The sequence below is a fragment of the Anser brachyrhynchus genome (assembly GCF_964034855.1).
Source record: "Anser brachyrhynchus genome assembly, chromosome: 3".
NCBI classification, from domain to species: Eukaryota; Metazoa; Chordata; class Aves; order Anseriformes; family Anatidae; genus Anser; species Anser brachyrhynchus.
Genome location: NC_137696.1, coordinates 75,309,745 through 75,416,545, shown reverse-complemented (window position 1 = coordinate 75,416,545; position 106,801 = coordinate 75,309,745). Strand labels below are relative to the sequence as shown.

The 106,801-nt window shown below is 36.3% G+C and overlaps 2 long non-coding RNA genes across 2 annotated transcripts; one reads left to right on the top strand and one right to left on the bottom strand.

Moving 5' to 3' along the window:
- Positions 1 to 17,583: 17,583 nt before the first annotated feature.
- On the top strand, positions 17,584 to 99,816 carry LOC308192874. Its single transcript, XR_013949178.1, has 4 exons — positions 17,584 to 17,614; positions 34,984 to 35,124; positions 93,716 to 93,889; positions 94,491 to 99,816. It is a non-coding gene; the product is annotated as an uncharacterized lncRNA (long non-coding RNA).
- Positions 40,243 to 46,526, bottom strand: LOC308193569. Its single transcript, XR_013949782.1, has 4 exons — positions 46,390 to 46,526; positions 44,373 to 44,489; positions 43,957 to 44,098; positions 40,243 to 41,754 (listed from the first exon to the last, which is right to left on the bottom strand). It is a non-coding gene; the product is annotated as an uncharacterized lncRNA (long non-coding RNA).
- Positions 99,817 to 106,801: the final 6,985 nt, after the last annotated feature.

The following is a 106,801-nucleotide window of genomic DNA, read 5'->3' as shown; positions in this document are numbered from 1 at the left end:
GGAGGGGTCATGACCCTCACACTGAAGAGACCCTGGCCTAGAACATGACTATAGAGACTCAAAAAAGTGCTGTTACTGGCTTTTCATTGCATAAGATTTTCCCTAGGAATTAATTGTTACTTCTCTATCGTTGATTGACCTTATCTGATTTATTCTGATTCTTCTAATGATGAATGATGCTGGTTTTTTTTTTTTTTTTTGGTGAGATCTGGACAAAGAATCAATCCCTTCTTCACCATTTCAGTTCCTTTCTTTTACTCATTCAACCTGACTGTTCAGAATTAGTCTGATTTAATTAAATTTGATTGGATGACAATACCAGAATGCTCCATATGCAGACTGGCAATGATGAAGAAGGCATTGGGATCTCCAATGAATTTTCTGAGATGGCTGATGGCACAAGGAATAAGTGGTAAGTGACAGCAGTGCCCTTGCTGCAGGGGACAGAGACGCAAACTGGTGACCTGACCCGTTGGGACAGATTTGCTAATTGGTTAGGGGTGGGTCTGGGACATTGTGGGAAGTCTGCCAAAGCTTTTCAGCACTCAGACAACAGCAGACCCCTGATGCTTTTTCATATACGCACCAATGATAGTGCCAGGAAAGACCTGGAATGTATTAACTATGGCTACTTGGCTCTGGGGTAGATGGTGAAGGGCATAGGGGTTCAGGTGGTATCTTCTCGATCCTGATGGTGAACTGGAAGGGTTTGATGGGGAATGGATATATTCTGTGGGTCAAAAACTTCCTATGCAGCTGATGTCAGCAGATGGGTCTTGCTTTCTATGACCATAGGACCCTTGTTGAGGATCAGAGACTGCTGGAAAGAGGGGATACACCAAATCAAGTGGAGAAAAACCTTTGCCAGCAGGGTTACCAACATGATAAGGACAAATTTAAACTAGAAACGATGGCAGAGATATATGAAGAGTTCTTATCAAGTGAGAAAGTGGTAGACCATGTTGGCAAATAATAGTGTGCAGCTTGATATAAACAGTAGACACCTCATAATCGAGACCAGCAAAGGGACACAGGTGATTTAGGGACTGAAACATCTGAGGAAAGGCTGAGAGAACTAGGGTTGTTCATCTTGAGAAAAGAAGGCTCAGCAGGATCTTCAATGTGTGCAAACAATGGATGGGAGGAAGGGGAGTTCCCTGCATAGAACTCCAAGTTGGTACTTTAAAACCCTCTATTCTTGACATATTTTTAGGCTAACTTGCTTTCAGATGTCATATTTTTTTGGTAAAAGCTGCTAAATAAATAAATAAATAAATAAATAAATAAATAAATAAAACATATTGAAATAATGTAGTAAGTTTGAACAGAGCATTATATTTATTACAACAGGTGGCATTCATTCTTTATGGTATACAAATGACTTATGTGGGTAAGGATTACCCACAGCTTTCCAGAGTTTAAAGTCTACGTTAAACACCATTTAAGATTACAATCTCTTTTCAATTACTAATGAGTTTTCCAAAACTTTCACTGTTCTTCCTAAAAGTTTTCATGTCTCTACCTTTCCAAAAGGTGATATTGTTTAGAAAATTTAATCAAAATCTCCTCCACTGTTTTTAAGTTGCATTATATGGTTGAAACAAAAAGGAGTACCATTCTTTTAGTTTAACACAAATTTTTAGAAACTACAGAAGACATTGCTTAAGTTAGCTGTATTGAATACGGAACAGAGAAGTATATTCTTCACATGTACGACATGTATCCTCTGCAATGCAGGGAAAATGCAGATTCTGGTTCTGAGCTTGATTATTAGTCATCTCAACATACCTGTAGTAGAGTCTACTGGAGTCCTCTCATCTTCTTACTGCTCACTGACAGCTAGCAATAACAAGTCTGGATGAAGAAGGAATTCACATGAAGATCCATTCTGTTCAAAATATTTCTGATATGTTTAACATCAAATTAAATATAAATACATCCTTGAAATACTCAGAATGTATCCACATTGTGAAGAGACTATTGTGTGGGACACTACGAATACTGATATTCCTTAGCCTTGGAACTCTCTGTAATGTCACTGGGAGATACAATATTGACCTAGGAGTAAGGTAGAACTCTGGATGGTATGGTTTATTATTGTGAGTGTGGCAATTGGCTGATGTAGTTATCACTGAACTGTATCAACTACTACTTCTATATGATACTGTATACATGACAACTAGGTACTTGCTAGCTCAAGAGAATACAGAATATTATTATTAAAAATAAAAATAAAAATAATGTTACCAGTGGTTTGGAGGTTTTTCAATAAATTTGGCTGACGTGGTGTTACAAAAATCCAATCTCTTATGAAAGAAAGAGGAATTAAATTTCTGCTTTCTTCTGTGAAGAGTTATCTTGTGATGGTCCAGCACTTCTTTTAAGCACCAAGAAATTTCACCTAATTTTCTTTCCTGTGTGTTCAAAGAAAAAAAAGTGAAGTCTTTTGGGGAGAAAAAAAAAATCATAATTCACATCTGCAGTCTTTCACTGAGAAGACTTGGCAATCTAGGGTAGTATGAACAAGGTCAACATAATTTATTTTATTTTTTTAATTTGTACTTCAGCTCTATGAGTAGGCATATGCTGTCCTAAGTTTTAAGTTTTGTCTGGACATCACATTGTCTTTAGAAACATAGTCGTATAGCAGAGATTCATAGGAGCTAACCAGAATAATGATTACGTGTTTTAAAGGGATTTTATCATCTATCTTATTTAGATCCGTTTGAAAATCTTAGCTATGGATAATGACTTTGCGCATAGCATCTTAAACCAAACCAAAGCATAAATCAAGTTTCTGACAGAAATTTCTCAAACTAGTGCTTTCCTTTCTTACACATAAATTAGTGCCCAACTAACAAAATTAAAAAATGAACACAAGAGTGAAGCTCATCTTCAAGAGCCACATTCTTATTCAAAATATTTCAAAGTTTATTTTTTATAATTCTACAAAATAACGAGTTATATTCAAAAGAGAATTTTCAGACATTGTACCCATGTTGTTGTTTTGTTGTTGTTGCTTGTTTATTTTTTTTCTTCACCAGTTGGATTTTTTCAATTAAAAAAAAAAAATCAAGCAATGTTTTGAAATGTAGTTTGTATTTTCTCTTTAATAACTGGGTTCTAAAACACTTCCATCCTCATTTTAGCAATATTTTCCATCTACGTCAACTGTTGCTGTGTGGCATGGTTTGAAGAGAACTGATGGCACAATTCTTCTGCCTGAAACTTGTCAAAGCAGCAGTGAGAAGTTCATCTATAACCTCATACCAGGCAGTACAGCTGGCAACAAAAATATCAAAATCGCAGAGGAAATGTAATGTCCAGAAGCTGTGACTGGCATCTTGAGGGAACAGAGAAGATATCATATTCAGAAGTATTGAAACATACTGTTCAAAAGTGTCCCAATGAATTTCAAATCTTAAGTTGCAACTTCCTTTTTTTTTTTCTTTTCCTTTTTTTTTTTTTTTAATTGCTTGTATTTCTGTCTCAGCAAAATTTCCTATAAGACTCCACTCCAGCACACACACACATATTTAACTTCTTGAGTATGGCAGCTCATCTGACTTCAGGTTATTACTGACTCATGTGTATGTTAACCTAGATTATAATTGTTGAAGGTTGCATTTCAGACTTAGCAAAATAAATACAAATGGAAGAGAGAGGGGAAGGGTTGAAGTTACAGGATTGTCACTGTTATTGCTTGATGTCATTTGGATCCATCTAGCATGAATGTTTTTATCCTGCCAGAATTTCTAATAAGTCATTTTTTCTTTACATCTTCAATCAAACCTGAAATCTAAATATCAGAGTGCAGTATTCTTAGCTGGACTGACTTGTTTTGAAATATTTCATTTAGACCTTTCATGGCTGAAAATAAAATTTGCAAAACAGAAAAAGTTTATTTTTTTCATACAAAATATATTTCTCTGAGGTAGGCCTCATTAAATATCAGAGTAGTAGATGGATTGGTGTCGCAGTTTTAATAATAATCGCATCATGTTTGTTCATATAACCAAAGATGTGAAATTTATCTATACGGTATAAGGATATGACATAAAGAATAATTATGGTCATTGTAGAAGAGAGATAAAGTTACTCACTATTATTTTTCAGACAATGGGACAGTTTAGAGAGGAAAGCTGCACAAGTATAAGGGGGCTGATAAATCAGCGTGAAGACTCCCATTTCCTCTGGTGCATTGCTTTTCTACTCATTCTTTTCTAACCATGCAATCCAAACTTATAACCGGGACATATCTGAACTCCCGACTTATGTCTAGATAAAAAGGGAAATGCCTATATTCTCAAAACATTTGAAAGTCTTCTTCAGGCTTAGCAATACTACAGCTTTATATCTATAGAACACACATTTAATTGAAAACACATAACATGACTGTTACACTGTGTCTTAATGGATTAACATACTGTCAAGCTGCTCCTAGCATTGGGACTGGTGTAAACAATTACCCACAGGTCAGGCTAACTTCAAAGGAAAGCCACCTCATTAAGATGATTGTTGGAAACACATCTCCCTAGGTGCTAATGGTGTTTCATTCCTTTCAGTTCCTAACACAACTAGTTTGCTCACACAGCTAATTTTGTGTCTGCAAGGGAAAGAAATGAGATTTTGAAAGAAATAAGATTTTTAAAGAAATCTTAAAAAGATGGAAGCAAAACCTTATATTAAACCTGAAAATGTCAGTACTTACAGATTTTACTGACCTGAAACTGCAGATTTAGGAGTAAGAGAAAAAGCTTTTTGTATGTATGTATGTGTTAAAGATATTACACAAACAAAATAATCAAAACTATGAGAATTTTTTTTTGTAGTTTCCCACTAGTATCATAATTCCATTAAAATAGTTTATTTCCAACTTAAGAATTTTCATTTTACAACATTTTTGTGTTATTCTTTGACTTTGCTCATTCTGAACATTACAGAGATTAAAATAAGATGACTGATACCATATAACCTGTAGTCTTCCATGGACAGACCATGCTTCATGATCTCTTATCACTAGAAAGGATCTCCAACTAGATATCTGTTTTCAATTGCCGTGTTTTATGACAGGTCAGGAAAGCTCTATTTCTTAACAGGATATTCTTTGGATCCTTTCCTACAAATAAATGGGCTAGATACAAACCAGCTTCCAATCTTTAAGCCTTTCCAAAGCTGTAGTTAAAGAGCTGTCAGAGGAAGCAATCAATCACCCAAGCTGAAACTGCGAGGATACATCTTCACAGCTGAGAAATCACCTTACCTCTTCACTTAAGAGTTGCACACAAAGTATCTAAATGGTTCCTGCTTCATCATTTGCATATCTAAGGACAATTCCATTTCTAGATGTCCTATATGAAGATGATAAACTAGTCATCTGTGCTCTGCTATGTCTCATAGTACTTATTATTAAGACACCTATGAAATTACTTTTTTTTTTTTTTTTAATCCTGGTATTGTTTTCTCCCACACTTTTTTATTCTTTGAGATCATAAATAGTATATTAACTAACTGAGGAGATCCAAGTACAAATGTAGGCATGATAAATATTAAAAAGCAAATATTAGAAACCCTTCCTTAAGCTTAGATACCTGTAGGAAATTTCTTGATTTCTTCAACAATTAATTTTGGAAAACAACACATTCTGAGAACTAATACTGTAGTGTTTGCTCGTCCTGTAGCTTTTTACAGCTTTTTCACTTCTCTACCTGGGGTTTAACAATTTTTTAGGACTTAGCTATGCTTAACCCAAGGACTGCACTAAAGATGTACTAATTTTATTTCATGAAAGCAAAATAGTTTTTGTCATCTAAAATCTGCTTGTTGGATGAAACGTTAGATAAGTGAGGAAAAAAGGAAAAAAAAAAAAAAAGAAGGACCCTGTTCTTTGTTGCAGTTATATTGATTTCTGTGTGTGCAAAATAATAGGCATTTAACTGAAATAAAACTCTTGCCAGAATTTCCAAAGGCGACAATGTCTGGCCTGCATTGAGACCAATGTGTAATCTGAATTCAGCAGGGGCAATATTTCACCTAAATATTTCAATACACAGTTTGGACATCTGCCTATTTTCTCTTAAGAGAAAATTAAGACACTTATGTCTCCTACACACCCACCATCATTACTTAGCTAATGAAGCTTCTGTCACTGTTCTGGAAGAGAGTCCAAGTATTATTTCCTGTGTTCGCTAGAATTGCTCACTGCAGAAGAGAACACCAATTTCAACTTTTTGATCCCTACCTTCTGAGTTTCATTAGCTTAATTTTACAGTGGGAAGATAATATTTGGCAGAAATGTCTTTTACCAGGAGAAAAAGTTGGGTGATATAGAAGTCTTGAACTATTCTGCTCTCATTTCATAGTTTCATGCTGGTCATTATAAATCATTATATATTGTTTGTGCAAAGGTACTTAATATACTACACCTGAAATATAATGATTTATATATATATATTATATATATTATATATATTGCATAACTCATCACTTTTAAAAGACAGTACAATATGAATGAAACTCTGCAAAAATAAGAATGAAATTCTACCGTGAAAATCTCAAAAGGCAGAAATGTGTAGAAGTTAAGGAACCACATTCTAACCTTTCTCTTATATGCATTTTTTTTTCTACTGACAATGACATATCCTGTTGTCTATAAAAAAGCTTCCTTCTGCTTCCAACAAATAAGGATATGCACTATATAGACCATTAATCTTCCTCACTATACAAAGGCAACCCTCAATTACTCTTTTAGCAGAGTTGTTAAAGATTCAGAACTGATAGGTATGCACAAGCAAAGTTCATAGAGGGTAGGTAGGGAAAATGTAAGACTGTAATAACTTTAATAAAGACATCCTAATCTCCCTCTTTTCACCAGCTATGATGAATATATGGTGTAAGTGAAAATGTAATTCCAAAAAAGAATCAGGATTGTACCTGTGTAATCAATAGCTTACTAATGGTGTGCAATTAAATAATGTATTTCAATAGGAATATAGAAAACTGTTGTATATTACTTATATATTACCAGTTTGTGACTAGTTAACTCAGCTAATGTCTAGTGCAAAAGACATATAGTTAAGATAAGTACCTGATACTCATTTTGGCACTTTTTTTTTTTTTTTTCCCACATGATTACCAGACAAAACAAGGCTTTCTTGGAGAGCTTTATGAAGCTAAATATTCATGATGAGTTTAAGAACACAAATACTTCAGCAGGAGACAAAGAGTCTGATTAAATTAATCATTCTTACAAAGTTGAAGTGTTATTGTCATCTGAAGATTGCTAACGAAAATATCTGAATAGTTTAGAGAGTGAGATCACAACTAGACATACTGAATAAGTTTTATGTGTAACAGATGTACTAAATTTGAAAATAACATTTTACATATAATTTATACATATGCATAGTCAACATCTCCAAATATACATGTCTAACTAATCTAATACTTTTTCACTCTTTAATGATTCTATGTTTTAAAAACATGAACTAACAGAAGAATTTATTGTTACAGAAGTCATTGAAAAACTCTGTGAATTTTGTAGATTAGTTCTTTTACAAGAAAAAAAGGTTACAACAACTTTAAGCTTTAGGGAATAGCTAAACTCAGTACTCAATCAAGATTTTTTCTGAGCTTTTTCTGCAGCTAATGAATAGCATGACCTCTTCTTTTCCTGGGTTAATTCTTGTAGATATAAACTATATGCATAGATTTTATAAGCAGACTCTCTGAGATCATAGATACATTCAATCATTAAAATTGGAAAAGACCTCCGAGGTAATCTGGTCTAGCTGTCCTCCAACCACCAATACTACCCTCTAAACCATGATTTAGCAACCCTGGTAGCTAAGATCTTGGTGGCTAGATCAGCTTTACTCATATTTCTCAGCAATGAGACCACCAGAGCACTCACAGTCAGACACCTCACACTACAGAGCATTAGGATTTTGTCTCTGAGCAGCAAGACTGTGTTGTACCCAGCAAACAAGAAAATAACCAAAAAGGCAGCAACAGTAACCATCCTGACTAGGGTACAGCATCCAAGCAGGACCAAGGTGATGAAAGCCCACCAGATTCCTGGGTTTTGTCTAAATGGAGCCCTGAAGCAATGGTTAAATGATGAATTGATGGGGTCCAGGTGAGGCTGGTCAAGGCAGATCCACTCACCCCAATCAACAATTTTGTGTGCACAGAATAAATTTATTTTGATAATACTATACAATTAGTAATACTGCCTGTACAATTAAAACACTGCTTGCCCCTGCCTCTGCTATCCTGACTCACTGACTGCTTTTCTGGCGTTGATCCCAGACCTTGTAGGTTACCTTGCCTCCAGTTCTGTTTCAGGGTCTGTCTCCTTTCATTCTGTGTGGGTTTCCTGGCAGGGATCTGACTCATCTATCTTATTGCCTGGGACCACTGAGGGATGCTTTCCCTACCAACACATGCTCTCCCTACCTTGGATGTTGCACCCCAGAAGAAAGGACACAGCCTATGCCGAAAACACCCCTTGGTTCATGGTTCATCCCGCCCAATAGCGCAGCTCCTGCTGTTTCCTCACATGAGCTATGGCAACCAGTACTGAATAAATGTACGTGTCTACAGTTAGGCAGAAATGGAGAAAGAACTTCACATTCATGCAAATATGATCTATTTATATAGTTGCAAATTTGACAAGCAAGTTCTACAGAAATTCAAAAGACTCGAATCTGAACTGGAGCGGTTGGGTTTACTCAAGTATTTTCATCAAATATATAAGTTTCATATTTTTGAATTTAAACTCAGATAAAATTATCTATTTTCCTTTTTGTATTAAAAGAAATATCACTAATTCTTTTGTGTGCTGTCATCTACAAATTTTCCATTATAGTCAGAAATGTCATCCTTAGACAAACTGTGTCTAGAGATAGTATTTGGATGGCTTCAGTGCTCAGATCACACCTTGGCATGTGCACTACATAAAAAGACCGTCTGGCTACCAGATTGTATTTCTAATAATGGTTAATCATTTATTATAATCAAAATTCCTGTTTAGGGATCTGCAGTGTCTACATGGTAAATTTATGGGTACTATTTATTTTTTTATTTTATTTTATTTTTTTCAGATGATATTTCTAAGGGCTTTATTATTGTTATTATTTATTAGTATATATATATTTATGCTGGCTGCTACCTTTTTAGAATATTACTTTAAAACAAGACTTAAAACCTCTTCTGGTTGATGGATGTGATTTTGCAGCCTAAAAACATATGTTCTTCAGATGCTCTGTTTTTAAGTTTGCAACCAGTGTTTGTGTATCATTTCTTTTCTTTATAGCTCTGTTCTGAAATTTAATTGAATACAATAGTATTGTATAGCCCCACATCTCCAAGATCAAAGAATAATTTTCACACAATCCAGTACACATTTACAATCTGGTAAATATGTTGACTTTACCTTGGTTCATATCACACATATTTGCACAACCTTATCTGTTCTGTTCCTTGGGGGTGAGGACTATCAGCCACATAGCCCACAGTGTTCTAACACAGGCCTTGAAAATTTATCATGCCCGTGATCTGTCATTGATAAACTCTGACAAATGTAGTTAAGATAGTGATCACATGCTATTGCAACTGGGGATACACAAGAGATAATTATTTGTTTCATATTTCCTATTATCTCTTCCCAAACACACTGCTACAAACCAAGACAGTCCTTTAAGGCTTTAAAGCACAGAAAATATAGAATCAAAACAGTGTCTTCTAAAACCATACACAAATATAGTAAGTTTAGTATATAGTAAGTAAGAAATAAGGATTTCAAAGGAAATCAAGGCAAGTTAAAAAATCTCAATTCTTAACATCAGTGGAAAAGTTCATTTTTTTTCCTTAACACAATTTTTTTCCTTCCCTGTTTACTTTCACTGCGTGCTGTTCCCTGTTCATGCCTTCATCCCTCTGTTTTGAGTGGGAGCTCCTCCAACCAAAGTCTCATAACACATTCCTCTTGTCCTATTCCCTGTCAGGACAGCAGCTGGGTTCCCAGGTGTTCCCCTTAAGCAATATTCTGTAGCCTTTCTGTTTCACAGGAGTTCGGTCATATCTATGAGAGATTGGCAACCCCTAATGACAAACACCCTATATGTTAGATTGTTTCTATAGGGAAATTGAAGTTTTGTCTCATTTATTAAATTTTAATAGTGCTACATTAACATCAGTATTTCTCAAGCTTTTTGTTATTACAATCTTCTCTCTTCTGGTTGCTGACACTTTCTTACCATCTTAATTTTTCTTTTGCAGGGTAATTTAAAGTTCTGTGCTCTTCTCTGAGTGAAAAACAAGAATCATCTGGTTCAACTGATTGATTTATTTTTTTTTCATTCTGAATACTTTTCAACTTTTATAATGATGTAAGTGTGTTTATTTCAGCAACAATATGGTGAGTGGTACAGTAAGTGGAAACAATATGAAGTGATGTGGTATTATTACTAGGTGAAGAAACAGAGGATGGCTTTGAATTTTATTTTTATTTATTTATTTTGTCTAGCCACTACCCAAATGGAAAAAGTATAAGGGAGAGCAAATCCAAATAACAGTTACCATAATTCAGTCAGTGATTTTAAAAACTTGGACTAAATGCTTTGCTCTTTAGAAAGCCTCAGAAAGCAGTAGTGGGAGTATGCTACTTCTAGCTACAGAATAATTTACACACTCGTCAAAATACGTGTTAGGATGCCTTGCTGTAACATATGAGCATCCACCTGTCTAAAGGTAGTAGAACCATTAAGGCTCTCCATCCATTTCTAGTCAGACTGTCTTGAAGAGAAACAGTGAGTTTGCTGCAGGCTGTATGATGAAGTGGACAAAGATTTGCCCTTGGGGACTGATAGTTACCAGCCCCTCTGTGCACTTCACAGCTGGATCTGGTCCTAGGAAAGCTGACCTGAAGCCCTAATACAAAGAAGATCTCAATGTGTTGGTGAGGAGTAGCCCTCTGAACAGTTCCCTAAGGACGCCCACGAACAGGAGCACACAACATTGGGACTTTTACAGGGACATTGGAATATCACTGGTTAAAATTGTAATCTTTGAATACCAGCTAGGGAATAGACTGGCAGGTCTTTGTTTAAGAAAGCCCACTCTTCAATGTGTTGTGGACTAAAAGGAGTGGAGAAGTGTCTCTATGGCCTAACATGTTCAGTTAGACCTCAAAGTTATGAGAGGAGGAAGGAGGGTTTGCCAAAGGGTGTTTTGTGAACGTGAGAGAAAGAAGGATCCAAAGAGCTGCGCTTCTCCCTAAACTGGGTGAGATACAGTTGCTGTCTACCAGTTGCTGTCAGATGCCACATTGATGGAACCAGCAAAGTGTATTAAACACCAGAAGCAAGGCAATGAAGAAATGTCAAATGTGTGGGATCAATGAACAAAGTTTCAATGAACTTTTCAAAGTAGGATCTTAAATACAGACTGTCTAGCACTGGGACTCTGATAGTTCATTTGCTGTAGTCAAGGGTGCCCTCAGAAACTGCATTTTTAAGATGTCAGAGATGACCTGGATGACCTGTACAACAACTGTGTGGTGTATTTGTGTTTTTTGTGTGTTTGTTTTGTTTTGTTTCTGAACTAAAACTTGTTATCTACCTCACTTCCTTGGGCAGGGTTCTTGTCTAGAAAAAAAAAAAGGTAAAGATGTCAGTGTGTGCATGCAACTGGAGAAGGGGAAGAGAGGCATCTTGGAAATTAAGAGAATGGGAGGGCTGATCTTATGCATGAGGGATGGTGACAGGTCTACCAGCTGTGAACTCAGCTGTGCTGCCTGCATGTGTCCCCTAATATAATCTCTGGTGCCAAAGAGACACCTGACAGCAGATCTGAGGTGGACACCAGACTTGGGGGCAATGTTGGCACACTGTCAGAGGCACTTCTTCCCATTTTGAGTTTCACCATTTCCTTGTACTGACCTATCTGGAACTTGTGAGTGCTAAGTTGTACTCTCTAAGTGACAGGGTTGTGAATGCTGAAGGGTCAGGGTGCCTTTTGTGTGGAACAGTTCAGTAGGATCATACGGTCTAGGTGGTCCAGGAACAAAGTCATAACTAGTTAGTTTCAGTGAAAGATTGCCATATAGATAAGGCTATGGAGAGGGCATGTGATTCTGTAAGCATGGGTGTAGTTGTGTATGGGTCTTGGGATTAATTACAGAAAGGTGTTTATAAATTTGTAGCTGTTTATTAGTATTTCCTATGTATCTTATCCTATGCTTTCTTTATTGAATCATTGTCATTGAATTTTAAATGTATAATTTCTTGACTGACAGCAATTGTGTCATTAATAAATTTTGTAAAACTCAAAAATAAATTCCAAAAATAATCATGTGATCACACTTTGCTTTCTTTTTCCTTTTCTGTATCATCCTGTGTCTGTATTCCATCATTGAAACTCCTAAAAACTTTCTGCTTGAAACAAACAAGCAAACAAACAAATAATGGGTGTTAATTATGCCTCTTAATGTGATTATTGAGAGCTGTTTGGCTGTCTAAATGCAGGTGTCCACTTTATACGGAACTCAGGAATTCCCTAGGCTCTGTGGCCTAGGTTTACTAGATCTCCATGACTGTGTAAGGAGCTTAGACATCTAGCATGTGTGAAGACCTCCTTTATATACACACCTCATGTAGGTGACTGAACCTGGAGTTGAATCCCAGCTCTTACTGTCATTAAGTATTCCCTAGAAAGGACATAGTTTATTCCCACAGATGAGTTTTGGGGAGTCCCATCTATAATTTAACCTGTAATTTTTCATTAATTGCATCAATAATGAGCATTAGGTATTCAAATGGGTTATAGTAAGTAGAGCTTGCATTGCAAGAACCTATTGTTTCTCATCTGTGTTGCACAAAAGAGCTGAACTGTCATCTAGGTTTTGATCGTTATCTAACTGGAGTTTGTTTATTTATTTACTTACTTCCAACGGGGAATGGGTCCCTTTTGGGGGTAAATAAAACAGCATTGACAGGATTGTTGTGCTGTTATTTTCTAAAGCTGTTAAAAGGCAAGCCATCACCAGTCAAATATCACTCGGCAGAAGATCAGAAAGCGGTGTGCATGCCCCTCAGTGACACCACTACTTCAGAGCCTCTGCGTGGAGAGCAGACTGACAAGAACTGGAGCTTGTGCTAATGTATGTTCATCTTCATGAAGTTAATTGTTGTTCAGACGTGTCCCAGAAACTTAAAGACTGTATTTTGGTCTGTCTAATCTTTTTGGTAATGTAGGTCAGCCCAAAGCAGGAGCGAAATCTATGATCTTTCATGCAGACTTGCACACAGTGCAGGAAGTTCAGGATCACAGCAGATAAACAGAGACCGATACTGACAGAGACACAAGAGTGTCAGAAAAAAAAAAAAGAAAAAAAAAAGTCAGATTGATGTGCATGACAGAAAAGCTTGTCTGATGGCTGGCGCAAAGTGGCTCACGTTTTCTTTTCTGCAGATGGCTGAGATGTGATGGATACTTCTTATAAAGCTAAACTGCAAGATTTGTACAGCAAATTGGCACTTTTGCTTTTAATTTGTTGTTTTTCAAACACTCAGGAGCATTTTTATATGATGAGTGATGTACTTTGTAAAGACAAAGGAGTGGAGGATATCTTCACCTGAACACTGCCTGCATTAGCAAGTTCACCCGACATGTTGCTTGATGGACTCCTGTTATCTCTGGTACTCTTTGGAGATGCAGCAATAGCTGGAAATGTGTACCAACAAAAACTAGTTTTATTGTAAGTTCAGCCAGAAAGCAGTGGCTGTGAAGTTTCATGACTGACGTCCCCAGAAATGCTGCCTAGCAACACCACTCCATCATACCAAACATGGTGCTGGTGTGTAGGGAGAGCAAGGGGGCACGAATGGGAGGAACCTTTATCTCTTCAGCTTACTGAGACAAAATGTAATTCTATAAAGTGGAAACACTGTAAAAAAGATCTGGCCTTTGAGAGTATTTTCCTTGCTAATTATTGAATTAAAATGTTAGCAATAAAAAGCATTAGCTAAGAGGGTGAGCAAATAACGAGACATTAATATATGGAGCGCTGCTCTTGGGAAGAAGGCTTATGATTTCCACACTGTCTCTTGCTTCCTCCATTTTTTCCAGTCCTCTGGGGTGACTCTGGAGGCTGAGGAGAATCAGCCTCTTTTCTAAGGCATAACTGTATGGCCACTTACACAAACGTACTGACATTACTCAAGCTAGGAGTTCTAGTGGGAAAGATTTCCTTTCGAGGGTGGACTCCGTAAAAACTGTGTGGTGTCGTAGCACCTGAGGTGAAGTGGTTTCACTGCCTTAATTGAGTGTGGGTAAATAGAGTACAGGCATAAAGTGTTCTCACTCTCCTGTCTCTTGGAGGAGTGCCAGACACCCATCAGGCTCTACTGTGATTAATGACGTGGACTAAACTTACTGAAGTGTGGTATCCACTTAAATGTTAATGTCAACAATGTATATGGAAGATGGAAAAATAAGTTTTGTTGTATCTCACATTCCTGACCGTTTTCCCAATTGTCATTTTGGTGGCTTATAGGAGGTTTACTATGTACTTGGCAAAGTCAGTGGTTAGAAAGACATCACTCGACTGAATTCTCATCTCACATTGGTCTGCATTTGTTTCCTCTCCTAGATAAGGACTTCCATTAGTTGTGAGTCCAACAGCTTTATATTACAGGTTGTGAAGCAGTGATTGTAACTGACTCTACAAACTGATACTAAGACGTTTCAGATGAACATCAGACATTTTAATAGATCACCAGCAATTAAAAAGATATATATATCCATGCAGAATGAAATGTTCAGTTGTGGAAAATATTATGCTATTGACATAAATGCAAATATTATTCACAGAGTCTTGAGGTACAGTTCAACTTTATAAGATAGTGCTTCTTAAGGGATACTGAAAAAGCCATCTGTAAGATGAAATGCATCATGTCTGGGAGAAGATCTGAAGGTCAACAAACTGAAACTGTTTAGAGCCATAAAATCACAATAGTTAAAAAAGTGAATGTTGGAATTTGCTTCTCTCTTTCATGCTCAATTTAACAGATAAACTTTTCTAATACCATTATTAATGATAAATGAATTTAAGTGATGATTCTGTGAATATTGCCAGATTCTAAACATACACTTCCCTGCCCATGAAAAGCTTTTAAACTGTAACAGAGATAATTACAATTAATTACCTCATATACTTAGTGCCCAGGAGTACCGATACATTCTTTTATTTGTGCCGCGTTTGTGCATGGCAGACTTTTATTTCAGATCTATAATAAAACAGAGCTTTCGGCAACTCCACCTAAATGTTAGTGTGATAATCTAGGTGATTTTGTAAGGCTCTTGGTTCTGCCTATTTTGTGTAGTAGGGACATATTTCTCTATTAAATACAATATTTACTGACTACCAGTATGGTTTGAGATACTAATTTTATCTAAAAACACTACATAGTCTGGAGCCTGCAAATATTTCATCAAAGGCTGAACCAGAAGTTATGCTTATTTTTCTTAGTGACACTTCATGTCACGAAAAGCAAAGAGATTTCACTGAAGAGTCCTAAGCTTTGGGATTGAGGTTTGTCTCTTACCTGAAACATTACCTTAATGTGTAGACTCCTGAATCTGTCTAAGGTACCCAGACAGCTAGAAGGTATGACACAGAACCTGTAGGATACTCAGTGCCTTCTGAAGTGGTAGCTAGAGCACAAGCAAGGTTTTCTAAAATGTCTAAAATCCTACTGAGCAGTTATATTAACCCACCCAGATTGCTCCCTGTCATGGTGGACTATCACTTCAGGCTGAAGTGTTGCTTCTGTAAAGCCTGTATTTGGCTTTACCTGAATTTGGTGACAGTGCAGGTGAGGGAACAGGGACTATAACTCAAGAAGCTGTAAGGGCTGCTAGATCCTGTAACTAGGTTTTAGTGCTTTAATACATGCTCCCTACTTGTAGGACACACACATTTTTAACTGCAAAGCAAAAACACAATGAAGAAATAATAACATATGCAACTGAATCAAAGGATTATAATTTTTCCTTATCACTGGCTTCAGTGAGTTTACACCATTTTAGGATTGGGTCTGTACCATTAATCAGACAGATTCAAACAGCTTATGCAGAGAGTTCATGCCCAAGGACATGTGGCAGGGCACCACCCTGTGACAAACATTTGGCTTCTCCTGCTTGGATCCCAAGGAGCTTTCTGCTCAGCTGTGTTACTGCCCTCTTGGCTAGAATCGGGAAACTCCATCTTGTTCCTTGAGATCAAAAAGTATACTCCTTAACATTCAAACTGTGTTTAAAGTTGTTGCTGTCAGACTAAAACCAAAAAAGGCTGTTTCCTTACCTACCCACATGTCTCTTTTCACGTGGATTTATTTTTTGCTTGACTTACTGTAAACCTCATTTTTCCTGAGTAAGCACTTTCCATAAAAATGTTTCCAGATGATTTGTTATTTCTTTCCTATTCATTCCCAGATGTGCATATACCAGTGATTACTATTATGTGCCTGACTATCTAGAATACTTATGAATTGTGGTTTTGTAGTTTTATCGTCTATTATTCCTGGACCAAATTCTCAGTCAGCGTAGCTTCATTGATTTCACTGGTGCTGTTTGACAGGTTGGACTGTTAGAATATATTTCATTTGAGGATCTGTTTTTCTATAGAAATCATCAACAACCGGCTGCTATAAAGAGTAGTTATACATATTTGAAACTGAATTAAGGTGTTGATACAACAAAACAAGTTACAGAAACACATAAGTTTTATAAGGCTTTAAATGTGGCCATATAGTCAATGCTACTTAGCATTAAGCAGGTGTTTTAGTGTTCTGCAGGGCATGATCCAAATATCTTTAATAAAAAGTCCATAAACCTTACTAGGATCCTCCAACTGAACAGTAAATACAAGTAACATGCAAAGCACAAGTACTAACATAAACAGAGAAGTTGTCATTAAAAATATCTGCTTAAAAGAGGATAATACACAAGTGCTTTGCCATTCTGACTCTCCCTTCCTGCCAATGAGGATCTTGAATTTTGAGTGAATGGAGAAATGTCTTAAAACAAGGTGAATATCTTTTTTTTTTTTTTTCACAGCTTGTGCAACACCCCATGCAATAGCATGACGTATTATGTGTCCTCTTGAAATGAAAACATCCTAAAAGTGACATCGTAAAGGTCAATAGACTTTCGAATCTTTACACCAAACTTAAAAGTGAAGCTGACAGTCCATTATCAATGGTGTCCTGGTTCCAGTTAGGACAGAGTTAATTTTCCCTCATAGTAGCTGGTAGGGTGCTATGTTTTGGATTAGGATGAGAAGAGCGCTGATAACATGCTGATGTTTTAATTGTTGCAGAGCAGTGTTTGCACCAGGCCAAGGACTTTTCGGCTTCTCACTCTGTCCTGCCAACGAGCAGGCTGGGGGTGCAGCAGGAGCTGGGAGGGGACAGTCCCAGGACAGCTGACCCAAACTGGCCAAAGGGGTATTCCATACCATCTGATGTCATGCTAAACAATATATAGGGGTGGCTGGCCGGGGTGGGGGGGCCAGCTGCTCGGGGATAGGCTGGGCATCGGTCAGCGGGTGGTGAGCAATTGCATTGTGCATCACTTGTTTTCTTACACATTATTATTGTTAATACTATTATCATTATCACTATTATTATTATTATTGTTATTATTATATTCCTGTCTTAATAAACTGTCTTTATCTCAACTCACCGGCTTCACTTTCCCGTTTCTCTCCCCCATCCCAGAGAGGGAGGGGGGAGGGTGAGCGAACGGCTGTGTGGTGTTTAGCTGCCAGCCGGGTTAAACCACAACAAATGGCTTGCTGAATACTTGTGCTGGTCTAATAGGTCTAGAAGATGTAAATTGTGGGAGAAACAGTCCCAAGTCTAACTAAAGTGAGAACAGAGTATGAGCCAGAGTCTGGATGGAAAGTGCAAGACTCTGTGGTAACACTAAGACGAAAATATCAGCTGGACATCAAGTTCTTCAAGATGCCCATTTTGTTCCCTCCATTTTATTTTATTTTCATTTTTATTTGTTTGTTTGTTTCCCATAACCTGGACTTCAGTTAATTACATAATTTACATAGGGAAGAAAAAAGTGCAGTTATCTATAAATGTCCCATGAAAACAAGTAAACAGTATTTCTGATCAAATCTTGAGATTTTTTTGTACTTTTGGTCAATGTAAGCATTTTGATCACTGATTACTCCAGCAGTAGTTTAATGAGGACAAATAATGGGTTGGTTTTAGATATAATAATGCATTATTTCAAAGCTGTGAAGTCTGAAGCAGTGAGATAAGGATTAAACTAGGTTTCATCTAACACTTCTGGTTCTTAATTATAAGATTTACAGGGAAATGGAGTGTTATTAATTCAAGTTTTACTACACACATTTGCAAATATTGCTTTGTTTTAGCAGATGCTGTTTAATTTTATCATTGCTCAGTAAAGTTTTTATACAATTTTAATCTTCAAAAGAGAGCTCTTGCAGAAAGTCTTGTTCAGCAAACTGCTCAGGAATAGTAATAAGGGTTTAAAAGAAGGACCAGTGATATGGAAGGTGTCACATTTTCTGTACAATTTATACATTAACTATACATCCCAAACACTTCCCTCTACCTACCCTCTAGCATTTTGTGTTTGTGAAGATACTTACAGATTAGCTACAGTTACATTTATTAAAATTTAAATTACTTAGTTCCTGATTCTGAGGATTAATTTTATCACACAAACATATCTTTTCAGATATGACTAAAATAATTACACCTGTTACCTATATCAACTTATTTGTTAAGATGCATTTCTAGAGCAGGGACAGAAAAAGACTAGTGAGCAAGCTGTAACCAAGTTTTATGTTAACTTGTAGATGGTAGTGTAAGAAAAAGTAAAATGTTTACATTTTAGAAGTGTTTTTCCAAACACTCATCTTGGATGAGTTCTCATTTTCTCCATGCTTCTTTTCTCCCACTACAATGCAGCATGAAATAAATTGTCTTTTTAATTTTTTTTTTTTTTTTAATAACCAAAGGCTCAACCATTTTACTTAGTATAAGCATAGATTTCCATTGAGAAGTGCTGATGGTACATGTATAGGATAACGCAGTGCCTCTAACTGTCTGAAATGAAATAAGCAAAATAATTATGGGAAAACGTCTTGCCAACCAATCTCCAGAGATAAACTATGGAAGAGACTAAGAAAAATAATTAACTTTATTATAGCATGCTATTTTTCTTCAGGACAATAAAAAATAGCATCCAATGTGCTGGTAGTTTGATGTGCACAGGATTACCTGTAAAAGAGCTTCAGTCTATGATCAAGGCAGTTAAAGAAGCAGAAAGCACTCTGAATTCAGGTACCTAAAACCTATATAAATCAGAGAGAACCAGATGAACTATGCAACATGTCAGACAAATGTTGATGGTATAGAAATGGAGAAAACTGCCTGTGACTTGTAAAATGTTAAAAGGTAACTGGCTGATGCGCAGTTGAGGTCATAAAAATCATTCTTCATAAAAAAAAATAAATTCATAACCTTCCAAGCATGCATTCTAGAACTGAAGAGAAGATTGAAATGCGAAAATGATTATATAGTGTGATGTCTTTTATGGGTTGGACACAGGATTCTTGCAGACTGATGTAAATAAACTCAAGCCTTTAAATTATTTTGCTGTAGAAAATTCACTGATAATTATTTGAATGGAATATCTGACTGCTAAGTTGGAATGTGCCAGGGAAATATTACTACAGTAGCTAAAAAGAAAATATCTTGCTGTGAACACATCTTAATAATTATTTCATAGGAACCCTTCTAATTTACTGATATTCCTTGAAAGCTTGTAGGAGCAAATCAGAAGAAGGAGGAAAGAAAAATGCACTGACAACTTGGTATATTGAGCTATATTGCAGCGAAAAGTGAAAGTAGCAAGACTGGAGATACTGAAAGCAGGTTGAAAGCTGTGATAAGCATCTGTCCTATGCAAATATTCTCTTACCATATCAACATATCACAGTACTGCCACATGTAACGTAACACAGTACAATCTTTATCCCAAAAAATTACTTGAAAGCTTCTTTCCAGCTTGGACAACTTATTGGCATCCAGATCACTGTAAAATAAAACAAATAATATATATGTATGTAAATATAAAACTCAATGTAAAATTTTCCAAGAGCTTCTGTTAGGTCCTATAAAATTTACAGGAACTTACCAACAAATAATTTAAAACTCCTTTCATCTCATGCAGGTATTTATCATGAGTATGTATGTTAGGGCAAGACGAACAGTCTTGAAAATTAATTGTAATAGGCCCCTTATCAATCAATTACCTTTTCATTACAGTATGTTAATAGTATAGTTCTACTTCAGTCAATAGGGAACTATTTTGGTATATAGGTATGGCAATGAAATTTCACCCTCATTTCATTGACTCTGAAACTTTGGGGGTTTTTGATGGAAAAGTTTCCCTTAACATTTCTTCACATAAATGCTGAAATGTTTAGCAATATCCTAGACCATTTTAAATTAATAAATATAAGTTAAAACAACAACAACAACAACAACAACAGTTTTTGTGATATTTATTAATTTAAAATGGTCTAGGATAATAAACACTTTTTTTTTTTTTTTTAATCAGAAAGCCGTTTTCAAAACATTTCACTAAGAAATTGTGTAAAACAAATCGTGTGTCATGTACATATTTGGTTATGACAATTTAACCATTTATTCCAAAGCTGTAGTTTACAGTGAGGTTTCACTAATTGAGATGTATTTTCTTCCCATTTACCCCATAAAAATGGAAGAGCTTTTTTTTCCAAAGTGTCTTATAATGAAGAGCAAGTTATATATGAGAGGAAGATAGTGTAGCATGGAAAAGCTTAAACTACTGAAAATATAAAGAAATTATCACATCAAAAGTGTTCAAGAGCTCATCTTTTCTGATATCTCCCAGGAAATGTTCTATGACTCCTGAAATGTAATTTCCAGGTTTATTATGCAAACAACATAGAATTAAAATGAGATTTTAGATGCTTTGTCAGATCAAGATTCCCTCTGTTTGTGATTTCTGTATGAAAATATTTTTTGTCCAAAGTATCCACTGCATTCAAGGGCTGAACATATCTAGAGCATTTGACCAATCTGGCCCAAGAAAATTTGTTTTCTATGTCAGGTTTGACATGAACGAGTTTCAAATATGTTACAATAGCAGCAAATCATATTAAATTAAGCACTTTTACTGCTATACATATATATATATATTTCCATATTGTGATTTTTAACGATGCCATATTTGATCCTTTTATCACTTTAGACAAGATAGAAAAGCCTCTACATTGATACATGCACTGCATATATTCTGCAAGGCTGGTCTAAAAGGACCATGATAAAAATGCATATGAATATCTACAGACGCAAGACAGTCTGTCATGTTTTAATTTGAAAAGAAAACTCAGTTTAGTTTTTTGTTTGTTTGTTTGTTTTCTAGTTACAAAGCCAAAATCAGGGCTGATTTTGTTTTTAAACCCTTGACTTATAGAATTGAACCTCTTCTTATTGATACATTTCTTAGAACTGACCACAGAGAAGTTAACACAACATTACTTTAAAATACAGACATCCTAACTTTCTAAGTCCATGGAATAGTTTATCAAGATAATTTTGAATTACACAAATGATGAAAATGTTTTTGGTTCTAGTGTAAACATATTAACTATTTTCCTCATCTTGGCAGAAAGCCAGTAAAATCACTGTATTCTAGTTATTTTTTCCAAGTGTTCATAGGAATTTAAACTACTTTCAATTTAGTTACTTCTTTTTGGATAGGTAAGGTGAAATCTTCTGTTGTCAGTCTCTGCTAAGAGTAATCCTAGAATAGATAGATCTTTAAACTTATTTTGTAATACTGCACATGCAACAAAGTATTGAAATTAAAATTCCTTCTTACAGGGTGTGCCTCTGTGTCCTCCCCAACAATTTCCAGGATTAATAAAGGAAATACAAATCTGGTGGCTTTGTGGTGAAGAGTGTCACAGTATCTGAGAGGAGAGATATAAAGTGACTTAGTGTCATGGCTTTGGCTGGGACAGAGTTAATTTTCTTTGTAGAGGCTCACACAATGCTGTGTTTTGGATTTGTGATGAAAATAGGGGTGATAACAGACAGATGTTTCAGGTATCGCAGAGCAGTTCTCGCACTGAACCAAGGCCTTTCCTGCTCCTGGTGCTGCCCGGCCAGCGAGGAGGCTGGGGGTGCCCCAGGAGCTGGGAGGGGACACGGCCAGGACAGCTGGCCCAGGCTGCCCACAGGGATGTCCCACACCGTGTGGCACCGTGCTCAGCAATAGCAGCTGGGGGAAAGGAGGAGGCAGAGGGGATGTTGGGGTGATGGCATCTGTCTTCCCAAGGAACCGTGCCGCGGGGTGAGCCCTGCTCTCCTGGAAGTGGCTGAACCCCTGTCTGCTGATGGGAAGCAGCAAATGGATTCCTTGTTCTGCTGTGCTTGTGTGTGGCTTTTTCTTTGCTTAGTGAACTGTCTTGGTCTCAACCCATGAGACCAAGCACTTTTATTTTTCTGATTCTCTCCCCCATCTCACCTAGGGGCCGTGAGCAAGTAGCTGTGTGGGGCTGAGCTGTCTGCCAGGGTTAACCCACAACACTTGCGTATAGGATGACCTCATCTGATTGAAAGTAGGAACCCACAACTTGAAGTGTAGTGCAGATTTACTGCTTATCAGATAGCAGTCACCAGCAGAGCAGCATATCCTTGGCTAAATCAAAATTCCTTTAACAGTCTATTACTTCTCTCTGTGGTGAACTTCAAAGAGAGTGGTTCAGAGATGATTCAGTGTAGGCCACCATTTGACAGCTAAGGTTGGTGCTTTGCAAATTAGTCTGTTTTGATTTAGTTTTCTTACATCCTAATTATTTCTTATATCTAGCATCCTCCCTTGAAACAGAAATTTCTCTGACAGTCTTAGTCTAAACCTCTTCAGTGATCTTATATGAACACATACACACAAAAAGATAAAATAAAAATAATGTGACAAGAGGCCAAAGCAGACTATGTATAGTCTGTATTTCCATGTGCACAACCCCCATCACCAGTTACTGACACTCCCTTAAAAAATACCAGTCACTGAAGGAAACTAGTGGATAGCTTGCACTATCACATAACTTGTAGATCCAGGGGTGGAAGGGCTGTTACATTGGAGGGGGTTTTCTGTGAGGACCAAAAGATGGCAAAATACTGGGAGCAAAGAGAATCCACAGTAAGGTTTTTCTTGTATTACCTGCATCTATACTGCTCAGTTACATTTCTTTCTAAATATTCATTCATGTTCCTTATGTAAATTACATATTTGTGAATTCTCAGTTCCCTATGTTGTAAACAGTTTTATCATTTATTTAGATAGAAATAAAAGTTTAAATAAACTCAGAAATCTGTAAGAAGGCATCTGGACAAATTGCATAGAATGAGTGACCATGCTGCTTTATGATTGGTAAAGGCTGAGAGACCCTCTCACCTGTAACATGCAGGATCTGCAACCCAGAAGACTCAGAATCTAATTGCAACCAGGCACCAAAGATTGCTGACTCTGGTTTTAAATTATTCCATCATGCTTATGAGAGTGAGAGAGAATACAGTGTAACTTAGCTGACCTGCATCATTAATTATGAATTGTTACATACAACAGTTTGCAAACAAGTTTTATTCTTAATATTGTCAATAAAGATATTGAATAAGACCATCAGAGCTGGCTCAGGTTAGTCTGAAAGCTAAAATAGAGGTTTACTAAGTAATGATATTTGCAAAAAATAAACTAGTAAGTAATAAAATTAAAACAAACAAACAAACAAACAAAAACTGATTTGAAATGTTAGACCATGCATATTTGAAATATGCTTTTGGAATAAGATTCTTCTTTGGAAAAAGTTTTTCTTAGTTCAAGCTAATACTGTGCAAGAGTTATATAAAAGAGGTAGGCCCGAAAATGTATTTCAGTCTACCTTTGATAACACTTCAGTATCTAATAGATTCATGGGCTGATCTCCTTCCACCATAAAACAAAAAACAAACACCTCCAACAACAAAAATAATGTCTCCTTGATTTTTTCTCTTCTTCTCTCCACCCCTCCCCCCTCCCTTTTTAGATATTTCATTCTGAGTCTTTTGATTCTTTTTTTTTTTCTTCCACTGTTATTGTCCCTCATCTGAACGGTAGATCTATGAAGCACTTCCAGAAACTCTTGTGAAGTAATCAAAAATATTTTGATTTATATTTTTTATAAGTCACCAGGTCATGTCGCAATATACAATTTTCCTTTCTCCCCTCCCCTCCCCTCCCCTCCCCTCCCCTCCCCTCCCCTCCCCTCCCCTCCCCTCCCCTCCCCTCCCCTCCCCTCCCCTCCCCTCCCCTTCCCTCCCCTCCCCTCCCCTCCCCTCCCCTCCCCTCCCCTCCCCTCCCCTCCCCTCCCCTCCTCTCCTCCTTTCCTTGAAAATGCCAGAAGAAGAAGAAAACTGTCCAACCAACTAAAACCAAAATCATTTCAATAATGGTAATGTTACATGAAAACTGTTGTACTTAGTTTTATCTGATATCACTTAAAAATATAGACTTTCCATGAGTTCCCTTCTCTCTTCTCTAAAATTTATTTGGGTAACATTTGTAAGAAAATTTAAGGTCTTAAAATTGTATTATTTCCACTGTGGAATAATGCATTGGTAAGGAATCAGCTGAGAAGTGATTTTATTCCTACTTCTGCATAAACAAATGTATATACCTGTGTATATATGAATGCTGTTTTTTGTTTGTTTGCTTGTTTATTTTACTTTACTGTGTATTACCAACCTAGTCTATAATTCAAGCATTGCTTACTCATGTTCCCTTTCTAGGCTGTTACAAAGTCCCTTTCTTGCATCAGTGCAAGCAGCCCAGACGACTGATGAACAGTCAAACTGACACGGTGGAAGAGCAAATGCCCAGTAGTTTTTTCACATAGACACTGCTATTTTTTTATTTTTTATTTTTTTTAAATGATAATTTCCCTTCAGCCTCTACTTTTTGCAAAATTAATGATTTTATGTCTTAAAATATTAAAATCTCCCACCATCCCTGTGCATTTTAAATGCCCATGCCATACTTTGTTGTCATGTAAGGACAAAGAGTAAACTAAGAATATGACATTCCTAAATGATAGTTCCCTTCATATCACAAGTCAGCTTGCACAGATTGCATTGTTCTAATTTTTTTTTCTCAGAGCTGGAAGGAAAAAATGCATTTCCTATGCTTCAGAAAAGTGGGACAGATCTGTCCTTGTATATGAAAAGACATTTAGGCCAAGAGGTTTTCTGATCTGTTGTAGTTTGGTCTTTATGGAACTTTGCAGTTGTCTTATATAGAAAATGTCATTCTGAGCTTAATTAGTTCAGGCATGGTGATTACATCAACAGACAACATGGCTCTGTATGAGCTGTGCAAGGTGCTGCTTTGTAGTGTAAGCTCCCACAGAGTTCAGAAACTGTTCCTTAATATTATCGGGCAAAGGGAAAGACAAAACCACTGCTAGCTGATATCTTTTTTTTAGTCTCATTAACTTAGCAGGAACATTCAACGTGAGTTGATGTCTTTATTGCTACTCCATCAGACAGTTGGTCTAGTTGTAAAGATGAATAATCTATGGCACAAGTACAGAATGAATATATCAGCCTCGGAGTTTACTGAATCTATTCTGTTAGCCACAAAACAACCCTGAAAGTGAGAGGCAGGCAGTGGCTGAAACTCATCTGATCCAGAAGGAAAATGTTTAAGAAGCAAGAAACAGAAAATGAGACACAGAACATGGAGTTTGACTGAGGCACGTTCTCGCATCTCATACTTACTATATAACATCGACTAAAAGTATACCCACTTCTGACCAATGACACCCAAAAGGTGGTGAGCCACACCTTCTTCATGAGACTTATTCTCATTTTCTTTATAAATCACTTACTCTTTGTATAAATCTACACATATTGCTCATATCAACCTTGACTAGAGATACAATAGTAGGCCTGAACATTTTTTATTTTCTTTTTATCATAGAATAAGAAATGAAGAATATTCCAATTAAGGATTAGATCTCTTTTAGCAATAGTGTTAGAAATTCTTCCATCCCAGAATCTCAAAACATTTAATTGACCATCAGTCTTACATTGATAATAAAAACAAATAGGGAAAGTAAAGAATAGGAAAAGAAGAAAGAAAGTATGGAACATTCAGTTTTGTCCTTACGAGAAGTCAGTGTTAATGTCTTTCATTTCAATATCGTTGTTGCATTCTGTTGTATATTTAACCTGCTTAGTTATTCTTTTCCACAGTACAGAGCAGGATTCATCTCATGTTCATAGTAGCAGGGTAAGTTATTTACTGCTACAGCCACTACCACTACATTCACACACCATTAATATGAGAGCTGCAGAAATCTTAACTTTCTTCCTTTCTTCTTAGCTCCACTTGGAGAAAGGTCAGTGAGAAGTCAGCACTATCTTCTTACAGTTTATGTCAACCATCTTTTTTGTTTGTTGGGTTTTTTTTTTTGTTTGTTTGTTTGTTTTTGCTTTGTTTTGTTTTGTTTTGTTTTTGTTTGTCTGTTTTCCTTTCTATAGGGTTTTCTGTATGCTACTCTTGGAGGTTTTACATAGTTCTGAATATGCCTTGGGAAGTTATTCTCTTTGATATTTACATAAGGCTACATCTTAATTTTCCTACCTGCTATTTACTCAGATTTTTGAATTATTATATAATTTATTTTATTTCTTTATCTCTATTGAGTTCAAATCGTATGAGCAATATAAGAAGGAATATTATAGGGCAAGTTGTTCACTGACCTAGCATACCTTCATTGGAATGCTAAAGTTTAAAGCTGCCCTGTTTAACCTGGATCTTTTTTCCCCTTGAGGAATAGCTGACCCTTTGTGGCAAAGGATAATACTTATATTCTTCTCAGAAAGGAAGAATAAAAACGCTACTAAACACTCTTAAATAGTTGGGTAATAATGGCTTTCTTGTCCTAGATCATATCATCCCACATTATTGGTAGAACATGTGTGGAAACCTATCAGTGAAAGGAGCTACACAGTAACTCTCAAGCAGCTAATGAAAGGTTTTCCAGAGAATGAAATGAGGAAAACTGTGATAGCCTATTTCTAATGTTGTAATTAGGGTGGGCTAGATTCCATTACCACAGTGGAAATAAGTAAAAGAATAAATAATGGCTTACTGTCTTTAAAAAGGTGGATTAGTACCACTGTAAAACATAAAATTACTTCATGCAATACAGTTACTATTTTTTACCTTACATATGTGTGCCTTACATATGTATACATGATGCATACTCAGTATTGCCCTTTTTTCCCTGGAGAGCAAGCTGTATAGCAAGAGTCTTGAAAAGGTTATGCACCATATTCCCAAGAAGAAAACACAAATGTATGTGTTAAAAACATGTAGAATAAGAGCAATTGGATAACAGTATATTAATATATCTTTAATTAGCATATTAAATATACTAATATTAATATCAGTATATTAATAACTTAATCCACAAAAGAGTAAGTAAAATCAATTTAAAATTGATCTAAAATATTAAAAATGGTCAATTTTTTTTCCTCAAAAATGTATTGCAAGAAAATAGTTTTCATTTATAGATTAGCTCTAAGAGAAAAACTAGCAGTTCTGAATCAAAAGATCTTTCCTTTCTTATATAAACAACTAAATAATTCAGCTTCTATTATTTCACAGACACTTAATAAAAATATGACAATATTGATGTCGACTCTTGTTCACTGCATTCAAAATTATGTTACATAGTGCTTTTAACCCCATGTCTGATTCAATACTGAAATACAACAAGAGTAGCCCTTATATGCATGTAAATAATGTCTCTCAGAATTCTGTTTTCTGGCATTTAGTAACACCGTCCTCTTCACACTCCTGTCACTGGCAAATGACAGGAGCCATATATGATCTCAGCTCTTCCAAGGTAAAGGACTCATAGGTGAAATCAAAACCCATCAGCAGATGCTTATTAAATAATAGTAATAAATTCAACACAACTGCATCTATAAATTTGTCATCCACTAAATTCCCTGTGAGAAAGCAGGTGAAACAATCATTATAGGAATGTTTTATGATATTTCAATATTGTAATATAAAAATAGTTAAATACACAATAAAAGGATTTTTCTGCTTGACTAAAATGATAGCTGTAAAGCTGAAACAGTGCATGAAATGCAATCAGACTGGAAACTCCTGGAGGGCTAAGTCTGTACATACAATAACAGTGTGAGCAGAAGCACTTATGAAGGTATTCTCTTATATTTCCAACATAAGGTTCCTACAAAAGCTGGCTATCATTCTAAATTTTATCATGAGTAAGAATTTCTTTCTTTGAATCGATTCTTTTCTCCTTTCTTCCAGTGTTAGTGTCTTGCAGACAGAGATGAATTGTAATAGCCTTGCACCCACACAGTTTCCATGGCAGGATTGGGCTCTATATTTTTCCTCATCCTTCAGCTACTATTTTAAGAGTTCATATGACTGTCATCCAGTTTTCCAAAAATCTGTCAAAGCTCAAAGACATAAGAAGAGTTTAATGGCAGATAGTTACAAATTGTTATTGCAGTAAAGTATAAATTTCAGTCTGATAAAATGGTGTTTTTCTTCTCTTTTTAGAGCAGTAGTGAGAGAACTACCTTCCATACCTGATGACCATAAAGACAATTATTCCCCTCTGTGATGACTGGTAACAAAGGTTTGCATTTTGAAGAGCCATAAATAGCATGATTTTGAATTCCTGAAATTGTAAGATTTTATGCAGCTTCATAAATGGTTACTGGAATAACAAATCTAAAGGATTTAGGCAATCAGGTGTCAAATCATGAAAACATCAAGCAGCTAACATACTTTCTCTATTCATTTTTGAATAAAATGTTTATTAAGTGACTTCCAGTAGCAGGTGAATTAGTAAAAATATATTCCTTTAATTGAAATTTTATGAAAGTATAAAGGAATATATGGCTTGCTAAAAATAATTAAGCAGATTCTTTTTCATCTTGTCTTTTGGCTGGATAGGAGATGTTGTTAGAAAGAGGCAGTGAACTTTCTCAGTTGTATATTCCCATTTCTCTACTGATAATAATGGAATAATAGCATTAAGCATATACTTCACATTAGCTTCTGCTGCAAGGTCTTCTGAATATTTGCAAAGTAGAAGCCTTCCCTGAAGTCTTCCCTGACTGAGACTAAGATTCACAATCTGAATTTCATAAAATCATAGAATATCTTGAGTTGGAAGGTACCCACAATGATCATCAAGTCCAACTCACAGCTCCACAGAGTACCACCCAAAAATCAGACCATATGTCTGAGAGCATTGTCTAAATACATTTTGAACTCCAGCAGGCTCTCTGCCATGACCACTGCCCTGGGGAGCCTGTTCGAGTGCCCTACCACCCTCTCACTGAAGAACCTTTTCCTAACATCCAGCCTGACTCTCCCCTGTCACAGCTTTATGTCAGTCCTTTGAGTCCTGTCACTGGCACCAGAGAACAGAGTTCAGGGCCTGCCCCTCCACTCCCCTTGTGAGGAAGCTGTAGGCCACCATGAGGCTTCCCCTCAGTCTGCTCTTCTTGGGGCTGAACAAAGTGACTTCAGCCAATCCTCATACATCTTGCCTTCTAGATATTTCATTATCTTCATAACCCTTTTTTGGACATGCTCTAGTAGTTTTTTGTCCTTATATTGTGATGCCCAATATTATACCCAGTACGAGCTGAGGCTACACCAGCGTGGGGTAGAGCAGAACAATCCCTTCCCTTGACCAGCTAGCAATACTATGCCTGATGCACCTCAGGATACAGTTTGCCCTTTTAGCTGCCAGGGCACACTGTTGACACATATTCAACTTGCAGTCAACCAGAACTCCCCAAGTCATTTCCACAGGGCTGCTCTCCAACCTCTCATCCCCCCGTCTATACGTTGCATAGATGGAGTTGCCCTATTCCAGGTGCAGAATACAGCATTTGATCTTGTTAAAATTCATGAAGTTGCTGATTGTCCATCCTGCTAATTAGTGTCAAGATCTCTTTGACAGGCCTAACTTCTGGGGGAGTCAACAGCTCTTCCCAATTTAGTCTGCAAACTTATTTAGTATGCATTCGAGCCCTGCATCTAAGTAATTTATGAAAACATAAATGGAGCTCTGGGGAACCCCACTAGAGACTGGCTGCCAACCCATTTACTATAACTCTTTGAGCCCAACACACCATCCAATTGTTCATCCATTGTAATATTTATTTGTCTGACTGTATACTAGACATTTTGTCCAGAAAGATATTGTAAGAAACAGTATTGAAAGCTTTGCTGAAATCCAAAAAGATTACATCAACTGGGTCAACTAGATGGGCGACCTTGTCATAAAAGGAAATTAAGTTTGTTAAACAGGACTTTCTCCTTGTGAACCCGTCTTGGTTGTGACCTTATTGTTCTTCAAATATTTTTCAATAACTCCCAGAATAATCCCCATAATTTTATCAGGCACTGAAGTGCAGATCTGTAATTACCAGAGTCTTCTTTCTTGACCCTCTTGAAAATTGGAACGTTTGCCAGCTTCCAGTCAACTGGGACCTCTCCAGATTCCCAAGACTACTGAAAAATAATTGAGAGGTCTTGCAATAACATCAGCCAGTTCTCTGAGTACCCTGGGTTGAATACTATTGGGCAACATAGACTTATGTGCATCCAGGTGGAACAGCAAATCCCACACAAGTTTGGGGTTGGCTGGGAGTTTATTGCCCACAGTCATGGTCCTCCAACTCAGGGCTCCAACAGTTCTAGAGCCCATCATTGGTGTTGAAGACAGAGGTGAAGAAGGCATTCAAAATCTCTGCTTTGTCTGTGTCCTTTTTTTTTTTTTCTCATGCTTCAGGCATCTGCATTTGAGAAGGTTAATTTCATTTTTCTTCTAAAACAGGAAGAGGAGTTGGTAGATACATCATCCAAGAAATCAGGGGCCTACCTGGAAAGCACCCCAACCATTATGGTCTGGTCTAGGCTGAGATTGTTTCTCAGTCTGTCATGCAGAACAATATTTGGTGCAAATCAGGCTAACATTAGAAACGTATGGGATGAGCCTTGCTATGTAATGCTGTTGTTATTAGTCCAAGGTCCAGTTTCCTTTTCTCAAGCTATCATTACATTTTTTTTGTGTGTGTGAAAGATATGGGACAAAATGCTGAATTAATGGCCATTTCAGTATTTGCAAATCCATTTCAGAAGATTTAAATACCTAACTAACTGAACTGGAAAGGAAGCACATATAGTTGCCTTTAAATTGCTACAATAATTTTGTAAATTTTCCTTCCAATCTTTGATTTATTGGGATTAAAATCTCTTTTCAATGGATTTACCTAAAATTATGGAACTAAGAATTTTCCCTTTTTAGTTCCCTATGCAAGAACATGAAGTGGTAGAGAAGAGAGGGAGAGTGCGAAGAGAGGAAAGGTAGCTGAAAATCTCTGGAGATTTCCCGTGCTTTCAAAGTACAGGAAAGTATGGTTCTGAGTGGGAGAGAATTTTAAAATAATAATTATTCAACTATTATTAAGCAGACTGAGCACCAGAAAGTGGCATCCTATTTTCTAGACCAAAATGTATTGCAAAGTTAGCACAGCTGAAGAAAGAAGCTGGTAAACGCTGTTCCAGGGATTGCAGATCAGTGGTGTGACCTGAGCTCATCCTCAGAAATAATTTACAAAAGGCACTGCATTTTTCACATTATCATGTAGTAAAACTTAAAGAGAGGAGACCTGAATTTGCAGCAGCTTGATACAAGGCTTAGTTAAGGCCCAGCATAAACAAGGTCATTTCTAACAAAGTCAGATGAGCATGTATGCAGGAAAGCATAAGTTATGGAATTCAGTTGTACTGAAAAGTGCAAACCTGAAGGATGATAATTATTAGGAATTCATTATTCATTAAAAAAATCTTTTTTTCTTTTTTCTTCTTTTTTTTACTGTACTGGTAGAAGTTGATTTCAAGGAAATTTGTTATTTCTGTTTTAAATAATATTTTACAGAAAGCCAAATAACTAGCATAAATTAATATAAATGTATATTAACATATATTTGAAATATTTTTAATGGAAATTAAAATTCTACTGGAAATTTTAATTTAGTAGCAGACTTCCATTTCTGTCAACTTTGATTTTCATTTGTCTTTATTGTTCACCAGTTTATGCTATCGTTAAATAAATTAGAAACAGAAGTAACACTCTTTAATCAATAACTGAATCTTGAAGTTCACAATGAACAGTTCATAATTATGTGATAGGGTACAAAACATGAAGAAACTGGCAGACTATTTTTGGACCAGAATACACTTCAGACCTTTGTAATCTGCTTTTGAATATTTCATGGGAAAAAAAAAAAAATCCAGTGAATAAGTTATTTATTTTGAATAACTTACTCATCCTTACTCTGGTAAGAGTTTAAATATCACTTCACCATGTTGTACCATGATGTGATGACATCTAGTGTTGCAATATTGAAATCATCTTGTTTTATCATAATGTGAAAAAATTCCAGCAATTTGGTGTGTGAAAAGAAGACTATCTTCTGACTGAGCTCATATCTAAGCCTCAGCCTTATGGGGTGTGTTCTGTTTCACTTTTTGATGTCACAAATACAAAGTTATTATTGAATCTCATCAGAAAAAAAAAAAAAAGCCTGATTAAACAAACATGAAATGCTTCCTAGTCTGCTTGATTCAATTATCAGAAATATTTTGTAAAGAAGAAAGGAAAATGCACCAAGTTTCCAGAAATGATAAGAGCAGCGGTAGTGGTTAGCAAAAGTTTCATGGTGTTATGCTAACAGTTTTGGGCAGCCAATTATCATCAAGACATAGAAAATCTATAACAATTTGTTTTAAAAGAGTTTTTATTTTATTTTATTTATTTTATTTTATTTTATTCTATTTTATTTTATTTTATTTTGTTTTGTTTTGTTTTATTTTATTTTATTTTATTATTTTATTTTATTTTATTTTATTTTATTATGCTATTTTATTTTATTTTATTTCATTTCATTTCATTTCATTTCATTTCATTTATTTTTATTTATTTATTTTTTAATTTCCTAAATTATTATCTACCTAAGTATGGGCAATAACCACTCAAATCAAAATGAAATATTTCAGTGGTTTGGCTGGACTTTGTGTCATACTTAAAATGTATTTTTTTTTGAAAATGCTGCGAATTCATGATTGCTTATGGCAATTGTGCTGAGAACAGACTCAACAATACTTCCTCAAGTCTTGATTCTGACATCTTTATTACATACTCTCACGGCACAATTCTAATGTCAAAATTCAAAATGCTCTGTACTTTGACATAAGGATGGTCAGTATAAGGCAGATTTAAAATGGGTCCAGAATACTGATGTAAGCCTCCATAGACTTTGGATGCTTTAAATTACTTTTAAAAATTGATCAGTGAAAAACATAGTTTTATAAAGTCGACTAATTTTGTGTCAGGGAAATTCCAGAACTTATTTTCAATTATGCACATTGCTCTCTGTTTTGTTGAATAACAGTGATTCTGCTGAATTGAAGCTTGATCATGCAAAATTTGGCACCATTCAGCAAAGTTGAACAGAAAATAATCTCAGTTTTAAATATTCATATAATTCCTTTGATATAACCAATGGCAATACACAAGTGCTTACTGCTAAGTGTACACTTAAGTGCTTTTAAATTGAACTTTAGCTACCCGTGAAATTAGTACCCACTAACTCAGACAATCAGAAATGAATAAAAATAGACAAAGACTAATACTTATATACTTAGACAAAACCGCTAGTAATCCTATACAGATAGCTACCCTTGTACTCAGAAGGAGCCAAATAACTTCCAGACCATTAAATATACCTGACTGACAGTATATTGTTGTGGGTATTTTGTGTTTTTTGTTTGTTTGTTTCTTTCTTCTTTCAATCAGTTTTTAATTTATTTTGCAATATCTCTCTTCAATCCCTGGCCACTTGTCTGCGTTTTAAAGGTAAAAAATTTCAAAAACATTAATGCTTTTCCTCTGAAAACCTTGACTCAGAGAGGATGCAAAGACATTAAACATAAAGTTCAACTCAAGAACACAAAACAAACCACTGTAATTATAAGGTTGCATTTGAAACAAAGTCATGCTTTTCCAAAGTATAAGATGTACCAAGCGCTTGACATGATAAACAACACTGCTTGTCATCATGTACAAGAGTAACAGATTCTTAGCATAAATACTGAATTGTCCTGTGGTTATATATATTACCTTGCATAAGACAGACCTGCTAATTCAAGTTCTGTCACCATCATTGCTGTAACTAAAGATCCCTGCCAATGGATTTCAGAACCTAGACTAATTTTCTCACAATACATTAAATTTCTTCAAATGTCTTGAAGTGGAAAAAGATATATAGCTTCCCTGAAACAAAATTAGATTTTATGCTTTGACCTGTCAAATTCACTGAAGGGTCTATGTCCAATCTGGCAATCAATACATTGAGACATCTTGCACTCCTTGTGTAATTCACAGTGCTGAGCAAGGCAACAAATGAAGGTAAGAGCTTTATAGTGGGATTTATGATGCTCAGCATACCAAGAGTGGAAATCCTATGCCTGCAAAAAGGAACATCACAGCACGTTCACAGCATCCTCACAGGATGTTCTGCATTTCTTTCTCAGACTGAAGTGCTGGCCTGTGTTTCTTTGTCACTTGTTGGGACTGGAATTGATGGATAAAAATCCATTTATGTGCTTATGTACCTGAGGAAAACCAGAGAGAAGACACTTCATTTGCTTGACTTAACAGATTAGACAGTGGGTGACTGGAGTTTTTGGTCCTCCTTTTCTGAACAGGAAAGCCCCATCAGAAGTGGACGAAATGCACCACTGGATTGGATTTACCTTTTATCTTCCTGCTAAAGGTTGGACAAATTTGGCAGCCTAGTGGAGAACACAGTTCATGGCCTCTGCTAATGAAAACATTCTTCTGGAGGGGTGAGTCCTGGATTTAGGTTCTTCTTTGCAGTATAGTACATGCAAAAGGCTTTTTACTTCAGGAAAGCCCCAAAATAGAGAGCATAGCATCATGAACTTGATCCCTTTTTACTTCAGGAAAGCCCCAAAATAGAGAGCATAGCATCATGAACTTGATCCAGCCCAGAATTTTCTCCCTACTACTTTGTTGAGATTCATGAGATTTCTGTTTTGTCTGTATAGCAAAATGATTGGCAAAATGATCTTGAACTGGTTTAGACTTCTTTTGTGATTTGTGACATTTCCCCCAGGGTTATTAAGTCAGCTCACAAATCAGAACATCTTTATGGTTATGAGTTGTAAAAGCTATGGCAATGGGGAGAAGGACAAACTTCAGGTTGTGGCATAGCAGAAGAGAGTTTTCTGTGTCAAAACATATCAACTTATCTTTTTTTTTTTTTTTCCCCCACCATACTTATTCTAGTTTCTCATTCTAAGGTCAGAACTTCAAACATGAATCAAATCATGTATGCAGACAGACCTTGCTTGAAGAATTGGCACAGAATTTGCCTTTGAGTTCACATAGCTGATCAGGCTGTCACAAAGTCCAGAGCTTCTTTTCTGGAAGTATCTTCAATGAAATTATTAAAATTGTCAGGGACAGAGAAAAAAATGGTTTTGAGAACTTAAATGCAATCTAAAAGACCAGATATTTATGATTAGAAAATCTAGTTCCTCAAATACTTGAGATTTTATTTCGCTAAGACACTACATACATCAGCACCTAAAATTACATGTATCAATATTTTTGAAACAAAAATAAAATACTAACACACTTAAATACACCACATAGTGTAATGATCTTATATTTTTATGACTTCAGTAATTTGAGATAATGTCACAGATCATGATTACTATTGTAAAAAATAAAGTTAAATAAGCCATTAATACGTTTACATTTATTGCATTCATTTATTTTCATTATACCAGTTCACTCAAAAATTGATATAAAAACTGCATTATTCTGCAGTACCTAGAGAACTCAGTTGCACTTGATAGGATTTGCATGTGTACATGCAAGGAACCATGTGAATGCTAATGTTTCTGCTGCTGGAGTTGTCTTTTGGACAGCTTGTGTGTTTTAAATGACAGTTACCATTCTTCAGTAAAGCATGGATTCATTTTGTTTTGTTATTTAATTATTATTTTATTGTACTTTATCTCTTGAAAATCTACTGCTGACAGCTGAGGCCACACAGTCTGGCAATCACTTGGCAAATGCAGTTTGCCAAAAAGATTACTACTTATTCTGCAGTACCTGCCACCTGCCAGAAATTGTTTGCTTTGCAAGTGGTGAAATTTTATCTTAACGACTGGTTCAAGCCCAGGTCATTTCTGCTCTGATTTTTGTCTTGATAATAGTGCACAGAAAATGTAAGTTAAAGCCTTCAGAGGGTTAACCAGCTTGATAGTCCAGACACTTTACATGCTGAATACTATTTTCTCATTCTGTTACTTCTATTATTTTAATAATTGTTATGGCAAGCAGATCTCTTAATCTTGAAAAATAGGAATGTAGGAAAACCAGTCATCCATGGTGAACCTCAGTATGTTTGAACTTGCCCAAATAGCAACATATTTTTTTCATTTAAAGTTGGACAAATGTGCATGTATTTGGAAATACCTACTTTATTATTTCTATGACATTAACATTTAGATGGTGAAGATGAGAAAAGAACATGGATGTTTACAACACTTATTTACTTACTACTATCTGTTTCTACCACCAAAAGAAATATTTCAAAAAGTGAAGGAAAAAAAAAAAAAAAAAGGAATGAAGCAGGACCATGCTTCTTAGCTTTCCAGTATGTTCCAAACAGATCACTGGTTCACTCTGAACTTCTGGAATAGCAGAGAGTGAAATGTAAAGCTCCAAGACTTTGAAACTAAAAGTGAGAAAAGGTTTTCATGACTTGGGTTTGCAATACTCAAGCTTACAGTACAAGCTTGTTTAAATTATGTCAGCTTTTCCTGGAGATGCAATTACACACTTGCTGTCAAACATCTGAAAGCTGCAGGATTCCTAATGGTGCCATATCAGGGGGACACAAAAAAAAGTCTCTTTTGTCCACCTGTGATAGGTTAACCCTGTCCAGCACCAGTAAGCACACAACAGTTGCTTACTGATTTTCTCCCACAGTGGCATGTTGGGGGAGGAACTGGAAAAGCAAAAGCAAGAAAAACTTGTGGGTCAAGATACAGACCCTTTAGTATGTGAAGGAAAAAACAAACAAAAAAACAAACAAACAAACAAAAAACTGATACAAAGGTAAATAATCAGCACCTCCCATCAGCAGACTGATGCTCAGCCAGTCTCTGAGCAACAGACACTTTGAAAGGAGTAGATAGAGACAGATTCGTAAATAAAAAGTAATAGGGATTCTGTGTAGGTGTTGGTAGGAGTTTCTGTAGTGATGACAAAGAGCTTCTGTTTGATAAGAGAGAAGAGTAAGCACATGGAAGAATGTACAGGGCTATGTGACTACTTTAGTGGAAAGTGTCTTCTACTGCAGCTTTCAGAATGGATATGATGATATTTATCAAAGGAAAAGACATTACGCAAGAGTTTGAGTTTTGGAGTAGTTACATGCTTTAGTTGAAAGTTTAGACAGCAAAGCTCTCAGACAAATTTTTCTGATAGACACTGTAATACGAAGATGGTGAAAGGCCTGGAGGGGAAGACGTACGAGGAACGGCTGAGGTCACTGGGCCTGTTCAGCCTGGAGAAGAGGAGGCTGAGGGGAGACTTCATCACAGTCTACAACTTCCTCGTAAGGGGGTGTCGAGAGGCAGGAGACCTTTTCTCCATTAACACCAGTGACAGGACCCGCGGGAACGGGGTTAAGCTGAGGCAGGGGAAATTTAGGCTCGACATCAGGAGGGGGTTCTTCACAGAGAGGGTGGTTGCACACTGGAACAGGCTCCCCAGGGAAGTGGTCACTGCACCGAGCCTGTCTGAATTTAAGAAGAGATTGGACTGTGCACTTAGTCACATGGTCTGAACTTTTGGGTAGACCTGTGCGGTATCAAGAGTTGGACTTGATGATCCTTAAGGGTCCCTTCCAACTCAGGATATTCTATGATTCTATGATTCTATGATAATATTTGGAAAAACCTAAGCAAAAAGACCTACAGTAAGGTCTGAGTTGCAGATAAAGAGGACGTACAGTCTATGGATCAGGAAAAATAAGCAATGAATCCTATCAAAGGAAGGTGTGGGGATGGAGATTACTAAATTATTTTAGCTATCTTCTTGAGCAGCTTTTGGTCTAGAGAGAAGCAGATAGGTCTAAAACACACATCTGGGAGTCATCCATATTAAGAAAATCATTGTGGTAGGTTGTGCAATGAGGTTACAGAGAAATGAGTCACAAGGGAGGATGAACAGAGAAACAGGTCAAAGAAGATGAGGGAGAAGTATTGGTTCTGAGATCTGGCTAACAGCCATTAGAGGCTTTAATGAGAGCAACTTTATTTTGTGTAAAAGATAAAAGCAGATTTGGGAGGGATATAGTGTACATCTGACAGAGAGACTGTCAGCAATTATAAACAACATGTTGAGTTAACTTGGAGAGACAAACAATAAAAGAAGAAAGACAAATAGCTGAAGTATTAGCAGATGATGAAATCTGGAAGTGTTTTTCAAGTACAAAAAAATTTCTCAGTAAACAGTTCACCAGAAAAATAATTATTTCTAGTTTACTCAAGCTTGGGATGATTTAAGTCTCGCAAAATTCTGATAAATTCTTCAGGTTGTGTATCCTTTGTGACCAGTACTCACCTGCTTCTTTCAATATGTGTGTTTCTGTCTGTCAGTGCATTCAGACCCGGACAATACCTTTTCTAGTGCACTTACAAAAGACGAAGATTTAGATGTCCATTGACCATATTTATGTACTCAGATTACTATTTTTTAAAAATTTCACTGTGTCCCATGGCTCCCTTAACTGTGGAAACTTTAGCTTTATAGCTAGAAAATTAAGTTAGTCAGGGAGCTGATTTTTGCTTTCATTTTGAAATCTGAACTTTGTCGAAAATAGTTATTATTAAAAATTGAATAAACAATGTCAATTTTATGAGAAATTGACAAAAAATAAATAATAATAATAATAATAAAAGAACAAGAAATCTAATTATATTAGTATTCCACTGCAGTGACTTAGTGACTTCTCCAGCCAATGACATGTTGTTGTCCTAGTACTATCTTCCAGGATGTTATAGAACATGGTGAGTTGTAATTAAAAAAATCTGATTACTTTAAAGACTTTTATATTTAAATATATATATATATTTCTACTGTTCCTGATAAAACACATTTGGACACTTTTTTTTTTTTTCTTACATTTAAATTTTACTATGCCATGAAGCTATAGTTTTAGTCATATAAAACATCACAAGATTGCAGTTTGTAAGATACCTTGTTGTTGGCTAGGTGTAAGAGATGCTTAAACATCAACTCTTCTTTCTCCTCTCCTATTACTATTATTTTTCATATTTGAAAGTGATTAGGTTGCAAGAAAATATTGTTGATTTCTTTATCTATGGTGCCAGTATTTGTGCCTCTGACTGTTGCAGCCAAGTAGAATAACTTTGCAGAATATCTTCTATTTTCATTTCCCACAAAGTTAATGATGCTAAATCATGGTAATGATGCTAGGACACTCATTTGTCAGTCGCTTTGCTATACATCTGTCCTACAAAAAATAGAAATAAAAAAATAAAATAAGATGTGAAGAAGAATAATGACAAATAAGTGAGAGAAACCTCAAAACCTTTCACAAAAAATGTAGTTACCACCTCCAAGAAACAGAATTCATGTTGAGCCAGTTAGCCTTGCTTATTACTCTCTGTACCACTGTACGTGCCATCTTCCTAATAGATATGTAACTACAAATTAGGTGTGGTTTGGTTTGGTTTTCAATTAAGACAGTTAAGTTAATCAAAATACATGACCCCTACTTCCCCTGGGGCAGGCACTGAACTTTTCAATGAAGCTGTGCTTAAATTAGGCCTTTAAGTTAGATGGATTGATGTCACCTTAGAAAGCCATAAGTAGAAATAATATGTTGGGGGGGAGGGGAGAGGGGGAGGGGAAGGGAGGGGAAAAGCAGGGAGGTCTGAAAGACAATGATATGAACCTATGAGTCAATCTGGCCCTGAAGGAAAAGCTAATGATAGCTAGAAGATGACTGAACAAAACCATAGTTCCATAGGAAGTATACACCTGTCTATCCTAGCCAAAAAAAATTTCACATACAGAGGTTATCTTTCCTTCCTCAGTCTTGGTAAGCACATGGTTCTTTCATTAGTATGAAACTTTCTGAACATAGTAAATCACAGTAACATGAGGCCCTGCCAGTTTATTTACATGAATTATGAGGAAGTTGGTAGTGGAGAGAAGAAATAAACCCAAGTTTCCTAGGCTTCATTCAGCAACTAAATTACAGAAATTTTCTTCTTCTAAAGTAATGTGATTCAATTAAAATTTATTTTGACATCTTTCTAATACATTGCATGATAGAATCAATTTTTCAGAATTGAAATGTACAATTACTGGGAAAGATTTAAAAATGATAGCAATAGAAGAGAAATTAAGAAATAGTGTTCAAACTTTCAATAAAAAAAAATCGTAACTGGAATTCATTTAATTAAATTATACACTTAATCAGGGTGTTTGCCAGAAAGCTGATTAAAACCTAATGATACTAAACATCAATAACTGTTGCTACTGTGAGATTATGCTCTTAAGTTGTATTCTTTGGCTTGATTTAGAAGCAATCCAAATTTACTATGTATGTTCATTTTGTTATACAAGTTTCTGCTTCTTGACCAAAGTTTTATTTTCCTGCAGTTGCAACCCATTGGTAAAATATTTCATTACCACATGCCTCAGTTTTAGAGTGAGTTGGATGCCATGGCAGATATTTTTTGATGAAGTGTCTGAAGTGTCTGAAGGTGCTTGTCAAGTTGCAGCACTTCCTCCCAGTTCTGTTTGGCTGATTAGCAAAACATCTCCCTGATTTGGGGTCATATCTAGTGCAACAGCTTTTAGCATAACAAAAAGGAGTTGCCCATCAGCCAACTCAGATTTGTCAAGAACAGATTTTATCAAATTAATCTAATTTCTTTCTAATGACAGGGTAAGAGGATAGAGGCAGCGGAGGAGAAGCAGCAATGTCATACATCTGAACCTTAATAAGATTTCTGATATTCTCTCAGGTGTCATTCCCATAGCCAAGCCAGGGAGCTATGGTCTTGATGAAATGACTGCAGCGTACCCAAAGAATATCTGGGAATGATTTACTGCCAGGATGGCCGGATGTAACAAGTGGAGTTCACTAAGGTTTCGCTTGGGCCTCAGTCCAGGCCTGCTCAATGTATTTAACAATAGGTGATATAACATAGGCTAAGTCTATTAAATTTACAGAACATGAAGCTGAGAGTGCATTGGAAAACATTAAATATCAAAAAACTGGCAACAGCTCTCTGGAGAGAAATATGGAACATTTCAGTTAACCACTGCAGTATTTCTGTGTTTACTTAAATTTCATTAATTGTCTCCAGAATGATCTGTCCTCTCCTTGAAGTTTCCTGCAAAGAAAAGAAGCAAAATGAAGTACAAATTATCTGTGTTAGTGCCAATAGTAGTTGGAATACGGAACAGTCACTTTCAGCTGCAGTTAGACATTGGGAAAAGTCTCTAGTATTAGAGACACTGAAGGCCTGAAGCAGAATGCCTAGAGGGTACATTTTTGTCATCAGTCAAAGATGGCTGAGCCCTGTGGGATTCAGGCCCCAGCAGATCTTGTCTGTCCTGGCCCCATGGGGGTGAGGCTGCTGCACATCCTTCAACCAGACCTCACTAGCACCTCACTGGTGTTCCCAGTAGGTGCGCGCGCACACACACACACACACGAATACACGTACCTGGCTATGCACACCTAGCACAGTCAGAGCACGGTACCTGTACCAGTACCTGTACAGACACTAGTGGCCCTCACACAGTCATGAGGAGTGCAGATGGCACCATCCTGTTCCTCCTCTCCTGCTAATCAGGACTGAAGCTCTTAACAGTGGAACGCATACACCAAAACATGGACATTTTCAGCAGCTGGCCTATTATGGCCTATGGCCTATTATGGCCTAAGTTGCTGGCCCTCAAACCCTGGTCTCCTCCTGTTGCTGACCCATGGACCTATGAGACCTTGAGTGCTCACTCCAGTTGCTGGCATTCAAATCTCTTGACGGTTGGACCAGACGGTCTTGGAGGTCTTTTCCAACCTTAATGATTCTATGATTCTTCTCCTATACACTAGCTCATGCCACTTAAAGTTTGTCAAGGTTCACACATATACAGAATAGAGAGTGCATCCACATGGAAAACACCTACAAATAAGATTTAGTAAGAGTACAGGACAGACTGCAGTGATCACAGGCTGTCAGAGAAGTCTGCTGACCAGCAGCCTGCTTACATTTCAGTGGTCCCTCTGTTGTTCCATATCTTGTCCCCCCGATCCAAACTCATCTCTCGCTTTCCCCACATTTTTCACTAAACATCCCATAACTCTCACATTTCCAAAGTCTCCTTAAAACATTCCATAGTAAGTTTTATACAAATGCAAAATTTCACTCTCTTGACACCCCACAAAAACTCCCTTCCCCTAAATGGGATCATAATCCCCTGTAGTCTGCACAGTGTTCCCTTGACCCCTCTTAATGGCTTTCCCACCAGAGCAATAATACTATCATTCTCCTTTGATGATCCTAGGTGTAGACAAGTCAGGGTGCTCTGTTTGTCCTGTAGAGGTTACTGGACTCCCTTTGCCTCCCCTGATCCTCTCTGAGTCTGTGTTCACTGTGTTTAACATTTAATAACATCACGTAACATATGTGTTTAAGGAAAGGTTTGATAAACATCAAGAACAACATCATAATCGTTAGTCTCTGTTCAGGAGAGTGATAGAGATGTTACCGGAGAGTCAACACGAGGCCTGTTTTTGAATTACTTCAGCAGACAGTTTTATAAAGGAAGCAAAATACAGTTGTATCTTACCTCCAGATGGTGTTTCTCATTTCAGACTTTAGAGGATATATAATACTATATTAAAAGACCAATGTTCTCCTCCCCCTCCCAAAATATGGAGAGAAGTCATATATCTCTGCCACTAATTTCCTTATTCACACATATTGTGTGGATAAATGATAGACTTAGGGTAAAAGGTTGAATGTCTCTCTTCTGGAGAGTGTTTTGTCCTCCACGGTTTAGGATAAAAAAAAAAAAAAAAAAAAAGAGGAGTTGAATGAACCAACCACAACATTTGTTTTTACTACTTAAAATGTCAATGAAAAAAAATGTTTGCAGTGAATTAAAAACTCAAAATTACTTTTAAAATGAAAGGCATGTTGTTGTAATTACATAATTAACAGAAATTTCAGTTAAACTGTGATCTCTGTCATCACAATAGTTACAAAATAGCTTGAAGAGGACAGAAAGAGTTAGCTAGAACACATACATCCCTAGTCTTCTCTTATTTTTTAACTGAAATATCTGAAAAAGATAGCAGGTTTAGATTGCTGTATCACTTAGTGAAAATAATGAATGTTGTCTTAAAAGAGCAGGCAAAAAACTCGGATGCACATTTCATTGGCAAACGAAGTCAAGGATATAAGGGTTTAGTAATTTAGCAGGAAAAAATATTACTTTTAGGAGAAAAATTGCATTTTGTGCCTTTAATTATATATCTTGCATGTTTAAGTATTACGATAATTAATAGAGATAAAGGTGGGATTTACCTGAAGGGAAAAATGTTCCACTCTCATGTAACCGAGGCTTCAATAACTCTTTTGTATAACCGTCACCAACTGTCTGCCCTCTGATTTAAAATACTGGATTAGATGGACCTGGCTAGATTCGTAACTTTCTGGTTTTGCAGAACTAGAATGGAAATGGAATACTATCATTTTTGAACAGGTAGTTACATAAACATGAACTATTAATCTCTACATATAAAATATGATATACTTAAATTGATCCTAGTCTTTCAGTTTGCAGAGCTGGAAGATGTATGTTGACTTAGAAGACAACTTCCCTCACAGACTTGAAGCTATCCTCACTGAAAGTTGTCTTCTAAGGACAAAGGACAAGTACATATAAATAAATTTATCTAAGCAGTATGTAAAAATTAGTTTACATATGCATATACTGTTACATGCAATGGAGGGTCCATGTGGAAGGAGCATAGGGATTTATGAATATTTGCTTCTAAGCCCATATTCGAAGGCACATGTACCACTGGCTTTTTGGCATGCAAAGGAAACATGAAGACCTAGGGAAAAAAAAAAAAAAAAAGTCTCTTTATATGAAAGTTATTCCAGATATATTGAGAAATTTTATCAAACTAATAGGAAAAGAATTAAGCTGGAATCATGGCAGGAAAAATAAACAAACAAACAAATAAATAAATAAATAAATAAATACATATGAATAGGATATCCAGTGAGGTTCTCAAATGTCTTTCTTTCAAAAGTTAGAAGACAAAAATAAAATTTGCTGGCATTTGTCAAGCTGGCAAAAATACTGCAAGACTTATAAACTAAGAAAAATGAAGGAAGGAAGGTCTTTTGAAAATTTCCAAAAAGTGTTATGTTTGAGTGTAGTGTGCCCACTTCTTAGAAAGCTGCTATGAATTGCTGCATTACTTAAATCACTTTAATTATTTTATTTCAATTCTCTATCATTTCATAAAATAAATTGCTTAATAAATTGTTTTTGCATATATTAAGTGGATAAACCGGATGCATTGCTATTGCTTGAATTTATGTATTTATTATACTGTAAGTTTAAGAGGTAAGGAACTAAACAGAGAACATTCTAATGAGTTTCTCATAAATTAGATTGGTTACCCATTCTATCTTCATTGCATCAGCTCCTATCTGTTTCCTATAAGTAAATTCTTTTACATCCTCTTTCTGTCAAAGATAAGGGATGAGGGAAGCTGATACCAAAATATCTTCACCGAACTTACATCAGCGGACCATATCTCTTTTAAAAGAATAGAGGCAGGCCATTAATATATATTATTACAATTTTCTTCATATTGACAATTGCTATGATGTACTAGATGGTAAATTGTACGTTAAGCCCTGTAAATGAGGCAAATGAGGAATACTGAGGAATAGTTTCACCAGCAAAGCTTCAACTTCAGAAGAATTTTTAATTTTTATTTATTTATTTATTTTCCAGACTATTAGCAGGGTCAACTGTGAGAGGATAAATTAAAAATTGTTCAATATTTCACAGATTTTGGATTCTTCTTAAATTTGAATGCAAACCTGTACCCATTTTATCGTTTCAAAATTTATAAATTCAGTATTTTTTCTTTTCAAAATGATGCACATCTGCTCAGTCATGCAAAGCACTTTGCAGGATCAGCAGTTATTCAGCTAATCATGATGACCTTGACAAAGTTAAATAGTTCATAAACTCCATGTAGGTGAATGTGTCTTTCACAGCTGTCACATGTATGCCCTCTGTCCACAGTTTTAAATTCTTCACATTTATTATAACTTGCAAAAGATAATGTCTCTTAAAATCAGGTTTTAAAGCTACAAACCCATATATTGAAATTTACACACATACCAAACATCATACATATGCACTGTTTCTTAAAGGATGTCTTGCTGTCATCCTACTGCAGAGAAACCAATAATTTCTTTCTTTCATCATATTTTCTAAGAATATCTGCTTACATATTCCAAGTCCTACATCCAGAATTTACTTGCTCATTACAGAGATGGAGAATTTCAAGACAGACATATTTTGGTGAAAGAAGAGTAGAGAGTGCTGAAGTCAGTGCTCGTGTGGCGATATTTCCCTTGGTAGTATTTTGGGGAGATGGTCAGAATTCAGCCAGCTAGTCTGATTACTAGCGCAGCAGTGACAGACTCAACAAAGCTTGGTGGTATTAGGTCTCAAAGATGTGAGCTCAGATGGTGTTGTGGTTTAACCCGGCTGGCAGCTAAACACCACACAGCCGTTCGCTCACCCTCCCCCCTCCCTCTCTGGGATGGGGGAGAGAAACGGGAAAGTGAAGCCTGTGAGTTGAGATAAAGACAGTTTATTAAGACAGAAATATAATAATAACAATAATAATAATAGTGATAATGATAATAGTATTAATAATAATAATGTGTAAGAAACAAGTGATGCACAACGCAATTGCTCACCACCCGCTGACCGATGCCCAGCCTATCCCCGAGCAGCCGGCCCCCCACCCCGGCCAGCCACCCCTATATATTGTTTAGCATGACGTCAGATGGTATGGAATACCCCTTTGGCCACTTTGGGTCAGCTGTCCTGGGTCTGTCCCCTCCCAGCTTCTGCTGCACCCCTTGCCTGCTTGCTGGCAGGACAGAGCGAGAAGCCGAAAAGTCCTTGGCCTGGTGTAAACACTGCTCTGCAGCAATTAAAACATCAGCATGTTATCAGCGCTCTTCTCATCCTAATCCAAAACATAGCACCCTACCAGCTACTATGAGGAAAAATTACCTCTGTCCTAACTGGAACCAGGACAGATGGAAGCTTCAACTGAAAGTTTTTTGCTTAATACTTTAAAAGGGCTTTTAAAAGGGAATGTCAAGCCTGTGTTGTTTAGTGTAAGTAATACCATAATAGGCACTAGATTTCATTTTCCTGCACCTCTGGAAATCCCAGCAATCACTAGTACTTAGCTACTCTATTTAAATTCCTACAGAAATATTTTCTATACTTCAAAGTTACCACATGCTGCAGCCAAAATGGTTTTCCAGTGAAACCTGGTAAGCTTTCACAGACCCCTTAGCTTGTGTCACCTTTCAGAAACGTCTGCTCCTGCTCCCACTGCTGCTGCCTTTCAGAGCTCTTACAGACTCAGGCAGTGTTGGCTCAGCCCGCCCAGCACAGACGTGCTTGGATCACCTCTTAAACTCCCTGATATGATCTTTAACCAGAACAGGTTTTAGCAAAAGCAACCACAGCAATTGCCTGTGGTCAAAAGCCAAGCTGAGGCCCCACTAAGGCAAGTTAGGAACTTAAGTTAATAATGTCATATGTGGGTGAGGGCACAGATTATCTCACACCTGCCTTAGCTTCACCTGGGGCTTTCGTGAACCCATTGGTGGTTCAAATTCTGTCTCTTAAAGCAATATAAACACCACCCTATGCATGAACACATTTTTTATTTTTCAAAGAGAAGAGCAGAAAATTAAAGTGTAGTCTCATCTCCCAGTTTTACAGATCAGGACCTCACTTTTGGTAATAAATTTGTGGTGCATGATTTTCACTTCTTCACATAGTATCTCAGGGACCACCTATCATACAACCAACAACCTGGATAAATGCAATTCCTTTGTCACTTCCTTTTGCACAGTCTGAGCTCTACAGGGAAAGCAACTGAACAAGCTTCTTGCTCCCACCCCTCCTCCACTTCTATCTGAGTCATATGGCTTCTGGTAGAAACCCAAAAGGAAATAAAGTCATATTTTTGATTAGAGCCAAAACATTGTTTTAGAATAACAGCTGTCAAAACCTGGCCAAAAAGCTTCTTTTTAACTGTGTATAAAGTTTCACTCTTCAATGTGTACAGAGATTTGTAAAAGGGTCAGTGGCATTCTCTAATGCTATAGGGCAGCACTGCTGAAAACATTTAAAAGTTAGGGGAAAAAAAATCCTTGTCAATCAGCTTTTCAAACATTCAACAATTTTTTCTCCTTTCAGAAAAAGAAATAAAAGTGCTCAGCACAAAAGTCTTTGTATGTACATGCAATTAAGGACTGGGGAGTGCTAGGGGAACATGCTGCGCATTGGGCCTGAACTGGAAAGAAAAAAAGATTTCAAGCCATGGGTTTCGCTAAGGTACACTTCAGAATTGTTTTTGTTAAAGGACAATAAGTGCATTGTCTCTCCCTCCTCCTCCTCCACGGGCACTCCAAGCTATTCTCTTTTACTTTGTTCAAAAACATTACCAATCCACAGCATATTAAAGGAATCATTGTTAGGTTGTGTACTCCTAATTCTCTTTCCAGACTGATTTTCCCAGCCATCACATGTATCTGACATTTTTTTCCAAGATGTGGTCTATATACCCCCTTCCAAAGCTCCTAGACAAACGGCTAGCCTTCTCCAGGGAGAAACCACAGCTGCCTGGCCCTCACTGCAGAGATGTGCACTGGAGCATGGCTGGCACAGCTGTGCTGAGTTTATTCACAAAGAGACTAGAGAAAAAGTCATTCTGGCTAGAAAAAAAAAAAAAAAAAAGAAGGAAAAAAAAAAGGGAAAGGGCTATTAGTGGACAGGGGTTAACATCCAGAAGAAGACGCAACTACCTCCATATTTCATTTACTTCCATGAAGTTGGTGAAAACTGACTGCAAAGAGACTGGAAATGTTTGTATCCCATGTTCAACAAGACCAAGTTTTGTACCATTGTTTTCATAGTCTATAGCTAGTAGGCCTTAAGACTTACAAGAAAGTGTTCTGTTGACCAGCTTTGCTTGGACTTCATATCACCTACCCATATTGTTCATTGCCCCAAAAAAGAGGTCTCCTTTTTAGTGCAACAATACTATAGGAACTGCTTATGAAAGACCTGGGAAGTTCTTGTTTATTGGCTCCTATGGCTCATCTGTACTGCTGCAACTTTTCTATAAAGTTTTACTGGCAAAGTCACACAAAGGTATACTTTTTGATAGTAGTGTAAGACTACTATCAGGTTATTTTTGTAAATAACCTGTATTATCACAAAATGAACTGCATTTCCAGTGTTGATTTGTTCTTAGCAAGGACTCAAATGGTGCAATTGTTTTCACAAATGCAAGCACAAAATTGATCCTGGCAATATTTTATAGTGCAGACCTGCCTGTGGTTATTTTCCTTCGAATACCACAAGCTACAAGTTAATATAATAACTGCTAGTGCTGCAAACTCAGATCTAAGAATCTGAAAGTCAAGCTGAACTCATGTTTTCTAATATTTAATCATCCACATCCACTTAAAAATACTAATAATAATTAAAAAAAAACCACTTAATCTCTCCAACAGTAATTGTTGTTGTCTTAAGTGGACTTCCTCAGCACATAATTGCTCAAAATTTTGTAAACAAGCTAGTTGTTACCATACAAGATGGAAAAGACGACAGCTCTGTTATGTTCTTTCTGCTGTGCTAAAAGGTTTTAACAAGGTTGTAAATTTGTTTCTGTCAACTAATAATCCTAACCAGATATAATCCTAAATAAGCAGTTTTATTAAATAGAGGATAGAGTTCTTAAATTAGAAGATGCCATTTTTACAGCCAAATTTAAGTACAGTGTAATGTCTAATGTTTTAATTTCTTTGGAAGAGAGTGTTTGGCTGTGGTGACTGGTGGAAATAGTTGTTTTTTGTTGTTGTTATTGATGTTGTTTTTTTCCCTACTTTTTTTTTTTTTTTTTTACAGCAGTTAAGGAAACAAAGTTTTCTCACTGTGTTTCAAAATTAAATACAATTAAGAAGTTATCATGGGCACCATAGATATTCAGAAAAGCATTTTCCACATAAAATAGAGGAAAATATTTTTTATTCTGAAGTTTTCCACTCCAATTTTCCATTAAAAATCATCTATGATGTTTTCAAGAAAAGAATATTTCATAAGAAATAAACTTTTACAATAGAGCAATATAGCAATATTTGGGGAAAAAAAAAAAAAAGTAGTTCCAAAGTTTAGTCTAAATTAAAAAATGAAGCAAAACAAAACAAGACAAAACTGCAATCATAGGCCACAGAGTTAAGTATCTTCTGTATAAGGTATTTGGTGAATTAATTCTGTTTCAACACGTAATGGCAATGAAGATTACAAGGTCTTAGACCCTGCACATTTAAACCAAACCCCAAAATTTTGTTTTGTTTAATTTTGTTTAATTTTGTTTTGTTTTCACTTAAATTGATTTTGCTAAAACAACCATACTGAAAAAAAAAATACATATATTTTTGGCATGGCAAATAATTTCAACAATCTGCTTTTAAATTACCTGGGTGAATTGAATCCAAGTCAAATTCATGACACACAAAAAAAAAAAAAAAAAAAAGTTTTCCAATAACTTTATTCCCAAAGGCTTATTGTGTTGTTAAAGCAGAAAGGCTAGTCTGAAAATGAAGGTGTTATTTCAACAGCTGTGGCCAAACCCCTACAAAGTAGACTGGACAGATAGGGAATTCAGCATATCATATCAAGACTTAGATTAGATTTCTGTATCTAGTTACTGGTTACTGTTTTGTTGGGTGACACCACCGGTGTCAAAGACCAGGAAATGGGAAGAGTGCTGTGAGAGTAACGGAGCACTGTATGCTTTTCCTACTTATATGGAGTGAAATACTGCCTATATGTCCAATTATCTGCTATTTTTGTCTATTTCTTATCTATATTTCTCATCTAGTTTTCTACCTTCTTTGGTGTGTCAATGAAATATTTCAAGAAAAGCATCCAAAAGAAAAAAAAAAAAAAGAAAGAGAGAGAGAAGAGAGCAGAGGAGACTGCCTCAATGTAACTTATGGGATATTAAGTTGTGGCAGAGGATAGATGTAGACAGCACAGTAGCCACACAAGGTGAAGGAGAAAACATCCTCATTGACAGATGAAATCTACATGGAAGTACATTGTTTGATCTGTGGTTCCACACTATGAAGCATTTCAGTGACAATGCTGCCTTAAGGACTCTCTGCTCCTCAATTTCATTTCTGCACCGTAGTGCACTAAGTGTTAAAAAATAACTTGGAGGAAAATTTACTTTTAGCCCAGGTCATCTCATTGATCCCATTTATTGCATGGCTTCTCCAGAAGTTACGTCTATACAGCTGAGGGGAAAGTGAAGAATATGATGGTAGAAATCAATAGGTAAGGCAGAAGAGAAGAAAAATGGATAGGCAGTTCTTACACAGGCCCCATCCTTTCTGCCATAAGGGCATCAACAGGAATGTCACATCTGTCCGAAGTCAGGTAAAATATACGTTTTAAAAATAAATTAGCTAAATTGAATTTACATGTATCTCTGAAATGTCAGTCTGCATCTAACAGAACCAAAGCTTAGTACCTTTCAAATACCATTACTTGAATGTATAGTGAACACAAATACCAAAAATTAGGCCCTTTATTTCTCAAGATTAGGAGAGCAAGGTGCCTCAGTATAAGCATTTTTGAAACACATGTAATTCATAGAGTGGAAAACCTTAAATAGTTAGCAGTGGTCTTGAATTTATTGTCAGCACTTTGGATTAAAGTCTAGAAAGGAGAGTAAGCCGCTGGGACATACTGTTAGTACTCTACCTCTGGGGTAACACAGTTCAGCTGTTCATCCTCTCTGAAGCAAAAGCAAATACAATTTGTTTCCCCAATGGTGCCTTCTGTGTTTGAGTGGCTTGAAACAATTAAACTCTGATCTCAGTAGGCACTCTTACTCATATGATTATTGTCTCAATGCCGTTCCTTGTAAATCTTAAGTATAGTTCAGTTAAATGTACTTAAATTAACTTAATTCCATACGGTCAGCAGAGATAGGGCAGATATAGTAGAAGGTGCTTGTGTTGATGTGTATTCTTTCAATGAATAGCATTTGTTTATTTCTAAACTGGCATGTTTATATAAAGGCTATGAACAGATGAGCTCACTACTCACAGACACAAAACAGATGAACTGCTCTACAAAACTCATCAGCAAACATTAATATATGTGTATATATATATATGCCTAAATATATATATACCTAAATAAGTAGTCTGTTTTCCAATAGAAGGCAATGAGTGTGTGGAATAGTCTTTTTTTTTTTTCTTTTTTTTTTTTTTTTCCTATGCTATAGTCAACTGTGGAATTGCAGAATTCTCTTTTTATTAGTTGTTGTTGGCTGGCCTGGGAGTCAGAAGTCAGATATGTAGAGAAGAGCAATCACATAGCTTTATAGTTTAAGTTTCTATTCTGTCAACAATTGTAGTGGAGTACTGCACATCTGTAGATTTCAGGTCTTAGTTTTCCAGAAGTTTTCATACATCACATGTTTTCAACATTAAAAACAAACAAACTAACAAACAAAAAACCTCTGTTTTAAACCACCATATTTCCTCTGTCTCTGGGTACAATTTCAGCTAAGATACTTTTATTTTTCAAAGCAGATTGTCACAAGCAAACATGAAATTTAGCTATTTATTGGCAGCTATCAAATGCACACATCTTGTGTGAATTCCAGGCCCTCAGAAAGAAGCAAGATAGGTATCAGCACCACTGCATACTAATGAAGTCTGACATAGGTTCAGGTGACATACAAGAATTTTGTTCAGCTTCTCTGGGTTATATTCCCATAAATTCAGATCAATTCCAGGGTAACAAAAACAAACAAGCAAAAAACACAAAACCAAAGTATGCGGAACATAAAATATTAATGTAGTCTGATAAGGGAAAAAAAATAAAATCATTCCTCTTCTAAGAAAATGTTAATGCAAATCACGAACTGAACTTCACTATCTGGACAGAGCTGTGCATTGGACCAAAGACACATTTTGATGTTTTGGTTTGTACATGGTAGGATGCAGAGGAACTCTTTCTACTGACAGCAGATAGAGAGCAAGGGGTGCCCTAATACAGAAGTTTTCTGATTGCTTCCTTGTCTGCTAAAAACGAACTTGTCAAACAAAACACAAACTGTTTGAAAAGGTGATGCCAACATGATCTAAATAGAACATCAAATTCAGGAAACACGGGGAAAAATTCTCATAGGCCTAGATACTTCAAACACTTGAGAACTCTTCCTTTTGAACTTTGCAATTGTTAAAAGAAATTTCATAGAAGAATATGAACAAATACAAGCTTCTGAAATGTTTTGCGTCTTCTTTCAGTTCATATACTAAACCATTGCCTGTGGGATCCTGCTTTCCTTTGGAACTGGGGCAAATCTCATTTCAAGGGGAATTTGTTTTCTAATTCCAACAAACAGAATCGTTAAAAATGTCACCTGACTAGTTAGGCGCTGTAAAAGTAGACCAGACAGACTGATGATTTTAAAGCTCCAGTTACAGGTCAAATGTCTGGGTTTGAATCTGATCATTAAAAACCCATGCAGACGCATTTGCAAGGTCTAGGACAAATGGCTCCCAGAAGCAACACCTCAAGGGCTATAGGGGGCAAGGCTAGTACAGTTTGGTTTGGGAGCCTGTTAGGTGCATGTATTTCTGGTTCTTCTTCCATTCTGGCTGCATATTTCAACATCTACGTCTCTGAGGCACTCTATTTAGAAAAATGTGCTCATATACAATGCCAGCAGAATTCAGTGCAAAGTACAGCAGTTATGGTCTCTTTCATTTGAAACCAAAGCTATGAGAAATGGAGAAATGCCCATTTTTCTTCACAGTCACATAGTGATTAGAGCACAACAAGTGGACTCAGCTTCCTCCAGAGTCTAAAGAGATCCACATTCATACTTCTCAGGAGGATATATGATGGCCCTAGTGAAGGCAGAAATGAGAAAGTGGGATGTCCACTCTTGCTATCAAAGGTAGGACAAAGTTGTAGTGGTTTTATCTTGCTAGGCATCTGATCTCCACCACAACTGCTCTCTCAATTCCCCTTCTCAGAAGAGGAGCTCCATCCCAGCTGGACCCAGTACATATGCATAGACAGAAATGAAAGTCATGAGAGCCCAGGAGTGAATGCTTGACACTGTAGCCCCTGGTTAAGAAGGCGTGTTTGAAAATGGGGAGTCTGACGTTTAGTCTCTGCTCTGAATATTACCTATGCATTTTATCCAAAGACTGCTTAATGAAAGCATGAGGACAAGGATTCAAGTCCTGGAGAGTACCCTTTACACCAGACAGCAAGAACTAGTCTCCTGCTTTCTACCTCTCTCTGTAATCTCAGGATTCTCTCCCATGAATCTTACATTTCTGACTGCAAAGTGGCCAAGACATTTTATTGATAACATTCCCTGTAGGTTTCCAATCTGATCATAAATGAGGTTGGAAGAAAGAAGCATAACTGCGTCTTAAATTGTCCTGTGACCTTCTTGTCCTCTTATCTGGAGTCCAACTTAATTAATTTATTGCTGCCAAAAAGTAAAAATTAGAGTGTGTTTTTGTTGTTTGTTTTGGCTTTTTTTTGCTTTTTGTTTTCCTCAGCTGAGATTTTCTTCCAGCTCCGGTATAGTACATACTCCGGAGAACAGATTTAACTGGTGCCCTGCATGTACACAGTATCTTTCTCTGAGATGTTGTTGAAGCTGGGCTTTTATCTGTCAGTTTTCATCTATTATTTGGTAGTAGAGAGCCATAAGCAGGATTTTTTATATAAATTATTGATTTTGTATTGAGCGAAAGTCTTATAACTGCATATGTAATTCTGAGACATAAAATAAGATAGAACTAGAACTTCTAGCTTTCCTCAGCAGACGTGCAATCTCATGAAAAGTATATTTAATTTTTCACATGTAACTTCAGCCAAGTTTGTTGCTATTTTAAGAGGTTTTATGATTATTATTTTGTTTGTAAAATGATGAAAAAGTATCATAAGTTGTTGAAGCTGGGGTCTTACCCTGAAAGTAAATAGCCATGAAATCTAAAATCAAACAGATTTGGGGGCCTGCAATTAATAATTTCATCAAGCTTACTTATAAAGAAGAAAAGAAAAATAAATCTGCTTGCTTTTGTATTTTTCCTTTCTATCCCAAACCTTGGTTACTCACACAGCAGTACCCTCAAACTTCTGTTCTCAAAGACTGTTCTGATTCCTGTCTGTTTTTGTCAGATTCGTCATAGCATATTTTGTGCGTTACTCACTGACAGTTCTTGGAAAAGGCAGGAGAACATTTTTCTAAGCCAGGAAGGGTTTTCCTTGTTATCACCTATAGTTATTTTTTTCATTCTCCTGAAATATTTTGAGGTATAGTAAGGGTAGTGTAGCAATTTTGGAGCAAGACCAATTTATATTGAATTAAATTGTCTATAGGAAAATTCTTGTTTCCTTGCAATGTCCCAGTGAACAGATAGATGACAGTTTTTTCTTTTTCTGTGTAAATAGGATTGGCGGGATCTTTTTTAAAGAGACTTCATTTCATTAAAGTGCAGATACTCTGACAGCAAAATTTCTTGAAGGATCATATTTAGACATAACTTTTATCTGGAAGCTTTCTGAAATCTAAGAACTTCTGGTACTAGAGCTGTGCTCTGCCACAGGGCAACAAATAATAGATTATTCCTATGAAGGAAAAGAGTCTCAGTGGAGAAATGAATGAAGTAACTGCCAATCCAGTGGTTAAGACAATTGCTTCAGTCATAGCAGAACCAGATGTATGCCTTTATCAACCCTTCTTTGACTCTTCTTGATCTTTCTCAAGGATTTTTCTCTATGTGATTATGAACATGCTTCATTTTCATCCCACTGAGAAATAAAAAAGAAATTTTGAAACCTTCACAATTTCCAGGAAATAAATGTCTTGTTTTCAGACCCCTGCCTTTTTCCAACCCCTATGGGAAACCTATATTTATCTTTTCCCATTAATAATTGTACGAATACGAGAAAAGTCCTAGATCTACGGAATTAAAGCTGATTTTTTTTTGCATATATATAATTGTATATATATATATATTTTCTGCTTCTCCCAAGTCACAGTTGCCTAAGATTTATTCTAGAGAAAAGGCAGTGAAAAACTAATGGTCTTTCTGGAGAGTCCTTGAATAGAGATGCTGGGTGATATAGGAAACATATACGGTTTACATGTTTTGCTGAACAGTGATACAACCATACATTATTAAAAGGGGAAATTTTTTAACTGTCAGGGGATTTGTTTCAGTTCTAGTCCCAGCATAGTTTAGAAAAGACTGTTAAGTAAGTGTTCTTAACTGATGTCCATATGAAGATAGTAAGATTTCAATCCTTCTTACTATTGCTCTAATTCGTTATAAATTTTGCATGCCAGATTGTGAGGAACAAAGGGACTACTTTGATTCCAAGGGCCTCCTTGGAAAATGCTCTCTTGAGAGACATGATAAGACTATCGGACAAAACTTTGTGAAATTAAAAAAAAAAAAAAGAGGGAGAGAGAGAGAGAGTCAAGCACCTACCAGAAAGACCTACCCTGTCTGAATGTTTAACCACTTTATGGGCTTTACTGCTACCAGGCCTAATTCACACACTCATGCGATGAACAGGTTTGTTTTGCATGAATATTTTGTGTGTTCCTTTTCTCATACTTTACCCTGAGTCTGCCCCTTGAAAAATGTCCTAGGTCTCCAATTTTTATTCCTAAATAAAACTCATAGTGTGTAATTGTGGGAGCCATAATGGAATATGTGATATCTCTCTGCTTTCTTGCTTAGCAGGAATACCAAATGGTAATTTCCACAGACAAACTGGAGCTTGTGGTTATTGAGAAATCTACTTTTATGCATCTCAATGATTTTGATATACATGACTTATATGAAATGTATTTTATTTGTATGTGTGCTACTATTGCAGCATTTTTATTGACTTTCAAAGTAAAAAGTCTGAGCTATTTTTTTCTCCCAACCTGTGAAATTTTCTAGAGAACATTTGGCTTGGAATAAAAGCTTTACAGTAGTTTAAGAACCAAGTTTCTTTGAAACTGAAATAACATTATGCCTAGACCTCATCAACTTGAATATGCAGAAAAAAAATGCAGTGAATGATCCAGATGTCTAACCAATTTGAGAAAAAAAGTGATAATGAGAACTATTTTGGTGTCAAAGGAAACTTTGCAGTGTTGATGTGTCTTTCTATGAGGGACAAAGATTCAATCTAGCTAACAGGATATTATTCTGAGTCATTTTGACAAACAATTAGCTAAGATATATGAAATAATAGTAGTAGCAAATTCATTAATAAACAGCAAAGAGCTATCATATTCCCTAGTTCCTTACATTGTAATTCCTAATTCTGAGTGCAGGTACAGCAATGATATCTCTACTTTTAACCTGTGGTTGTCCTGAATACTTTAACATTACTACAGCTCGATCCCCTGTTTTCTTATATATACTGTAATCACATATAAGGGTATTGGCTATTCTTATAAGCTTTAAGACTTATAAAAGAGACAGCCCTAACACCAAGGCAAAGTTAATAGCAAATCTGGGTTTGCACGTATGTTACCAAGAAAACTTACCACTTAGGGCTCTTCACAGAAAGTAGGTATTCTCAAGAAAAGAACAAATGAAGCAACAGTTCTAAGATGACAGTTTTTATACTCACTTTGAAAATAAACAAGGAAAAAAAAAAGAAAAAAAAAAAGAGCAACAAAATAAGCAGTCTTCTGAAACACTAGGACACTTGAAAGTGAGCATTATTCAAAGGACCCGTTCTTCTGCCTGTGTTTGGCAGAGACACTGTGGAAACATATGACCTTTTACATACTCATAGGGAGAAAGATGAGTTCCTGCAAACAAAACAAAGGCATTCTCAATAAAATTAACAGGGGAGAGAGTCAACGCTGAGAAATCCCAGTCTAGTATTTGCTCATCTGGAAAAAATCTAGGCATCAGATTTTTTTGATTAATAATATTTTTAATATACATTAGACAAATTAATATTTCTCATATTATAGGAGAGGACAGTTGTTTCTTAAAACAAGATTGAGTTCTGCTTTACTGAAGTAAGTGAAACAGGCCAAGTGGGACTGTGGGAATACTACACAACATTTTCCATGGACATTCATCTGAATTTTTTTAATGAAATCACATTACTGATATCTGCTAGACCCTTTTGCTTTAGCTGCCACTTGTGTGGCCAAACATAAACCTGGTATAACTCTAGTTAATTCAGAGGTGTTCCAGTGGGATGGACCAGTCTACTTTTGGGTAATTTGGGGTTTATGAAAGAGGGACAAGCCAAAGGATTGGCTATTGAATGTTAAACTTCCTAAATGAGATCTTACATTCTAGATTTGTTTTTGATGACAAATTAGTCATATATATCATGTCTCCTTTCAGATTCAGTTGTTTTACTGGTTTGGCATATCTTGCACTTCATTTTCCTTATTATTATTAAAGAGAGAATTTGCAACAGAATGAGCAGTTTCTGTTAGTCACAAAGAATATACCTAGCCCTATTTCCCTGGGCTCCAAGAAGATCTAGTCCTGTTCTTACTGTTCTGAGTCACGTGTAGTAGTACCTATACTTATCTGTGTGCTTTGATCCCTGAGAATGTGTACTATATGTGAGCTTTCTTGGATTCTGCTTGAATAAATATGTTTTAAAATCACTTCTCTTTTCCACTCTGACATGCTAACCTGTGATCTAACACTGTTATACCAGTCTTAAAGGAAATCTCTGGAAAAATGGCATATCTCACTATATCACTGTACTTTGAGTTGTTGGCCCTGCTATTTCATCTATTAGTTCTAGAAAACAATAGTATTTTGTGTTGTGTTTATTTATTTTTTCTTAAATTTATTTTAAGTTCCTGAGGACAGTTCATCAGTCTCAATGACACCAAACAGCTTTATAGTTAATATTTCATATGTGCAGAAACACTAAAGGACTGTGTGTGTACATTTGCTACAATTTCATCAGTATATAACTGATACATGCTGATATATAATGCATACATATGACAATATATGCATTTAACAAAGCTAAGTTTGTATGTCTAAACATGTAAAGCAAATACCCCCAAACACAGGCATTGTGAGTGATCATGCAAATATATCCTAGCTTTACACTTAGATTTGATGTTTAGAGAATTCATTTAAACAAATTCCATTCTAGATGGGCTTTCAAAAGGGTCTGAATGTGTTAGGTAACAATATTCACTAAAATTCAGTGTCAAGAAACTTAACTTCCTCTGAAAAATGTGAACGCATCTCTGTTACAGTGTTATATTACTAGTCCATTCTTGTTTATTTGTCAGATGGAATTAAGTTTAGGGATAAGTGACAGTCTGCCTGTTCATTCAAGTTTTAATTTCCCAAGAATCCTATGTTTTATTTAACTTACCATAAAAATGTAAGAGTTATTAGACTGCATAGCACACAAAGAAGGCAGCCTGCCTCTTACTGGCACGCAAGAGTCAGTGTTTCAAAGAAAACCACTGTAGAACATTTATCCAAATGTATAATATCAAGAAATAAATCTGTCCCCTCGTCTTCCTTTCAGGCAAAATGTTTAGGCCCTGGGCTATACAAAATGCTTTCACCTTTGGAAAGTCCTTAAAATAAGTGTCAACCAGGATCTAAAATTTTGATTCATGCATAGAAAGGTTTTCCAGACCTTGTTTTAAAATTCCACTTCTCCCTCTGCTCCATGTCTCTGAAAGAGGAAATCACATGTTCTGATTTCACTTTCCCCACACAAAGGAATGGAGAAGGGCCAACACTGAGGTTCCTTCACTGACATTCTTATTTGAAACAACTTTTTTTTATTATTATTATTATTTTTTAATTTTATCTGATCACTGGAATTTTGTGGCTAAGTTTGATTTACTTTGGTTTACAGATTTCAGTTATCTCCCCTCTTTCTCATATCAGAAAATTCAATTCCCTGAGCTGTTATCTCCTCAAGAGCTTGCTGGCAATCTAAAACCATAACTGCAATAAAACATCTCTGTCTCTTGCACTTAAACACATGCACACACATACACATGAGCATGTGTCCTAGAAACCCAGTGCTTTATTTGCAGTGTGCCAAAAGACTTGAGATTCATTGAGTTCCAACATCTTTTTTTTTTTTTTTTTTTTCTTACCTGATTTTGGCACGCTTAAAACCCTGGAAAGTCACAATTTACTTTCCAAATAGTCATCCTGGACTGCTCAGAAGCAGAGCTGTACAACAGGATATCCAGCTATTGAGGGCTGCTGTCACAGGTGGCCAGCAGTGCAGCTGCAAAGAGCTTCCTGCCAGGAGGGCAGAGTGGGTCCACAGGAAGAAATGTTCCTTTCCTCTTCCAATCTGTTTTCAACTATAAAGGAAGGCCCAGCTCACACTCCAGCGGATCTGCCTACGCAGCGGTTCTCAGTTGGAGCAAAATCTTTGTTAACATTTCTAACAATCACTGTCCAAAGGGGACCAGGCCCTTTGCAGGGCTACAAACAGCAGAGAGCCCTACCTTCAGCGTAGAGCTGTTCTTGAGAAACAGCTCAACTTGACTGTATCACTCTTGTACATAATTGTATCACCATTTAGAGTTCACTTAAAAGCAGTCAGGGATGTGAAGAAAAAAAAAGGGGGGGAAGTGGAAAAAAAAAAAAAAAAAGAACAGCTGCCTTTTTCTTGATACCACAAGTAGGCAATTCATGTTTCCTCTTTTGTCCTGCAGTCAACCATAAAAACACTTACAAGAGCAAAATTGCTTTCAATCAATTGTGCATTTTTATTAAAGAAGGAAGGAGTCAGATGTTTCTATCCATGAATTTTACAGGCTGACACTTCAAATCATAAACACAGAAAGCTAGGTTAAGGAAAACCAATAGGGAAAAAAAAAAAAAAAAATCAGTAAACATGCAAAAGTTCACTGTGTCATGGAGTACCAAATCTTATTTCCAATGACATCTTGTGCTAAAAAAACACCAGGAATGGAGACTGGGGATGGTTGGTGATGTTTTGGAAAACTGTTTTAGTCATTTAAAATTTGTACTGAGACTAAAGGCAGTTGAAAAAAGAGGTTTTCTCTGAGCAGACAAGAAGCTAAACATTTTCCTGGAATGTGCACAGGGCTCATCTATCTAATGTGAAGTGTGAATGTAAATATATTCAGGACTGGAGCCTTAATCACAGAACTGCAGGATCTCTGATATTGAAAGGGATCTCTGGAGGTCATCTGGTCTAATCTCCCTGCTCAAGCAGGGACACCCAGAGCTGCTTGCACAGAACCATGTCCGGACAGGTTATGACTATCTTCAAGGAGGGAAACTGCACTACTTCTCTGGGCAACCTGTGCTTGCTCACACTCACAGTAAAGGAGTGCTTCCTGATGTTCAGAGAGAACCTCCCGTGTTTCAGTCTGTGCCCATTGGCTCTTGTCCTGTCACTGGGCACCACTGGAAACCTAATGCCTAAACCTAATCAGCAAGATCACAAGAAAAAGTTAGACTGATGTCAGTGGGTTTTCTAGACTTGATCCTACAAACTCAAGTGGCTGAAGCCAGCACCATGGACTTTTATCCATAAGTGGTTCTGTATTCTTCTCTACTAATAAGACACTACTCCATTTCTGCGGCTCTGAAACTTATAGTGCAAAAAATTTTTATTCTCTCAGATTCAATAGGTGAATTATCTATACCCCAAAATAGCTAATCTCAATCTGCTGGGGTTGTTAGAAAAGTAACACATAGTCATTATTTCTAAAAAGGTTGCAATGAAGACCAGTAATTCCTAGAGACAATCTGGGAAGGTGAAAAATATCTTAATGGATTTACTGAGCACAATCAATTTCTTTTATGATTAAAGAGTTCCCTCTGTCAGCATTTGCCACACTCATCATTGAAAATTACAAAATATGACTCCTGGTGAGGTTATATTCCTAAAGCACACAGACATGGATGGCCTTACCTTATTATCCGGGAAAGCTGTCTGATAAAAATACTAAAGAAATATAATTTGTGAAACATTTACATCAGGTTGCTCTGTTGTTGCTTTTTGTTTGTTTGTTTTTTTGTTTGTTTGTTTTTATTATTATTATTTGTGTGTGTTGTGTTTTTTTCTTTCTTTTTAATAGAAAGCTTAAATATAAGCTGAATTACTTCACAAAAGCTGCATGAACACTATTAATACAAGAAGAATTATTTGTCATTTGATAATAAAGTACATGACAGAAATATTTAAGCATCAATGAGGTAAAAACACCCATTTACCCAACAAATAGGAACCGTTACTATATTCTTTGATTCTCTCTACTGTAATTTTAGAAAACAGTGTTACATAATGATGATTATTTGCTAACTTATAATACATTATCCCCCACTTTCTCTGAGAAATAAAGCAAAATTGCTGTTTTTCCTTCTCACTCTGTAAATATTAAGCACCTATCAGCTAGTCTTATCTTGTCATAAACAAATTAACACTGTAAATCTGAAGATTATCTATTCACATTCTCATCCTCACACCTTAGTTGTCTGGCATTCAGATCCCAGGAAAATATACAGCACTATGAAATCCCATGTTTTAGAGGTAATGAGGCTCTAGATGATGTTTTGTAACTGAAAAAAGTTTTGAAGACTCCTTCAAAATATGCTGAAACTCAGTTTTGCAAATTCACATGGAATATGTGAGACAGAGCCTACCACAAAGACTGATGAAAGGATCTGAGGTTATACATAGGATAACCTTAATTTTCAGCATAGTACTTAAAAATGTTCTTCAATTCCATTGAAATCAGAAGGTTTAAAATTTGTTTTTAAAATACCTTTCACAAAAAGAAAAAGCTTGCTTTAAAAATTTGCAATTATCAGATTAAACGCTGAGAATACCTTCTGAATTAACTCTGAAGTTCTCGAAATGCTGATCATTGTACCCACTTGTTTTGAGATTTGTAACCTTGCTGCTGTCTTTGTGATGAGACACAACAACTACCCAACCAGCTTGGTGCACCTGACTGACTGGTGCAGCCAGTTTTGTCCTCATCATCATTTCAATATGATCATTAACAGATTTTAATGGATAATAGCTAGGCTAGTAATCATGCTTTATTAGTCACATGATTATGTTGTTATATTGGAAAAATAAGAAATTTACCACACAGAGTTTGAGGTTCTTTTACCTATTTTCCAGTATATATATACAAAATAAAAAAATATTTTCCACTATATATATATATATAAAATAATAAAACAAAATTAACGTTATAGAAGGAGGTTATATCCTTTTTGCTCAATAAGGAAAATAACAGAAAAAAAAACCCACAACATTTTGTTTGGGGGAAAAATGTTAGAGGTCATTAGTTTAGTCAAGCTGCACCAAGCACACTAGAGCATGACAAATGCAAACATATTCAACCCAGCTCACCAGTCTGTGACTCACAGTCATCCCGTAAATTATCTAGAGTATGAAATTTAATATCAAATATATTTCATACTAAGCCATTGGGTCAACAAACACATGAGAGAACATTCTAACTCTAGCATCTCAAAACTTCCCAAATATTATAAACTCAATCCACTAAACGAAAATTATTAGAGGATACTACTATATCACTGGAAAAAATAATCTTCCTTATCATTTTTTGTAAAAGATCATTTAATTCACTTGGTACAAATCAAGGAAAACAGACTAGTATGGAAATTATTCATGTTCTGTAAGATATAATCATGAACCTCTTTTGCAGAATTAATTAACCTTCAGTTTCACTTTGGAAAGATAGTAGAATTTAATGACTCTCCCAGATCATCTCTTCAGTGAAGCCTACTGGGAATTAAGAAAGCCTGCTCATCTGAAAATATTATAGTTGGCAGGCTATTGCAACTGCCTAATCTTGAGGTTGCATGACACTTTGCATTATAAAGCCTTTTTTTCATTTCAGGCACTAAAAAATATATAGCACTTTGGCAGAAGACATCTACATCTTCATACAGATTATACAGTTCAGCCTATGGACTGAAAATTGTCAGCCCTTCCATAAAGTTGAGACTTAGGCCCGCTGACCACTGAAACAAATACTGAACAAACTATTTAAAATAATAATAATAATAAAACACTAATGATGTCCAGCAACGGTGTGACAGTTAGATTTTTCATTTTTTGCTGCTCCTCAAACTGCACATAAATCAAACAAGCCTTTCAAGGGTTCTTTCTCTCCCTCTCTTCCCTGCCTCACCCTTTCTCTCTCCTCTCTCTCTCTCTCTCTCTCTCTGTTACTCTTTTAAACTTATAAATCTGGAGCAATTCACTGAAATGAAGTCACGTCAGAATTGCAGTAGTATCACTGATAACATATTCTGGGCCAGTGGGAGTTGAGTTTTGCCAGCTGGTCCTACTGTTAAGACGAATTCCTAGCCTGAGTGACATGGTGGATTTACAGGAGCTTTACATTGCTCCTTTGAAATTGAAGATTGAGATCATTTTTTTCTTTGAAATGTAAGAGTGAGATATTTTTCATATAATGAAAAGAGAGATATTATCCTTTACCTTATTAACAGTTTTCAATTATTTTCACTCTTGAGCATTGCTTTGCCCTGATCACATTACCCTGAAAAGTGTCCAGGTTTGGCCCTCTCAAATGCATACTTAACTACTCTTTCCAGCTTGTCTGATGAGTGAGACACTTTTCATCAAGTGTGGAAGAAATCTACAGTTAGTATCCTTACATTATTTTTCATTAGTTTTATTCATTAAATCTTAGCAGAGAATAAGAACAGAGACTGTGTATCACTTCCAGAAAACAAATGACAATCAAATGAAAGATCAGCTTAGTGTTAGAACACAATACGTCCACATCAAATTGAGTTTTTAAATTCCTGAGAACAGTGTAAGGCAATTCTCCCCCTGAGGGTCAAAGAAAATAAAACGTGTGTGAGGAAATGCTATAATAAACTGGTAATATATTTCCATAGGGGGTATGTAGGAATGTTCCATACATCCTCCTAAGATGGCAGTAAACCAGATTTAATAGCAGAAAGTAAGCCATTGCCATAGTGGGGGAAAAAAAAAAAAAAATTAGCTGCATGACGGGGATGGAGGCCCAAGCCCCAGACTTGGTTTTCTGTTGAGAGACACTGTCAGCGGTGCATGGGTTACTGCCCAGGCTGAATGACTGCTGTTGGCATAGAAGGAAGATCAGAGCTGTATTGGTCAGTTGGCTGAGTGACAGGCATTTACTCATCACGCTCTCTGAGAACGTAATGCAAGCTACATCTACGTTAAATATCTGTTCTGACAGTAAGTGACTCTGCTGATTGCAGAAATTTCTGGTGGTCTGCAAAAGCTGGATAGCCACATAGGAATGGCTCTTTTTATTTTCCTTTTTTTTCCTTGTCTCTAATTTACATCAAAATAAACTAATAACAAAAAAAGTATGTAACTTTTTAACACAGACCTACCACTGGTGTAGAACTGCATCCTAAAGGAAGAAAGAAGCAGAATATTTTACCTCTATTCTGGTTTAAAAGCAGGTTTTCCAGTCTGTAGGATTTTTTTATTATTATTTTATTTTTTTTTAACTGGATTGGGTCACAACCAATTGTCTCTGATATTTCTAAACACTAATCACACATCGGATAGCTACTCAGAGGAACTGATTCTTACCCTTCACTGCTAATATAATAAGCTAATGGCACCCGAGGGAGTCCTTACCATGCTCTGTTAGGGCTTGAGACCTCAAGCTTAAAAAGTTCCCAGAACAGTGCCTGACCTGCCTGATGATCAAAAGGTTTTGCTCCTAAACTTGCCTGAGATAGCGGAAGGTTTTCTGAACCTTTAACAGTCCAGTACAGCCATTCTGGCTTTTCACAATGTTTTCATCCAACTCTAATTTGCTCTATAGTGAACTTACAGAGACACAGATTGTGAGGTTTCTTGCCTAGCTTGCTTTCTGTGCCTTGCCATTGGTAAATTTAAGGCATACTTAAACCCATGGCAGCCTTTTCCCTGTACCCTCATGACTGGCATCTGGGATGCAGGAAACATCTGCTCAAATTCTCTCTTTCCCGGAGGTTATTCTTCTCCCCTACCACAGTCTCCAGCATGGGTATACTCTGAAGAGGTGAGGGAAGGGAAAAAATTGTCTTAATTTTGTACTGCTGCACACTTGTTGCTCTTAAACTTTGCATTCCTGTTTTACATTATGTTTTGAGGCAAGTCATTCTCGTTCTATACTGTTTACAATTGCTGCTATGCTGAACATGCAATCCTCAGCTGGATTTAATTCCAAATACCAGCACAGGACACAAAGAGAAAAATAAAACAAAGAATTTCCATTTATTTCAGCATATGCTCATTCAGAATCAAATGGATTCCTTCAGGTTTCCAGTCCCTGAGATATAAGGGTTTACTTATAAATATTTAAGGGTCTCTTTTTAGGAATATTGCTAGCCTGGTTTGTTATGATGGCACACACTGAAAAAGAAGGCTAACTATAAAGCGGACAATCTTGGCTGCAAAAGTAAGTGGATGCTAGTAGTAATGAAAGTTTAGTACTTGTTCAGACATGCTTTAAGGACTTATGAGTAAAGTTGCCACATTCTGAAAGTGAGTATGTAACATGGGCTTCCTTTCTTCCTTCTCCTCCCCACTCCTTTTCTCATATTTGTCTTTGCAATTGGTCACTAGTGTTATTGGTCATTTTGGAAATAGAATAGAAACAAACACCAGTTAGTCTGCAGGAGGCCAGAGAACCAAATTCTGGTTATCAATTCAGTGATTGTTAATAAGGTTATTCATACTGGAAGGCTGTACTGGGGAAAATGTTTTACAGCACGTAAATAAGAAAAGGTCCATTGGGTTGGAGAACTTGTTATCTAAGGGGAAAGAACAGAGAAAAAGAGAAAGAACAGAAAATGGTTTTAAGCTGTTGAAGAAAAAACATGATTTTTTTTTATTTTTTTTATTTTTTTTGACAAAGTACTGATTATGGCCAACATGAGTAGAAATAAATGTCACACCAATTGACTCTAGTTGTGACCCTTTGAATTTATGATTAACTGATTGGTAGATCTGATAGTTATAATATCTATCAGTGCCTGTAACTGCAAAAGCAACTGCAAATGAAAAGTTTTCTGACTGGTGAAATGAAAGACCACTGACATTTTCTGATTATAATCGCATCCTCAATTGTTACATTCTTGTGGGTTTTGGTTCTTTTATTCCCTTTAATCGTGCCATGATATTGCCTCATATATTTAAATAAGGAATTTATTTTCATGATTACATTGTTTTAAGAAGGAGAGAAAAATGCCAAGTCAGCAACACTTAAAAAAGTTATATAGGGTATTTATTATAGCACACTGAGTCAGAAACCATTAGTATTACCTTTCCTGAGCTTAAAAATTAGATGAAAGAATGAAAACAACTAAACACTTGGGAATAATGCACTTAACTACCAGCTGCTAGATATATACAGTACAGGCACATACAACTCAGAATTTACAAAGAGAACCTAATCCCCTTACCTACTCCAAAAGATGGAGGTCAAATGAATTAAATGATGTGAACAAGCAGACAAAGTGATGATCACCTGTTAAAAGATACAGCTATAAACAAGACACCATCTGGTACTCCTGCAGAAGAATTTCTATGTACATTGTCTTGCAAATGAGTTTCCTAGAGCTTCCTGAAAAAGTGAAATGCCTCAGACTGAGTCCCTTAAATTGGTCAGGTACTGCTACACCATGTGAATTAAATCCAGCTAGTGATATCTAAGTTTATTAGTATCACTCTCTATCTTGTAGATCATCTTTTACACATGATCTAAAAAGACACAAAAAACTTGATTTTACCATTTTTTAAATTATAATTTTATATTAAAATGTCTGAAATGAATTCTCTGTATATTTACATTAAAAATAAAACAGAAAGTCCTTAGGTGGATTTAATCAAAGTGGCTGCTTTCAAGGAAGTATACAGATTTTACACTGCCAATGACCACCACACTTCCAATATTTTATATCTGCTTGTTTGAGCGCTGGGACACAGAATGTTTGTGATATCAGAATGGACAGAAAATTACATATAGAATATGTAACATATATAACATGTAACAATACATAACATAAGGAAGAGATTTGCTAATAAAACTATTTTTGAAAAAAACAAAATTACTTTTAATCAATTATAAATACTCCACTATTTAATCAATTTTATGGTCTTTCTTGGTTTACATCAGCGTATAGAGAGATTGAGTCCACACCATTTAAAATTGTTTGTTTTTGATTGTTTGCTTATCTTGTTCTCAAACTCTTATCGAATGAAAAGTATTTCAGCCTTAGTAAAAAATTTAACATTTTTCCACCAGTGCAGGTAAAGTTACTTTTTTGTTTATTTAAAGACAAACAAGGAAAAAAAAAATTAAAGAGAATGATCTTATGACTTAAAATGTTCTTTCTGTGGGAATTTCTTATGCTACCCCCAGCGGGCTAGTGCTCCACATTTATTTTTTTTTTTTAACCCAAAAGCAGAAAAAATAAACAAACACATAAAACAACAAAACAAAAGAAAACAAACAAGCAAAAACAAACATCATTTGGAAACTTTTCTTCCCATCATCAAAAAAGGTACATCACTAGCAGCAGGGAAGTGATTTGCAGTGTGTAAGATATTAATTGATTACTTTTTTCAGTTTGAAGAATATATCATGATTTACCTAGATATTCTGATATGAAATTTTAATTTATCATTCCCTTCCCTCAACAAAAATCTAAAGAACAATTTTACACAGATATAGAAATAGTTGGAAAATGGAATTTCTGATTCATGGGGAAATCTGAAGGTTTAAATCTCATTTTATGTTCAGAACCGGGCCAAAATGAAACCACAGAGCAGCAACTTATATAAAGTATTTTGTCTAAAAACTTAAGGAAATTAGTGTCTCATTTTGCATTTTTTTTTGTTTCAGCTATTACATTAGTATTGTGTTTGATTATATTACTAAAAATAAAATAGCATTTGAACCTTAAAAAAACAAAAAAAAAGTTTAACTTTATGAAATGCATAAATAGATAAATAGAATTTATCCTATATCCATTATGATGGAAATTTTGAAGTTGTGGAACTACTTGAAGTTGTTGACACAAAAGTAAAGCATGTTCTGCTGAAATGTTTCCTATATTTGAAATTCATGTTGTGAGAATACTTTTAAAGTCAATTCTTGCTTTATGGTCTTTCATGTTTTATGATCTTCCCAGAAGACCACAGCTGAAGTCAGAATGGACCTGCAAAATCATTAAGAATGTGAATTAATATTTGAAGGAAAAGTAAAGAAATCTCCCAGAATGTATCTATTTCTCCATTGCTGGTCTAAAGTGAAGTGTACTGAATTTCACTGAGTACAGAGACACATCTTTAAGTTGTCAAATCCCTTTGCACACATGAGTAGCTTTATTCAGAATTCCCTCAAAACAGTAGAAAGCTTCAGTCTCCAAATCATCAAGCAAACTCTCATTTGTGCTCCAGCAATAGATCAAGGAAACACTAAAACAAGTGGGCCTGGATCCAGCAGGCTATGAGTAGGCTGTGAAAATACTAAAATTCCTTGGGATTCACTTCTTATTAGTCATCAATATATACCAGCTCCTAAAATAACATGCTTGAAAGAACACGACACCTTTTTTTTTTTTTTTTTGTCTTTAATACTTTGCTAGTTATACCTGAAGTGAGTGACCACAGATCATCAAATCTTGCCCAGACTTATAGTCTTCTCTTATTAGAGAGAAATGACTCACTTTATCTTCAAGGCTTTGGGAAATTTTCAGTGTCTTCTATAAAATTAATTTAACATCTTCTGGGAGTAAAGACCAGGAGGAAAGGAGGTATGCAGAAGTACACATTGCTCAGCACAGTTCCTTGCCCTCCATTTGCCCATTGCTATGAATCTCCTATATCTGTTTAGTTCTATGCATGCCCTCCAAGGTATGGAAAGCTGTTCTTAAGAATACAATAGATACAGATGGTTTGACAAGAAGTCTCTGGCTTCATTTGTATTCATATTTGATTATAACAGGTCATTCAAAAAGAAAGAAAATACTGTGATGATTTCTTAGCTCTGTTTGCCTCTAATATGATGAAATTCCATGTGTTTTTTATTTTATTTTTTATTTTTTCCCCTTTACTTTTATCCAACCACTGATATTTTTAGGCAGAGTACACACAAATGTAAGGAAACACTATCATCTAATATATTGTCTTAACAAAAATGAAAGCAAACAAACAACAAAAACAAAACCACATTCAATTAGCCAGTGAATACAAATCAACAATAAGAAACACTAATTTATTTACATGACATCATGCAGAAAGATTAATTCTGTCTGGAATACAACCAACCCCCCCGGGGAGCTTATCTACAGTTTTCAGTGGAGGAAATTATATATATATATATTATGTATATGTATTTATTATATATATGTAAAATAAAAAAACATCAGTCGTTTTCACAACTCTGACCTAAGATCTCTGTTGCTGTATCTTGCTGTGTTTTTAATTCATTTTACTAGACCCAACAGCAGGTGTGAGGCAATTGAAAACAATGTACAACTGCATCATTTCACTTCCATGTGAACTTCTGCTGTTTGCATTCTTGGAGAGGAATTAGTTTGAGGTTAACAACATTGTCATGTTAACAGGCTGTTTGTCATAGCTGAGCATTAGCCAAGGTTAGCCACTCAAAGCCTTAATATGCCAAAGTGTGTGCACAATCTTTTTAAAGAAAAACAAGCAAACAAAGACAGCAGATCTGAAATAAGTATTATTATCCAAAGCAGGTAATTTTGAAGTTAAACTTTTACTTTTTCATTGCTGGGAGAGAGGAAAGTGAAGTTACTAAAACATTCAGGACAATCTTGCTTCTTTAGAAGATGCAATAATTTTTTTTTTTGTACACTCACAATGCTCTAGGTGTACAGGCAACAGAAGCATGAAGGTTCCAGGATGTGCAATGAGGAATCCAGCTACATATTATGCTGTTTTTCAAAAGGCTCTGAACACTTCAAAAACACAGAGGATCTCTGGTGAGGAAATACAGGAATATAACACTTTTGACAACAGAGTCCACAGCCAGTTGAGATGTTTGGCTTTTTGTGCTGTGCATTTCTACAGACCATACGTAACTGCACAGAATGGGTTGGATGTATACGATTAGAGGTCTTATATACACGACTAATGAAAGTGTTCTGGGCTACTCAATACTGAAGTGCATGGCCTCGATCTCAGCCTCGATTTATAGGTCCAAGGAGAAGTGTGTATAAGCTAGAACTGTGTTGAGCCATGTGGAGAACCACAGGTGAAATCATTCTGTCTAGGGAGGCTCCAGCTTGGAACGAATGGCAAGAACAAGTGCTGACATTTTTGCCACACAGATCTGACAGGCTTGGTGACTAAAAGATTTAATTGATGCTATATGATTGGTTCCATGCACTACAAATTTATTACTGCCTGAGTTCCAGTCCAAGTCACCATCTTCTTCTGCACTCCATGTGACATTCTCATCTTGTTTCTTTGGGTGCTATGCAGTCACAGGCTGGGTAACTGTTTCGAGGTTTTACTTGACCTCATGAAAAACATATGAAAAATTTTACAGGGCTAGAAGAATTTGTCAGAATGGGAGTAGAGCAAGTGGATGTTCACTGACCTTGCACATGAAGCTGTCAGAGCACTGCTGTCTCTTGTTACCTGGCATAGAATTGAAATATTGGAGAATAAAGAGGGACTGAAGTGCCTATATATTGGGGACAAGAAATGGGTTTTAAGATTGTCTTGGTCTTCAGACAATCTCTTACAAATGTATAAAACAGCTGGTTGGTCAGTTGGTGCTGAGTATGCTAAATACTCAGTGCTCTGCTTTGTAATATTCACATTTTTGTCAGTAGCTTTTCATTAAGCTAAGTTCCATTCAGCTGTATTCAAATGTAGTCCAGATGACTGTCCATTGCAGGCTGTTAACTAAAGAGTCCATAAAGTACAATTTTTAGACCAGTTGGGTCTTTTCCATTAATCAGACTGCATAATCTTCCAATAACAAAGTAATGCTGATTTTATAGACTAATATATGAAACCTAATAATTCTCCATTCTGTTTAAGCTAACATATACTTTAGTATGGATTATGATCCCATCATTAGCAAGAGAAAATGGTAGTATTTTCAACATAACTGATACTGACAAGAAATATCAGTTCCTTTACATTTGCTTTTATTAATGATAGCTATATAAATTAATTGCTTTCACATTATATAGTTGAGTTGGCTCAAACATTCTGACACAAGAAAGCCATTTGTGCTAGACTTGAATCTATTTATCATAGACAGAAAGACCCTGAAGTTTCTCTCTGCCTGGCTATAGTAATTCAGGATTGTTCATCTGTCATGTTTTTCAAAAAGTTTTGGCAAATTCTTTGTTATTATCTGTTCTTTCTTGGGTCTTTCTTTCATTATTTTTCAATAAGCCACTTAAGGTATAAAGATACTATGCTTTCCATCTTTCCAGCAGTTTTCCATTAGAGGATATGTTTACAAACTGAAAAATACTTTCTAGCTAGTATCCATATATGTTACACTACAAGCAGAAGCAAAATAATCAAAAAGTTCAGAACGATCCAGTAGATACAATTTCCAGATCTTGGTAATGAAAACAAGACAAGAAAGATTGTATTTGACATGAGCCAGCAGTACATGCTTGCAGCCCACCAGGTCAACTGCATCCTGGGCTGCATCAAAAAAAGTGTGACCAGCAGGTCGAGGGAGGTGATTGTCCCCCTCTACTCTGCCTTCATGAGTCCCCACCTCGAGTACTGCATCCAGGTTTGGGGCCCTCAGCACAAGAAAGATGTGGACTTGCTAGAGAGAGTCCAGAGGAGGGCTACAAAGAAGATCAGAGGACTTGGAGCACCTCTCCTATGAAGGAAGGCTGAGCAAGCTGGGAACGTTCAGCCTGCAGAAGAGAAGGCTTTGGTGAGACCTCATTGCAACCTTTCAATACTTAAAGGGATCTTATAAAAAAGACGGAGAAGGACTCTATCTACTCAGGTAGATAATGATAGGAGAAGGGGGAATGGTCTTAAACTAAAAGAGCATAGATTTAGACTAGACATCAGGAGGAAATTCTTCACAGTAAGGGTAGTGAGACACTGGAACTGGTTGCCATGAGAAGTGGTGGATGACCCATCCCTCAAGGTGAAGACCAGGCTGGATGGGGCCTTGACCAATCTGGTGTAGTGGATGGCATCCCTGTCTATCGCAAGGGAGCTGGAACTGGATTATCTTTAAGGTCCCTTCCAAACTGAGCCTTTCTGTGATTTGCAAAGTTAAGAATTGTCAATTGTAGAATCTCTTATGTTTGTGTTTATGTCTGCATACACATAAACACTGGGTTTGAGATTCTGTAGCCAAGTGAAATCTTTCCATTTAACTGTCTCATCATTGCCTTTATGAATACAGTTATACTGCAAATAAATAATACATAACTATAGTTTTCTTTTTACATTTTTGTTGCAGTGGTACTTGAAGCTAGTCATGGATCAATAGCTATCTTTCCAGATGCTGTAGGAAATCAGTGTAAAAGTATGTGGGTTATTTATTTATTTATATATTTATTATTAACAGTCTCAATTGTTCATGCCTGTCTTCAGGCATATCAACTTATTCTAACATTTATTTAGACAGCTCTCTGGGGTTAGTAGATTACTTCTCAGGAGTCAATAAAATGCAGCATATATATGTATATATATTATTTATATAATCTCAGCAGACTTTGACTCGAGTGACCCATAAGAAGGTCAATGTCATTCTGGCTTGTATCAGGAATAGTGTAGCCAGCAGCACCAGGAGGTGATCGTCCCCTGGTACTCAGCTCTGGTGAGGTCTGTGGACTGTGTTCAGTTTTGGGCCCCTCACTACAAGAACGACATCACGGCATTGGAGTGTGTCCAGAGAAGGACTATGAACCTGGTGAAGGGTCTGGAACACAAGTCTTATGGGGAGCGGCTGAGCGAACTGGAGTTTAGTCTGGAGAAGAGGAGGCTCAGGGGAGACCTTATTGCTCTCTACAACTACCTGAAAGTTGTGGGGAACTGGGGGTCGGCCTCTTCTCACAGATAACTACCGATAGGACTAGAGGGAATGGCCTCAAGTTGTACCAGGGGAGGTTCAGATTGGAAATTAGGATAAATTTCTTCTCAGAAAGAGCAGTCAGGCATTGGAACAGGTTTCCCAGAGAGGTGGTGGCGTCACTGTCCCTGGGAGTGTTTAAAGAAAGGTTGGACCAGGTTCTTAGGGACTTGGTTTAGTGGGTGCTATTGGTGGTAGGGGGAAGGTTGGACCAGATGATCTTGGAGGTCTTTTCCAACCCTAATGATCCTATGATTCTGTAACTCCAATGGGAAACTGAAAAATGTTGACATCAATGACATTTCTGCAGTAGTTAACAAAATGGTATTTGCAACATTCATTGAACAAAATCTCTCATTATCTTCCTCAGACTTCTTATGGCATTTTTATATCAATAAACTACTTTCTTGGGCAGTTTCTCAGCATGGGATTGGATAATGTGACATTAGCCTGGGAAAGAGATAGAAGTTGTTGTTTTCTTACTGTACACTGTTAATATGATCTGTTTTTAAATGTAACTTATTTTTTGTCTACATAATTAAAACATGTGAAGGAGGCAATCATCCCCTGAAACTATTTTCTAAACCATTTCTAAATGGAAAACAAATAGAAACACTACTTCCAGCAAATACATTTCAGCTGCCAAGGAATCTCAGGGATGAAGGGGTGTGATGAAATTTATATTTTTTAGTAGTGACAGAAATTTGTCAATATTTAATGGTGTCCTACGGAGTAATATGAAATAAGCCATATCAAGTAATTTTCTGATTATTCAAATAACATCACTGATGAAAAAAGGTTATAAAAAGGGACAGTTCTGTCCTCAGAAATGCATGGAGGAAGATTATGCAATGACATTGGTTGATTACTGTCTCCTAAGCAAGGGCTTCATTTGAACGTAAACACAGCTTTTGGAAATATAAAATTTCTTAAGGCATTTGTTGGTATAACATGAGGGAAGAAAATAGTCTGCTTTCTAGAATTTGAAGGTCAAGTTTAGGTTAGAGGTGATTGACTCTGTCAAGAAACAGGTCAGTTTTTGAATTAGTAATCCAAAGATATTGTGGAGCTGAGACTATCCAGTGGCAAGTTTTACAGAACAACTGGCACCAACAAAGTCTAACCTGTTACTAGCTGAAAGGCAGATTCCATTGCTGTCCTACAAATTAATACTCAGTTTTTCCAAATTAGTGGAAGATGTGCTAAGAATGAACAGCTAAAATATCCTGAACCTTTCTGAAATCCAAGTCTGAAACATGATTGCATTAAACAGTTAGAGATTTGTTGTAATCTGTTAGAGGAACTACAGCTTTTACATGAGTACATACATTTATAAATGTGTACATTTGACACAAAAATCATTATCTGAATAAAATGTACACAAAAGTACTGGTTACTAAAGTATGATTTTATCTATAAAAAAAGAAGAGTTTGTTAAAAGTAATAACTTAACCTCTATGCAAGAAAATAAAATGAGAAATACAGCCTAGCCCTAAGCATTATTATCCATTGAAACAAACTGTTTAGGGACCAGGTGAATTCTCCATCTCTCTGCTTTTAAATTGAAACAATTCATCCTCACTACTTGAATCAGAAATTTGAGCTCAATAGAAAGACAGAAAGGTCTGGGTTATGTATAAAGTCAGAGTTAAATACCTGATGTCCCATTTTTCCTCAGAATATTAAGTCTTGAAATTTGAAATTGAAGAATAAAAAAGTTATTTTAGCACCCAGACTTTTGCTGGGGCTCCACACAGAAGGTTGTGATGGATTTTGGGTACAACTGGCTTCTAAGAGGAGGCATAACTATAGAATTACAGAAAGACGATGTGGAAGGGACCTTTGGATGCCATATAGTCTTACATCCCAGTAGGAGTAGGATTACCACAAATGCTACATCAGATCAGCTTGTCTTTCCTTAAAAACATATTTATTTTTATTTTTTAATCTTGAAAAGCTCAAAAAATAAAAATAATAATAATTAAAGAAAGACTCGTGGGTAATTCTTGAAAACCTTCAAGGATGCAGACCCCTTAGTCACTCTGGGTAACCTGATTGCAGGGCTGCATGATTGTCCTGGGTACATAATTTTTTTATAATGTCCAACATGAGGCTCCCAAGATGCAAGCTCTGTTAGATTGTTTTGGAGCTACTAGTACTCTGTAGTTTTTCTTCATAATCTTTTTCGTTGTGCTTGTAGACAGTTAGATGACAATTATAGACAAATAAATCGCCCTTTAGCTTCTTCTTCATTGGGCTAAATCCTAGCTCCCTCAAATTATTTTTATTTTTTTATTTATTTTTTTTAAGCCACATTGCCCTGGCCTCTCTCCTGGCCAACTTGCTAGTTCTGCAGTTGGACTCTTTTACCTATAGAAGTCCCTTTAACTCAAGGACACAAAACTGGGTACAAGATTCTAGACATGGCCTCACCAGCAACACGTAGAGGGGAATAATAACTTCCCTTGATCTGATGTATATGTATCACATTTTATAAACTGATCTGGTTTATGTTTGTAGTGAGAGTGCATTGTCGGCTTATTTCCAGTCTGGCTTCCATTGTAATTCACGGGTCCTTCTCCCTGGGACAGCTACTCAAACAGTTGCTTGCCAGACTGTACCAATGCATACATATCTTCCTCCTTAGTGTAGAACTTCACATTGTATTATATTGTATTGTATTGTATTGTATTGCATTATATTATATTATATTATATTATATTATATTATATCATAAGATATAATATAATATAATAATTTTATTACATTATATTTTTATTGAGCCTCATAAGCATTCTGTTAACTTAATCCTTAACTTTAAAAGTGTTCTCTTAGATTGAGACTCTGTCAGTCATCTTGCCAGCCACTTTTCCCGATTTAATGTTATATGTAGATTTTCTGGGATTGCTCTCTGTCACTTATAGGTCTCACTATATCTTGACCTGAAGAAGAAATACTAATACTCCTTTCTACAATGATTTTAACTGCCCTGCTCTTTTTGTCTGTTATTTTAAGTTTCCCATATTTGCTTTCCTTTCCTAAAGGTAGTTGCATGTGTCATAAACCTAGGCTGCAAAGAAGTGCGATAAGGTTACAGGAAGTTTTCAAATTGCTTCTTCATAAATTGAGAGAGGATGAAGAGATGAGTAGGCGTCAAAGCACTTCAAGATCTGAGCAAACTGTATCTGGTAAAAGAGGAATCTTGTATCAGACAAAAGGTTCTCTGCTGAGCACATGCAGACAGCTTTGGATTACTTGACTAACTTCTGTGATAAATCACTTGTATAACCGTACAGTTGCAAAGATACAGATGAAAGCAGATACAAGGATGCAAGTATCCAAAAGGAATAAATGTCTCTTAAAATCAAAGTTAACTATAGTTTAGTGACAAAAAGTCAGTTTCCACTACAGAATGTGCCCTCCATTGTAACAGGAAAAGAATAACACTGTCAAAATCTTAATTAAAACCTACTGAACGAGTTAGGAAAACCAGTATGATGAGTTAGGGGGAAAATAATTTCTAACCATGTCTCTTATAATTGAGAAATATTGAAGACTAGAAGAATAGTTGAGTACTTATCTTATAAAAGATTTAAGAAGAGATTGACATACAGTTCCTTCATCTTGACCTTGCAATAAACTCTGTCTCCCCCATAATTCAGGCAATTAAGTGTACGGAGAGTTCACAAGCAACACCAGTGCTACTATAGATACTGCATGGGATACATGAAGCATGAGTTCAGAGTGATAAGGATTCATTTTCATGTTCTCCGCATAATGTTCCAACCTCAGGGATCAACTATGTGGTGCTTGAACATACCACTAGACCAAACTGGAAGTTTAGGCAGGTTAGTTTTGCTCCACACAAGACAAAAACTTGACTTGGTCCATAAGACAATCTTTTCTCTGAGAACTAAGGCAAGTTTAAAAAGTCCTAAACCTACTCTGTGAGTGCTGCTATAGTGTAGGACTTTATGCAGTGAGTTTTGCCTTTGCCATCTTGCATAGAATCTCGGAATCACTGAATAGTTAAAGATAGAAGGGACCTCTGGAGGTCCTCTTGTCCAATACCCTGCTCAAGCAGGGCCATCTACAGCAGGTTGTCCGGGACCATCTCCGCATAGCTTTTGAAGATCCCTAAGGAGGGAGACTCCACAGCCTCTCTGGGCAACCTGTGCCAATGCTCAGTCACCAACACAGTAAACAAGTGCTTCCTGATGTTCAAATGGAGCCTCCTGTGTTCTAGTACCTGCTCATTGACTCTTGTCTGGGAACTGAGCACTACTGAAAAGAGCCTGGGTTTGTCCTCTTTGCACTCTCCCTTCAAGCATTTATATGTGTAATACCACCTATAATACCAATAATAGCCTCCTCTTCTCCAGGCTGAACAGTCAGAGATCTCTCAGCCTCTCCTCAACCTCTCATAGGAGAGGTGCTCCACTCCCTTGATCACCTTAGTGGCCCTACATTGGACTCTTTCCAGTATGTCCATGTGTCTCTTGTACTGGGCAATGTAATCCAGGCACAGCCTCACCAATGTTGCCGGCAATATTTTGCCTAATGCAGCCAAGAATACTGTTAGCCTTCTTAGCAGCAAGGACAAATTGCTGACTTATGTTCAGCTTGGTGTCCACAAGGACTTCTAGGTCTTTTCCCACAGATCTGCTTTCCCAGCATGTACTTGTGCCTGGGATTGTCCCTCCCCAAGTGCAAGGCTTTGCATTTCCCCTTGTAGAACTTCATGAAATTCTTGTCAGCCCACCTCTCCAGCCTGGCAAGGTCCCTCTGGATGGTTGTGTGGCCCTTTGGTGAATCACAGAATCATAGAATCATAGAACGGCTTGGGTTGGAAGGGATCTAAAAAATCATCTAGTTCCAAGCCCCCTGGATGCATCAGCCACTTCCCCTAATTTCATGTCATCTGCAAATTTACTGAGGGTGCACTCTACCACATTATCTAGATCATTAATGACATTTTTAAGCAGGATTGGACCCAGTATTGACCCCTGGGGTACTCTGCTTTTACTGGCCTTCAATGAGACTTTGCACACTGCCCACTACACTCTGGTTCTGGCCTTTCAGCCAGTTTTCAAAGCACCTCACTGTCTGCTCATCCATCCCATACTTCAACAGCTTCTCTATGAGGATCTTATGGGCGGCAGTGTCGAAGGCCTTACTGAAGTCCACGAAGACAAGTTCCACTGCTCTCCCTTCATCCATCAGGCTGGTCATTTCATGACAGAAGCTTAGCAGGTTGGTCAGGCATGACTTCTGCTTTGTGAATCCTGATAACTACGCCTGATGATTTTCTTCTTCTTCATATGCCTGGAAATGGTTTCCAGGATGAGCTCTCATCACCTTCCCAGGGACAGATGTGATGCTGACTGGCCTGTAGTTCCCTACACCCTCCTTGATCTTCTTAAAGATAGGAGTGAATTTTGGGGTTGTGGTCACTTGCTGTGCTCTTCTGAAACTTCTTTTAGTATCACCCCAATAAGTCTAGAATTTGGCACATTTTATGGTGCCAGATTAGTTTTTGACCCATTTAGAAGGATTTTTGACATGGGATTAAATACATTTTTTTATTATTATTATTATTATTTTGGCTTAGATTTTACTCAGCGGTAACTTTCAGAAGAATGACTTAATCTCTTACCTTAGATTGATTGCTGTGTTTGGCAACATGCTGTTTAACTACAGTGTGTGTTCAAACTTAATACTCAGATGTAAACTGTTTTAATGAGAGCTTTGAAGTTCTTTGAATAAAGAATCTACAGTATTGTATACAAAATAAATCTATTCTTTACCTATATCAGAATTAAGTATATGCATGTTTGATTTCAGGAAAATGAAAAAGAACACTTGTAAATTACTCAGGCATTCAAATAATTATGCAACTCTTAAAACAGCTGTATATGGGAAGCCTATCACAAAGTCCTAGTGATAACTTGAATTATTGAACCAGGTTTGTCACTGAAATTCTAGTACTTTTATATATAGCTCATTACTTCTGTTCACGCTCTTCTGAGACTTTGTGATTCAGATTTATTTTTACTTTCTTATTTTGTCTGTTTTCATCACATTACTTACATCTAGATACTAGACTGATTTATGAATTTTCTTACTATTATGATACAGTAGCTTAATTGTATTTTTTATGGGGAGAAAGGAAATAAGAGTAGGAGCCTTCCTTCCTTGCCCTCTTCTCCCCCCTCCTCCCCCCCCCAAAAAAAAAGCTTTCCTTAAGGAATAAATCTTCTACTTCATAGTTCTGAAAATGTTGTATAAACAATATAAACAATATTCTTTTTCGAGACGGTTCAGAAAGAAAAATAAGAAAGTTATACTGGTTTTCTAGAGTAACTGAAGGTTGTGAATGCATATAAACCTTAAGCAATTGGCCATTTCTAAGATGTTTATCCTCATCATATTCTTTTGATTTTAATCCTTTAATCCTTTTTATACTTATAAGTGAAAGTGGCACCCTTCAACTGAAAAGATGTTCTAAAATGGCTTCTTTTATTTTGTGGTACATCATCTGCACATTAATAACTATGACATATAGTGATATCTTTGTGGGAGAGACTAAGATGATGAAGTTTCACTTCAGCTGATTGTCTGTTCCAAATTATTTTCCAGTAATAATAAAAACATAGTAAATGGGGTGGTGGGGGGGGGGGGGGGGGGGGTTGGGGAGAAGGGGGGGCTTGATTTTTGTTTCTTTTTTTTTTTTTTCTCTTTGGCTTCTAGTGCTTTTAAATAGAGAAAAATTCCAATCAGTCACTTTTTTCCAAACAGTGTGGGTAAGCCCCACACCACCTATCAAAAATGTAGTAATGCTGGAAAGTGAAAAAACTGTAAAGAGAATACAGAAGAAAAAAAAAATCATTCAAGATCAATAGTCTTTTCAAAGTCCAATTCAGCATGAGAAAAACATTGAATTAGTTTGGAAGAAGCTCTATAAAATCCCAATATGAACTGTAAGTGCTCTTTATTGAACGATGAATTGGTACAATAATGCTCAGAACTGAGAGAAAACAAGTGACTATAACAATCTACTGCATCCATTTGTAAACTAATCTACCAATATTGCTCCTGGCAATCTGCTGATATAAGAAAATGTGACAACTGCATGCAGAAAACAAACTTAGAAATAGGTAGGTAATCATGCCAAATTTCAGTTATTATGGTTTGCAGCAAGAAAGTAGCATGGATATGCTCTAGATTGCACATGACACAATAGGAAAACTTAAGAATGTGTCTCCCACTGTTTTCTTTTTATTATTATTATTAATATTATTATTAATAACAACAAAATGAATTTTGTAACAAGGCTTTTTTTTTTTTTTCAAAATGCAGCTGGAGTCCATTTGTACATTGTTTTGAATTACTGTCCATTTTGCCTAAGAGAATTAATTACATATCAGGAATGCTTAACATATTCCATTATTGACACTTTGTTTCCTTGCTGGCCTTTTGATTTGCTGCTGACAATAACAAAATCATAGGAACTGTGGGAGCTTCTTACTGTGTCTCTACAGACAGTTTCTGGTCCTTTGCCATGGCCAAAATGTACAAAATATCAGTTTATCCATCAAAGCTGTGGAAAAAATAAAGCATGATAATCCAGCCCTGACTAAATGTTTAATTTCACCGTTTTTCAAGCTTCTGCGAGGAGCTGCCATTCTTCTTTCAGGAGGCATATTCAGAACTTATGGAATCCAGATCATCATCTTCCAAATTCCACATTTCCCTTTGGAAATAACCAGGCGATGCTTAGCTAGAAATCATTAGTTAGGCATGATGTTTTTCAAATGATCATTCCTAAGATATACAGGGAACACCCTCACACAAGAATCTTCCTTATTCCTCCTAATCTTCCTCCTATCAATTCTACTTAACCAGGAATTGTCTTCTTCCCTGCAGCCAACTCAAACAGTCATCATAGAGCTGGTGGTTATATTTTCAGCCAAGACTAAATTGGCTAAAGTGTTTAAAGAAAGCTGAGTCCATATACAAAAGCATTTGCACAGAATGTCAGCAAAGTCAAATGCTGACATAAGCAGACAGCTGGCTATTCACAGGCTGGGTCTAGAGTTTAGTTGTATCTTATTTTAAAATGGATCCTATTTTGTATTTGAAACATACACAGTACAGTACAGTACTTTTTATTTTTTATTATTTATTTATTTATTTATTTTTTTACACCAAGAGGGAAATTCTTAGTCTATAAAGGAAAAAGAAATGTGTCCCATATTCTTACCTCATACCTACCACGTACTACATTGGAATTTTCATTGGTGAAAGAAGTGACCAAGCCAACCATAAATGCAAACACATTTTGTATCGCATTTTAGCCCTAAAATTTTGCTATTAATCAAGGAACTATGATAATATTTCTCACATTCCCTGCTCAGATGCTTTTGAATTTTATTCACAGGTTATTTTTATCACTGTTTTTTGGTGGTTGTCGTGTGTTTTTTTTTGTTTTGTTTTGTTTTTGTTTTGTTTTGTTTTGTTTTTATTGGGGGGAAGTAAATTCTACAGTGATTACATTCCACCATTCAAATAAAATATAATTAATAATAGTTCTTTGCAAGCAATGATTCAGTTGCTGTGTGTTTGAGTGGAATATGAAAGGAAGGAAGGCCAACATGTATTGAAACCAAAAGTATACAATCATCGGAGTAATTTTAGCTAGTATTTATATATAGAACAATCCCAGACCTAGCCTCACACCTTAAAACCTCTTCATAGTCACTGAGGTAGACTGTATTAGCAGAGTGGCTATGATTTTGTATGTGAGTATTCAGGTAAGGCTAGCATGAGATCAATACAAGAAGAGAGAGAAGGGATGAAATATTCCTAAGAAACAGACAGTGACAGGGTGGACAAGGGGTGAACAAGATCATCTCACAAGGACATTTGATGAGGAAACTCAACAGATTTACAAGCATCTTGAGATTATATAGACAAAAGAGCTAAAACCACTCCAGAACTAAAAAGCCCTGTGATCTCAGGAGAATGTGCAACACACATGGAGTTTGTACTTAAGGCATTCATATTCAGCTGTGATGCTGTATCTTTAAATTCATCTGAGAAAAGCAAATTCCCCCATATCCTTACCTTCCCTGTTATAGCAGAAATGAGGCAGTAAAGATTTAAAATGTTCCATAATTAACTTAGAGGTCAGTAGCAGTCTGAAACGAGTGAAGTGAGGTGGACATTAAATGATGGGGTTTTATAGCTATTACTAACTTGATTTGTAAGAAACTACTAAACATGACTCAGGACTGTGAAAGTGATCTATAGTTTCATAAAGTATTGCATCGACACAAGGGAACAATAAACATCTTTCCACATGAAAAATGACACCAAATTAATATTATAACTGGCATATAATTAATATTATAACTGGCATTTCTTCCGTAAGTCCCACAACTTCAGTATTTACATTCTGCTTATAACACAGGTAAATAAAGACATATTTTGGTAAAACTGGAAATAAAGATGTATATTGTAAAATGTTGCAGTGATTCACATACAGACATATCATTCTAAACAGCTCCTGCATGTGTCATGGACTGTAGAAAAAAACAAAACTCATCTGGTGCCAAGGTGAGTTCTTTGTATTGTTGATTTAAATATTTTTATGCCTCTTCAAAGTCCTTCTTTTCTAAATATGTTATACTAAATTTCAGCAGATCACTTAGGAGCTTATTGAGATAACAGTTTGAACGTTCTTAGGGAACAGCTGGTGGAAAGGAAGAAATGGACAGTTCCTCCAACAGTGACTATGGCTCTGATCACTGACTTTGAATCTGGAGGATGGACAACCTGTACAGAGACCATTAATTACTTTTTTAATATTTTTTTTTATAGTTTTATTGCTCAACCCTAGGAAATAAATGGGTAGATTTTATGTAAGAGGCTGGAAAGAGAACACAAAATAGCCAAAGTAATTTATCAGAGCAAAAAAGTCTGCTATGCATTCAAAGGGACAAAAATCCAAGTGCATTTGCAAACATATGAACATATTTAAAGCTTCTACATATGAAACAACATTCTAGAATTCCACCTGCAAAATAGCCTCCCTAGGCATGATGGGAGAGAGAAGTAGGAAGAGGAAGAGCATATAAAATAGATGCATATTGTGTGCAGTTCTCTTTCAACACTTAACCAAGATATTAAGGTCTTTCATTTTTAAGGAAAAAGAAAAATAAAATAGTTATTTAAATAAATCTATAATCTCAAAAAATGAAATAAATTGCTTGTTTTTATTAATATCTACTCTAACTGTAAGTTTTACCTTCAGCCCTAATAGTTTGTTGGTGGGTGACATTTTGTGTACTCTAAAATTAGTACTAGTTTGAAATAGATAACAGAAGATGGCCATAAGTTTAGACCACATAATTTGGTCCCTAATTGTTCAAATATAGCAATATATGAAAAACTATGCAAAATACTGAATGTGCCCGTGATGTGCTTAAACTCACAAATCAGAAAAGAAATAACATTATGATCCATATGTCTCTTAATCACTTTCTCTCCCAGAACTGCAAATCTAGCACAGTCTCTATTTCAGTTTGCCTTCTATACTTTTCTTTTGCCTGCTTTTTGTAATATTTGACATTATCTCAGTAACATACTGTGTAAAATTTGGTATGGAAGTGCCACATTTTAAAATACAGTGCCACAGGTAGGCATCTGGAATTATTTTCTCTTTTATTTCCTGGGTCCCTGTGTACATTTTCTGGCACTTTCCTGTTTGACTGCAGAAATACATTTTGCTGACAGTTTTGTGGCTCTGTTTACTATGTTTACACTCCCAGGTTCTTTCCCTACTTTCTGCCAAATATGACCATTTCGTATACATTGTCTTTGACTGTTTTTAACCCTAACACTCTTAACCTTGCATCTGTTTATTTTTTTATAGATAAAAAAGTGGATCTCTCCTTCTTTCTGAATAGCTGAATACACAATATGATTCTTTACATGATAATAAGAGTAATCATATTTACAATCTTCATCCTCAAACATGCTGCTGGTCTGATCAAATCAGTCTTCTGCCTAACATCACAGACAGCAAGGGCTTATTTTGGGGTACAGAATCAAGGCATTTCAACATTTCTGTAGAATAAATAGAGTATTTAATGGTGCACATATAGCTGTTAAGTGGGTAAGATGACATTAAGCATACATAGGACAGGGAAGTGATGCTGGATCCTGAATCAGTTAACAGCAGGCTGAGGCTGTACCTACCTGAAACTGCAAATGTCTTTGAATCAGCTCTCTAGGCTTTTACATTATCTGCTGGCCTGTCCAGAGTGTATTTTTAATCTCCAGAATGAAGGATCCCATTTCTCACTTGTACCTTCTTTCTCCTTGTTTGTAAGTGTGATGTCTGTGTTGTGGGTTCTCTCAAGCAAAGCAGAGGAGGAAAGAATGCAATCCCCGTGCTTGCATCTGTGGTGTGGAGATGAAGAAGCAGCATGTTTGAGGATATATTTTTGAAAAATTTAAAACAAATAAGGAATTTCAACACAGAACTGATGCATAGGGAAGAAAGTGTCATGAAGCTGTTTCTCTGATTTTCAGGTGATGTCCTGTCTCCATATCATCTTTTGCACTGAGTTACAAAGACTTATATTTCTTGTTCAAAAACATTAATCTTTCTCTAGATAAATGATGCTTAAATCTTGCAAATGCTTTTGTTTAGCAATCTACAAGGGTAACTGTAGAGTAATTAAGCCAATTTGTAATAAAAATATGAAGTATTCTAACACTCGGGCCACACCCCAGACAGTCACCCATATCTCAACTCACAAGTATGTAACATACCCCTCTGCATTTCACATAAACAGTTTTTAACCTTTCATTTTCTGACCTGAAAATACTAATAGAGTGGAAATGTTATTAACATTCATTAATCCCAAAGATGGATGTTTTTTCTTTTCTTATTTTTCTTTCATTAATGTATTTTCTTCTCATTTAATTTTTCATTTTTTCCTCTCAGCTTCCTTCTTTTCCTGTACATTTCTCCTTTAGTCTACCCTTACAATATTTTTCTTATAGGCAATTTTGGCATCTTTACCCCATGGTCTGTTTCCAAGACACTAACCATCTTCTTATACTCACATTAAATTTCAGTCTCCAAAACTAGTGGCTAGTAAGCACTGCCACTTTGACAAGATCATATAGCAGTGATTTGCACCACACTGCACTGCAGGCCACACAGAAATCTGTTGTCCAGCATAAATTCATTGGTTTGTTTCATTGTTACATTTCTGGGGTACTGTGGAAGGCTTCCTTGGGAAATTTAAACCTTGAATTTGTAAGCCCTTTTACCGCAGCAGCAAATGATGTCTTAGAGACCAGGATGACTACACTAGCCCTGTGTGCATTGGTGGAACCCCCACACCTGCAGCAGTAGCAACATGGCTCAATATGGGAGCCTATCAGTTTGAAATCACCTAGAAATGTAGTCTGGCAGTCATAAGGGCAAGCGTGGGTAAGCTTGTGGTCAGGAGTGTTACTTTATCAAAGAAGTTTCGTTCCTTCTTTCACACTAAACAGATGAGTTGTCCCCACAGACAGAGCATGGTTTGATTTCTAGTGCTGTCTACTCCAGGTGCAAAGAATTGACAAATTCCTTGGTAGCTTTATGGGAAAGATAACTCATTGGGTTGGCCCCCTTTCTACAAACAAGTTAAGCTAGATTTGAGTCACTTCTGTTAAAGCTAAGTGCTATCCGTGAGCTTTGGGGCCAGGTGTGTCCATGTCCCAAACCTTAAATCCCATACAGGGAACTGTATGGGTTGACAGGAAACCACTCATGAAACTGTCCTCTGTGCAGCCTCAGGAGAAGTAATGCTAAGTCAGGAGAAAGAGGTGAGAGAGATATTGGAGACACGATGGTTGACATGGAGAAACACTGGTAAGTTTTAGAAATCAGAGTAAAGCTAGGAGAGACAAAGGACACCACAGATAGTACATTCACTGCCTGCTCAAACAAAAGATGACATTTACAGCACAGGGTGCATCAGGAGACACCAAAGTCCTAAAAATCTATAAAAACAATAAAAACAAAATACATGTATGTAACATCATCTGAGAAATACTCAGTCCTATCTCAGTCATAAAACATTTTGAACCAATTTAATAACCACTAATGCACTGAATGTGGGGTTGGCTGCATGAGTGATATTAATTATGGTGGAATGGAAGGAGAGATATGCTTAGTTTCACCTCTCCAACTACATTGATGATTGAAATAAATTATCACTGTTTCTACTTGTGTCCACAGCTCGTATTTAAAAATCACTGCAAGGTGACACTGGCAAGAAAACATATTATGTCAACATGGAAGCAAGGGCTCACTGCTCAGACATTGGGGCTGCTGGACTGAGGGTAACCCCAGGGTGGAAAGAAGTCATAAAAAAGTGTGTAGTTCTGATCAAAACTCTCAGCCTTTAAAATGTGGACCTAGCACTCTTTTTCCCCTGTACAAGTCATATTTGCCCAGCCAGCCCATGGGCAAATTTGGTGCTTCCACGTATATCTGATATCTGTAACCTGTATCTGATATTCCAATATCCAATATCTATTTCAGGCTACTTAATATCCATTCTGTATCAGTGACCACTCAGGTCAAAACAAGACATTGGGGAAGTTTATCTAAACACAGCCAGCTCAAGTCCTAAGTTGTATATCTACTTAAGAACTTAATAATTTTAGCATGAGTTTCAGGAGAAGTGATTCGACATGTCTATATCACTTTAGGAAAGGAGGTGAGTACTAGGACCCCTGATTAGGCCACAGAAGACCTAACACACAGCAATCTATTTCTAAAGCATGGATGTCACTAAGCATGGCCACACTTGCAGAAGTAAGCTTGGGATCCCATAAATAGGACAACTGAGACCAGGATAGGGCTCACCTCTGTCTTGGCACCAAACAGAAAAAGGAGAGCAAAGGCAGATCTCAGGAACCCTTCACAGACCAAGCCAATGGCCGTGGGACAGGATGAGTCCAGTCTTCTGTCCCCTATCCCTCTGATCAGGTGAAGATACAAAGGGGACACGAGAGCCCAGTTCCCTGTCCTAAACATTTTACATCTGTACACAGCTTTCTATTTCTAGGTCAGGAAATAAGCCTGAGGCTGACTTCATGTCTTCTTTCTTATTCAGAAAATGGGACTGTGCATCACTGGCAGTATTCACTTCAGAATCCAGCTATGAACAGCCGTGTAGATAAGATCACGCCAGTTATCTCATCAGTTTAATAATTACAGTCAGGGTGTATTTTGTTCCTGTTTGCAGATAGAATTTTCTTTCGATGAATTTCAGAGATCACCAGAAAATGGAAAACATATTTTAGAAGTGTTTTTTTTTTTTTGTCAAAGATGTTTTCTTCATTTTTTTCATCAAATTTCATCTTGATCAAGGTTTTCCGAGTAAACACACACACACACACACACACACACACACACAAATGGGCCAAATTAATCCTCAGTGTATCTTAGCCTCTTCCATGGAAGGATTTAGTACAGACCCGAGGAGTCCAGGATGTTGGAAGAAACTGCTTTTGGAGTTACTAAATTACAGTCTCCATAGTGATTTTCTTACTATATGTTAAACAAGCAAGAAGACAAAACACACTGGGGAAGACTTCCTTCTAGCAAAAATAAGTATATCTACACTGGAGCAACTTTTCCTCACATCTGTTGAAGCATTGTTTCAGTGAAGAATAAATTACACCCTAAAATGAAAGCTTCAGGTTTCTGCAGTGAGGCATTTCACAGTAGGTGAGGATGTAAGAAAATATGCTTATGGAAAGGGACAGGAGGAGTAGAAGAATGGGGGAGGCAGAGTCATAGCAAGAGGTGCAGAGGAAATTTGTTTTTCTTTTTCTTTTCACCACAGGGCATAGAGTGATTTAAAGTTGGAGTTTGAAATTGCTTAAGGTTTCAAACACAGTCCTGCCACTGGCATTTTAAAGGCCTTTGCTTAAATTATGGCAAATACTATTGTCTCTTGCTTCTTTTGTACGGCAGAGATGCTAACATTTATATGGTTTACTGGAATATTTTGAAGGTCAATTGCTTGCCATCAGTGTATAATTTTAAATGTGTAAGCAATAGTATGGTTGTTTATGCTTACACTTATTACACAAGTCAATGATAATGCTGTATATGGCCTACTTTTACTTTTCAAATATTTTACATATATTTTTAGTGCTAGCTTTACTTTTACACATAGCTTCTACATTGAGGAAAGTAGGGTTAAGATGCTTTGAAAAATTCTTCCTCGGAGAATTTCTGGCTTCTGGAAATACTGAAAATGGCCGTGAACAGCTTTGCTTACAGTATGTTGAGACATCATCTTCTCTCTACAGTGGACATGTAGAGTCACAGTAAAAGAAACAGCACTGTATGGTATTTAAACCCTCCTCTAGGTAGAGTTAGCAGAAATAAGAATGTATACTGAGGTAACATCCAAGCCCAGTAATAAGGGTCTAGACTCCTAAAGCAGCAGGGACACTGCAAGAATTGTTACAGTTCTTGTCCTAAATTCCTACAGTATGATAGCAATTTAGAGCATATCAGAGCTCAGTAGTAAATAAGATAAACAAGAACAACAATAGCAATGTCACGTTTAGCCTAAATAACAGTTATATAGCCTTGACATTTCTGTAACACTGGAAGATATTATCCCACTTCCATGTTTTGATAACTAAATACAGCCAGATACTGCTAACAGATACAATATCCATCACAGACATTCCTGTGTCTTTGTTCATTTAATTTTTAACCGAATTATTTACATCCTGAAACAATTTTTTGCAAAGCCTATGTTATTTTTGCATAGGAGCATGGATGAAAAGCACTTCTGCCATGATACAGGGTTATTTAGAGTGAGTTAAAATAGGGAAAGCAGGACCTATTTATAGCAGGGAACTACAGGATTAACAAAATGGCTACAGCCATGATGTTGTTTTTACCTCTACTTAAAGAGGCAGAGTCCAGATGTTCAAATACTGCATATTGCCATAATAATCAATCTTTGCCTCCTCTTTTTTTTTTTTTTGTTTTGTTTTTTGTTTTGTTTTGTTTTGTTTTGTTTTGTTTCTACTATGGTACGCTGAACAGATCCCATTGATAGTCCAGATCCCATTGCAGGAGGAGGTGGGTGGAAGTATGCAGTACCCTTCAAACTCCAGACATGGGTCTTTAGCAACATTGCTGCAGGTATGGAATAAGAGAAGGGGGGTGCTGGCTACAAAGAATGGGGATCAGAATTCAGGAGAAGAGCTTGTTCCCCCAACAAGACTTCTGCAGTCATGCTCAGACATTAGAAGCTCTCTGAGCCTGCTGCTTGGGTCAGGAGAGTCAAGTCCTGTTTTTCTGGAGAGGAAATCTCTACAATATTCATTGAATCTATTCTAATTTTATTTATTTATTTATTTATTTAAATGCTATCACTTCTGTTATGTTTGTAATTAATGGTAAATATGTACAACATAACCATATCATGTTCTTTTTGGCTGGGTTCCAACACACTGAATATTATTCAAAAAAATTTAAAAAAATTAGGCTAAGTCTCGTTACAAATAACCTTGTTCTCTTTGGGTTACATCATTTGCAAAGTGATGTGCACATTTCAGAGAAATAACAAGTTAAATATAAATGACCCAAGCTCACTGAAACTGTCAATATAAACACAAGGACAATTTACATTTTTGGAGTTATAAATCTAAACAAGCACAGTAATTCAGCTGTGATCTTAAGGTATGTTAATAATATTCTATGTGTTCCTGAAACTGGAATAACTTATGCCAAACAACATCTAACTGAAAAGCAATAATGGGTTTTACAGCTTTTAAAGCTATTACTTTCTTTCTAAAATGGTAGCAATTTCTTATTTAACTGTTATAATGTCACTAAAATTAATCACCAGGTAAATATTCCAAGAAAAATCCACTGCAAAACATTCACTTGCAATGTGAATTTATTCGCACACCTGAAATGGCAGAGTAACTCAACCACAAATTTAGGTTTTTCAACTGTAAATGGAGGAGAACGTGATTTTACAAACTTTTTTTTTTTTTTTTAAATTGCCACCTGATTTTGGTCTAGCTCTCCCTCTGACATTGTTACTTATTCCCTTAAAAATTAAGTGGAAGATTTAGTTCCTAATGACTGCACCATTTTATACTTATAACATTTTTCTAACAAGGGTCACCTAGGGTTTGGACAGAGTCAGACAGATGCAGATTTTCTGCACAGGCTGTGAGATGGCTAGATAAGAGCTGGTTCATAAACCAGAGTGCATGAGCAAACACAGCTTATAAAAACATCCAGGAAGACCTTTGCTCATCCTTGTCTCTCTTCTTGATTAACAATACATCTATGCAAACAATTCAACTTGACTTGTTCAGGCAAACACCATTTTAAAACAATTCTGAATAATGATGATAATCTCCTATGCAAGTGCAAGGTAACATAAAAAGAGCTTAAAATAATCTGTGGTCATCCCTACCTTTCCTTCTCACTTAAAAAAATGAATTCAGGAATCAAGAGTAGCTTTCCACAAGTTTTCTCCGTTCTCAAAATTCTGTTCACAGTTCACATAACTGTTTCCAGGATCCCAACAAATGTATAGCTGAGCCAGTTCAGACACAATTGCCCCTTGAAAACTGGAATCATTCTCATGAGCTTTGGATGGTTGACTAATTCCTGCTGAGAATAAAACTACTTACCCTTTCTTTACAGTCTATTTATACCCCCACTTTTTTAAGTTTTGTCTTCTACTCCCAAGCTCTCCCAAAGATGAATGCCCTGCAATATTCAACACAATATGCTTCTGATTTAACTTTCCCTTCCTTCATTTTCAAAATGAATAGTTTCATCTGCTTCTCACTCATAAGAACATCTCTGCAGAATCATTCCTTGCTTCATTTTGTTCAGTTAAGCAGCTCAGTGATGTCAGGTTAAAGTAAAAGGTGAATGAAGCCATTTGAAAAAGTCTTTAAATGCTACATTCTTGTGTCCCACACTCTAGAGTGTTTCACTGCATCATTTGCAGAGATAACTATGTGAAAAAGTAAAAACAAAATTCAATAAAAACACTGCAATAAAATAACTTCAGCTTAATTCAGTTGCTTATCTATTGCAGTTTTCACATTTAACACCTCTTTACCACTTATACTAAAACACAACATAAAATATATATATATGCTGATTTGCACTGATAGAAAGAGATGATATCTTTCTACAAAGATTATTTGTTAACTCCAGTTACATCTTAATATCTGCCATGCGAGTTGAACATACTTGTTTCCAGATTTTTCTTTAGACTCAAATAGTTGTAGGAAACATTTATCAGAAACAAATTGACTAGATTATCACCAGGACCTTCTTTCCCCATTGAGCATATATAACTGTAATACTATTGTTAGAGGCTTTCATTACTATATTTCTTATTACACTGGGAACCTGAAAGCAAGAACACATTAGGCTGATGAGCTTGGGTATAGTTTCCTGAATCAATACTACTTCTTCAGCAGACAAGTTAGTAGCAGACAATTGCATAATGAAGCTGTCTTTATTTACACAATGTATTTTTGTATTCAGCAGGCCAGAAAGAATAGTTCTGTGTAGCAGCTGTCATTGTATTTTTTTGCTTATCTCTGTCCTGTCTGCCAATGTTATAATTCACCAGCTGACACCCGCCTTGGCAGAGACCAAGTGCAGTTACTCGGTGCCAGAGCAACAACCGTGCTCTGAACTACGACACGATTCATCTCCCTTCCAGCCAGCAACAGGGGACTCTTTTGGCTTTTTCACTGGTTTGTTGATACACTTTGTGGCAGTGGAGGTTCAGTGAAAGCAAGTTCTGGGAAACAATTACATCTCTGTTACACACCATGGCAAGAAGCCTGTGGGGAGTAGAGCTGAACCAGTGGTGAAGGATGATGGCAAGGGGCTGGACATCCAGAAGGAGGTGCTCTGGGTTGTAGTTTTGAAGAGTTGGGAGGGTATAAGGTCAGGCTGGAGAGGCGGTGTTTAAGTCACATGAGACTTAGAATCATAGAATTATAGAGTATCCCAAGTTGGAAGGGACCCACAAGGATCACCAAGTCCAAGTCCTGGCTCCACACAGGTCTACACAAAAATCAGAATTCAGACCATATGACTGAGAGCATAGTCCAAACGCTTCTTAATCTATGACAGGCTTGATACCATGACTACGTCCCCAGGGAGCCTGTTCCAGTGTGCGACAACCGTCTCGGTGAAGAACCTTTTCCTGATATCCAACCTGAATCTCCCCTGTAGCAGCTTGACTCCATTCCCTCAGGTCCTATCACTGGAACCCAAAGAGAAGAGATCGGCTTCTACCCCTCCACTCCCCCTCATGAGGAAGCTGTAAACTGCAATGAGGTCTCCCTTCAGCCTCCTCTTTTCCAGGCATAGGGCCACAAAGGCAGGAAGAAGTGGTTGTGAATGATTTGCGTTTTGTCTTTCATATGTCTCCCCTACTAACTCTTCAAAGGGTCCTCAAATACAGGGAAAGGTATAGGATGACAGTTTAAGTGAGAGGAGCTTGCTAGCTTTTAAACATGAGTTGGCTATGCATGTAAGCAGGTTCTGGGGCAGAAAAATCACAGCAGAATAACCCATCAGTGACACTCTCACTGGCAAGGGAATTCAGATGTCAGAATGAATCTAAACCTCTTAAGTAAGTTGTGACTAATAGGTGGTCAGTGATTTTTTGTAATGTTCTAAACATTAAAGATTAAGTTCTCCAGAACAGGCGGTAATTGTTTAAATGCTGCAAACCGCCATCAGTCTCACTGCTGCTTTCTGAGGACATCTGTTGAACTGTTCGCCCTGGACATCAAGGCTGAATGAAATCAAAACCATTTTTTCACCACATGGAAGCATGAGGATCTATGGCTATGCTACATATAGGACCTAGTTAGTTGAGGTAAGTTGCTCATGTCTTTAAATGTGGGATATATCCTGGTAATATGCATGTTCCTCAGAATGCATATTACTCTAGGCTTTTGGTAATGACTTTTATTGTCCTGAAAAACTTCTGACATTTCAGTTAAGTGCAAAAGTGGGTTACGGTTCCCATTCCTTGTGAGGAAGATTATTCCCAGAGCTTGATGGAAGGTGATGTTACTGATATGCTGATACAGGCCATACAATTTCTACCAAGACCTATGACTTTGTAAGAGGAACAATTAAACAACAAAGCACCTATAGTGAAAAATACCACAAACAGAGAAAGTATAACCCTAAAAACAAAATTAATGGAAAAACATGACTTCATTGAAACTGACTTCATAAAAATTATTGTATAGTCTTGGTTGTAATTTCTATAGTCCTGTATTCAATTGTCTAATGAACTTTATAATGGGCGAACAAGCTGGAGAAATGTAATACAAGTATTACACAATTACACCAATTATCAACATATGATCAAGATTACTCTTTTGATAATGAATTCATGATTTCAAATGAAAATGTAATTTTTATTTTCAACTTTAAGGGATTTTAATGTCATTTTCACTGTATTCTAGATATGATTCAGCTACATCTGCATATGCTTCAGGTACAAGATCTCACCAATACAATCTAGTTGAATTGACCTAAAAAAAAAATAAATAAAAAAGAAAATAAAAGAAATCAGGAAGATTCTTTTGCTTCTTCATTTTGATGATGCTTCCTAGCAGCAACAGCAAATAAAATAGCCTAATCCCAAAAGAGAGACCTGGAAACCATCAAAAGAACCCAGAGGGAAAAAATAACAGTGGAACAAGAACACTTGAAATAGAGGGTTTCCCTGGCACACACAGCTTCCCAGTGACTCCCAACATTGTTTCACTCTCCCAAAGGCACAGAGCCCAATGTCTATGGCAATGTCTATGGCAGACTTTTGTAGAACTACCGACTCTTGCCATGCCAAGGAGAAAGAATGAGAAACAGAGAGAGAAAAAAGACCATACTTCTGGTTTCCACATAATGGGACAACTTGGAAACTTCATTTATTGAAATGAAATATTCAAGAATGTATGGAAAGGCTTGGGAAAATGGAAATGAAGATGAAAGGACACATTCATTAAGAATTAATTATTCTGGTAAATTATATGCATGTATAATTTTTATTCTTGCCAACAGAAAATGACCAGGAAGACAAGAACACAAATGGAGGATGAGGAGTGGAAAGAGCAAAGAAAAGAAAATGTAAATGGACACCACTGGAATTAAAGCAAATACTTGATTTTAAAAATGGTCTGGGAGAGGAATTGGAAGACAACATAGGATGCTTGCTGTGTGAAGAAAAGAGCACTTCCACTCTGGAACTGAACAATGATAAATCTCTCAAAAGTAAAAGCGAAATAAGTTTAGATGCCAGACTCTTTCTTTCTTCCATTCCTATTCCTAAGGTAAGAGGAAATAGCTCATAATTAGCATGCATGAGCCATGGCTTACTGCTCTCAGGGAACTGTACAAAGCTGAGTAATACGCAATGGGGAGTGAAGGGGAGATGGCATAAGAGAATACAAAACAAAGGACACAATGAAAAACAAAACACAGTAACAACAAAAAACAACAACAACAAAAAACTAAAACAAGCAAAACAAATAAACAGCAACAAACAAGAAAGAAAGTAACAGTGAAAGTGTTCAGTGAATAAACCTTTAACTCTAAGTGAATTTCTTTAAATTCTTCAGAACAGACTGCGCTAAGCTGTGACCTGAACAAGGGCTGGTATATGAACTACACAATGAGCCTAGATCTAGAGATATTGTGACTCAGTGACACCACTGTGTAATATTTCAACTCAGCTGAACAAATCCTTGTGTGAGTACCAATTTACTGCTAGCCTATAACAGAAAAAAGCAATTCATTCAAGCAACTACAAGGGATAAAACCAAAGTATCAGACACTCTCTGTTGACCTGCTCTGAAGAGTAACTACACAGGTAACTACACGAACTATATCCATGCCTAGGGCTAAAAGCCGAATAACCTGTTGCATATTTTCTGTCATGTTTCCTTGTGTTAAGCTACTGAAAATGTTGTCTATGAAGATTTATATGTACCTGTTGAGTTCAAGCCATTCCCTATTCAAATAAGACTATCTGCAGATATACTCCTAGATCTGGTGAAACTGAAAAGCTCATATGGACATTTTCTGGTGTATTGTTTTTTGTTTGTTTGTTTGTTTGTTTTCTGATGGGTTATTAAAGACACCTGAACATGGAGATGTCCTTAGTATCAGTTTAGCTCCTTTCCTTGTGGGCTATAATTGCTTAACACTGTATTATTCTTGATGTCAAGGAGACATCAAGGTGTCTTTTGAAATTTGTTTCTTGGAACATAGCAAGAACGTAGCAAAAAGAAATGGTCCGGATTTTCAGTAAAAGAAAAACAGTGTAATTTGCCTAATTCAGTTAAGTATTTTGCTCAGATAAAGTAAAACTCACACAGTGGCTGACACCAGTGATGAGGTCTGAGGCTCAGGCTCAGATGTCCATCTGCAGTTTGGTGATCTGTTGACCAACATACTTATACGGTTTCCCAAAGGCCAGGTGTCTTGGCAATGGTTCAACAATCTGCCTCTCATTCTAGACCACTGATGAAGCCATTTATGGCTAGCTAGATTGAAAATGGTCTTTGACTTGAGTGTAGAATGAGGTTTAGTTTCAAGCATGTAGAGCTGTAGAAAGACATCTGTTTTTTTTTCTCAGACCTTGTAGGTGAGCCAAAAATACACCATTCCCCACATGATATGCTATTATATTCTGTTAAACTCCATCCTGTTCCCTGCTCCTTACTTTAATATCTGAATGCATTCCATCTGCTCTATATGTCAGCAATATCTGTGTTTTCTTCCTCAAAGAATGACAGATAAGGGGCTATTTTGTTTTGGGGATGTGAGTTTATACTAAACACAGAACATAAAGTGAGAAGGGGGGTATTAAAAACAGTTTTTAAGAGCCCTAATTTCTCCGAGTAGTGCATTCTAATCTCTGAGAAAACTTGCTCTTGCAAAGGAGTGCTCTTTTAAGAGTGGAATCTACATCTCAGAATTTCGGTTAATTTTGATCTGCCTTGGACCCCTTAAGTGCCTAAAACAGAGTGACATGCATTTTGAAGTTTAAAACTGATATAAATAAGAGAAGATTCAACTGATACTGGTTCTTATTTTTGAGAGATGCAAGCTATGTTGTGTACTGCTTAACATTTTGATAGCACATCTTCATGACCAGTTGACAGCTGAAAGTGAGGTCATCATTTACCATGCTGCAGATGATACAAAGTATTAGTTACAAGTGAATCTTCAGCATAAACAAAGAGTATAAGACCACTTCAAAATACTCGTGACCATGTTTTTTCACCAAATGAGATTATAATGCAGCTACATACTTCTATAGAACTTCATATATTCCCCATCCCTCCAATGCCCTGAGAGGATTCAGAACATGACTGTTCAGAGAAAGTGTCTGGAATTCAGCTTATTTCACCTTCTCTCTGTCTCTACCTGAATCTTCATCGGGATCAGCTGTGATTTGTTCTGTGTCAGTGACAAAGATGATAAAAATAACAAATATAGTTTGATTACTCTCTACAGGCCCTACAGGGCTGCCATGAGTGAACAGTGTGTTTGTTGTGCTGTACTGTTAATACTGTACTCACCCCCCTCATGTGAGCAATTGTATGGATAAACAAGGTGTAAAGATATACAAGTGATAAGAGAATGGCTGTCAACAACTGAGTTCTAGCAAGTGTTCCATAAACTCTCAGAAAATAAAACAAAATCAATAAAATAAAAATAACGAGTTTCCTGCAGGATTCAAGCCTCCTACAGGAACCTTCCACAATTGAGATTAGACAGCAACCAACCAACCCTCCAACCAACCAAAAACAGTCCAGAAATTCAGTTAGTTCTATTTAATGCTTGGCTAGCATTTTACTCTTCTTCATTTCTTCTACCTCCTAATCCATTACATGCTTTCTCCTATACAACTAGGTGACTTAATTCTTCACAAACAGAAAATTTTGCTAAATCAGATGGGTTAAAGAAAATAAACTGGAACTTCTTGATAAATTTTATCTAGTTCAGATTCTAGTATTTGTTGTTTTACTGAAATATTTGCTCTATAAATTAAAGCTCAAATGTTGGGACATCTGCAAAAACAAACAGAACATTGTTTTTAGCTTTTCTTCTGAATCATTCTTTGACTAGCTTGCTAATGAAGAACCTCACTGGAAGTATAAGAAGGTATCTTTCTCTTTCCATCAAGCAATTTATGTTTGGTTATTTACTACCAGCTGTTCATGTTAAGAATTACAAAGATTCATAGGGATCTGGGAGTGTGTGGTAGCTAATAAATCTGCCAAAGATTATCGAGGTTTGTGTATTTAAACATACTGTGATGTGACCTTAATCTCTCTAAGACTAAAGAAAAAGAAATTCTGTCTCTTTATAAAAATCCATTATGTACATGAAGATAATGCTGTTTGTGATTTAATTCGGATGTTGAACCTTATTTTTGTTGAGAGATTCTTGGCATTACTACAGAAAGGTCAAACAGGAGGTATGTCTTTGTGTTGTACAATCAGACAGAACCAGATATTGCCAATGTGATAGAACTACTTCAGGGCATCTTGAGATTCTTTTTTTTTTTTTTTTTAATGTATGGATTCAAAAATGCTAATGAGTATATGTAAATGCAAAACAAAAACTGCAAAATTACTAACATTTGAAAAATTGGGGTTTGTTGCAAATAAAAATATTAGTGTATGTTTGTATCATTTTTCAAGGATATTCTGATATATATTACTTTTTTGTTGGGTTATTTGTTGTTGTGTTTGTTTGTTTGTTTTTTGTTTTGTTTTGTTTTTCTGAAATGATGTTTAATACAAGAGTGAAGGCTTTATTGCCTTCATATTTTACAAAATAAGAGTGATCCTAAATCCTAAATGCCTGCATAAAGTTAAAGAACCGAGAAAACCTTTAAGAACTGAAGAAGAAATAAGAAATGAGACAATTTCCTAATGGCCTCACATAGATTTTTAAAAGTTTCACTGGAAGTTTGTTTGAGTTTAGAATGTGGCTTCACGTAAATGTTGGCCATATCACAAGGTTTTGTCATGGCAAATAGCATGCAGAACAGTTGGAAAATTACATTGTTTGTACTAGAAAACTAAATAACTGGGATATATATTTCCCCAAATAATTGTAAGTATTGTTTCATGATTCCATAGTATTACATATTGATTCTTCTATCTTTTTTCCAAGTGAATGGTCAAATACATAGTGGAGTATTACCTGACAGAAGCACCATAGAAATCCACACCAAGCATAACAAAATAACTGCATCAAGGATTTTTTTCTCCTTTCTTGTTGTTGGAAAATGAGCAGTGGAATATGTATCCATCTCCTTGTTGCAGTTTTTGTTGTTGTAGTTTGTTGGGTTTAGTTTGTTTGTTTGTTTACTTCTTGTAATTTTAAGTCAATAAACTTCTTTCATCTTTAGGAATTTGTAAATGTATATTTATTTTACTATTTTATTTTATTTTATTTTACTTTATTTGCATAATCTTGTACAATATTGCAGAGAGTATTGGAAAGACAATAAATAATTTAAAAAATCTCCTATCTCTATACATTTCTTAATACTATCTAATATATCCTCTCCTTGAACTCCACTGAATCTGTTATGGCATGTCCTTGATAGATGATTAACTATAAAATCAAATACAAGCAGACACTAGTCCTTTACTCAGGACGCTTTGGGGAAAATAATAATAATAATTCTTTCTGAATAGTGTAGGGGGAAAAAAATGCACAGTTCTTAATTCAGCTATAGCTTCTCTTTTACCACTATTCATCCACTACCACAAAACAGATATCATAACAGCTTGATATCTGAATATCACTTTATTTTTCCATATAGTATTTCTAGCACGAACTGCATCCATTTCACGGATAAAGGGCTTCTGCTTAAAATTCATAGTTGTGGCATGTCAAAATCTTTCACACCAGTTATGGATCTTGTTAGACAAATGGGGTCAGGTTCTCCACAGATCAGCTTTATAGGCTAATTGAGTAGTATTTGTTCTGCCTTATCCCCAAAAGATGTGCCAGAATGTTAGTATTTTAATTATTTTTTATTATTATTATTTTTACAACCTAAGCAAAGTCTAAATAGCTGCTTGTAGTGGTACAGTAAGGATAAAAGAGAAATATTTTCACACCATTGTCTAGACCCCAAAAAAACTACGCTCAAGGCAGAATTTTAGGTGAACATACCTGTTGGGTATTACACCTCTGACACTGCATCTTTGTAGTTTGTATTTTTTATTCCTGAAGTCCATAAGGATAAATCCTTTATCACTAAATATTTCTTGTGTCATATATCTAGTTAAGCTTTCTCTGTTGGACTCCCGGTGAACAACTTCACTAAAGGTATCTGAAACTGAACAGAATTCAGAACTGAGTGCAACTTTGGGATGCAGATCTTCTGTCTAATGGGATATAAATAGAAAGCAAAAGCTATTCCACTTTATGTAAATAATTGAATGTTTGTTTGGTCAGACAAAGAATGTGATTGCATTTGTTGGAAGCATAGAAATGTAACAAAACCCCAGTTCAATTGTGTGTGTTGAACATAAAGTGAAAAATATTGCTCAGGAGAGATTTGAAAAAGACCTAGAGGAACAGTCAGTGCCCAGAGTCAGAAGACGTTATGTAATGCCCTGCTTCATACAGAAAAATAGAAAGTAAACGGACAAGGTCCTAACGTGAGATTCAGACACCTGAATCAGGTGCATTTATTCTCTGTTACTGAATGCAAGAGAATAAAGTATTTACTAACATTTGCCATAGTCAGTGAACTGGGAAGCTTAATTCATCTATAGAAAAGATTGAGGAACGAATTATACAGACATCTCTCTCAGGACTATTCTGACATATTGTTGTGCAACTAAAATTTAGACTTTGAGTCACTTTGTTACTTCAGGCATCTACATAGTATTATTTCCTCCTAAAATAGCGATAGTCATCTTCACAACAGTGGAGAAAGCCCTTTTCCAGGCAGTGGGATAGCACATTTCCACAGCTTCTGCATCTACCAGAAGGAGTAGAGTGGAAGTGATCTAAAAGGAGTCGAGTGGAAGTGTTCCCATCTTGTACCAGGGCTTTATATGCCTTCAGGGAATTCAGAACTCTCTGTTGTAGATCTTTAAGAACAGTAAACTTCAGTTAATTTTTTATAGCTTTCCAGATCATCTTACTGTTTGTGAAATTATATTGTTTTTAGAGGAATGATAAGCAATTCTGTACTTGCTTAGTCTGTAAGGAAATGTGTCAGTTCAGTAACACATAGACTTCTGCACAACACTGAGCCTCTAATGGTGCTGCAATGGCTGTTAATCTTACTGCCTTAACAGTTTCTTCAGCAAAGTAAAACAAGCATTAGAGAATGGACAAAAGCGATACAATTGGAGGCCATATAAAATAATTGTCCTTCACCCACTGTCAGCCAATACTTTCACATTGTTCATTAGTAAGTGGTTGTGGGGTAAGTGGTTTGTTTGTTTGCTTGCTTGTTTTGACATATAACACTTATCCTATGCTAGCTTTACCACCATGGGTGTAGGCAGCTTGCCCTTCTAATTTATGCTTCCTTGATGATCCAGAAATTGCAGAGATCCTCTTAGACAGCCAATTCTCCCTTTTGTGGTTGTTTCATAATAATTGTCATCTGTAACAGATATCTATTACAAACCAGGAGCCTTGTTTTGATTTTGCTTGCCCTCTTGTAGATCTGAAGGAATGCTATTGTGACATCTAATGCATCTAACAACTATGCTATTGTCTTACTACTTAACATTTGTTTACCAGTAGTCCTAGAGGCAACGTGAAGATATGAGTTCCACTAAATGAAGTACTCTGCAGACAAAATATTTCCCTGCTGAAGCAGTGTGTAGTTTAAGGACCTGTATCCCAAGGGACACTGCAAAGATAAAACAAATTAACCGAAAGTATGAAATTAAACTGCATTTGTTAAAATATACCAAGGCCTTGAGGTTCCCGTTTAGAAGTCATGTACTCAATCCCATTTAAATCCTAGAGGAGTTAATTACAACTTTCTTGTGTGTTCCTTTTGCAAATTTCAGCATGCAGCTGAATGCAGGGGAACACCTTCAGCCAGAACCTCACTGTAAGAAAAGGGAAATGACTGCCTGTTCAGGCTGTGAGACTGCAGGATCTGGACTTGGAAAGACATACAGGGAGACTAGGCAAATAATACAGGCAACAGGCAAATTATAAATAAAACAGAATAAAATAAAGTAAAAGAAAATATTAAAAAGTCTTTTGCCTTTAGTGTGTTGACCCTTCAGTTTATTTTCTTGACACGATCTTTGTACAGACATAAATGTCTTTTTTTTTTTTTTTACCATATTCAGGTATGGATTTACTGAAGGAGTGGAGGGGTGGTGGAGGGGGGTGGAGGAGGGTGTATGGGAGGAAGATCCTAAACAGCCTAATGTGGAACTCAGAATTCTTTGAGCGGTATTTGAAGAGTCCTTAAAATCCACATCAACCCCAGATAACTATGTATATACACATATATATATATAGTTATATATATATAGTTTTATATATATATATTATATTTTTTTTTCTTCTGGAAAAAATAATAAAATAAATTAAAAAGATAAATGATAAAACAAACTCCAAGGCACAGGAAGTCTCATACTGAGCTGAGAGCTCTTCTTAGAGAGAACCTTGTCACTAAGGTACTATGCACTACCATATAAATACATTTTATGGCATTTGTTGGGTCTGGGGATGTATGTTGTTTTGCATACATACTGCACAGTATTGGCTGCAATAACTGAAGTATTTTTCCTCTGAAACCTGTGAACTTTTCCTGGCTTCATGAATTCTCATATTTCAGTTCCTAGAACATGAAGACAGAATTACACTTATTTTTTAACGTGTCCATATTGTGTTGCAGTCGATATTAGAAGATAACAGAGTGGCTTTCTGGCCTTAAAAATCTGGCAAAATATGTTCAAAAGAAAAGGATAGTAATGACATAGTTACTCAGCTAGATATCATTGATTTAGGTATTGATTTGGACTGAGATTGTTGCTCAGATAACCTGAGTACATGAGGCTGGAGAATGATTATTAGGATTTATAAAGTTTAGGACCTGGTCATAGATATGCATATAATATGTGTACATATTTGCACATATATGAGGACTTACATTTATTCTGTAGCCATGAGTTTCTCTTAAGGCAATATATTTTGGTTTGAGTAAGCCATCTTCCTCATCTTATGGCTTTTTCTTCAGTTTCAAATTACCAGAGGGAAATGATGCAGATTTCTGAGAACTAGGAAGCTGAGAATACCAAGATGAAGGAGAATATGAAGAACCCGAGAAAGTTACATAACTGGAGATACTTTTCAAGAGAAAAATATGTTGATTGATTTAAGATCAATTACAAGAAAGAAATGATATACCTAACATTGTGGTAGGAAATAACATGTATGTTTCTCCTTTGGTTACTGAAATTCTTAAATCCTTCTTATATTTGGAAAAAGTGAAGGCAGTGAGGAAGATTTCTACTCATTTCCCTAAAACAAAGCTAATATCTGGTTATCCTAAGAGCAATCAGCATAAATGACTTCATTAGTTTAGTTGTCTGAGTTGTCTCTCTGACATTAATCCAAGGTCTAAAACATTTTTTACAACATCAAGTTTTTGACTGTTTTTTTTTTTTCAAAGCTTCAATTTATTACATAGGTAAAAGATAAAAAGTACTTTCACATCAATTTCAGCACTCTGCAATTTTAGATATTATTACATGCATTGTGAAAACCTAATCTCAAAACAAGGACCCATACTTTACAACTGGTAGTGGGTGATTATGAAAAAACATATGTGCACAGTGGTGTAATGATCCTACCAAAGCAAAGTGGAAAAATCCTAAGTCCATCCTAAGAAAAATATTTGGATTTCCATCAAATCCACAGTAACGTATCCAAACAGTTCACAGCTTCAGCCCTACATACTTTAAAAGATCTCTCCTTTAAGCATGATAAAACTCATAGGACAAAAGGAAAAGTGTCACATTAAAAAGATGTACTTTGTAGAAATAGCTAAAGTGCTTCTCTTTTATAACCTGCGACTATGTCCAGACTCATTGAAATATTAATTATTAAACAAAAGGAGTTTCAAACTATAAAATTGACTTACCTGTACAAAGTCAATTAGCATAATTTTTCAGTGTTAAACCACTAGTGCACTGCCTATGGCTTATATAATGAACACTGTGCTTCAACGGCATTGCAACTGTTTTTTTCTGTAACCAGATGTGCATTGCTGTAAGTGTGGCTTTCTCTGTGACATATCTTTTCCATATGTTTAGAGAATTTAACAGTTCATTAAAATATCACTCAAAAGAGTGACTGTTAGGCTACAGTTACGCCACTCAAACAAACAAACAAACAAAAACTAAACATTAGTTTGTATCTACCAACATAACAAAACTGCAAATACTGTGCACTGCATGAAAAAAGGCAGAGGTGGCTGCTTCAGTTGGCTGAAGTATATAGCATACTCATTATTGAGAGTGCATCCATAAGCTATTTGCATGTTTGCATGGCCAGAATCATGCACTATCAAAAATTTGTTAGATTTAAAGTAAATGTATCATTTACATACATATATCTTTCGTGCGCACACTGATTTCGGCTGGGATAGATTTAATCTTCTTCACAGTAACTTTTATGGTGTTATATTTTGGATTTGTGACCAAAACAGCGTTGATAACACACCATTTTGTTTGTTTGTTTGTTTGTTTTTTATATTGCTCTGAGTAGTGTTTTCACAGAGTCCAGGGCTTTTCTGCTTCTCATGCTGCCCAAGGAATTCTGAGGGTGCACAAGAAGCTGGGAGGGGACACAAGACAGGACACCTGACACAAAGTGGCCAAAGGGACATTTCATACCATATGGTATCTTGTTGAATAACACAAGCTGGGGAAAAGGAGAAGAGAGGAGATGTTGAGAGTTACAGCATTTGTCTTCCCAAGAAATTGTTACCCATGATGGACCCTGCTTTCCTGGAAATGACTGAACACCTGCCTACCCATGGGATGTAGTAAATGAGTTCCTGATTTTGCTTCGCTTTCAGGCACAGCTTTTACATGCCCTACAAAAATGTCCTGAACTCAACCCAGAAGTTTTCTCATTATTACCCTTCTGATTCTGTCTTCCACCCCACTCTGTGGGCCTTAGATGTGTGCTGGGTTTAACCCACAGCAGTGCACAAAGAGAGTAAGAAAGTCAACCAGGAACCAGGTTTTAACATAAGCCTTTGAAATATCTGGCAAAATTCCATGGAAAAGTTCCTAAAATAGTGTGTGGGGGGGGGGGGGGTTGGGTTGATTTTTTGTTTTCATTGTTGGTGGTGGTTTTTTGTTTGTTTGTTTTCATTGTTGTTGTTGGTTTTTTGTTTGTTTGTTTTTGTTTTGTTTTTCAGTTCTTTTGGTTTCAACTGGTTTGCACACTCAACACATCTTCCAATTTCAGTCTAAGCTTTACTTTCCAGTTATGATAAAGGCAATCAAAAATGTTCAGGCATTGGCTGGTTAGAGTTCAAAACCACTGGGAGAAACCAGTTTCTCTTGACACTATCCCAGACCTTACAGATGAGCACAAGAGAACTTTTATCCATTGTTATGGGTTTTTTTATCAGTTTTCTCATATTCTGCCATTTGCATCAATCTGACTTACACAGATATCCTCTTCTGCTCTATATTTTAATTTGTTTTGTTCCCAGATGGTATATCATACATTTTGACCCTAAAATTTGGTTTCCATCTTATACTATAATAAAAATAAAACAAAGAAAGAAGGTTTTCTGGCAACTTTCTCTTTCATACTTCCAAAAGGGACATTTAAAAGGTGGAGTGGTATACATCAGACACAGATCAACCAAAGGTTCCACTTTAAGTCATTTCACTTCCTTCAACTCTACATCAGTCCAAGAGGATGAGTTTTTACCTTAAGGCTCTGTTTATCTAATTAACCTTTCTAAATTATCTGATTTTCCTTTGCAGCTAGAGCCTATATCAATCTTAAAAAATATGTGTCTTATTAGGGTTTTAAGCAACAGATTTATAATATATTTGTCATACTGAGGGAAAATAATTGCTGCTCAGGTACCATTAGAGACTAAAAGATGTCATGGACTTTTTTTTCATCCCCTTGTAGCTGTAATAATCACAGTTCTAGAATTTCTCTGTGAATTCCTACTTGAATGGAATATTTTTAGAAGACATTAGCAGGCATGTAGAACAAGTAGATGATAAAACAACTTTTGTCTTTGTTAGTTCATTAACATGAAATGGAAATTATCTCTTTCTAAATGATTATAGTTATTTTTTCACAATTTCTGTAAGCACAGCCCAGATTTTTATGGTATTCTTATAACTTTTAGTAAAACTTTATTGACCAAGATGTGTTTTGCATTTAAAAAGGCTTTAAGACCTGCAATGTTTTAATATTTAACATTTTTTTCATGTTACATAGAGATACTAAGAAAAATGTTGTAAGCAGGTCCTTGGCCACGTGGTTCTTATTATCGCCAATGAGATTCATATGGCTAAATCACCATTTTGACTTTGGATACTTATATGTATGTATACACATACTGCTATGTTTTGCTGGAGCTGTTCCTCTCTGGGAAACAAGAATACTTATTCCTACCTGAAAATCTGCCAGTATTTGCTGAATTTTTCTGAAGATGTTTTCAGGAAAAGTTTGATCCATCAGTGATTTCACTTCACTTACTATTCTC